The sequence below is a fragment of the Patagioenas fasciata genome, chromosome 2, assembly GCF_037038585.1.
Source record: "Patagioenas fasciata isolate bPatFas1 chromosome 2, bPatFas1.hap1, whole genome shotgun sequence".
NCBI lineage: Eukaryota > Metazoa > Chordata > Aves > Columbiformes > Columbidae > Patagioenas > Patagioenas fasciata.
Genome location: NC_092521.1, coordinates 51,246,752 through 51,390,930, shown reverse-complemented (window position 1 = coordinate 51,390,930; position 144,179 = coordinate 51,246,752). Strand labels below are relative to the sequence as shown.

At 38.3% G+C, this 144,179-nt stretch overlaps 3 protein-coding genes across 6 annotated transcripts; 1 reads left to right on the top strand and 2 right to left on the bottom strand.

Moving 5' to 3' along the window:
* The first annotated feature begins 3,117 nt into the window (after positions 1-3,117).
* On the top strand, positions 3,118-25,522 carry THOC1 (THO complex subunit 1). Of its 2 annotated transcripts, XM_065831861.2 has the most exons (22): positions 3,118-3,258; positions 4,223-4,296; positions 4,403-4,463; positions 5,188-5,254; positions 6,223-6,341; positions 7,589-7,637; positions 8,155-8,250; positions 8,475-8,557; positions 9,067-9,140; positions 9,745-9,853; positions 10,884-11,015; positions 12,376-12,476; positions 14,311-14,377; positions 14,561-14,611; positions 15,189-15,259; positions 16,112-16,135; positions 16,551-16,646; positions 17,549-17,614; positions 20,990-21,073; positions 21,298-21,445; positions 22,900-22,978; positions 25,074-25,522. In XM_065831861.2, exons 1-22 carry the CDS (start codon positions 3,166-3,168, stop codon positions 25,367-25,369), a joined length of 2,040 nt encoding a protein of 679 aa, XP_065687933.1. In that variant the 5' UTR covers positions 3,118-3,165; the 3' UTR covers positions 25,370-25,522. The 2 variants fall into 2 exon arrangements, with proteins under 2 accessions (XP_065687933.1, XP_065687934.1); XM_065831862.2 differs by lacking the exon at positions 16,112-16,135.
* A 2,711-nt stretch (positions 25,523-28,233) lies between these two features.
* Positions 28,234-49,684, bottom strand: USP14 (ubiquitin specific peptidase 14). The gene is made up of 16 exons (XM_065832320.2): positions 49,462-49,684; positions 46,821-46,966; positions 46,161-46,193; positions 44,126-44,230; positions 41,392-41,495; positions 39,172-39,230; positions 37,138-37,268; positions 36,752-36,832; positions 35,836-35,915; positions 34,177-34,291; positions 32,838-32,903; positions 32,424-32,516; positions 31,388-31,516; positions 30,289-30,349; positions 29,071-29,178; positions 28,234-28,949 (listed from the first exon to the last, which is right to left on the bottom strand). Exons 1-16 carry the CDS (start codon positions 49,475-49,477, stop codon positions 28,798-28,800), a joined length of 1,479 nt encoding a protein of 492 aa, XP_065688392.1. The 5' UTR covers positions 49,478-49,684; the 3' UTR covers positions 28,234-28,797.
* A 5,298-nt stretch (positions 49,685-54,982) lies between these two features.
* Positions 54,983-143,577, bottom strand: ROCK1 (Rho associated coiled-coil containing protein kinase 1). 3 transcript variants are annotated; one of them, XM_065830319.2, is made up of 34 exons: positions 142,335-143,575; positions 110,585-110,666; positions 106,725-106,825; positions 105,780-105,917; positions 104,395-104,570; positions 101,506-101,590; positions 99,496-99,640; positions 99,083-99,221; positions 98,186-98,277; positions 97,806-97,965; positions 95,211-95,277; positions 91,019-91,107; positions 89,398-89,446; positions 88,725-88,860; positions 88,265-88,356; positions 87,890-88,136; positions 86,327-86,433; positions 85,068-85,218; positions 83,831-83,991; positions 82,771-82,955; positions 82,046-82,115; positions 80,544-80,638; positions 78,539-78,704; positions 76,431-76,524; positions 74,849-74,937; positions 74,446-74,634; positions 73,748-73,913; positions 67,184-67,254; positions 64,340-64,428; positions 62,555-62,633; positions 62,175-62,436; positions 61,204-61,411; positions 57,272-57,313; positions 54,983-56,500 (listed from the first exon to the last, which is right to left on the bottom strand). In XM_065830319.2, the coding sequence occupies exons 1-33, from the start codon at positions 142,425-142,427 to the stop codon at positions 57,286-57,288; spliced, it is 4,101 nt and encodes a 1,366-aa protein (XP_065686391.1). In that variant the 5' UTR covers positions 142,428-143,575; the 3' UTR covers positions 54,983-56,500; positions 57,272-57,285. The 3 variants fall into 3 exon arrangements, with proteins under 3 accessions (XP_065686391.1, XP_065686392.1, XP_065686393.1); XM_065830320.2 differs by lacking the exon at positions 57,272-57,313 and having other exon boundaries at positions 142,335-143,573; XM_065830321.2 differs by lacking the exons at positions 54,983-56,500; positions 57,272-57,313 and adding an exon at positions 57,345-58,409 and having other exon boundaries at positions 142,335-143,577.
* Positions 143,578-144,179: the final 602 nt, after the last annotated feature.

Below are 144,179 nucleotides of genomic sequence, written 5' to 3'. Positions count from 1 at the left end.
ATACTGTTACTGCCTTCAGTGTGATGATGTACCTGGGTAAGGAAATATATTGGTTATGGTTCTCTGGCCTCTGCAAGTTGTTCATGCACGTGATGAGGGTGGCAAGGTCAACAGAAATAAGAAACATCTCCGGCCTTCCCAGGAGACTATCACAGCTGCATGACAAAGACAGACCACTGTGCTTACCATAAGAGCTAGCTAAGGAAAAACTATGGGATGAGCTTCTTTGTATTTGGATCAGGGCAGGCTCAGCCTCTCCTGACGGCAAAAGTAGGAAGGGACACATGAAAATTAAAATATTTTCCATGCTATTCAGCAGAACAATTTTCTGTGCATATTTCCTACATCTTCTGCACAGTGTCAACCCTGTGTTGTCTTTACACACAGGTATCATCTAAAAACGGGAAAACACGTCACCTGGGGTAGAATTCATCTCACCCAACCGTAATGGTCTAAACGAGACCATTGTGGTGAATGCAGAAACAGCCATTGGCAAGGTGATATTCCTCCTCTGCTTTATCCCAGATGCTTAAACTGGGGCAACTTGTGCCTGAGAGATGAGTCTAACCCTCCCTCTCCCCGTGAAGTACAAAGGACAAGCTCAGCATAAACATCTACAGGGCACAGAGGTGAATCCCACCATTACTTTCTACAGATGCAATTCAGGTCTCTCATGCCGATTCAGTTGTGGAAGGGCATCCCGCCTGGCCTCCAGCTGCTGCTTCAGAAGGATACAGGCCCATGGCTCCCACTTTCATCTGTCTGCTCTCTGCAGACATCTCCAATACCCTGAGATATTTTACGTGGCACTGGGCGCCTTTCTTTCGGTACCTGATTTGCTCCCTGTACTTCTAATTGTAAAGGAGAACAGGCTGGGGCTTAAAATCCTATTTTCATTACGAAAAATTAGATAACTGATGAGAAACTTTTGCTCTATTGTGTATTCAGGGTGGGCCAGAGATAGGAGGTTCCAACTCAGTGAGACAATGCTTTCCTTATTTAAAATTATTGGGCGGTTTGTGGAGAAAAAAAAAGAAGGGAATTGAAGAGCAAGAAGGAGGAAGTGCTTTGTTAAAAAAAAAAAAAAAGCAAAAAAAAAAGCAAAAAATGGAATTATATCAGAATTTTTCAGATTTAAAACCGTCATAAAATTACCCTCGATTAAAAAAAAAAAAAAAAAGAAGAAGCAAAATAGAAATATTTCCAGCAAAATCACACTATTCCTGGTGCTCCAGATTTTCTTACAGCAATTACGTATTTTGGCTTGCACTGTAGGAACTCCTTCAGATGGAAATAATGGGGGATCTCAGTGGAGCCTCATAACAATTCCACAGGGTGAGAGTCTGTGTCCTCAGGAGTTGTCTCCAGTGGAAGAGGACCTAAGGGCACTTCTCCCTTTGACAGTAAGAAACCAGTGGTCCAGGTGCTTGGGGAATTGCAGCCCAGAGCAATTAGGAACAGACAGGAGTGCTGAAAAAGAACACCATGCATGGATAGATGTTCCCCTTGCAGAGATCGCCGCGTTTCTGGCAGAACAGTGCTCCTCACGTGGTGAATTGCAACCAGCAGGTCTCTACATATGTAAGGACGAAGCCTTCCTTCATGTAAGTGAAACGAAGAAATAAACTTAACAGCAGAGTCAATTATACTGTTAAGCGGCATTCTTTACTTTATCAGTGCTGGGGAAACACTGGGGATCATCCTCCATAAGTGCTCCAAAGACTGGATGCTCTAGAGTTGCTTATATTCACATAATTATTACATATGCATCACAATTTTTGAAAAATTTTATGTACATCTATACTAAAAAATAATTGATTATGTTAGGTATAATTGTTTAGTTAAATATTAACTAAGCACTCTGCTTCTAAACCATGTATTACTCCATCTTCTGTCTCCTTCTTGTCATGCAGAAGGATCTAAAACTTTAAAAATACCCCCTCGTTTTGCAGGTCATCAGAAAGCACTTATGTCAATCGGTTAATGATGGGTCTTTCATAACTTAATCACAACATACATTACTTTGGCAGCTTCTCTTCAAATGAACATTGCTTTGTCTTCCAGTGGCCAAATAAATCCACTCAATGCTGCAACGCAGGTACGCTGTGTTGAGGAATTCAGTTTTAACGGCAGCCACACACCCAGGAACATGGTGACAGTCTGGGCAGACTTTGACTGGCTTGTTCAGTGCTGGTCACACATCTTGAGGGCCATTTATCACCAGGATGGGCTGGCGGGCTCAGCCAAGTAGCTGGTTTTTAATAACAGTGATTGCTTAAGTAGTTTCAGCACTGGTAAGAGAAAAGGTGGGGTGGGATTTATTTGGTTTTGGGTGGGGTTTTTTTCAGCAGAAAAGGAAGGCGAGCCAAATGCTTCTGCCTTGACAGCAAAAAATAAAAGCAGGATTGAGGAGCAGCAGGAGCAAACAGTAATTCCACTCAGTTTTGAGGAGACCTTGGAAGAGGCCAACAAGTAACACCTTTGTCAGGGTTTTAGAGCTGGACACCACCCAGCAAGGGTTCCCCACTCAGTTGTAAGCCTGGGCACGGGAATGGAAGACAAGGTATTACAAGCCTGGACATGGACTGTGAACAGGCAAGTCTGGGAATTGCCATTAGTTAGAAATGTGGTCTTTAAAGGACAAAACTATAACATTTAAGTAAACAACAAACATTTATTTTTGCAGGGCTGTTTCAGACATTTATCTATGAAACACTTGTTAAACAATTCCTATTAAAAGTGGCTCTGGAGACGGTGTCTGTAAGATATTGTTCAACCTGCGAATCGTTAGTGCAGAGCTCTTTTTTTTTTTTACTGATGATATAAAAATCCCTCATTATTCCTCCTTTGACGATACTCCGGAGATGGTAGCAGACCGTGGCTCTGAGGCGGCTGTCACAAGAAACAACCGCATCCACCACTCCCTTTTAAACTCACGTTTTTAAGAGCCATTTTTCACTTCGACGACAGCCCACCGACAAACATCTACCCCCTTCACCACCTCGCCCAAACGGCCGCCCCCATTCTAACGGCCGCCGCGCGTGCGCTCAGCCGCGGGCGGGAAGCGCGAGAGAGACGCACCGGCCCCGCCCGCTGCGCGCCGCCCAAGGCAGGGCGGAGGGGGCGGGGCGTATCCAGGACGTGCGCGCCGCTGTTCGGAGGAGTATGGCGTCATCGTCGCGCGCCGCGGAGCGTCGTTCGGTGGGAGCGATGTCGCCGCCGCTCTTCAGCCTGCCCGAGGCGCGGTTGCGCTTCATGGTGAGCCTGGCCAGGCGCGGGGGCTTCCTCCTCCGTCGTTACCGCTTAAGGAGGGTGGACCGGGCGGGCGGGAGACCACGTCGTGGCGCCGGTACCGGGCTGTGCCCCAGCGCGCCGCCCGCCTCCCTCCCCTCCCGGCTGAGCGGCCTGCGGTCCCTGCCGGGGCTCTGCTTTAACGGACGCCCAGCGCAGCTGAGATAAAGCCGTTTAAATTCGGGGCCAAGTGCTTTATGCTGCTTCAGCCTGGACCGCCAAGGGGGGTTGGGGGGGTGTCTGCTGCTTAGTTAACTAAAATTAGCCTAAAATAAAATGAGACTAAATTCCGGCGTACACACACACACATACACACACACACATACACACACACACACACACCCGCATCAAAACCTCCGCAGTTTGTTGCGCTTGTCTCTTTTGTGCCTCTGCCGAATGCTGCTTTTTCTGCTGCCGGAGCAGGTAGGGCTAGATGTGCACACCGGCCTCTAGGTCTCGCCATTTGCGGCCCAGTTTGTTGGGCAAGAGGGTGGGATTTGCACAGAAGTGGTCGAGGCACGGACACCTGCTCCAATAGATAGATTTAGATACGCAATATAGTAACTATTAGACCAGGAGTCATGTCCAAAACCCCCATAACCTGCCTTTGAGGCAGGTGAAGTTGTGCGTGTGGGGCTTGAGACCGCTGTAGATGCGGCATCTTGGTCACAATAGCGTATTCCTCTGTATTTCACTTAGAAATACTGTTTCACTGCTAGCCAAGGTTTGAAATGTGGCACTCTACTAGCTCACGTGCCTGATTTGTGAGGCATTTGTTACTTGTCCTACTTGTTACAAAGTTCTCTCTGTAAAGTGATGTGTGGCAAATAAATTCTTTAGTATCTCAGTCCAGTGTCAGATAGAGGAAAGAAGAGATCTTCCTTGTTTTATACTGGATTTGTAACTTTTCTTTGTTTACATTTTTTTGTAGACGTCTACCAGAGAGGCTTTGAATCACAAAAGTATCAAGCCATTGTTGAACGCATTTAACCAGATTCCTGGGAGGTAAGTAAATGCTGCTTGATTTTAAAAGGTGCCTATTCAGGTATTTTGTTAGTAATCTTCTCCCTAATAGTTGTTATTAACTGATATGGTATGTTTGCATTTGCAGTGAAAATGAAAAAAAATGTACCTTGGATCAAGCTTTTAGAGTTATTGTAGAAGAAGAAATAGTAAGTACTTTAAACTGCTACATCTGTTATCTTGATAAAGCTCAAATTTCTATTTGGAAGTTAATGTATTAATTTAACAGCAACTTACTTTACTATAGGGAAATACAGCTTATTAAAAATATGCATTATGTAAAAGTTATCTAATTAAGTTTGAATACAGATGATTAAAGGAGATTGGTAGGTGGGACAGAATGGCAGTATTTTACAGATAGCATGCTATGGTGAGGGGTGTTGAGTTGGCCTTTTCCAGCAGTTCTTTGTAATCCTTATGAAAATCTGCAGTGTCTTAAAATTCTAGTTCATAAATATGCATAATTCTATAACTATGCTTTAAGAGTGGGATGGAGTGGGATATCTGTTACTAGCATGTAACAAAGCTGCCTGTCAGCTAAAAAGAATGATGAAAGGAATCAAAGAATGGTTTTGTTGGTATTACTTGAATGAAGGGTGAATGTAGGATATTAATTTTCAGGGGTAAATAACTCTCTCTACACAGTAGGCATTGTAGGGTCTTTAGTGGCTAGCAGTGGTCAGGAAATGTTGCTCACTGAATAAAAACTTTATATAGTTAATTGACAGGTCTGATTTAATAGATTGTTTGACATTTTGGGTAGTTGACTGTCGATGTTTGCTTTAAATATGCCTACTTGGGAACAAGAATTTTAGTTTTGTTACATGTATTTAGGTCATAATAGAGAAGTTTAATACTGTTCTCTTTGTTTAGATAAATAAAGCTCCATGTGAGAATCTGCTGGCAATTATTTCTCTTGCTATTAGTGGAGTCACAGAAGGTGAGCATCTTTCTCTCAGATCTGTTGGCAGTTTTAGGGGCCGTTTAGGGGAATTTTAAAGTCTTGACTTTTGAAAGTCATCTGTATCAGTTAGCTTTGATAATATGTGGTCCTTACACTAGTGGTTATTAACTATGTTTCATGAAAGGAATGATGTATAATATTCAGTTACATGCAACATTTATGTTGAATATATATTTTTTTTTAATACGGAAAGATTTGTGGGTTTGGTTGCAACATAATTAGCATTTTCTATCTTTGTCCACCACTGCAAAGTGCTTAGGAGTCTCCCATCATAATTTCAGAGATGAGACCACTGAGGCAGAGAAGGTTAAATGACTTCTAGGTTTCTCTGTCAGTTGCTGGTAGAGCCAGAAATAACTTCTGAATATGTTTGCCCTTCTCCCAGTACTGACCTGTCAGTACACAACTGTTCTTTAGATACTTGAATCTGTTACTATAACTGTATTTTGTGTCAGAAATCATTGTGCTAATCTCTTCTGAAGAGGCTCCCATGCTCTTCCCTTTGTTTATTTGTTCATATGATGCATCAAATACTTGTGTGTTTTAGTAAGTGTAGCTCAACTACACTCATGTTTTATCAACAATAGGCTAATGAGACCTGTGGTCATGAGGATTGCAGACACTACCAAGCTACAGAGCATGGGTACACAGACTTGGAGCACTGCTTTAGTAGGCTTTGAGTTTTTTAGAAGTTATTCTTTGTTATATTTTTATAATGTGTTTTACATTAGTGCAAAGGTCTTACAAAGCTCATCTGCATGTATGTACATATAGAAATAGCTTTCACCGAAGTTCACGCTTTAGGCCAAGCTTTTTGTTAGGATTTGTAGGAACTCAGGAGAACTTGTTTCTTCTTTTCTTGGCATAATGTCCCTCAGCTACCATGTACCTTTACCAGATTTGACTTCAAATTTGCTGAATAAGATACTCACTGTTCCTCACAGGCATCTGCACTGCATCAACCCCTTTTGTGCTTCTGGGAGATGTTCTAGATTGCCTGCCCTTGGATCAATGTGACAAAATTTTCACTTTTGTGGAGAAAAATGTTGCTACATGGAAATCGGTAGGTATTATTCCAAAATGTGATATAGTCATACCAAAGCTTCTGTCTGTCTGAACCATTTTTACAAACAGATTTTAACTGTCTTTCTGTCCATGTTAAAATAGTAGCACTGAGCACGTTTTCTTTTGAGGCTTAATAATGTCTGGGCAGCAGAGGTCAGAAAATTAATAGTAAAATAAATAATTATTTTGATCTATTTCTAACTCCTTTTTTTACAGTATACACTAATTGTTGCATTTAGAAACCAGAAATTTAACTTGGGGTGCGCAATTTGTATGAATAGCATCTCTCTTGACCTGTTGTTCAGCTTCTTCCTCAGAGCTGCAGTTTCCTCCATCACCAGTTTGCAGGGAAAGAAGTCTTCTTGTCACTTCCTTAGTGAGCTTTCCATTACAGGACTATAGTGATGGTGAATATGTTGCCCTAAAATGTTTCTGCTCTTGAGGAGCAACTGGTGTTTTGAGGCCTGCGTGAGCATTTTATGCTCTTGCTATGTCACAGTGCTGTAACAGGAGAAGAGGTGCTGCGACAGGCTCCTGAGCTTCTTGCGCTGCAGGCACTGTTAATTAGAGGGACTTGAGGGTTGCAGGCAGAAGTCCCAACCTGCCTGCATTTTATTCCAAGATCATAAGAAATCCTGTATCTCGGTATCCTTGTTTTGCTCTTTGGTAGTGCTGCTGGGACCACAAGCGTCAGCAGCTCTATAGTTAACACCTGAACAGCATTCCAGTTTCTCTGTATTTCCCTAACCTGGATTTCCTAACCAGGACTGCCTCCTATAGGCATTCATTCAGGCTGCTCTGTTTCAGTTAAGTCCCCCCGATATATTAATAGACTGTTCTTTATCATTAATTCAAGTACCTATAGATTTCTTTCTCCTGCTACCAAATTACTAGTACTGTGAATGCTCTTAATCTTTTGTGTATTGCTCTTTGTGTATAAATAATGCATGGAATAATAAAGGCAATGAGTGTAAAAATTAGTGTATTCCAGACAAAAAAGTGGACGCTGAACTTACAATGTGTAGTCATGTATGGTTTTTCTGTATGGAGGTTGGATTTAAATGTTGTGGCTTGGAATTTGTGGGACTGGTTTTTTTTTAGTTGCCTTTTTGTGAAACCGGTTTCTTATTTAAGGAAAAACTCAAATATAGGCATAGCAGTAGGAATGGCTTGGGATTGAATTAAATTGTACTCAAGAAGGTTTAGAGTTCTCTTAGTGATCTAAATACCTTTACTCCATTTCAGAATACATTTTACTCCGCAGGGAAAAATTACTTGCTACGAATGTGCAATGGTGAGTTGTAGTTTGTTGAGGGGGTGGTGAGGAATTAAGAGCTCCATATCTCTGCAAATGAAAGTGGGTTTAATAATGCGGTTTACATTCAGATGTGTTCAATAAGTAATAAATTTAAAAGGCTCATCACTCAGTAGATTTACATTTATCAGCAAGAGTCATGAATAAGTAATTCTGACCTTAGGGAAATCTCTTCCTCAGTGGAGGCCATCATAACAGAACATCTGAGAAACATTTATTCCTCAGCAATGGCAAGGCGCGTATCAGAAGCTGTATTTGAGTAGGATTCATCTGAACTTATGTTTTTTTATTGCTGTTGAATGTCTTAGCAGAATTGGTAGAACGCATTTGGAAAAAATATGGCTGATCTGAGGAAGTTACTAGCATTTAAATTTACGAATCTTAGCTTCCTGTCATTAACTATGTAGGTCATGTAATTAGCAAGTCTTAAATTCTAGTGTGAGAGGAATTGAAAGTGAGATAAATACTAATATTCTGTACTTTTTACAATATTTAGACCTCCTAAGAAGATTATCTAAGTCACAAAACACAGTCTTCTGTGGAAGAATTCAGCTGTTCTTGGCTAGATTATTTCCACTTTCAGAAAAGTCAGGTGAGATTTTTTGAATTCCACCACACTTAACATCTAATAAAGACTAAGTATGCTGAATCTTTTAAGTTTATAAGGGTTGCAGACCAGGTTCGGTTGGAGAAAATAACCTTGCACTTGTATCTTGGTTCTGGTCCTTACCCTTGATATTGGCATCTCTTAACTAACTGAATGAACAGAGTTACAAACTTCACAGCTTCTAATACTGACCCTTTATTTTTTCACAGGACTTAACTTGCAGAGTCAGTTTAACCTGGAAAATGTCACTGTTTTCAATACTAATGAACATGAGAGCACTCTAGGACAGAAGGTGAAAATCCCTATGATGTTTTTCGCTCATTCTGCGGGACACGTGCAAGACTGTTGGCACAGAAATGCACTACTGTGCATAATGTTTAGAATCGTATGTTTATAATTTGGTTGTCCCCCTTCCAGACCAAGCTGCTGATTCTGGAAATAAGCACGTTAACTGGTATATTAAACTGTGTGGACTTTGAGGGGGTAAAAAAAAAAGATTTTGTGAGGGATGAGTGCTGCCACTTAACTGTACAAAGTTTTCCTCACAGTGTCTACAGTATAGTGCTGTTCCTTCAGCTTTTTTTTCAAGACAAGTCAGGCTACCATTGCAAAGTGTAGTAAGGTGTTAAAACAGGAATTCGTTGCACATATTACTGGAATAGGACTTCAGAGATCTTTTAAATTACCCGCTTAAGCTTTCTGATCTAAAGTGTGATAGAATGTTTAAAATACAGAACGTCGTGAAAACCATGTAAATCGTAGTGGCATTTGTAGAAGTTTTTTATTATTTCTTCCTATTAGCACACTGAGGAGAGAGAAGAAGGAATGGACGTAGAGGAAGGTGAAATGGGAGATGATGAAGCACCAACAAGTTGGTGAGCTTATAGCAATGCTAAAAGTTGAAACAAAATTTTACGGAATCAACGTAGAGAGCTTTTTGGGAAATACCCTTTAGTGATGTACTCAGAATTCTACTTACCTCCTGTCCTCTCAAGATTAGATACAACCTGGCAGTGTTTCAGTGGAGATGCCTGGAAGAGGAAAGAAGTCTCCAGAGTATTTGAAAAAGTTGCTTACCCTGGCTGAGAACCACTGTTACTCTCTTCTTCACAATTTTCACAATTTTCCCAACTATCTTGACAAAATGTGTTCCAATAAGATGTATTCAAGGATTCTGAGTACATGTTATTATACTTCTATGAGATAAAGCTGTGTTCCTCTTCATTCCCCGGGGTGTAAGGAAAAATGATCTTGAGTTTTACGCTATTTTTGCTTTTATAGTGAGAAAGTAACGGTAGATGGGATGGAAAACACTTTTAAGGACAAATCCTGAATTACGGATTTCTCTGGAAGGGCTCGCTATTGATTTATTATTTCACTTACAAAATTAATTTCTGGGATTGCACATTCACGAGTAGACTTGAATTTAATAAATCGCTTTCAATATGGTTTTTCGTAACTATTTTTTTTTTTCCCCAGTTCCATTCCAATAGATTATAACCTGTATAGAAAATTCTGGTCACTTCAGGATTATTTTAGAAATCCTGTGCAGTGCTATGAGAAGGTCTCATGGAAAACTTTTCTGAAGGTAATCTGAGTTCATGCTTTCAACCATTCAGTCTGAATTAAAATAACCATTTGTACAAGTAGAAGAGTGACTGCATATGAATAGAACAGTTCAATTGCTAATGCCATTGAAAAATAATAGGACATGAGAAAATGCATTTTTGCCGTTTTCTGAAGTGAGTTTGACAGTAAACAGTTTATTAAGATGTACAGTAAATCCCATAACAAATCCTGTAAGTCACTAGCAGAAAGACTTCATGTGCTGAAACAATGTCAGCTGCACAAAAGCAGAACTTGTGGGTTTTTTTTGTTTTTTTTCCCCCCAAAAAGAAAAATAGTTTTACCTAGTCTTAGATCTTACTTTTGAATGGTCATATGGATCCTGGTGCGATCCTAAAGATGCTAGGTTTATAAAGAAACAAATGTCTTTATAGAAGCAATTACTTGGACGTCACCTTCAGCCAGCTGTTTCAATTTTGCTTTGTGTGAATGTTGAAGATTACTTTTTGCTAAGCTACTGTTTCTTCACCATTAGTATTTATTTAATAGCAAGAGGAGGGCTGTTTGTGTGATTTAGAGAAGCTGAATAGGGCAAGGCTTAAGTCTTTCAGATTAAATTTTTTAGTTTTTCTTTGCAGCTTGAAGACTCAACTGATTTTTAAGAACAGCACTGCCAATTTGACTCTCACTTATGTACCTTTCTTGGTATATATTCTGAACAACTTATTTTAAGTTTGAATATAGCACTCTAATCACTTTTTTTCATAACATCTAAAAAACAAAGCAGTTGTGCACTGTTTACAACCGTTGTTTTTCTTAGCATATTTTAAATGCTCCAAATGATTAGGTGTTCTTAAATTATAAATAATACTTCCACTGTCATTTGTGTTGTTTAGAGAGCCTTTATGTATTGGTGGCAAATAGGTCTTGTTTTGACTGGCTGATAGCAAGCTTGTAAACTATTTTACTTGAGACTGAGTCTAGTGTAGTTCTGTAATTAACTACAAAGTTTTTGTAGTATTTTCATGTGGTGAACAACTCTTTTTTTATAGTACTCAGAAGAAGTTTTGGCTGTTTTCAAAAGTTACAAATTGGATGATACTCAGGCTTCCCGAAAAAAGCTGGAAGAATTGAAAACAGGAGGAGAACATGTGTATTTTGCAAAGTTCCTAACTAGTGAAAAGGTAAGTGATTTCTTTTCTCAGAATCACAGACTAGTTGAGGTTGGAAGGAGCCCTGCATAGTGCAACCTCTCTGCTCAAAGCTCTCAGCCGGTGCAGGCTGTCAGCACTGTGTCCACTTGGGTTTTGAATGGCTCCACAGATAGAGCCTCCTCAGCTTCTCTGGGTATCCCATTAAATTGTTTGATCCCTTAATTAAGTGATAAAGATATATTTATTCTATTCTTTTTTTATTTTGTTCTTTCTTTGTGGGTTCCCTATGTTAGTTTATGATTCAAACATTTCTGTTTCTGGAATAAAAGTGTGCAGTACAGCTGACGTTTATTTGTTTCATTTGATTTGTATTGTTACATTTAGAAGGGGAAGTTAAGAGAGTAAATATTTAAAGATCTGTTGCTTTTTTTATTGCCTTTAGAATTACATTTTCAAAACTCAGTTGATTATATGCTAGCTATATTTTCTACCTCATAATGGTCTTGTTTAAAATTAGTTTGAAAAATATCTTTAGAGTTTTTAATTCTGTTAAAATGAAATCAAAAATACAACACTCTATTGAATTTAATCCTAAAATTGTTGTTTTCATTTTGGAATAATATGTAACTTTAATTTTTAAACGCAGGCATTAATAGATGACAGAAAGCAAGTCTAAGCGCAGCATGAGTTTTCTTTTTCTGGGATAGAAGAATAGGTAAATTCCTCACAAGCCTTTGACCTGTGTATTGACAGTTCTAAAATAATGTAGTATAGAAGATATAAACCGGTTGCTTAATTAACAAATGGTAGCCAAAGACTGTTTTCTTTAAAGAATCTTCACATCTTCCCTTTTAATCATTTACTATGCTGCGCAGTACATAGGGTAGAAACCAAGCAGTGTATTACTGTGTGTTGATGAGAGTGAACGTTTCTGTGTTAGCTGAATCCTTAAGTTGTGGGCAGTAGTTCATAAGAAAAGGGAGCAAGCTGTCCTTCAGTTACTGAAATATCTCAATATTTGTTTTTCCAAATTTGTGTTCACTTCCAAGTGAATGTTGTTAAATCCAGCAGTATAAAACTAGTTAAACAGAAATCTAGGGATACTTCTACAAGCAGTTCCTTGTGCTTTTAATAAATTGATTTCATTAGAAATTTTGATAGTCTTTTATAAATTGTGCCAGATGACAGTTTACCAGTCTTTGTATCTTACAAAGCCCTGTTTTGCAAGTATAGATGATACTGAATAGAGGTTCTGTAATGACTTACCATCATCTTGTTGTAAAAACAGTCTCCATGGAGTTTATCTGAAAACATTTCTTGGATTTTTTTTTTTACTTACGCATGTGTAGTGTCTTTATATGTGTAATTCTTTTTTGTTGTTTTTGTTTAGCTGATGGATTTACAGCTGAGTGACAGTAACTTTCGCCGTCACATCTTATTGCAGTACCTAATACTATTTCAGTATCTGAAGGGACAGGTGAAATTTAAAAGGTAATGGGGAAATGTTTTGTATTTGTGGATGGGCAGCTAAGAACTTGGGCATAAACCAAAATATTTTAAAAGAGCTTATGTCTACTTTTTCTGAGGTTCTTGTGAAACTTGCAGAGCCTTGGATTGGTAAATACAAGATACGGCTGAAGTAATGTTATGGCAGAAAGGGGGAGGTCTCGTTCTTGCCTTTCTCTGTTTCTGTCTTCATGATTCTCTGCCCTCCCTTACAGTTGCTCCAGTGTTCATTAGACTTACTCAAACTTGTGCAGTGTACTAAACCAGAAAAAAAACAATCTACTCATCTCTGCAGAGCTGGTTTTCTGGCCAGCTGGTCAGTTGAATGCGGTCTCAGAAACAGAGGCCACTAAAGCTGCTTAAGGTGCATGCCAGCCAGGAAAGGGAAGGAGTCTCTGCAGCAGCAAGTGGTCAGACCAATGCAAGCTACTTGTCTGCAGCATCATTTTGAATCTGCATTGACTCCACAATGTGGCATTGGTTGCTGATTTGTTTTTTTCTTGGTGTGCTACAGCATTATGTCTAAAATAGTAAGAAATTATAATAGTGATTATTGCATTTGTAAATCCATGGGACAGAACAAACCCCTATGTTTTCCTACTCTGTATTCTGTAATGTTATGCTGAAAGAAAAACCTGCCTCTCTGTTTGTTTCCTCTGCCCTTCACCACATGTGCACATAATGCTTAACATTTAAGGCAGCTGTCTTTCATCTGCAGTATGCTGCTTTTTATAAACAGATCTTGGAAGAACTTTGCAGACTAAATAAGGATCATTATCCTCATTCTGTAGATTATTTACAAGGCAGGTGGCAGAGGAGGAATAGAATTCATGTCTTCTGAACTGCAGTTCATTGCTGTAGAGGTGATTCAATTGCAATTCATTAAAGTGTTCATTAAAAGCAGCAAGTCGTCAAGGATTGTTTGACATATAAATGGTATAGTCTAACACTTGGTGCAGTTGTTGTAAAATAATACTAATTATTTCCTTCCTTAAAAAATGAGCTTTTTTTATAGCCTATTAACTAAGGGAAGCTAGTTCTGGAAGTCTTTCTCACATTATTGACTTAGCCATAGTCATGTTTGTATTTGCTATTTAAGTTACATAGTACTTCATAAAAAGCTGGTTTGTGTTGTATTGCTTTTGAACACTGAAAATGAAATGTTATGGTTATGCTTCAAATGGATTCTTTTTGAATCAGTGAAAAACAAAAATTAGACTGTCATCTGTTTTGGTTTTTTTTTTTTTTCAATTGTGTTTAAAAAAAGTTCTGTTCTCTGCTGGGAAAGGAAGTGAGCCATGTTGTATTTATTTCTGCGTCCTTTTCACTTTTACTTGCTGATTCCATTCTAATTCTAGGTGTACCAAGCAACTTGTTGAATGATTTGAGGTTATGTTGTATATAATGTTTTGAGGTATTCAAGTTCTGTGTTCTGTATACAGCTGGTAGACTGTTGCTTTTACTGTGGTTTATCTACAGTAATGCTTGAGCTGGGGTTAGGAGAGTTGGGGTTTTTTTTAAGTAAATCTTTTCATTGTGACCACTCGCTGTGCTTTGGGTCCAACATCAAGGTGTGATGTTGAATCACGCAAATGGATTTCCTCTTGGAGGAAAATAAACCTGGAAGTATACTCCACAAACTAATAAGTGGCCAGTCCATGGGACCAGACCAGAGTACTTTCTTCAGGTGCCTTCTAACACCCTTCAGAGAGTATGTAGTGTAAATGATATGTCTTCAGCACTGTTTTGACATGTAGTAAACTCTTCAAATAAAAAAAAAGAGCTGATTTAATGATACTTTTTGTTTTTTCAAATCCAGTTCAAACTACGTTCTAACAGATGAACAGTCCCTTTGGATTGAAGATACTACAAAAGCAGTTTATCAGGTTGGTACAGTAGATGCTTCTATAAAAACTGCGTGGAAGAATACTCATTGTGTAATATTGTATCAACAGCCCTTGAAGCAGTGACCACCATTTTCTTTTGTTTTCTTTTTTTCGCTATGTATTCTGCTAGAAATATAATGCAAAAAATTAACCTGTTTTTTTTCCTCTCTCTCCCAATCATAGCTTCTTTCAGAAAATCCTCCAGATGGGGAAAGATTCTCAAAAATGGTAGAGGTAAGTACTTTGATGCCTGTCTGAACAAAGTCAGTATAGGGCATAGAAAAGCAATATCAGTTTAAACTAGCTTTTGGAACACAGATGTAGCATCTGAAAGAACTTTTATCTCATCTCAGTAAAAAAGGTCTCATAATGACTTTTTACTTGGTAGTCACGTTTTTCCCGTATTTTCATTAATGTGCTTTTCATACTTTGCTTGGGGAGAAATGGAAATGTGCACGTATGTTTATGTATAGATACAGGAGACATTGGTTTTTGAAAACAAAGAAAGGAGTGCTGTGTCCAAAGACATAGGGATAAGACACAAGTGGATGCTTTACTTTTTTCCTTTACTTTCACCACATCTGTCTTCCTGTTTGGAGAGGAGAATTAAAGCCTTTCCCACAGTTATTGGAGATACATTATTTTTGAATAAACTAAACCAGCTGCTGAAGATTATACTGATGACCTTCAAAATGGTGTCTGAAATACAGAGAGTAACAAAGGTTTAATTGTAGTAGCTCAATTAAAAACTTTGGGGTCAACTCTGAAAGGTATTATGACCCTAATAATGTGTAATATTATGTTTCTGCAGCATATATTAAATACTGAAGAAAACTGGAACTCGTGGAAAAATGAGGGGTGCCCAAGCTTTGTGAAGGAAAGGTAACTTAGGAACCAGAAACTTTTTGCTGCTTGTTTGAAATGATGGTTCAACTTCAGAATATGTACCCGCAGTGTATATGAACGATAATGATTCACACAACTTTGAGATCTGTATAGTTGGATGTCCCTTCCATGTATGCAGAAGACTCTTAGATTTCTGCCAGAAGTCTTTAAGGCTTTATGTCAGTGAAGAGGTGGTTATGGATGTGTAGGGTCTCAGGAGAGCGTTCCTCACTCTCATGGCAGTGTTTTGTTCTCTTAATGCCAAGGATCCAGTGACTGAGGCAACTGGAGCAAATTGTCTGCTTTCAGCAGACCCTAGCTTGAAGATATTAGTGCTTGACTTTTCCATGTGCTGCTTTGGATTGCCTCTAATGAAGCTTTGGGTGTTGATGGGGCAGGTTACCTGGAGTGTTGTGTACCAGTTCTCCTCTTACATACCTTATTGGGTATCCCACTTGGTGGTGACTGCTTACCTGAAAGGAAAATATGATTAAATTGCTTTTGCCATTGAAAGGTTTCCTTTGTAATTAGTTACTACCTCATGGCAAAACTTGAGCTTTGACTCCATGTGTCTACTTGACTGTCTTGAGGTCTTGACTAAACATTGTCCTGCCACCCTTATTCATTCTACATACAAACTGGAGCTTATTCATGGGAGGGCACATCTGGGTCATTGTCTCTTTGCAGATCTCCTTTTGTGGAGAGATCAGGTGAAGCCACCTCTTCATGACTTGAGCAGTTTGCAAAAAAGGGAGGGGGCTGTGAGAAGAGAGAAGTTACTGTTAGGGGAGGGGGAAGAAATAAAATTATGAAATTTGACTTTTGTAAATGTTCTGTCTCCTCCTTTAGATCTCAGCCAGAGTTTCAGCTTGGGTAGGTCTTACCCTAAATTTGGTGATCTGGGATCTCCATTCTCTGATCCCATGAAATCAGGCGCACCCGGGTAAAGAGAACTTGCAATCATAAAGCAGATGAACCCCCCAGCAGGGTGGATCATGCTTAGTATGTGCTGCTGGCATAAATGTGATTTGCTTCTTTTTCTGTTTCTGGATTCTGATACACCTTTACACTGCTGAATGAGCTAATTTTGGTGTGGGACAGATCCCTTTCCTTATACTTACTTTATCTTCTCTCTCTTCTTCCCTTCTCCCTCTTTCCACTCCTAGAATTCCAGTCCTTCTGAGTACTTCCACTGTGATTTAACTAGGCACCATCTTGGGTGAAATGGCTTTTTTTTTCTCTTAAGTGTTACTGGTTTGATACTGAAGAGATTTTTTTTTTTCTTTAGACCTCCTGATTCCAAGCCAATGAGGCCTATGAGAAAGAGGCCAGCTCCAGAGGACTTCCTAGGAAAAGGACCAAACAAAAAAATCCTAATGGGGAAGTACGTTGGATTGATTTCAATAAAGAGTTTCTGGTGTTTGGTTGGTTAGTTGGTTTGGGTTTTTTTGTGGGGTTTTGGTTTTTTTTTTGGCAACTATTTTTTCTAGTTAGTTATTTTGAAAATTCCTCACTTTGGAACCACAAGGAAAGAACAGGCAAGAAATGTGTCAGTTCATTTAAAACTTGAAGTAGGCTTCCTTTCCTTATAGTCATCTGTCTTAGATCCCTTTTAAATAGTCTGTAAGTTACAGACTGAAAATCAGTGGTTTATGCTTCTTGGGTCAGTTTTTATACTTCTGTCTTATTTATGTTTTTTGCTTAAAATGTACCTATGCCACAGGTTTTAAAATAACATTCATTGGTATTTTATCCCTGGAACAAAGAAGTCTTCTTGATATGACCTCTCCAACAAAAGTGTCATGTTTTGCTGGATATGAAGTGCTGCATTTTTCCACTGCAGGAGAAATTACAGTCTTTTCATTGTAACAGTTCACCCAACCTAAGTGTGGAAATTTTGACCTTGTACTGAGTGTTTAGTAAAATGTCCCTTCTGAAAAAGAAAGTGATAAATTATTTCATTTATCAAAACAAAATGGCCTGACCTTAGCTGGTGTGGAAAGTGAGAGTTTGTTACTGTTTCTGAGCACAGATCAGCAAGAGATTATAGTAGAAATTCAGTACATAGTTTTCCTAATTTGCAACATCAGATGAGATTTCTGTAATTTCTGGTAATTCCTACTCTTTATTTATCACAGAGTTGGTATGGGATGCTTTATTGTGAAGGCTCTGGGGTGAGAATGTCTGTAATATTGTTTTGTTTGTCTGTCTCTGGTGAGTGACAGAACATGGAAGGATAGAATGATGAATGTGGAGCTTGATATGTGTTCATGCTTTTCTTTTCAGTGAGGAACTGACCCGCCTTTGGAATTTATGTCCCGATAATATGGAAGCTTGTAAATCTGAGAGCAGGTATGTAAAAATGGTACATAATTATGTAAAGTTAACTTTCAGCACTGTAATTACACACAAAATTACATTTATTACAAAACTGGCATAAGGAAGGTATATGTGATGATCTTGCGTGCTGTGCCATCTCACTGTGTGTCTTGAGGCAAGTTGGTGGTATGAATCTTTGTCTTGAAGCCTCTTACTGTTTTCTTCAGTGGTGTTTATGCTGTCAGTAGTTTTCATGGCTTAGTAAAGTAAAATCGAAGCTAAAACCCAGATGGAAACTCCAGTTTTGTAGAGCATGACTGTATAATTAAGTACCTTATATAATAAAGGAAGGTTGCCAGGTCTGGCTCTAATGAAGTTAGCGTTTGGCCATGATTTTCAAGCAGACATGTGCTTTGAACAATACTAGATAAGAGGAAAATGGCTAGCAGGCATTGTTTCAGTGCATACCAGATCCGCTAGTGGTGCAGTTGTAGAAAAATACAGTTATTAGTTATCCCTTCTGCTTGCACAATTGTAGGAAATGCTGAAAACGTACTTTGCTGCATAATTTTCTGTTTGTTAAAAATAGCATGATCGCCTTTTTGTGCAGACATGGAAGCTAGTATGAAAACGTGGGAAAGGAACGGGACAGTTCCCAAAGAGAACTTTGTGGCTCTAAAGGCTGAATGCCTGGCTGTGCAGGTGTCATGAGTGGAGTAATTGCTGTTCTAGAGGTTGAGAGCTCTGCAGAGGAAGAGCCTTCCTTTTTGTGAGGCTCGGATATGCAGGATTGCCTTTGACAGGATACGTGCCTGTGCTAGGCCAAGGGCTAAAAGAGGAGTTGTGTTTGGAACCAAAGCTTTTGATTCCCTGTGCATGATTGTATTGTACTGCAACTTGTTTAAATTTAAAAAAAAAAAAAAATTGAAAGGAACAAAAACCAAAACACTTAAAGGGAGATAAAGCAAGAAAATACATGCCATGGTAAACAGGCAAGAGAAGATCCCAAGAGATCTGGATTCAGTCCCAAGTTTTATTATTGCATGGTCAAATGACTAACTTTTTGCTTTGGTTTCTCACGTCTTCATTCAAATGTGGTAATACTTCCTTACCTGTCTTCTTTTTAGGTAGCTGTTCTTGGGATAAAAATCTGTCTTTTTAGTTTTTGCATAGTGCCACATATAGCAGGATTCAAATCAAAAGGGTTTTCAAGATTTCGGCTTTGGTTCCAGTAGGCAGTGATAATACTACACTTAAACATGCACTGGGCACTGCTTTCCTGGGCAAAGCAGGTTTTTCCAAAACAGAACTAAAGTGAGTTCATAGACCAGTGTGCTTCACCTCAGTCCTGGCTGATCACTGGGTTCCCCTGTAGAAGCAGATGTGTCTCTATCAAGCATTTGGTAGGAGAAATACAGATCATTATGAGCTTGCTTTGCACGACTGATAATCTTGACTCACAGTAACCTGCTGCTCTTAGGTAATCTGTGTTTCTTGCTTCTAGTCTTCAAAGCACCAAACTGTCCTAAACATTGTGAAAATTGTTTGTGTTATTCTTTTTAGGCCAAGTTTCCTTATGTTCTCGTTTGAATATCTCTCAGAAGCAGTCACTAGCTGTTCTAAGCACAGAAACATCAAGTGCATTTTTAACATGTGCCCTATGAGTCATAAATATTGTCTTGAAAATCACAGAACAGCTGAGATTGGAAGGGACCATCTAGAGACCACTTAGTCCACCCCTTGCTCAAAGCAGGATCAGCTAGAGCAAGTTGCCTGTGGCCTTCTCCGGTGGGTTTTGGAAGTCTCTTCAAGAGCAGAGGCTCTGCAGCCTTCCTGGTCAACCTGTTTCAGTGTTTGATCACCCTCACAGAAAAGTTTTGGGGTTGCTTTTTGTTTGGGTTTTGTGTGTGTTTTTGTGGGTTTTTTTCTGTTTATTTTTTTCTGATGCTTAAGCAGAATTTCCCGTATTTCCGTTTGTGCAAGCTCCTGCTTGTGCTTTCACTGAGTAGGACTGAGTCCGACTCTTTCTTCCTTACTGCCCCATCAGGTATTTACTGCCCTCTTCCCCCAGGGTAAACAGTCCCAGCTCCTTCAACCACTCCTTGAGTGGTGGATGTCCCTGTCCATGCACAGCCTTTTGCATGGACCTGTGTCTCTTGTGCTGGGGAGCCCAGAACTGGGACCCAGCACTCCTGATGCTGTGCTGAGCACCAGTGCTGAGCAGAAGAAGGGAAGGATCATCTCCCTTGTCCTGTTAACCTCTTCCAAATGCAGCCCAGGATGCTGCTGGCCGCCTTTGCCAGAAGGGTGTGTTACTGGCCCATGTGCATGGTGTTGCCCACCAAGACGTTTTCTGCAAAGCTGCTCTCCAGCCAGCAAGTCCCCAGCATGTGCTGGTGCCTGGGGCTGTTCCTCCCCAGGGGCAGGACTTGACATTTCCTTTTGTTGAACTTCATGAGGTCCCTTGGGATGGCAGCACAACTCTGCTCTGTCAACTGTTCCTCACAGTTGTGCTGTCTGCAGGCATCGTGAGGGTGTGCTCTGTCCCATCATCAGTAGGCAGGTCATGAAGGTGCTGAGCAGGACTGGCCCCAGTCCTGAGCCCTAGTGACAGACCTCCAGCTGGACTTTGTGCAGCTTATCACATCTCTTTGAGCTGCGGGGCTCAGATGCTTTCTAGTCCACTTCAAATAAATTAATTCCTCCTGATGCTGGTAGACCCCAAGCAGAAGATACAGGGATCACTATGAGGGGGTGAAATGAAACGTGTTTGAGCAAGTCAGGGAGCCACTAAGATGGGATCATTATAAGCTGCCTACTATATCCCCCTCTCTCTAAAATTAGCGATCATAAATCATTGAAATTGGGGAGTAATAGTAGTCTGACTGGTAGCAGATGAAACTGAAATGGGTTAATGGGGGTGTAAAGAGGCCGGGTTTTACTTGTCCTCTCCAATTGTACAAAACAAACAACCAGTTTAGGCTCCTGAGCTCTTGCGAGCTGTGTGAGTGGCAGTGTGTTTCTAAGGCAGCCAGTCGGTTATTACAGGTACTTTTACGGAAATCTCGTTTCCTTGTTGCCAGAATTCTTGCCTGGTGTCCCACAGTCCTTTTTCACCGAAGGGTACTGACAGGTGTTAATGTTACTTTTTGGTATAGCACAGTGTTTAAATACATATAATAGGCAGTGCTAGCAACTACTGTTGTGCTTCAGTGGTTTTGCAGTGAATAATTTTATAGCAACATGTATCAAACGGATTCTTTGCTTATTTGCAGTTAAATTTGAGTAGGTTGTTTGGTTTGTTTTTTTCTTCAGTGAATAAGCTTTGAGATGTGTATGAACAAATGGAAAACCAGTGATGTTAGCACAGACCGTGAGGAGTATTAAGCTCCTTATTTTATTTTTTAGGGAATATATGCCAACGTTGGAGGAATTTTTTGAAGAAGCTATTGAACAAGCAGACCCTGAAAACATGGTTGAAAATAAGTATAAGTATGTCAATCTTTGTGTCTCACTTTATTTTGATCTCTTTTATGTTTGGCTCGTTAAAGAAAACAGACTGTTCTCTGCATTACCAGTATCTGTGCAGGACTCCAGTAATGTACAAAAAGGTATAAGTTGGGACAGGATTATATTAATTAGTAAATGCCGCCGGTCTTTTTCTGTGCTTTTATAGATGCCAGACTGTTGCCAACCAAGCTTGTATTTTATTATAGGGCCGTGAACAATTCTAACTATGGCTGGAGAGCACTGAGACTCCTAGCACGCAGAAGTCCCCACTTCTTCCAGCCAACAAACCAACAATTCAAGAGTTTACCTGAATATCTAGAAAACATGGTAATCAAATTAGCCAAGGAGCTACCTGTAAGTAATGTTATCCTATAATAATAAATGCTGAATTCATTTGACTTCCCATTTGTCTCTCTGCCATCCATTGCGGGGGCGGGGGGGGGGGTGCAAAAAAAAAAAAAACACAGTGAAAAAGCTTGTAAAGTAAAAATTGGAGGTAAAATTGGTCTGATCAATGACTACATTGTGAATAGCATAGAATAACCAAGTAACTGCCTTGTATTCTGTGAACAAACAGCTGTGGCAATCCCAAGTTTTCCTGCTGGGTTGGTAAGTAGAAACGGATTTGCACCCAGCTACTTGAGTTCGGTGGTGTTAGTGCAAACTGCTTTTATTGAAGGTGTGAGCCAGTGTCAGGACTCGTGAATGTCAGTAGCTGTGGCTGCTGGGATGACAATAAAAGGAGCAGAGTGTGCAGCTGAAGATACTGCACTGTCACCAGAGCTTTACAGCAAGATTTACCAGAGCTCTTCTATCAGCCCCCTGGCTTTTAAAATGTGTAAAGAAAAATAGACCTTATGGAGGTGTAAATTTAAGGCATTAACCCTTTGCACGTTCAACAGTAGAAATTTGAGGCCAAGCAGGGGTCTTTTAGATAACTTTATACACAAGGGTAAGAGAGACTAACAGGTGGAGGAGGGAGTTTTTTCTAAACCTCTTGAGTTCGTGCACAACCCAGCAATTTCTTACAGGTATGATCCTGTGTGTCTGTATTTGAGACCTTCCTTGTCTGTAATGGGAAACTACTGAGGGGTAAAGGTTGGATTGTTACATGTAGCTTTTTTGTTTGTTCAGCCATTGGAGTTAACTAGGTGCTAATAGCAATTTTAGGAAAGATACTGGGAGGAGAGAAGCAGTTGAATATATTAAGGTGGTTTATTAATATATTCATGGTGGTACTGCTGTCATGTACCAAATATTATGAGAAGGCAGAAATACATTAGACAAGGCCTGTGACTGAAAGGCAGGAAAATAAGAAGCCTTTTGTTCCTCTTGGCTGATCAGTAACTGAATCAGAAAGTGAAAAGTTTGTATGTTTTTTGCCATCTTTATGAAGTTTGAAAGTACAGAAAACTTTGAGGAATTCCTGAGTGAGGAATAAGTGAAGAAGAAGAACTTTAAAAGTACAGTCAGCAGTAGTGGTCTCATAGAAAGTTGTGTGGTGTTTGTTTTCTTTGAAGTAAGTAATAAAGTTAGCTATGGAATCCTTAGTTGTAGTTACTGTGAAAACGAAGGAATCCTGTGAAGTCAGTGGATACTTTCATTAGGTTTTTTAGTTATAACTGTGTTTTATTAGAACACTTGTTACTGGTGATTTGGATACAGGAGACTGTGGGGGATTTTTAAGTCTCTTATGGGATCATGTCAGGTTTTCCATTTTAGTACACATTCCAGGGACCATCACAGAGATGTAATATTTCTCTTCAAACACAAAATTCATCCAGTGATGTTTAGTTCTCTCATTGTAGCCTCCTTCTGAAGAAATAAAAACAGGTGAAGATGAAGATGAGGAAGATAATGATGCTTTGTTAAAGGAAAACAATGAAAGTAAGATTTGCTTATTCTCAGTCTTTTCAGTTTCTCTTTTGATGTGTATTGTAGAACCTGCGTTTTAATTTAGGTTCTGCTGAGGGTCACCAGTCCTTGGTTACCGTGGTGCTTCTGACTTGAACCCCCATTTGTACCAAAAAGCACAGCCTTTTCAGGACACAGGGCACCAGTGGCAAGCTGTCCATCTCGTGGCCTGCGCTGCTGAAAGTGTGCAGCTTGTTGAACTTGAGTTAGCGCTTGGATTAATCACAGAATCATAGAATGTCCTGAGTTGGAAGGGACCCACAAGGATCATTGAGTCCACCTTGTGTCCCTGCATAGAACAACCGCAAAATTCACATCATGTGTCTGAGGGCGTTGTCCCATTGCTTTTTCCACCTTTTCTGCTACGTGGTGTATGTTTACAGTGTTAGTAGGTGTTTATAGCTAAAATGCCATCATTGCTCTATAAGAACCTATGAGAGTTCCTCACCCACTTTCCTGTGAGAGTTCCTCACCCACTTTTCTGCCCTTTAATTGCCACAGGCAAGTGTCTCTCTCTAGTCCCTGCTGGAGTGGGTAGTTAAGGACTTTCAGAAACAGATATATTCCAACATTGAGATCTTTCATCCTCTTCATTTAAAATGTATTCAGGGCAAAACCTTCTCTGCCAGAAAAGCAACCTTCCTGGCAAATGTCATCTCTGGTTCCTCTCCATTAACCAGTCCTTCCATCTTTGTCTCTTGCCTGTAACCCTGGTATGTTGTGTTCCTGAGTGTTGTTGCCCATCTGCTGTGTCTGTGAATCTGCCTCCTTCCATCCTCCTTCATCTCACACATTGTATCTCTGTGCACTGGCTCTTGGATCCAGCATGGGCAGATGGGATGTGCAGGGTGTGGAGTTCCCACACCAGACACCATGAGCAGTTTTCTTGAAAGATTTTTCTGTTAGTGCAAAGCCTTTTGTGGGCCTCTCTGAATCTCCTCTGTTGCCCTTTTCCATTCCACAACTGACCTTTTCCACAGTCTCCCCATAGTGATGTCTTTCTTCAGCTTAACACTGCCTGGAACAGCCTTTGTGGTTTTGCTGTGTTGAATTTACATCTTTCTTTAAATCTTGTTTATAAGCAAAGATGGGAGAGCTATGGTCCACTATGCACTGTTCTGCTTACAAATAATGGAAGTGATCTGATGCTTCTGTTGTTTTGTCATGTGTGATCTTCCATTCTTTCCCCTCGATGTAGTGGGTTTAGTTCAGACAAATAAGTGACTGATAAGCACTGGAGAGAGTTGAAACTTCCGCTCCCTGCCACCTGGCTCTTCAGATGGCATGAAGGTGAAATACTTATTAAAAGTTAAGAATCTTATTAATTTTTATGCATAAGTAATTCAGTCTTTAGGGGTTTTTCTTTAAAATGGTGTGAAATATACCCAGGTGGTAAGCCGTAAGTTGTAGACCATGGTGAGCTATAAATGTGCAAACCCATCTGTGTAATCACTGCAGCACTTGGTGTCTCAGCAGAGCAGAGTATTCTGTGGTTTTTATCTTTATGCCAGAATGGCAGAAAATTCCTTGAAGTACTGACGATGTGTGGAAGTTGCAGTCCTGCTCATGCTCCTGCTGCTGGTAGGAATGTGAGGCTTTAGTAACTCAGTAAAAGGGAAGCAAACTATTTTTTACCTGGATTAACTCTGTGTACAGTGACTAAAAGAAGTCTAAAAGACAAATGCTAAACATCACTCTGTATTTTAATATAGTAGTTGAGTCATGTATTGAAAATTTCAGGCTGCCTCTCCAAATTTTTGTTTTCATTTGGAGGAGGCAGTTCTGATGTACTTCAGGCTTTAGCAATTATCTCTCAATTGAACAGGAAATGCATAAAACCCATTTATTTTTTAAATCATGGTCAATAAGGAACATTCCTCTTGCAACCCAAGTAATACATCTGTAAAAATTCATCTGTTCTCAGAGCTCTTGAGTAGGTTCTAGCCACTAAAGGAAAGGTGTCAATCTGTCTGTTAGTAAATAAATAGAAGGTTTAAAATGGGGCGGATCAGGGAAGATCTGGAGACATTTCCTGAGTTTCACAGTGACTTTTTTTTTTTTACCCTAGGTCCAGAGGCACAACGGGACAAAGCCATGACGGGTGAACAGATTGAGTCCTTTGCTAGCAGGCTTGGGGAGCAGTGGAAGGCCTTGGCCCCCTACTTGGAAATGAAGGATTCTGACATACGGCAGATCGAGTCTGACAGTGAGGACATGAAGATGAGAGCGAAGCAGCTGCTGGTTGCCTGGCAGGATCAGGAGGGGGCACACGCGACCCCCGACAACCTGATTGCTGCGCTGAGCAAAGCTGGGTTAAGTGACCTTGCGGAAAGTCTGGCTAACGACACTGAAGGCAGCAGCTAACTTGCTTCAGGTGCTAACTTGTCATGTGGTGGTGGTGGTTGTTGTCATTGTTAATTGTGTCCGTTTTGTTTGGGTTTGTTGTTAATTGTTACTAGGTAACAAATTTTTGATAGGTGTTTTATGTTCAATAAATGCTAAAGCTTTTTAATAATATTACTCAGTTGTCCACTTTTCTCAGAAAAGGATTTGTCATCCTAATTCGGAAATAGGAAGCTTTACTTTGGATGGTGGAAACATAAAAGGAAGGATGGAGTCGAGGCAGCTTTCTGTGCAGGCTGTAGTTTGGTACCTGCAGGGCTTGGGTTGCTCCTGTTGGACAGGGCGGTCAGTAGTCTCTGTGTGCTCTTTTCAGAGCACAGGCAGCTGTGAAGGACATTTAAATCATCAGTTGGGGTGGCAGGGAGCTGTGGACCATTAAAATGTACCTGTTTGTGAGAAAATAGGGCTGGGATGGAGGTGCAAGTCACAGCATTTGCTTTCAGTGAGGTGCCCTGGGAGGGATGCTGTGCTCAGGCTGCTATTCTGCTGAAGAAACAGTTCTCTGGACCTTGACAGTCAATAATGGGGGGGGAGTTTCCATGCTCATTTCTGGTTATTAGCCTTAGTCTTTGCACGTTTGTCTATGTAGAAACTCCCCTGAGTCATGATGTGAACGAGGGGTTTTTGTCCCAGTTCACTGCGAAGTGACAATTGGTTTCATTTTAAGGATATGGCAATCTTCCAACAGGTAGATGTTACATGTGGCTGGATCTGTTTGCCCTCAGAAAATGAGATTTTTGTGGTGGTGGTGTAGCTGGCTACAACTTACGTGGTCACTTACTGTAGAATTTGTGTCATGCAGTGACATCTCTCTGATTGCTGTTTGGAAAACTACATATCACAGAACTTTTCTTTGCAGGGTGTTGTTTCAGTTCTTACCTGTGAATTTCCAGGGTGGTTTGCTGCCAGCTGGGAGGTGAGTTCTGCATGCAGAGCTGCTGCTGAGAGCTTTGTGCCTGCTCCCCACTTCAGATTTAGCTGTATTAGGAATCTAATCGTTGGGCACTTCAGCAAAAATCCGTATGGGCTGATACATGGGGCAGCTGTTGGAAATAAACCAGCCCAAGTCTCACCTGCTGTGGGTACGATTTGATAGAAGGTACGAAATGTAACTATTTCAGTTGACTGAGGGACTTTAAACATATCGTGAGCTAAGGTGTGCGGAGATGACCAAGAGCATCTCTGAGGAGAGGAGCCATTGCTGCTTCTGGAAGTGCAGCCTCCTGGGGAGGAGTCTGAGCACTCACAGCACAGGATTAGCGTTTGCAATTTCTGTCTGGAACACAGGGAAAGCACAACCCTGTTCCACAGCTGAAGTAAAATGAACGTGGCCTACCTGGTTGGTTATTGACAGCTGCATGCTGGGAAAGCTGAGATGGCCAAGGGAAGGAGACTGAAGGAAGCCATCTCCAGAGAGGTGCGTTCTTGGTGCTTTAGATATCACCCACCATCTCAGTGGTTGTGTTCAAGGCAAGAGACTTTAGCACCAAGCTGTTCCCCTGGTTTAGCTTTGCTCCTTTTCTGACCTGGTCACAGCAGTGTATGGAGGAGTGCAGATTTCTTCTGCATCATCTGCCAAGTATGACTTCATCAAAATGGGACAGCACTGCTCTGGCCCTCAAACAGGCCTGAAATTAGACTCACCTGGGGCGGGATCCTGATCTCTATCCCTGATCCAAGCCCCCAGCCCTATGGCATAACTAAGGGTTTGACAGACCTAGAAACACCTCCACTGGAAATGGAGGTGGTGAGCTTCCAGGCCCATGGGGGAAACTGCTGCTTCTCTGAGGTTTTCAGTGAACCAGCTCTTATTAAGTGTATTTTGTCTCAGTAAGACACAGATGTGATAAATGCACACATCAAAATGAGTAAAAAGCTAAAGCAACAGAAAAATGGGGCACACTGCTTTCTGGGAAGGAAAAACAAGTTTTTTTGTTTTTTTTTAATAACTCTCAGGCTGTGACCAGTAATAAAAGATCATTTCATAGCTCTAGAGTCATAAAATTGTTCAGAGCAGAAGGCTCTTCTCAGCTACCAGCAGAGAAGAAACACCAATCATAAGGCCATACCTGGGGTGACATAGTTCCAAAAATGAGCAACCACGCACAGGTAAGGTCTCTTCTTTCTTTCCTCCTTAACCTATAAAAAGCCTTTAAAACCAGGAGCCTGTACTCCTTCTATGGGGTACAGGGCAACAGACCCCGTACTGCACTGGGGCTTCCTTCATAAGTGGAACTTGCCTTTAAGCATCATGCAACTTTTTTTAAAATACAGCCTTAGGCCCTTAGCTGCTCCCTGGGGGAGCTGTGCGGCAGAGAAACCACCTGGGAAGGTCATAGCTGACACCAGAGTCCCTAAGGGAGGCTCACAGAGGCCTCCCTTCTGACTGTTAGAGCACAGTTAATCTCACCACATGGTCACCGTTAATGAAGACACAAGTGAAGTTCTTCCATATGAATACAGACAATATCAGTACAACTCTCCCAGGAGGGACAGGGACACTTCACAGAGTGTGAAGTGAAGCCTCTACACCGAGGCTGAGCTCTGTTGATGGCCTAGGGCTTTTCTGGCTGTGACTGACACTGAAATAGTGTTTAGTGCAGCTGTTGCATTCCTGTGGGGAATGAACAGAAGTCACAGGGTGGGGGAAGCCCAGTTTTGCAGCCACCACACTAGACCTACCTACTGCATAAAGAGTAACAAGACAAAAGATAAATCCCTACAGCTAAAAAAAACCAAAAAAGCAGCTTTATTGCATGGCTGCTTCAAGACATTCAGCAGTGGTGGCCCGAGAAGTGGAAACAAACACATACTAACTACACTACTGAGACATGAACTTTTTTTTAATGGAGACACATTGTTGATCACAATTTATTTTGAAGTCATGAGATGCCAGCAACAGAACAGACAGCAGGTCAGGCTGGACAAATACTTGATTGTAGCCAGGGTTGTTGGCCATGGGCAGCAGCACTGAGTTACGCAACAAGGCAACAGTTTCTCTTCTGCCTTCCCAACAAAACTGCCAGGTAAGGCAAAGGATGGACAGCTATCGAACTGTGGTATAAACCATGCAAGAGTAACAAATGTGAGAATAGGTGTGTAATAAATACTTGATGACATTGGGGATGGGGAAGGGCAGGAAGAGGCTCATTTTTAAAAAATTATCTTCTGCAAGACTTTAAAGCTTTTCAAAATATTGTCACCACCACTGTGGGCAGTCCAGTCCTGTAGTGACTAATTGGTACAGGGATCAGTTTTGAAATAATATCCCTCTTCACATGAAAAGGTTTGAACAAATTATTTATCCATTTGCCAAAGCTCTGGGGTTAAAGAAGTGATCAGTAATCAACATTTATTTCACACCTAGGCAGAATGACTAAAACTGAAGACTATTGTTCGGCTTCATCTTCAATTACTTCAATTCGGCGAGGCCCGTAGAGTAGAACATAAGCTATATGCCAGTCTCCACCCCCAGATAACCTCAGAATGTCTTCAGGTGTAACAATGCTGACTTTGTCATCATCAAATTTAATCCATTCGTCTGCAAGAAAAAACAAGAGGATAATTTGTAACTTAAGTACATAAACTCTAAGCATGCACAGCACCCCTTAAATGAAAGAAGCTCTGAAGGGCAGTGCAGGAATTAGTTTAGGTTTTTTTACCTTGTTTCCTTTTAACCCAAGACACGTAATGGCCAGAGGAACTTGATCTGCCTTGATGTGTTAGCACTGCCTGCAGGTCATAATAGCCGCAATTATTAGAACCAATATCTGAAGGAAGAAGGGGGAAGAAAAAGTTAAGCGAGTCTTACACAAACAGTTTTTTTTTTTAACAGCATTAACCAAACATGCACTGCCCATACCGCACTGCTCCAGCTGTGTAAAACTTCAGTTACAGCACAGTTCTAAATCATTGTGAATTAAAAGCCGCAGCTTTCAACCAGGGTAAACCCTCAGGAAATGGAGACTTTTCGTGTCCATTCACATGACATAAATAATGTATCCTGGGTGTAACACAAAGGCAGTACCTCTTAAAGCATTAAAATGATGGTGTGTGGTCAGTAAATCTTTGGGACAGGTTTGGCCAATGCTTCCTTCAAGTACAGACCGCTGTCTGAATTCAGGGTGAGCTGTGAAACTGCAAGGATGGGTGTGCTGAGCAGGGGCTATGCAGTGATGCTGCTGAGAACACTCAAGCACGGCAGCTCAACTCACTCTGCAATTAGTTCAATTACACTGTTAATTTTTCAATGGAAATAACTGGCTGATTCCAAGTGTAGCAAGAAGATTGTTGCAGTCCCCAGCACGTCTTAACTGTGCTTCTCAGCACTCTAGAACATCCTCTTTCCACTGTACTCATGAGCTGCTCAACAGCCCCCCTCATTTCTCGTGTTGTACATCACACAGAAACCTCAGGAAGCACTGAATGGTAACAATTCCGTTAAAAAGACTTCGAAAATAATTACTCCACCATGTCCTCAACATGAAGGTGAAAGCTTAGGACACTCAAGCTTCAGGCCCCCCCAATTTAGGCAACACCAGCACCACAACTGCAGTTTTGAAAGTCCAGTTTAAGTTTTTGTTTCAATTTCAGCTTCCTACCACCCACTGACAAGCGTACAGAACAGCTGCACATTACATGCAAATGTCTTCTGATGCACATGTCTTCTATGTATTAACTCAAGGGATGACAATTATGTCTTTGACAGCATTTTGATTTGTGTAGTCTTTCAGTTTCTTAAATTTCTGTCAGTTTCTGAAGCTTAATCTTTAAAGGCATTAAAAATAACCAGGGTTCTCAAAACATTCCTACCATCAGGTTGACTTCAATATGAGTAAACAGAAAGTTATTTTAAAATAGATTTATTTTGCTGTACTCACCATCAGGAAAAGAAAATGGTTCATATTTAACTTCTTTCTGTGCACCATCACTTTTACTAGACTAAAGAACAGAATACACTGAATTAATGTGGAATGGTTTTGAAAGACAATCATATCAAATACTAATTCTCCGTTCATTTAAAGGCATCTCTAAGCCTAAACATTTTTTGTTCAACTTGAAACAAATTCCGTTACTGTATTTCTAGCTGGAGATCCAAAAGCCTGATCTAAACAAGACCACTGTTTAAAAACAAATATATAACCATTGTAGCACATATTGCTTAGACTGTTTACCCACCAAGATTTACAGGTTCGAAGCAAGAAAGCAATTCTGCAATTGAGACTTTATTCCTTGCCAGGGACTTGCTAGCAGCAAAGTGGCAACAAGAAAACACCAAAGACAGATTCCAAGAGCCACTATGTTCTGTTTTAAAATGGCACTTTTTCCTTGCTCCAAACTTTATAAAAAGAGATACAAGCCTTATTGAAATGTTTACATGAAACTGCCAATAATTAGGCCAGGAAAACTAGCATAAAAAATGGCGAAACCACTACAGGTTTAGCTATTTTTTTTCCTTCATTTGAGAAAGGGAAGTAGGAGATGAAACCATTTACCAAGTTTTTAGAGTACAGACTGTTAGCTCACTAGTACATATATTCTCAATTTTCTCACTCAGACACGTAGAGCTCCCTTGTACAGCTCTTTCCAGTTGGTGAGCAGGAAACAGCTGCCTGCGATCCACCAAACAAGTGACCTGCCACATGTGGTCATGGTTGAAGAGAATTATTTTTTGTCATTCACAGAAAACCTTTCTGCATACTTTTTAATACATTTTGAAATAAAAATGTAAGCAACACGTTTGTCTACAGCATTTAACGTTTCTCATTAGGCAGTCACACCGAAGCAGATACTGTATTTTCATGAAAATACATATACACAAAAAGATCTAGAGCTCAATATCAAGGAGTTTGAATACTAAGTAAGAAACAAGTATATTTAAGGAAGTAAGTCAAGCTTTCGCTAGTCCTTACTGGTACCCAAATTTCAGATGTTTAACTTATTTAATCAAACCAGCAATGAAACTGCCAGAAGACTTACATTCTTTGGCTGCTGATTTACTTTTTTGTCTTCTAGATCTTTGAATTTTGACCGATAAGAAACCATTTTTTCCTGAAGGTCTGGCGTACACAGCTCATACACATCCAACATAAGAGGAAATTTAACATCCTAGGAAGGAAAAAGCATAAAGATTATTAACAGAAATTGGTACTCCCCATTAAACTGCTCTCCCATGGGAAGACAACACTAAGTCGTATTAAATGGAACTCTCATGACATTTGTGACAACTTGATCTACTAAAACATTGCTGACACTACTTACCCAAAGGGCTACAATACTGTCACAGAAGAATGTCTGATTCAGTATAAACAAACCATCATAAATTACTACAGTCAGTATAAATATTTCGACTATTATAAGCTGTCATACTTTTATACTATGGAAATACCTATGCGGGCCTCAAGAAAAAAATCATGTAAAATGATTGTACACTTGCAAAATGTCAATTTGTGTAATCCAAAGAGTCTTCTAAAATAGTTAACATGTGCCTTCAATCTTTATTCCCTTGCTTGTCTCGTGATGCTCCCTGGCCAGCCCAGGAGCTCTATCAGCCACAGAAACCGAAGCTGGAACATTGAGCTGTCTGCAGCTGGTTCTTGTGTTTGTCAGTCAGGAAGCCAGACAATTAGAATAACTAATACAGGAAGCGTTTGGTAGCGTAAACATTTCTCATCAACTTCAGAACACTGACCAGTGACTGTTTAGCTAAGGAGAGGGCCATGCTTCCATTCTCCTCTGAACCACTAGCGAGAAAAGACCGAAAAAAATCCCAACATTACTGGAGCAACTTCGCTTCTGTCCCTTCCCTCCCCCACAGACTATTTTGGTAGCACAGTTTGCCGCACCTCATCGCAACTGGGAACAAAGGTACTTTGTACTCAAAGCAAAGAAACTGTAATTTAAAAGCAAACAATTTAGTAAGTAGCCTTCAAATATTAGTTGTGTGCCTATAATAAAAACCTCAATGAAAAGCCTGAAGAGGAATTAAACTTCAATATGCAGAAAAATTACTCACCTTAAGAACTTTGGCATTCACAGATTCTTTCTCTTTGTAAAAAAATCTGACCATCTGAATAGTCAGGTATGCCGGCAAGCGACTAATTTTAGACTATAAAAAGAATTAGAAAAAGCTGTTACTTCAGATATTCACAGATACCTTAAACACTGCTCATCTTAAATTACTGGCTATTCTGGGAACCTATTTGTACACAAACACATACGAGTATAACAAGGCCTCCAATTTTGAAGCTCTGCATAATAGTGTACTCAAATAAATCATTTTCCACTGGTCTTAAATTTCTTGGTAGTGGATATGCAGATGCTTTATAAACATAAATCACATGCTGTTCCAGCAATAACTTCGTGTTTTGGGACAGAAAATTGACAACAGTTAAAACAATCGTAAAGAGAGCAACAAAGTACTACTCACAGATTTGATATAGAGTGCATTTCTCTGCAGTGTTGGAGAGAGTTTGGTGATTTCCTCTTGAAGACGCTGTTAAAAAAAAGATAATAACACATACATTCACCATAAAACACAGCCTAAAGAAAAGCACAGCATGAATCAACAAACCATAAACTAGACCTGGTTTTGCCAGTCCCTTCTGTTGCTCTCTGCCATTACGACACACGGAATTTTGAAATTCCTTGGCAGAAAGACCGCGCCCATTCATTTGTTCAGCTCCGGCCTTGGTCTTGAGCCCTGACAACCCAGTTCCCCTCTGCAGAAAACTTTACTCCACAGGAGTAGAACTTGCAGCTTAAGCATCTGGATCTGGTTATGAATGTGTCATTTCATGCTTGGAACACAACTAAAGAAAATCTGAAGTTTCTTGTGACAGGCACATCTGTACCTTTCTCAGTTCTCAGCCTAAAGCAGATAGAGCTGCACACAGGTAGACAGGTGGGGACACCCTGCTTCCAGGGACCTTCCCAAACTCAGGGAAAGACTGACCTGGTTGTCAGTGTTGTGGCCCTTGCTACAGGCAATCCAGCCTAAGAATTCCAGAAGGCCTTTTTTTGGCCTGAAAGTGAAGTTTCTTTTTTCATAATCTTTTTAATTTGTGAGCATCAACTATTTTATCTTACTTTTCCTTCTAAATTCTGACCAAAAAAAGAAGGCAGATACAAAGATTATCTGAGAACCATACAACTTGGTCCAGTCCTGTACAAACCAGACCGCTGCTTCCATCCCCGCTCTTATACTCTGCAAGAGCAGTTACTACACAGATTTTGTAGTAGCTCTTCTCCTTCTTCCTTCAGATTCTCAAAAAAACCCTGAAAACTTAGAAATATGTATATATAAAAAGCACAAGCTACTTTAAGAAGTCCTACTTAAATAAACAGTTTAAAGATGAGGTAGTGTCATGGAAAATAACACCCCCTTCAACATTTGCAAAGTTAAGTTTAAGTTTAATTGATCCACCAGGGGTTTTTTGATTAGCAACCAAAATGCCACCCTATTTTTAAATTGACTTTGGGAGGTTTTAGGAATCATTTACAGCATGCTTAAATCATGATAGTGCTCAGTCTGAAGTGAAAGCCACCTGAACAGTTTCTAATTGCAAGGAGCAAATTTGCTTGTACTTGGTTACCTGCCATGGGTCAAGAACATGCAATTCATTTTCACTGCCATCTTCCCATTGAACACATACACAAAAAAAATCTTAGAACTTTGCAAAGACTGGACAGCAGATGTCAACTCCAGGCCATAGATTAACAACACAGGTCATTTAGAAATTCAATTAAATTAAAAGAGACTGGCTTACCAATTTTAGTCCTGTAAACAGATATTTCACTTCTTGATTGATAAAGCAGCTAAGCTGAAGCAGATTCTCCTTTCCTTTAGTTACTTCCTCTTCTTCAGCTTCTGTACATTTCATGCTTCATAAAATTAAGGAAAACCATCATGCACCCACCAAGAGATAAACTACCGCTATAGTGAAAACTACCTGCTGATCAGCATGGTAATTTAAGGTAATCACGTTTGTGCACCAATAGTACTTTTATTTTTTGCAGTATGAAAAGGAAGATTTGAAACAGTCGTCCTTCCAACCAATCTGTTCCTTCATATCTAATGGCAAGTGGTAGCTGAAGCAGACAGTGTACCAAAAAAAGGACAATAACTTTTTCATCACCATTTGAGCTTGTAAGGCCTGCTTTGTTCTTTCTTCTCCCCACCACCCAACCCCCAGGGCAGAGATCATGCTAACTAGCTACCAATATCAAGCTTTGAAGCCTTCCTACAACATTATGCTCCATTGTTACTTATAATTAATAAAGTTCTTCTATTTCTGCTGCTGGCCAGACTTCCTGTTTCTTTCAACACACATGGCCTCCTTTCCCTGCCTTGTATGTGTCCTCTTCACTGAAATGGTATCCGTTTCTTCATTATTTTCTAAACATTCTTCTAATCGTTCTGTCCAGCCTCTTCTTTTTCATACTCTTATCCCAATCCTTTTCTGTCGTTCACCTCCTCCTAACTAGATACATTTCTGACCACCCTGAATGCACTTACTCTACAAATGCTGCCATAAGCACACTTGAAAGGTTTGCAACAAGTCTCTTCTACCAAGTCTCTTCCTTGGGCCATTGGCCTACACATCATTCCTCTGAGCAACTCATTCTGCTCCTCCCAACTATTTCAGTGATAACATGACAATACAGGGAGAGAGATACATGACACTGACCTTAAAAATGGCCTTTACTCTTCCTTACTACCAAGCTATGAGACACAACACCTCAGCTAAGGGGATGTTTCCTTATTTCAGAAGAGCAAAATGCACGGTATAATTCTTTCCAAAAGTGGTGGTGAGTTTAATGATAGCCAGGATTTCGGGGTGGAGAAGTGGGAAAAAACTAACACTTGGCATGAGATGTGTTGCCTGATGTCACCATACGCTTTCTGTTCTTGCTCTAAAAAAGCTACTAGAAAGTTGCAGGTTACATTAGTTGACCTCATCTAACAGTGTTGCATCTATCTCATTAGAAATCAATCGAGCTAGTTTTTGTCCATGTTTAGTATGCCAAGCATACTTGGCAACTCAGCAACACTTCCTTACAAGTCAAAAGAAGGCTATCTAGGATAAAAGGATAAATCCTTTATTTGGAAAAAATGTCTCAGCATCCTTGAAGTAGATAATGGGCAATCTTCCCTGGGGAGGAAGCCTGGTATTCAAATTCTATGTTTTTTTTCTGTAAGTTTCCATGACCATTCTTCTTCCCCACATCACCCCCTCTCTCAAAGAATATCCAATCCTAACTTTAACTTCTGTGTCCTCCTGCAATACATCATTCCCTCTCTTCTCCAACACACACCTTTATTTTCCATACTATTCTGGATGATGCTGTTCATTCTCCCTGCACTCAACTGCTAAAGTCTGAAATCACTGTCATTTTTTATGTTTTGCCTTAAGTCTTTAGGATACGCTGTTTCAAATTCAATGCTGAAGAACTGATCAATTAAACTCTTCTTTTTAGAAGCTCCTGCTGTAGCTCCGGAGTCCGTCTGTAAAACAAATTTTCTTATGATGTAACTTTGAACAGCATGCAAAGACAACCTTCTTTACAGACAAGATTACCCCATTTATTTAAACTCTTTGAAGCCTATCCTTTCAGCTTTCTATAGGTGCATTTTCTCGTAGTCAGTCCATCTCCTTACACCGTATAAAAGTTTCAAGACATACGCATTTATAGCATGTTGTTAAAGCCACCTCAAAGCATATCAGCAAGCAAGATTTCCACCAAAAAGTCACATCTCCTTGCTCCCAAATTAAATGTGTCTTAAATTTTAGAGACGTATATCAGATTTTTGCCACTGCCAAGACTCCCCAGAAAACAGTTTACAGTCTGGTAAAATCTTGGGAAAAACTTTAAGTAACTTATTATCAGGTTGATTAAGTTAGCTGTCTGTTGGAAATAGCATTCATGGAGCCCAGAATGCTGTAGCACAAGGGTGTTGGTTTGTTTTTTGTTCTTTTTATGGGGGGTGGGTGGTTTTTTGTTTGTTTGTTTTTTTTTTTTCAAGAAAAAAATAATTCTTAAATGCTAAATTCACAGGTTATCAGGGCCAACCACTGCATACCCACAGTCACCACCACACTGGTCCAACACAAGCTTTACAAAGCCCAGAGAGAAAGTATTTCTACAGTACACTGCACAGCACAGCTGACATGACAAAGTTACCACTGCACTGATCAGACACCTCAGAAAGCAACTTCACATACTGGACTATGGACACATGTTAAAGAACTCCCAAAACAGATAATGCTTAGCAAAAAAGTAAGTGAATCACAAGTACAATATTATAAATCCTAGCTCTGGTTACAGGAAGATTACAATTACCTCCATAACTGTATCACCTTCTATGCCTTCCAGCTTCTGCTGTAGTACCCTCATCATCTGCACCCAGCACTCATTGGCATCCTAGGAAGGGAACAGAACATTAAATCTAACTAGTGGTGTCACTGTTTAGTAATATTAAACCCATCAATCTTCACACTATAAAACCAAATGTAAGGATTACTTAACTAAGAATTTCTCCCTATTCCACCATATATTTTCAGAACTAGCACTCAATATGACATTCAAATTTTCTACACGATGCAAAAGCAAACACTTTACTGGGATTAACTATTTTTGCTGGAGAAGGAACGTTTTAAAATATTCTTGGTCTCAATTTCCAACATACTACAGAATTTTCAAACAATAAGCCAATAATCAGTCGTTACCTGTTGAAGGTACTGGCCTTGGTCACCCTTTTCTGCAAACTGTGGGAAGGCCATATGTAAAAACTGCAGGAGAATGATAGGTGGGATACTGGAGGAAGTTTTATCCATGGAATCAAACAAGTCTCTAAGAGCTTGAAGAAAAAGTAAGTGAATGCTTTGAGAAGTGGAAAAACAATTCAAACATGGCAGGAACTTTAAAAATAATGGTAAACCAACAGCAACATTTAAAGACTGATCATTTAACAGTGTCCAATCTGATCTTTCCAAAGCACAGCCAGATTTTCCAGGTGGCATAACAGGTGCACCTAAGAGGTCCTTTGTGAACATGACTTTGCAAGTGTAAACATGAGAAGTCTGAGCAGGGTTTGGCACATAGTGCCTTGTCTTTCCTGGCTGCTAACAGAACAAAAGAAAAAAGAAGTTGAGTAGTTAAGACTTCATTTGAAAAACATCTGAGGAAAACGTTTTCACAAGAGGGCTACAACACCTAGAGAAACTAGAAGGCATTCACAATCTATTCTCTAGAGCAGTTTAAGTTTCACCAGCTACTGGGAAAAGTTTTCATTTTTCCCAACTAAAATATCTAGAATATACTCATGCTTAATTTAACATCCAGGAAAACAAGTATGTGTGTGCATACGTGCAGACAAGTCATTAATTATATGCAATTCAATGAATGCTACTGATTGCATGACAATACACATGGCTTTCTTTTTTGCTCCAGACATGTGGCTACACGTCTTATCTACCCAGGTTACAGCATTTTAAATCTACAAATCATTTCAGAGACACCTGTTAATCCTCACAACAACCCTGGGAGGTAGGCAAGAGTCTGCATATTCACTGATTTACAAGTGGAGAGAATAATGAACGACACTCTTGAATAAGCGAATATAGGCAAGATCACAAGGAACCAAGATCAGTTGCTTCCTCCTCTTAAGACCTCGCTAGGAGGGACAACTGATATGACACAGCCATTTAAAAAAATGCCATAAGTGTCATGCAGGAGTTCTTGACCAGCTCAGCATCAAAGAATTTACTAAGAATTACTCAGGTCTTAAACTACTGAGATTCCTAAAAAGCAGAGCTGTCACCTTAAAAAGAAAACAAGGGACATGAAGTAAAGGCAGTGAAAAGGGGAGGGGCAGGCATGGTTGTATAGAGTAACCATTGAACTTACCACCCCAAAATTCGATCAGCAGGCATACCCACAAACTGGACCTTTCCTTCCTTATATTGTTTTGTTTTTCCTTAAATGGACTGGTAGAAATCCCAGTGTCCTGGCCCAGCATCTTAGTGGGGCAATGAAATAGAGTAAAAAAAGAAAAAGCGGACAAGTAGTACCCTTGTTCAAGTGTAAGGGGTCTAACTAGAATTCTAGTTAGAACTTGGAGATACGGGGCCATCGTGAGCTCCCACATTGTGAGCACCCAGATCACCACAACAAAGAGTAACTTCCCTTTTGAAGACACTACTTTCTACTTCAGTTATGAAATCTGCATATTTTGGGTAAAAGCTAAGATCACTGATAAAGCATCAGCTACCACCTTAACAATAATTTTTAATGTGATTTATTGGCTGAGCATTATCAATGAAATACATATTCTAGGAGCATGGTGTTAGCCTACCATTAAGTGAAACAAAGAACTGTTTACTAAACTATTTCTACACAAAATGATTGAATTAACAGATGGATGGAGCCTGCTTTAGGAAGTTCCAATTACTTTGTGCCTATGTGCAGAACAGTCAGAGATACGAATGATTTCTGTCGAAGTCTAGATCACACTTGAATACATTTTTCCTAGTGTGCAGCTAGGTAACATGCAGAAATGCATGCTGTGCAGCCACACTCAGAATAACCTTTAAAGACATTAACAACAGAGCAAAATGAATCCTCCAGTGTCAGCAGATCTGAAAGTCCTAAGGCACGTGCACTAATGAAAAACAGGCAGAGCTCCAACTGCAATTTTCATCTGCAGCTACCAGGAAATCACAGACTAGCCTAAATCACTGTGTTCTACGCTAAACACCAACCTGCAGTAATGTATTGAGCAGAGGCCATTTCTCCTGAAGCTCTTAAGGCACCACCATACCTAAAAGAGTAGAAAAATAATATGTATGCAATTAAAAGCAACCAAGAAGTCAGGTTTTCAAATCATAAAGCAGGCAGATAGATTTATTTAAAAGTATCAAAGAAATCAATCACCAAAACAAAAGTAACTGAAGGTAAGATTTACACTCATCTCAAATTCTCTGTTATTCTGCAAAGCACTGCATGGAAGCGAGGGAAAACTGGCATCCTTGACACAATAAATAAATGCAGACTGAGAAGTCTGGATACATCACTGCTGCTTCCCTAATCCACTTGCCTCAAAGACACTGATGAAAACGTCTGCATAGAAGCTACCCCATTTCTGGAAGATTTACCGCAGCTTCTTCAGATGCATGGAAAAACACCTTCAAGGATAGCTGGCAGACAAAATGCACAGAGATGGAGGGCAGGCCTGCTTCCTCCCTCCACAGCACAAGCAGAACAGTGAGGGGCAAGTCATTTATCTTGGGGAGCTGTGTCCCACACTGAAGAAGCATAGGGGTCCCCCTGTATTACTAGAACTTACCGCCCTAAATGATTTCTTAATTTACCACCTGCACACAGAACAGATGGCCTCTTCAAACTACGTAAGCCTCCAAACAAAAGGAGGGTCTCATGCATTCTTTAATCCCAGACTGAACTCTAAAAATTCTGCCCATTGTTGGACGATGAGCAGGAAACTATCCTCCTGTCAAGCTACAAAACAGGGAGTATCCTTGCAGAGGTCAACAGAAAAGCTGGTGAGAAATTAAGCTGGAATAGTAAGCTTCCCACGTGAAGTCCTTTCACCTCTCTCCCACTGCCATATACCCTTCCATGCTGTCATCAAGCAGGAAAGATCAAATAAAGGCTCCATCTCAAGGGGAAAACAGAGCAGCTGCCTGTGAATCTGACTTGTAGAGTCAGATCATCCAGTCAAAAAATTAACTTAGCACTGCCAAGTCCACCACTAAGCCATGTCCCCAAGAACCTCATCTACATCCCTTTTGTTTCCCACAGACAATAAGGTCACATCTTGTATTGCAGTCTGCAACTTTCATAAGCTACATTTTGACATTTGGCATGTTAAATTTGTTAAATAATCTGATTCAGTGCAGTAACTCAGAGTCATTTACATGGAAATAAACAGACTTTCCTAAAAATGACAACACCAAAAAGCAAGAAAAAGCTTTAACACAGAATTTCTGTACCTCACAGATAGTTCTCAGTGCTAAATAATTAAGGTTCACCTGCTAACAGAATGAAGAAAAAATTATAAGTACTGAAATAACTAGCATTTAGAGCAATCTAGACTATCCAGTTGGGTACCAAGGTATTGAGAAAGCAATGTATTTTAAAGGAATTAAGTTAACTCTAAGATGGCAATCCTCTACCTAATTCTCACAGCTTTAAAATACTGATGGATTTCACACTATAATTCATCTGGAGGGCAAATTCAGGCTCACATTGCCATGTATTCTTTTTTCTTACAATCTTCATAATTTTCAAGTTTCTTGTAGATTCCTCACCCAAAAATTGGCCATTTCACGTTTCAGTCCAGAATAACACACAAACAAACAAACATCAGAAAAGTTCTTCTTCAATCAGAACGAATGAACAAATTGCATAAGGGCATGTGTTCTGTTTCATACAGATCCATGTAGTTCCAGCTTTTTCCAGTTTGCCACCACAGCAATACCCATGGTCCTATCTCTGAGCTTCCTGCTGTACCTCCAAGTACCAAATGTCAGTAACACCAGTATTTCATAGCTGAAAACACACTATCCAATAAAGCCATTGCAAAAAGTAACAAAACGCCTGTACAGTTCTTTAATACAGAACAAGATCATACAAACCAATACCAGCAAACAGGGTTAGGAGTTCAGTAGCTTGTTTAAGCATTTTAAACAAGTCTTGATAGGAACTATTTTTAGTTAGGCAAAACATTCTCTCCACTAAAAGCCAGTTCCAACAAACACATAGTCTTAAGTTCTTTAAAAATACAGACTAACACAGCCATAGGATAAACTTTAATTGATCACTATGTTAATAATGAAGAGATTTAAAGAATAACAGATTATTATGATAATCCATACCAGTATTAAGATGACTATTCCACAAAATATCTATTTCATAAGCTAAAGAAAACATTTTAGTTATGGTATTTTTGTACTGAATCCTACCTTTTAAGGGCCTCTTTCACTTCTGGCACTGAGCGGATACACTGAACCGTAGCATTCATGTAGCAAGTGTTGCCAAGGTTCGTCAATCCACATGGTAATTCCATCTACCAAAAGAATTGCAAGGGTGCTTGATGGTCTGAGAGAGATGTGCAACCATTTTTGTATAAACATTATAATTTGACATCAACTTCTAAGAAAAGGAACGATCAGAGATGTGTAAAACCTGGAATATTTCGTCAATCTTTATGAAGTTTTCCAGATCCGTTTTCTGATTACCTTAATCATTTTGCCATTCTGTGCTTTTAGAGCACATTCAGGAACACTTTGGAGTTTCTTCTGTGCATGTTTAATTTAATGAGCATATTCTTCAAGCACGCAGTCATTCTGAAAGTTCAATTATAATCTCCTTCAAGTTTTGACCTTAAAATTCTATTTCCATGAAATTTCCACATGAATACACGTACAAAACACTGATGCTTTAATTAAAATCAGTTTTCAGTAAAACTCTAAATGTGATTAAGTTCATAGTTAGAAAGAAAAGCATTATTTAAACTCCCCTCCAGAAATTGGCAACAGATCATTAACTGGATCCTTTCTGACAACTTGTGAATTCTAAAGTTTTGAAAAATTCAAATGCCAACTAACAATTAAACTAACCAGTTTCAGAAACAACTATAAATCATAATGTAGACGCATTTTTCTCTTTTAATCCTGCATATTTGAGTAGTTGTCAGGGAAAAGCACGTAATTCAATGAAACTGAGGCAGTACTGCATACAAATACCACTTAATTACTTTAGCAAAAGAATTCATTTAGCTGTGTATTCTATTTTAATGAATACATGCAGTACAGACAATTTAATTTTGATGTCTAACAAAATTTGAATGAGAGAAATGCAATGCGACCAACTTTAACAAAATGTTATCTGACACTGAATCTTCTCCTTGTTTGCTTCTCAGTTATCTCAAAGGCTTTGTATAGGGTTAGTCTCAAAAATACAAAAATATCCTTCACTTGTTGGTGTCACGGAAAGCATTAAATACAGAAGTACAAACTATGGATCTATTTTCATACAGACATGCATAGAAGAATCCTGGTTCTACATGTGGAGTTGACTGTTTTAAGTATGAAGAAGAATTCCTAGTGCAAATGACTGATGAGAAAATTAAGCCTTTTAAATTAGAAAAAAAGGAAACAACTCAAACAGAACTTACTTCATTAAAAAATGAGATTTATTATGCTCTCCCAGACTTTACTCCCATAAAGAAAAACACATAATCTGCTCCACTAATGTCAAATTTATTTTCCTTTTTCAGAAAGGAAAGTTTACCCATAGACAAGAACAAAAAGCCCCCAAACACATCCCTGTGATAGCTCCACTTGACCCCTTTGCAGTGCTTTGGTGCAGGCTCCAAAGGAGGCCAAGGTCTGAGCCGCAGCCAGGCCAAGACCTCCTCCAGCTCACCCACAAAGCACAAAGTGTTACTGTCAGCACCAATGCCCATAACCTTGGAACACCCATCATGCAATTAATGTCTGAACAGTGGTGGCTTCTCCAAGACTCATTTATCAAGGAACTAAGAATGTTGCAGGTACAAAGTGTCTCATCCATACCTTTCCCATTCCATATAATTTGATTACAATCCAACTGCTTTAATCCATAAATATGACAGCCTAGGTGAGCCTTCTCTGAGCTTGCCCTGCTAGGCAGCTTGGCTGCATGGCGGTCATCCCTTTGAGCTCGGACACCTCTCAAGGTTGCTCCTCGAGGCAGAGAGACCTTTTACCAACAGCAGATCTTTGGTAAGCGACCAATACTGCACATAACCTCGCAGTATAGTAACTTGGATTTTGCCTTCGTAACTGTGACTGCATGCTGAATTGATACTTATGAAACATTATCAATCCATGTGGCGATTCAATATTACCTTTATTCCTTGTATGTTTGCCCTTAGAAATAAACCACTGATCAAGGCTGAGACTATGTCTAGATCCAGCTGGACCTCAACTACGCTCTGAGGAGGAGTTCAGAAAGCAAAGGACTCCATTCTGAACCTCATAAATCCATGGGAGGGTTTTCCTTACCCTTTTGCATCTCCGGTTTACATGTAAATCATTCTAACTCGAGGCTAACTCGATTTTGCTCTGCATGTTTCCTCTATGCAGTAATTAATAAGGTGAACCTTGTCAAACTTGTTGAACCTTGTCAAACCACTGCTAACTTTCTTAAATTCCACTGAATTCACTGAACTGTGCCAAAATATTATTTTACCTCAATGAAACATATTGATGCTTCTCTCTTTTGAGTGAGGTACATTCTGCTGATCTGCAACAACGCCACACCAAACCAGCCCTAGTTTCCCTTCACAGATATGAAAGAGGCAGGAAACAGTTTTGTACCTCTAGAAGCCCTCATTCAGGCAAAGGCACTAATACAGCAAGAGCAATACAACTTTGACTTTAAAAACTATCAGCAATGCTGTTTTTAGAAAATTTACTAAGCTGTCTGCTCTAAAGAAAAACCAGGACTAGTCATATGACTTTTCAGTTAAATTCCAGACTTCCCATCACTGCTACCACTTGGGTCATCAAGGTCAATTCACATTTCCTTAAGAAGCTATAAATGCTAAACAGACATTACAGTTTTTAAATCCACTTTTAAGCAACTGCAATTATTTAAAAACTTGCCATTTTTCAAAAGTTTAGAAGAATCCAAAGTTTTAAATATGCTTACAGCTGAAGCTAACTGCTCCTCTGTCATGTCTTCTACAAAGACGGGTCGAGCAATTGGTTCTTCTGGAAGTGCATCTGCAGAACCCATCATTAATAAGGTCATCCCCTTCAAACACAGTAAAAACAGTAATAAATATTTAAGGGAAGTTATTTCCACTTTAAAAAAAATCAAAACAAAAAAAATCACACAAACACACACACACACACACAAAAACCCCACAAATAACAAAAACAAACACCACACACCAAAACATTAAGCTTTTTGATATCTCTCAGCTATTTCTCAAAAAATAAACACACATTTTATCTTAGTTTACAAAACCCATATTGCAATGGTGTTTCTTAAGGGTATACTTTAACTTTCTCATTATCTAGAAAGCATTCTTTGAGAAGAACTCCACAGCATTATCCATGCTGGACATTTCCACTGAGCCTGGTGAGCTTGACAGCAGCTGACAAGGCAAGATCCCAGTCAGGGCTAAATTTAACATTCACGAAATATCCCAATGTGAAGAGTTCAGAAAAACTCCATTTCTCATGGACCACCAGGGATCAAGCACCTTCAACACCTGAGTGTAAGTATTCCTCTTCCCTTTAAGTCTTGGAAAATGCCTTGGAACCAAGGATAACTGAGCAGCTAACTTCTGATTTGAAAGAAGCTGCAATGTTTGAGGTTCTCAGTCAACAGAGTCTCAAGTTCTCAAATTCAGAATTCTCTAAAAAACAACAAAAAACATCCCTCATCTTTAGCCTAGAATCTGGGAAAACAGACATATGTGGGTAATAACAAGGACCACAGCTTTGAGTTTTGAGCTGTTTTTTTTCACCTGAAAAGCACACAGGAAAGAGAAATGCCACCCTTTGGTCTGGCAAGTTCTGAGGACATTAAATTAATCAAAAAGTGAAAAATAACCAAAATCACTCTGTCAGTTTAGGGGTAATCAAGAAAGTTACCAAGTTTGCTGGACTAGCACAAGGAAAAGGAGTTTTTCAGCATTCAACAGGAGCACATCTACACAATAAGATCTATCAAAGGGCGAGAAAATGGCTAGCTGGAGCCTGGAAAAATACAACGCTAAGGAAAAGGATGGACAACAGAATGGAAAGAAACAGCTTTGACAGTATAAACATAATCCCTAGAACTTGTATATAACATTATTAAAATTAATAAAGGCAGTTGTTAATATAAAAGTATGCAGAAAAGGACAAGAATATTATGTACTGGGGTTTTTGCTGAATGATTTTGCTACAATAGTTGCAGCTACAGGCTGCTAACAGACACTTGCAAACAAATTACAAGGGTAAGAGTAATGCTACCTAATTCAATCTGCTCAGTGAAGAACAGGGATAAAACCTGAATGAAACAAGATACCTACAGAAAAGAAAATTATGAAAAAAGAAAAAAAAACAAAAATATTTGGGATTCCATGTTACAATATTATGTACATAAGAAACACAAACACATTCACCTTTCATTTTCTTTTTGAACTAGTCAAAGGTATAAATAACTATTACTAACGGCTTTGTTTTTAAACAGCAGCTGTTTAATACAGCAGAACAAATTTCTGCAGGGTGATAAAAAAGGAAGTAGGTAGATCTGTAACTTCAACATTTCTAATGTAACAATTTTTTTATGCTGGGGACATACAAGCACAACATGGCACAGACAGTGCCCAGGTTCACAAGCTCTCCCACAATAACATCACTTTTTACTATGGTCACAGACAGACAACATAGGAGGACCACTGGTCTGATCCAGAATATTTCTTGTAAGAAATAAAGAAACATATACTCCCAAGTACTTCAGGAAGATGGTGTTGTTTCCCTACTGATGCCAAAAAAGGTTTTTTGCAAATCAATGACAAGAATTTCATAAGAATGCTTAAGTATGACAACTATAAAGTTATTTTTCATCAAGGCCTGATTTTTAAGAAAGAGATACCCATTCAAGCAGAAGCAGCAAGAACCTTAAATCTTTCTTTAAATGCCAAAGTAAAAATCAAACTAGTAAAATGTAGTTATTCCTCAGAACTTACGTTCTTTATTTTTAGGTTCCCCCAGTCATCATCCTGTATTTGAAATGAAATAAAAGACAAGTTAATTATCTTGCAGCAGAAGACAAGCAAATTTTTTCATTAATATTAATAACATATTTCTAAATATACAATTGCTTCATCCAAGATTCCACAATATTAACTGTTCATGTATCATCAAGTCTTGTCTAAGAGAAAAAGCAGTTAAGTTGTTTTTTCAATAAGGTTCTTCATCTGTTGTTCAACACTGTTTAGATGTAAACAATTTTTTGTAGGGAAGTTGCCTGTATTGCTTTATACCGATAAGTCTCCATCAAAAAAGTGCCAGAGAAACTTTTCTTCAACAAGCTAAAAAGCAAAAAGCTGCATTCAGATTCTGAACATGAAAAAGGAACAGAAAAAACACCAAGCAGAGTAGTGTTTGGTATAAAAGAGTAAAAAAATGTTTTAAAACAGCAGTGTACCTCTCAATCATTTAGCAATAAACTCTTGCCAGTATTTTCTAGCAGTAGGCAATGAATCATACAGAATCATTTCTGAAAAGCGCAGTGAGATCAATACATACAATGAAAATCTTCTGAAGGAACACTTGGAAACATGGTCGTTGCTCAGTATGTTATAATGTAATAGTTAGAAATGATACAAAAAAACACAGATTCCTACCTTCAGAGTTCCTCCTTTAACCATCACTTTCTGTCTAGCTGGCTGAACTCCAGTCAGTGCAAACAACTGGGCTTTGAAGACCATTGGAGGTTCATCAGTGTTAAGCTCCACACCATCGAATTTCTCTTTTCCCCATTTCACATTAACTGCAAACAAAATGTTTTGAAACTAGGTTACTTCCTAAGACAAAAGAATGTAATTACCATGATTAACCCAGTATTTCACATTCCAGACTTTATACCATCTCTAAATGTTCAGTTTGTAAGTCTAAAACTTGTCAATAATCAAGCTAAAGGACACGTTTTCCACAAGGTGACTGAGCCATCAGAACATACTGTTTCCAACAAGTTTTAAAACAGCCTACAAAACAATTGTAAGCAGCATATATACTGAGAAACTTTGCAAGCAATAAATGTGTACAACAGCATCAGAAATCCTTTGGGCAAAGCAGCTCAAAAGCAATTCTCCCAACCTGTTGGCACCATTCGTTGCAAACAAATTTCTGAGGAAGTTCAGACATGATTCCAGTTCAGTTTTCCATGGCACTTCCGTCCTCCTTCAACAGCAAACATTACCGTGTTCTTTAACAGCAAAGTGACTGACAGCCGTAGTTGTGGCTACCAGTATCATCCACATGGAGTTACACGAAGAGATAAGTGTGCATCAAGACAAGACCCACAGAACAGCACGCCTCCTGCTTCCTTGCAATGGAAGGTTAAGCTCACAGCACTGATTACAACACCATCACTGCTCTCCTCCTCAGTGCTCACAGCATTCACACAAAAAACCCACCTGCATGTGAATACATACAACAGCCTAGCGCAGAGTGCAGCTCCAGAAGCCCTGACCTCAGTAAAGGTGCAGGACTGGAATTAAGAAGTGAAGTGAAATTTGGTCACACAAAATGTAACTCTTGACACTGCAAATGGGATGACCAGCAGGAACGTTAGGTAGAACAACACAAAAGCACGTTAAATTCACTTTGGTAAAGCTAGTCGCAACCAAGAGCAGACAAAAATGCCTGGAGTAAACAGTGTGGTTTCTAAAGAATGGTTATGTATCTTTGATCACTTCCAATCACTATCACAGGCACACAATGCTACTTTAGCAAGATGTAGTTTTGCTGAAAATCTGCAAAATACAGCACACAGTAACACCCTATGTGCACAGTAAGTGGCTGAAATACCATACTTTAAGAAACCCATATCCTTTCCTTCTACCCGTGCCTCAGTTTTAAGTAAATATACTAGGTTTTTTCAACAGAAGACTCTTAAACGCCGTGATTCTAAAAAATTTTCCAAGAAGGGTAAGGTTTCAGATGTATGCAGTGCTTGTGATGGGTAATAAGGAAAAATAACCAAAAACTAGTCTAAATTAGCCTACAAAGCAACTCAAATGACTGTCTTTTCAGTATTTCTAGCAGAAAGTAACTTCTGATTTGCCCAGACTTCTGATTTTTTTAAAAAACACACTTGTTATTTTTCATATTTAAGACCTACCAAGCACAAGTCTTTTCCCGTTTCCTGGGAAGACAACTCAGCCACTGAACGCGTCAGCTGCAGTCTTTTAAGTTTTGCATTTTTGAACAGTCATACATCCATCACTACATATGCAGAAGAGTTAGCAACTATTAATCTGTAATGTCACTGCTTTTGACAGCTAATCACTTAAGAAGAAACTGAAAAGCACTAGTTTCTCTTCAGAGACCGCAAGAGAAATTTCACCAAAAGTTTCCAAAATAAAAAATTGTTAATTTGAAAACAAGGGAAACTATGAAAAAAGAAGGACATATTTCCCTCACTGAACAGAAAACACAACTTAGACAGATGTGTTAGAGTTCAGGAAAAGTGCTGTTATACTGACATCAGGATCCCAGTTTGCCAACCACAATTAAAACAGTGGAGGAACAAGGACACAACCGTGTACTGAGGTTCTTTCACAGTCTCTTCCTCGCGCACTAAAAAGGCCCAGGAGATCAGACCTGTGAAACATAAACAAGCCAGTGACTGATCCGTCAGTGCCACTGAAGGTTTTGCTACTGCAGTCTTCACTAAAAATTCCCCTTCATGGTAAGGAGGTAGAGCAGGATACAATGCGATTTTTAAAAATTTTGACTCCTCTGGCTTTAATTAGGAAAGATCAGGTTTAGAGGGGCAGAGGTGGATGCAGGATTACGGCTGGCTTGACAGAAAGGAAAGCTCGCCTTGGTACAAAATGAAAATAAAGCAAGGAGCGGCAATACGGAGGCGCGACGGCAGGCGACACACGTCTGACACCGGCTCACAAGACTTGCGGTGCCGACACGGCCGCGGGCAGCGCCCGCCGCTCCCCACAGCCCGACCAGGCCAGTGCTTCCTCCCCCGGCGGCCGGGCCGCCTCCCACACCGGGCCCGACCGGGCCGCGCGTCCCGGGCCGCTCCCGGTGCCGCCCTCGGCCGGGCTCAGCGGACACGTGCCGGGCGCCGGCGATCGGACGGCGGGGCCGCCGGAGGAGCCTCCCGCTGCCCGTCGGGAAGTATCGCCCGCCTCCCCGCGCCCGCCAACGGTTCGGGCCTGGCCGGGAGCGGGGGAGCCGCGGAGGAGGGCTGGTCGCTGAGGCAACGACACCGCGCCCCGCGGGCGAGTGGCGGGGCCGGCTCACCTGAGAAGAGCGGCATGGCGGAGGGGGCGGGCGGCGCGCCGTGTCCCACCAGGGCGCGGTGCTAGTGCGGAAGCGAAAGGGAGCGGCGTTAGGGAGGAGGGTGCAGGCGAGCGATGGCGGCAGCAGCGGCGGCTCCGGCGCGTCCCTCCCTCCCTCAGGGTCTCATTCAAACCAGCCCCTCAGGATGACGCTGCAAGCGGGACCCGCTCTCCGGAAGCGGGGCGGGCTGCGCGCGCACTGCCGGAAGGGCGGGGCGGGGCTGCGGCCGCTGTGCGCAAGGAGCGGCGGGTGGGTGGGGGCGCTCGCGCGGCGCGGCCGGTAACGGCCGCTAGTGGTGGTGGCTCGTGGGACCGGGCCGAGGCGCTGCCCTTCAGACCGGGGAACAGAGGCCGCTCCAGCTGCGGGCTGTCCGCCGCTAACGGTCGTTTCTCGGGAGAGCAGGGCGCGTGGGAAAGCGCGGCTGAATAACCGGGCTTTTCCCTGACCCGGGAGCGCACAACCGGACTAAAGTTAGCAGCTGGTGGGGCGGCAGGTGGGTTTAAACCTGCTGTGCGAACCGGACGCGGAACCAGCGCGTCAGGTGTCCGGGTTGGAGGCTGGAATGGGGCCGGTCCCCAGCACGGTCGGAACCCGGTGTCGGTGCCACAGGCAGGGAGTGCCCAGGTGAGGGGCCGGAGAACTGAGGTGGGTTTATAGAGGTTCTGGTGGTTTGCAGGGGAGCTGTGATTGCGCAAAGACGGAGGACAGAAAAAAGCAAAGGCTGTTTGTGGATGAAACATGTTTGGGTTATAGGAGAACATGGAGTAAGGGATAAAGTTGTCAACAGAAGGACTTTATTAAGGAGAGGAGGGGTGGCTGATCTAAAGCAATTACACTTTTTAAGGCTCAGTTATAAACAACAGATAAGGAGTGCTGAAGGATGAGTGTGATAGCAGTGTCTAGGAGCCTTCAGATCAATAAAGGCAGTTTTAAAGATACTAAAAGCAGTTGGAATGGAGACATGAGTCTCATCTCAAAAGCGCTTGACGTGAGGCTGTGATTAAAGAAATAAAAGCAGTGCCTAAACATATAAAAAGGAACAGAATACCAGAAGAAACATCCTTTCCTCAGACCCTCCTGGCCACCATCTCTAGAATCCTGATGTTGCCTTCACCAGCTCCGCTGGCAGCTGCAGCTGTAAGAGCTTCTGCCACTGGTTGGTTGTCTGCATTTGCACTTCTGGCCCTGCTTGTGCTATAGAAATGATACCCAAACCAAGAAGGATATTTCCTTGGTAAACAGGCTGCTCACCAAATGTGATTTTCAGTTCCAAACAGTCACAGAAGGATATACAAAATGGCCATAAAAATAATGCAGGGCTTGAACGTAAGCCTTAAGATGGAAGGCTTAGAAATTTCAGTCTTTTCACTTTGTCATGGAGAAGAACAAAAGATTATTTTATTGTCCAGCGTAGGCTCCTAGATGTGAAAAGGAAGTTTTGGAGAACAAGGATTACATTTCACAGAGAAGTTCCAATGGATGGTGTGCTGAAATGAAGCTCTATCTGTAACTAAAATGGAGTTTCCAATTACGAAGGAAATTTAAGCATTGTTAAAGTTTACTAGCAAGGGTGATGAATCTTCTATTACTTTGACTTGCTTAAAGGACCTTTCTAGAAAAGCTTTAATCCAGTTCTATTAAAGTGAGAGCAGATTCTAGCTGTCTCCAGTCTAGCCGTTTGTCCTTAGTACTGACAGTGACCTCTAATGAGGCCATTTAGTCATGGCTCCTAGATTAAAACTGAATGCTCTACAGTCCAAAGCTGCACTGGATGTATTTCTCACACTTAGAGGACTGGGTCTTGGTTTGAAATTGACCGTTGGTTTCCAGGATTTGGCAGAGGCACTAGAGGGGGCTGTGCTGAAAGAGAAGAACCGGGGTTTGTATCTGCAGGAAAACTTTCTGACCTCTGCAAGTTGAAGAACCTGACCTCCCTCTTTCCACACAGATTGCTTAGGCCTCCTCCTGCTATAACACCTTTGTGCCTTTTTTTCTTAAGGAGGGGATCAGTAGACAGATGCTGTTTTCCTTGAATGTTGCACAAGCCGTTGTAAGGGGTATCAAGACAGAGTGCAACCTGATGTATGAATATGAAGTACAGGTTGCCTTGACTATGTTAGAATTGATTGGTTGACCATTATTAAATGCATCTTTTTTCTCAGTGAAGATGAGCTCTGAGGGAACCCCAGGCTGGGTCACGGGCGCACAGGGACAGTGGAACGGCCTGCCCTGGCTGTGTCTCTGTGGCCTTTTGCCAGGCCGTTTGAGCACTGCCGCTTCTCATCCCGAGCTGACAGGATGCAAGCTATCTTGGGTCCAAAAGCTGGGGCTGTATCCTTAGCACAATACCATGTGCAGGCCAAGAGGCCTGGCAGGATTTATTAGTGCTGGAAGATGGGTAAGAGTAAGTCCAGATCTGTTTAAAAAGGCTTTTTTTACACTATGAAATCTACCATGGTTCAGTTCTGAGGAGCACAAGTAGTGTACCCTCCCTCGGTGGTACAGGGAGGTGCTGTGATATAGTGAAAGGTGTGGGAAAACAAGGCAAGCTCCTTTGCAAGGCACCTTTGTGATACCTGCAATAGAACAAGGTAGTCTTCATTTTAAATAAACAGAGTCTTAGGAATTAAAATACTGCATTTATGTATCTTGTTTCTTTAAAGGGGAAGGTGTGTTATTCTCACCCAAAATATTGGGAGATGCATTTGTTAACATACGTGTTATTTTCTGTGGAGAAGATAGTATTCTTGGGAACTTTTCTGTGGATCTTTAAACCTTTTAATAAGGCTTTTTTAAGGCTTTAAACCATTTAATGAGCGTGTATTCATAGCACAGGTAGGATCAAATCACATTCTTAACACCTGCCTTGCAGATAATTGCTGTGCATATTAAACTCAAAAGGATGCTAGATTTAAGTGCTTTAGGTCTGATTTTCTAAGTGTACTGATATATTGCAGTGCTTTACATGCTCAAATGAAAGTTCTTTATAAAAGTAAGGATTCCATTTTGCTCCACAGCAGATCTTGACTGTCTCCAAATGAGCACCCAGAAAATGAGAAACAGAAATGAGACACTCTAACAAAACTCCGGGTGCACCACCCCCCCCCGGCACCATGTAGGGCTGAGCAAGGCCACAGTGGAGATCACCAGGGCTGCCCTGAGCACCCGGGGTATGACACAGCCCAGGCACTCCCAGCCTGAAAGCCAGGGCTACATTTGATCCATATCTCACAGCAACTACAAACAGTAAGTGTTGACTTCTAATGATAGATGATACAGAAAATGTAATGGCAGGGTAAAGAAAAACGTAGCAATCCAGGAAACTTCAAAGTAACATACACAATATCTCGCCCATTTCAGTGTAATATGTTGCATTTCAGTCTTTTTCAAACTTTTTGCGTTCTATGGGGAAGGAAAAAGAACAAACTCTGCATGTTCTATGTTTGTAACTAGTAGATAATTTCCCAGTGAAGTTCAGCAGAGCACCTGTTACCCCTACTCTCCCAGGAACTGCATTGATTGCTGACTTCCTTCTGGCCACAGCCTCAGTAGCTGCTGTTAAATCAGGCTTGTGAGAGAGGCCATATCTTTTTCTTATTACCCTACTGTTTTGTGACAGTTGGCTACTCTTTATCATTTTCTTTTCCTGTTTTCTTCAGCAGGAATAGGGAGGCTTCAGAGGGAACGAAAAAGAGCAGACTTTGGCATTCTATCAATGTTAATGAAATTTCAACCTAATACAGTAATAGAAAAAAGGTGGAGCCAATTAAAAAAAAAAATAAGAATCTAGACTTCCCAGTTTCTCAAACTGTGTAAAACTACAGCTTCACTGGTATGAACAAAGGTTGATTTATGCCAACTCTTCATAACTTATGCATTCACATCTCTTGATGACTTCCTGGCACTGTATTAGATGAGTGTAGGCAAAATATTCCTGTGAGAGGAATCCTTAGTGACAAGGGTAAAGCTAAGCAAAACAAAGCAGCAAGAGCTGGAAAAAGTGGAGCTGTAGCAAACACAGCAGCAAACATGGTTGTTTTTTTTTTTTATTTTTTCTGGATGGTAAAGCTGATGCTCGCTAAAGACTTAATAACTATTTTTTTTCCCTTGAAATATCTGTTTGCACAGTTGAGATTGTAGACATTATTTGTGCTAACAGTAGAAACATTTGGCTGAATTTGTTATTCAAAGTATAGCCATGCCTGTAGATAGGCACCTTGCTTACAGTAAACAAGTGCCAACATCAGTGTACCAGAACACGCAAACTGTAATTTTCACGTCTAGACTTTATTATTACAGCATTTTAGTTGCAACTTATCTCAGACATACAAGTCAATGTAATTGTACACTTCAGTATGCCTGCTGCTTCTTTCCCAAGCAAAATCAGCATTTTAAAAGGTTAGCAGAATTTCAGTATTGCTACAAAGCTATGGAAATTATATTATGTGTCAATCTGTAGTTAGCCCATTTTTTCCACAATATTTCCCTCTTTCCCTTAGTCATTATCTGTAACAGTTTTTATGAGATTTTTCAGATTCATAAAATATGCAAGATATGACTTTTTTTTATTAGGAAATTATTCAAGCAAGAATTTTTGAGTATGTAGAGTTAGCCAGTTACACAGAAATGAAAGCAGAAAAGCAACCAAACACCTGATCTGGGTCTGGAGAATGACATGACCATAGGTCTTTTCTACTACTCTAAATTTACTATAATGTATTTCAGTAAGACACATTCAATCGTATTACTATATTATTTCCCCTCGGGGTATGTGATAGACTAAAGCAGGTCATAATTATGCCTTGTATTGCTTTGCAAGCGGACAGTCAATGTGACAGGTGATCTGAAAGGTAGTCTGCAGTGTTCTCCATCCACAGCTTGGAAAATTGCTGACATTTCTGATACAGCAAGTTCAACATAGAGGAACTTTCTGAAATTACCATGTCACCTGCTTCTATTATGTACCAGTTCTGTGACCTTCAAATGACATAACAGTCATTCGCATGTAACTTGTCCTTACTGTGCCATGGTTCTGAGGCCTTGGTGGATTACCCAGGGAGATTTATGGGCAGCTAGCTTCATGGGATGCACAGGCTGTTCAGAAAAAGCCAAACAAACAAAAAACCCCACCAACAAAAACCACCCCACAGGTTTTCGTGTTTTGAACAGAGTTCCTCTGCCCAAGTGAGATTTCTGCAGCTGCAAAAACCTGCAACATAAGGATGAAGCAATCACAAGGCAAGATCAGGGTGGCGGTTGAATAATAAATATAAATTAGGCTACTACAACAAGCCATAAGAGCAAGGGAATGAAAAAAATGTATTTAATATGGTATTTGCTTATTTATGTAGAATAGTAAAAAATGTTTCAGAGTCCCCTATGTGTTATGTTGCAAATGCACCTTGCACTAGAAGCTGTTGCAATGTCTGAATGCTTAGAAAGGTGTATAAGCTGCAGTTAGGAGAAAACACCATGCCAGTCATTTTCAAAAGGGTCTTTCCATAAATTACTTTATTTCTCATTAAATGAGCACAGAGTCATTAACCATATTAATAACAGATATGTTTATTATTACATATCCATCAGTGCGGCTTTCAATACCACTTGAAACATGCAAATCGTCCTAAGGACGAATCAGTTTTCCAGTGCTTCTTATTTAATACACAACTGCAAAGCCATTATAAATTACTGAGGAGGTATTTGGTTAAGAAATAAAATAAAACAAAACCATACTGCCATACCATGAATGTATTCCTGCTACAAAGCAAGAGTCTGACAGCATTTACCGAAATTCCTGAATTACCCAGAGCTTCTGCATTATATGCCTTTTTTTTTCTTTTGCATTGCCTACACATCTCCTGGCTTATGAACCAGAATCAGTCTTTCTTTGTAAGAGGAATTCTCATTCAAAGATTGTACTTAATTTAGAAAATATATCTAGCATCTACAATACTTCAACCAATTAAAATTCAGTAAAAACCACTGATATGCAGTAGTTTTTGAGAGGTTTCCTTTGTTTAGTTTTAGATTTCTACATTTATTGACATGGCAATAATACAATTATCTCAAATTAAGGCACTAAAAGGACAATGTAAAACCCAGTAAAAGTGTTCTAAGAATAATTTACATTTCAAACAGTGCATATATTTCTTAAATGTTTGTTAACTTAATGTATGTTATCACTTAAAATTGTAAGGCAATACATTACATAGTTATAGAAATGATGTACCCCAAAATACGCTTCCAAACTTGGTGGTTCTTTTTACTGTTAGTTTCTAATGCCTCTAATAGTAAAATAATTCAGTATGGCTTGGCAAAAATGCATAGATTAAAGGCAATTACTTGTTTCCCCCCTTTACAAACCTGCTGAATCAGTATTCTGTAAAGCATAATGTAAAATATTTAACACTTTGATCCATTCCATAGTGGGTGGTTAGCATTAAGGCTGTTAAGAACTCTGCAGTGAAGGCACTGAAGTTCAAGTGATAAGGCTTCATTTTTAAGCTAGTTCTGCAGTCTTCAAGAGCACAACTTGGAGTCTTGAAAGCAATTGCAGTCCTTCTCATCGAGAAACCCTCCTCTACTCCATTTCATATGCTCGTCTTGACATAAATATCCCCTTCACAGGGTAAATAGTCCTTGTCTTTCACTGATACGAAGAAAGTTGGCTGCATTTCATCATGATTGACAGGCTTTTTTTTAAATCCAAAAAGGCAGCACCTTTTTTTATACACCTAGCTAAGCTTTATTTGCTTTAACTTGCATTACATAGTAATAATTAATCTAATCTACCTTTAGGCAAACCCGCAATTAAACACCCTCAGCGTGCTTTTGTGCCAAAGCAAGGAGGAGACAGTAATAGCAATCTTAACCCTGAAGCCTGTGATAGTTATGTTGAAAGGAACAACAGCCCGTCTGCACTGCTCTGTGTGGTTAAAAAAAGCCCTGTTTCTCAGACTGCATCCCATGACATTCCATTAAGCACTGTACATGTGGTTAGCTGTAACAAAGAAGAAAACAAACAATTAATAACAAATATAAAAAATCAGCTTCATAACACCAGAGCACGTTTGCCAAGAGCTTCACTGAAGAAAATGCTTTATTTTACATTAAAAAAAAAATCAGTTGACATGGTACAATACTAAGATCATACCTAAACAGTCTTCCACAAACTGTTCTTAATTTCAAACAACATTAAATGAACACAGAGATCAGACAGATGATAATATTACTGCAGCTGTACAAGTAAACAATTGTGGGTGTATTCATGGCAAATGCAAGGTGACCCTCTCGCTTGCAGGACAAGAATAGGCTCTCAGTAGGTCAAAGAGCACGCACATGCAGTTGCCAGAGCTCATCTGATGCAGGTTTTTTTGTTTGTAAACATGCATTAACTTGATCAGGTGCCCAAGTCCAAATATATTAAAACAAAACACCTCAATTGTGCTGATATGATGTGTCTAAATTAGCATACTATAAACTATTAAGTGTGGATTAAGAGCCAGAAGCATTACTGCAAATACTAGCAAGTTCACCGTGAGTTCTGATTCATCTTCATTTGTGATGAGTTACTGAAATGAGGAACAGAACTTAAGATGAACTTATACATGAAGCTCCTTTTAATGTGTCCGATATACCACTCTATGAAGCCAGTGATGTGCTGCCTACCAACTGCAAACGTGGATCAGACCCTAAATGAAGTGTACCAAAATGTCTATAGCGTGTATTAAAGTCCGTTATCCATTTGACAAAACAGTGAATGTCTGCTTACATGGTAGGACTCCATCACTGAGGTGAAGTTCTGCTGTACTGTCTGACAAGAGAACAATTTTCAGACACTTACTAAAAGCTAAACATGTATATCCCATAAAAATCATAACTGCTGCTCTTAGTCCCACGTCTAGGTAAAGAGGTCAAGATGAGAACTGCAGGGTGCAACGTCTTGAGTTCACAGAAGCTGATCTAACAATTTGCTGTCTCCTGAATGGTAAAGGGCCCACTGCTCTTTCCTCCACTTCCTCACCTTCCTGACCCCAGGGGAGCACCCTTCCTACTTACCTGTCCTCAGTTTTGGCCATCACTGCACTTCTCTGCGGGCTGATCCACTCACTAGCTCAGCAAAATTAGTCTACATTTTTTTGACAGCCTGGATACTAAATTGTGGACCTTCATGGAAGAGTCCAAAATGGATCATTTCAAGCACTTACCCAAGATCAAAGGACAGAAGAGCAGGAAAGGAAGACAGAGAGGGAAAATCCTCCCATTTAAGTAGCAACAGGCTGTCAGATTAGCTCAGCCTACTGTGCAATTACCAGCTAAGTGTTCAGTATGTAAGATCCATTGTAAATTTATTTAATAATCTAAAGTTTAACATCTGGTACATCAGAAGTGAATTTTCCTAAAATAAATCCAGTGCCTCTTCTGTCTAAACATACAGGATGGGCATGTGATATCAGGGTACAGGTTGGCCATACTAGGTCACGGCAGTAATTGTTTACTTCATAGCCACAACTAACATCAAATTTGCCTGAGAAAGTCACAAAACGTCCACAGTGGTAGAACAGCCTGAAAGAGAGGTTTCTATCTGACCTTTTTCTGATGCTTATTTGCTCAGTGTTACTCAAAATCTTCTGATTGTTCGCTTGTAATGGTCTGCAGGTGCCACACAAGCCCCCCTGCATTCCAGTCAACCCAGTGGCAGTGGTCTGATGGGGACGGAGTGCACCGCAAAGCTGCCCAAGCAGTTCCTCAAGCATCAGTGAGGTGTGGGGGCTGCGCCTGCCTCCTGCACGTGTCTCCATGCAGCACCACAGGCCAGCAGCACGCACATACCTAGCACTCTGCTGGTCAAGTATTGTGCCTCTCTAAATGGCTTAAGCTCAGTATGCTTCTTCCTCCATACTCGGTGCCTACAATATGCAGCAGTAAAACAGAGTTTGCTGTAATTTAATTATATGTTCTAAGAAGTGATGTCAGTATTAAACATCATTAAGAAGCAAGATTTCTAAGGTCAATTATCAGTTATGTCATCAAACTCACTGTTGGATTTGGGCTCAGTCTAGAAGAGTAATTTAAATGTTAACTGACTGACACCACAGTCTGTTAGAAAAATTCAAGGAGTTAAAAGAGATAAGATACCATGTGGGTATTAACTTCTGAATAGCCAGAGAACTGCATTTCTTCCCAAGAACCTGGAAGATCCCACTGGGTGATGGAGAAAGGTGTGAACAGAGGCTGTACACAAGGGCAGATGGAGAAAATGCAAGGCTGCAGTATCCTGAACAGCTGAGCAGACCTGATACTTCACTAGTGCACAAGACTGTCTTCACCCTTCACGCCTTCCATTCTTGAGACCAATCTGGTGCTTTCTGTACTCTTCCATGAACCATTGCAACTTTCTAAGCCAACAGAAAACCACATGCTTTTCTTCTGTGGGGTTAGGGTTGGAGTTTTCTTGTTGTTATGCTTTAGGTTTTTTTAGCTTTTTCTTTAGTGAAAACATTCCTGGATTATTTCTCTGCTTGAAAATAGATCAGTTTATTGTGGTAATCTGTGAAGCATGAGCTGACACAGGATAAAGTGCAGGAAAGTGCAGTTCTCCTCCTGGTGCTGGTAAGCTCTTAGGCTCATTGTATCTCTATGACCTTAAAAAAAAGAGCTTTAAAGATGGTGTTTCCCATTTTTAAAAAAAGTTCCAGCTCACTACTTGAGTATTTCTATGATTCTCTAACACTCTCACACAACAAATGTCAATAGGATTAATAACAGAAATTGTCTGAATAATCTATCTCCCAAAACAGACCCATTCCTTTAAAAGCTACTGTAATTTTGAAATATGTAAATCTGTGCATTCTATAAAAGGTGAGCTGCAAACTAGTTCTTGCTAAAGGCAACCCCAAACCAGCATCTCTATTAAGACAGCATGAAAAAGAATCAATGAATTGATTTAAGAAAATGGATTTGCTCCCATAAAAGATTGTGCATGAAAGCTTCTGTGCTTTTCCAATTAGCTCTAAAATGGCTAGAAAAAAAGTTAAGATCTTGAAATGAAAAACCTGAGAAATTACATTGTTATGCTGAAAAAAAAAAAAATCTGCTGAAAAGCTAACAGCTATGAGACATCTGAATACCAGAGCTGTTTTGCCTATAGCAGGTTTTTAACCTCACCCCACTTTTTTAAAATTCTGTGTGCACGCACATGCAAATTCCCCTTTCACACTCTAGCATGGGGTATATTACAGTAACTGCAGTAAAGCTCAAAAATTGGAAACAAATATTACAACAGAGCTTAATAAAAAATCTACTTAACTACAGCTACCGGAGGACCCTGCAAGGACAAATGGAAAGGAAAGCATACTCAGAATATACAAACAATCTTTGGAAAAGAAAGTAAAGTCTACAACTCTAAATATCTAAATGGGAAATAAAGCAGCATGCACTGTCTTTACAAAGTGAAGTCTACACAGTTAACGTTTGGCAGGGCAAAGGGAAGCATCTGCACACTCAGTAACAGAGTCTAAAATGTACAATCAGGACTATGATCTCCCAGGTGTTGTTTTAGATTGTTCCAATTAATACAGCTTAAAGATGCATGTAAACAATGTATTATAATAATTCTTTCCAGCCCCATTGGCTCATTGTTTTTGGGGGAGTTGGTTGTTTTGGGGTTTTTTTACTGTCCAAGAATACTACCTCATCAAAAGATTCTCAGTTAATTTGACATCTCTTTTGCTAAAACAATGTTGACCAGCACTATTTCACATTTTTAAAACTCTTTTAAAACTGTATTAATTAATTTTACATTACCAGTTCTGTTTTTTTTTTTTTTTTTACACAATTGATGGTGGGTTGACCATTTGGTATCAAAATCATTCTACCTAGTCCTTTTAAGTATCAACATGATATGCTTTTTTTTTTCTACTCTTCATGCAAGGTATGTTTGCAGAACATTTATTTTGGTAGCACTGCCAATCTAGGAAGACTCTTGCCCTACTGACACATCAGTTTCCACTTTATACTGTCAACCCACTTCGTTATTTTGGGGGAAAGGAACATGCCTACTGTATGAGAAAACTTAACACTGGTCAAAAATCAGCTTACAGTAGCCTAGCATTGAAAAGTGTATTTTAAATCTTGCCCTGGTTAATACACAGGGTCACAAGCAGCTTACAAAAATAACCGCTGTGATAGGAGAAAACAGGGAGTAAGTAAGCAGGGGGAAAGAATGGAATTGATACTTAAACTGCTTCACACCAAAATAAATGACATAAAACCAAACTGAGAATCTGTAAGTTTCTCATTTCACCCCCATTTGCTGAAGACTTTTAGCTTACACAAGCTCTATGAGTCAATGCATGAATGACTATGTGGATCAGCCTTGCAGTTCAAAGTCATCGCTGATGTATCTAGTGAGCCTTCCCTTTAAACAGGAAAAAACGCAACCTGCTCCCTCACATGCACTGGCAGGCCAGGCACTGCCATTCCTGCAGTACCTTCCTAGATCCAAAGAACCTCTAAATTTGCCACAATAGCAGGAGGATTCTGCCTGTTCCTTCCTTTAGGATTTGACCAAAGATTTAGATCAGCAGTTCAGCATCATAACTATGGAATTATTTTACAATTTCACATTATATAAGATTTATAAAGAGATTTTTTTTTTTTTTTTTAGTTAAAAAAAGAGATGCAGCTTTTGTAGTTTCTCACCTAGTTTTTCCAGAAGTATTTTTAACAACTTTTCTGAATGACTGATTTGCTGAGGATCTCGTAGACATAGTTCTAGGAGAAGCACGAACAAAAGTAGACGGTGGTGTTTTCGGGATCTTCTTTACTAAATGAGTTACCCATTTCTTCTGTTCATCTTGACAGGATGCCAATAACAACATATCTCTTGCTGAAGTTACATCATAACTCACTAAAAGGAGGAAGATGATTCAGTGAAAACTAGGACTTCTTATCAAAATAAGAATTATGATATACCAGGTGTGCCACTGGAAAGAACAATGGCACCTATATATGTACTTGTATGGGAATTATTTATGTATTTTTGCAAGACAAACAGCAGGAGAAATTATGAATAGTTTCTTTCATTATTTGTCACTGCATTAAGATTCTTGAGTCTAACATTAATATTCAAGAAATGAGAAAACTTACACTAATTGCAGTCTTAATAAGCTGGAAAGTTGTATGGCTGCCTTATGCCTGAATTCTATAGTACGTACCCCAAATATTCTGCTTCACAGGAGCACAGAGAGGAAACCTTTACTCCAATCCATGAAGTGCCTGAAGAACCACTCTGCAAGGTCTTAGCACAGCTTGGTGACGTGGCCACTGCACTGTCCTTAACGTGGGCCACGTGTAAGAGAGAATGGTCTGGGAACCAAAGAGCTGTTCAGTGCTTGGGCACAAACCTCTAGGGACCCTTGTGCTCTCGGGGCCCTCGGCAGAGCCACATCAGTCACACCACCAAAGGCCTCCCTACAGAGGCTTGCCACAACTGCCTGTTCATAAGCAGTGTTAATAATCTGTTATTTTAACAGCACCTTTAACATCTAAAATTAAAACAAACTAAAGAGTATAAAACTTTTAAACTAAAGTGCTTTTATTTGCCTCTGATAGCTCAGCAGGTCTGGCTAAACATGCAAAGAACATAGAATGCAAAAAAAGCGTGAGCATACCTTTGCATGGTGCAATTAATTCCTCCTTTTTATCCAAGTGGTCTCTGTGGCACTTCACGTGGCATCGTCGACATTCTAGGGCAGCAGGGGGTTTAAAGACATGCCAAAGAGGTTTGGCACAGGCCTCACAGTTGGCTGGAAAGTGGTATAATGTTGGAATAAATTCATGGCCCTTGTGATTTAGAAAATTTGTCTTCTCTGTGGGTTGTACTGGTTCTACCTCCAAATCCTTCCTGCATTCCCCCTCATTAGCATAGAGAATCTGAAAAAGAATACTGCTGTGTTATTGCTGAAGCACTATGTACTTTTATACACTTTTCAAAGAAGCCACCAAACTTTTTCACAGAATTAAGTAGAAATGAGAACACACTTCTTTTTACCTGGAATATTTTAGGAATTTCTTCAGTTTCAGCTCTATATACATCTCCTTGAGTTACAGGCCGGACGTGGAAGAGCTTACTAGATTAGAAGAAATATGAATCAAAAAATGCTGAAACACTATATATGTTTTTTAAATAGTTATCAAAGTGCTTTGAAATTCTTATAAATCTTATTTATGCAAGCAATACAATATACTTCAAGGCTGCAATGATTTTAGGAATTCATTCATAAACAGTATAGATCTTGTCCATCCAAGTAAGACCAAAATATTTCATAGCATGGAAAGAAGGTTATCTTACAATGGGCTAAAGATTCATGGTGGCAAATTTACCTGTGAAAAAGGTTTTAAAATTCTTCTTCAAAACACCAGGAGGTCTAACTGATTACTGCTAGAAAAGCTGATTGATAACCCTGGATGGAAATAATCATATGAAGTATAGTACTACTCACTATGTTTTTTACTAAATCATGTGATCAGTTGATAAGCAATCAATGCCAGATCATCACAAAAGGTAATCTGGGGCACCAGCTGTTGAAAATGCTATTAAAATTGGAACAAGTGTCATCTTACACTGGGTCAAGCCTCAAGCCTGTAAGTCCATCTATCCCAACATCCTGTTTTCAACAGTTGCCATAACAGATGTTTATGAAAAGAGAAAAAGGAACAGCTCAAATAGAAAGTAGTTCTTTTCCTTGTTACAAGCAATTGGCAGGTTAAGCACCTCCTGAGTCTGAGATTATTTCCAGACTACTGTATTTGTTAGTTACTGATAGACGTATTCATGAGTTTTAAAACCTTTTTTCAATTACTACTCTATAATGTTCCATAAAGTCAATCAGCTGTTCAAACATCACACTCAGTCAATGTATCAGCGATGGGCTTCAGTGGTATTTGACACAATTTTCCTCATGTATAACCAATGTAAAGGGATCACAATTCATTTATTTTGTCACTCTAAACAGAAACCATCTGGAAATGTTAGAAATGCTTTGGGTTTGACCAACACTGATCCTTTCTCAGAGAACAAGAAAGAAGTATGAAGCAAGGGGATGAGACCTAAAATCAGACAGCCAGTTCCCCAACTATCATGCCCTGCCTTAGAAAGCATAGAATCATAGGATGTCCTGAGTTGGAAGGAACCCACAAAGATCGAGTCCAACTCCTGTCCCTGCACGTGACAATGCCACAGTTCACACCATGTATCTGAGGGCATTGTCCAGTCTCTTCTTGAACACTGTCAGGCTTGGGGCTGTGAGACCTCCGTGGGGAGCCTGTTCCAGTGCTCCTCCACCCTCTGGATGAAGAACCTTTTCCTAATGTCCAACCTGAACCTCCCCTGGCACATCTTCCTGCCATTCCCTCAGGTTCTGTCACTGGTTGCTAAAGAGAAGAGTTTGCAGCTGTTGAAGCAACTGGAAAAAACAGTCGTTACACCAAATCATAAAAAGAGATAGCATAATATGCAGGTTCCATGGTCTCTAACCTTTCACTGTCATAACAAGACAAGGCTCTTCATTTCTCTAAATTCAGAGCAGGGACTACAGACAGTGCCACACTACTGTGTATTTAACTTTTTCTCTAACTTTTAGCAGCAGTAGGACAAATAGTATCTCCTGTTAGCAGTACCCTGGAATACAGATAAACAGACATTTTCCAACCAGTATGTGAAATTAAAAATTATTTATGGATTTTTTTTTCCAAACTTCTGGATTTGTTATCAGTTATCTCACACACAATGCTCTTTTGCCAATTTGTATCCAAAACTAACAGTAACTTTACTTACTCTATATCTAGTACCATGGATGGATTAGACTGGTCCTTGTCCTTTTCATCGTTGTAGAACAGTATCTTTTTACTGCTTACCACAACGTACTGAGGAAAGAAAGGGTAAAACCAAGTTAAAATTGCATTTTAAAAAGCAACATTTATCCCACTGTACTCCCATAGGCACATAAAAAGTTTGAGTAAACTAAGGTTTTTAAACTAGTATCAGGAGATATTTACACAGGCAGCTATACCGCTGACAGCTGTGCAATGCTACAAGCTGCAGTGACAATGAATTGTCATTGTAGCACCCCAAAATGCTTATGATGACTCTGGAAGTCTGTACATAAACTCACAAATTTCAGTTGCTAATGGCATGTTACTATGGAAATTACTGTATCTTTGAGAAACTCCTAGAGTGCAGAATCTGTCACTTATTGGTAAAGTTGTAAACAACCTCTCTAGTTTTAGAGACCTGCAGGACTCACTGGTACATTGCACCAAACTACTAGTAGACTAAAAGAGATTGGCACAGCTCCAGCTATTTCCTACACTTTCAATTTAATGAACTAGTAAAATAAAGAGCCAAAATTAATCAGCAGAAACAGAGACCTGGTACATATTTCAAATCATCTAGGAATACACCCAGACAGTAAGAGAAAGGTTTGCAGAAGAAAAGAAATGGACATTCTTTTGCTATGTTCATTTTAAAGGTCAAACCACACAGTGTTTTTCCAGAGTGGCAAAGATGTTAAAGAACAAAAACGTTTGGTAATGTGCTGATTATTTTTGCTTTCCCTCAAGTGTATTAAAATTTCCTGCTCAAAATCTGCATATTAAAATATGATACCTAGCCCATGCCACTGAAAAGGTGGAGTACTCCAGAATGCATGGGGTACTGTGGAATAAGAAAAAGCTACTGATAAGGCACTGTGAGTTTTAGAGCGGGAGTGGACTTGCAGGCCCCATTTCCAAGAGGATTCCCAAATGCTGTCCACATAAGTCAACATGGCGTCTCACTACTGTATCTCACTGGTTTGAACTTCAGCTAGCTTAAGGAATCATATCAGCATGACTTACTTTATGACAGAGGCATCCATCTGTAGCTCAAATTCCTTCAAAGTGCAAGAATTATTATTCAAACTAGGAAATCATGAATGAAGTAACTGCCATGTGTCTTGAGGGAACTAAGCAGGCCTATACTGGGTATGCCTAAAGAACCTCAGATGCAGTCTTTTGCTGGAGAAGCTACATTTATCAGAAGTTTCAAGTTTTAATCATAAGAGGATGCAAGAATAATCTCTATTTCTAGAAGACAACCAGAAAAGGCTGCTGGAGCTATTCTGACAGGAAAATGACGCAGTATTTTAGATAATCCAGAGCAGAATAAAGCCATGTGACTTGTGCCTGGGCAGAGTCATGCCTATTAATGGACACTGCCAAAAGTCTGACAGAAACCTGGAGAATCAGTTCTGGAACAACAGGAATCAAGCAGCCTTAGCTATCAAACAGAACAAGCTGTGGAACAGATTTACAAATAGGTGTGTTTTGTGAGACACATCCAAACGCTTATCAGTGTTTTATTCAAATATGGCACCAAGAGCATTCTCGACCTGGCCCTGTACATTTCCTGCAGTTCTGCTAACAGGGAGACAAAGTGAAATGTAAAGAAACCAGAAATCAACTGAAAAGTGTTTGAGGTCTCTGTTAAACCCCAGGTTCCAAACTGTGATAAGCATTATTTTCAGTGTGGCCCTTGCTCGCATTGCCTCTCATCTGAGTGTCTGGCATAACGCTCTAAGCAGCCATTAGTTGAAGTGGGGCAGAGCTTCACACTCATTTTCTGCAAGCTAGAATAGGTGGCGGTTTTATAGCCAATGGAAAAACGGAGTACTTCAAAGAAGGAATCGAGCAGCTAAAGCACTTCAGTGCTTCTCTGGCAGAAATTAAACCCTTCCCCTTCAAACTTCATAGGAACCACTTCGAACACTGTAGAATGTGAACATAAACGGGAGTATCTGAAAAGGATCTTTCTGGAGGAATCAGAAAGTTATGTTGAAAGTGTCATGAATAAACTGAATAATTTCCAATACTGGTTCTTAATGAAGTAAGAAGGATGCAGGGAAATAAGCTATTTCATACAAATTGTTTGCAAAATTTACAAAACTCTAGTGACCATGTTCTCTTTTGCAATTTGTGATACTAATGGATATCCAAAGAGGGCAACTGGAAAGCCAGAAAACATAATCAGAAACTGGTTCTAAGCTTCTAGACATCTCAATTTGAACATCTGAAGTTTCAAGGAACTGGATCATAACCTCTGTAGAGGCGAAACAATACTGCTTTGGTTAGAGTGGGAATTCCAGCACAGAGGCCCAGTTTCTGAGAATAAATTGGTTCTTTTCCAGAGACTGACCATTTTAAAAGTAAGGGAGATGGAAATGTCCTTGGAAGTCGTGTGGCAAGTTACAGTGTGATACACTCTTCCATGGCCTTCAGAACGTGTGTGGTATTCCCTATTCTCTGCTGTCAAATTGTACAAAAAGCTTATTTTTTTAAGTAACACGACTATGAAGAAGCTTATTCAAAGGAGAAATGGGATTTTTAAATGATTCCAAGATGCTCATTGTAAAGCATTTCCTCACCCACCTGCCATGAATTTGCACAATGTTTTTACTACAGGTCTCATACTGAACTTGAATATCTTATTGGTTTTTTTTCTGTTCAATAAATAATGTATACACATTAAATTAGTCAAATTATTTTGTTTGTTTCTTAAATGTGGAGCTGTAAAACCAATTCACTGTATGCCTAAAAAACTTTCCAAAGGAGTTGAGGAAGAAAAAAAAAAATCCATTTGTACCTGTTTCTTCCAGCCGTGCCGCTTTATATTTCCTTTGTTTGGTATTGAAAGCCAACCTTCAAGTCTTGATTCTGGTTTTAAAAAAAGCACATGTTGAATAATTTTAAGTATTTATACTAATAAAGCAAAATAGCACAAAAGCAAACTATTACTAGAAAGGAAGATGTACTACATGCAGTAATAGGCAATTACCTATTCAGCAAAGCAGAAGAAAAAGCACAGCTAAATAAAATGAAGATATAAGCATTCACTTCATGCTTCATCACAAGCTAACACTTGCTGATACAGTTACTGCAAAATGAAGTGAAGCTGTTTTCCTTGATGTCAACATCTAAAACTGTATGTAAATAGCTTGCAGAGAGCCAGGCAGGAAAGACTTTGCTTTGTTACAGCTTAAACCAAGGATGATTAAGAGATTTTCAATATACACATAATTTAACGTTCAGAGAGGCTATATGAAAATACTCAGCAGGAAGATGCAGCAAGTAAAGCAAACCAAATCCACATTTTCCAAGGGAAACAAAAGAAGGAGAGCGCACAAGAGCAAGCAAAGCTACATGGGTGTCCCGTTACTCACAGAAGATAAGCATAGGAGATAAATAAATAAGGAATGCAGGAAGAATCAACTAGATATAAAGAATGAGAGACAAGTGTTTTACTCAAATTTTCAGTGGACAATTTTCCAAAAAGTAGTGTAATAACATATTTTCCTACCACAAAACTACCAAAATAATTTAACAATGATACAAAGAAGCCTCACAAGAAAATTAGCATTCTGCCTAATGTGACTCATAGATTTAAAAATAACTTCCAGCTAAATGATCAATATTTTTTAAATTATGAAGCCAGGTAATAGCACTGAAAAGTTATTGTTATTCCATTAATCTGAAGTAACATGGTAAAAAGTCTCACAGTTTTGTAAATGTAAGAATGAAATAATAAAAATTTCACTCCATTGTTATAAATTTATTTCATAATTAAGAAAATTGTATGTGTGGTTTTTCGTGTTTTGTTTTTCCTTTAAATGATCATAAAAATGTGAATTGCAATAAAAGTGTCAGAATACAGAAATATGGCCAATAGCTAATGTATGCATTCTTTACGATAAATCTAACTGGCAGCACTGAAAACTTAGAAAACCTTAAGTTAAAATTTGCTGAAACAGTCTCCACAAATATTTGTGTAAGAAGGAGCTACTGGTCCCTTTTGTCCTTCAGGGATAACTCTTTGTGAGAGGTAGCCCAGCAAGCTCTGAAAACACATTCAAATATATAAAACATACTGTCCATACACTTTGTTATGTTAAATTATGAGACCGTCAGCCTAACCTTCTACAAGGCATTAAAATTAGGCATTAAAAAACCCTTCCTGCACTAGCTTTATAGCTTACAATATTTAGAAGTGGACTACACTTAAAAATATAGAATAATTTCCTAACATTTCTGCACACAGAATAACTTCAAAGTACTGGGGGACCAGTGAACTATGAGATTCTAATGGGAAGAAAGGCATATCAGCAAAAAACTCATTCCAATAAAAAGCCTTCCTGGAAAAAATGAAGGAAATGTTTATTTCCCTGCCTCTCATATCTGCATTAAAATGGGGCGGGGGGGGGCACAGAGTTTGACCCCCCCAGACTCCACCTCAGTTCTTCATATTCAGAAACTTTGGATAAGGAAACCTATTTCCTTCATGTCTCCAGGCACCACAGATAATGCTTACCCTATTTTGAATACTTTGATTAATTTTTGCATCAAGAGAAGATTCTTCCATTTTCAGAAATGTTAGAAATATTGCAAAATAAAGTTATCAACTGCTAATAAAGAACATAGTACAGACAACTGCAAATCACAAGGAATATAGTACAGACAACTATGATTCTAAAGGAAAAAGTATGCATCTGAGGAAATTATGGCATATGAAAATCTGGAAAGATTCAATAATGATAAATTTTAAAAGATGCACCAGGTACTATGCTGCTTCTAGGGACAGTGTAAGAGTTTTTCTAAGTTTACTTCTATTTCAGCACATTCTGGAAGAAATTCCAAAGGAAGTAGAAAACAGATGAGCTATTACAAATGAATGGGTTGACATTCTTTTCTGTCTACTACAAATCTATTTTAGTAAGCAAATTCTATTTGCATGAGAGGTGATTTCTGAGCTGTGAATAACATCTTGCAGTTGAAAATAACAGTTTCTGAATGTACTCGTTTTCAACAAATCTAGCATTCGTCTGGAACAAAATGTACTCTTGAAATGGCAGATGAGCCCTTTCATTCCAACCTTGCCACAAAGGTCTGTCTCAAGTAATATTTATAGTGCATTTTAATATCCCTTGACAGAGTTACCTAGCACAACTGCAAATGTTCATCTGGCCACTTCACAAATATTTGATCCACAAGAATAATATTTATGAATATTCTGATTAAGTAATTAAGAAAATATCGGCTATCTAGACTATGAAAAAGAATCTTCCATTCCTGGCTTTAAAAATAGGCTCAAAAGTATTGCCTGACAACTTCCCTGTATTTTGGAAAGAATCCCAGAATTGATACTTCATATTTCCAATCCAGAAAATCCAAGATAGGCCTAAAAATTAACTGATGGCTAGCTGGACCTGAATAGAATATGAAGAAAGAAGGCTACAGATCTTATCATTATCTCTGAATATATATGAAAATGTGGATTTGCATTCTAAACATTTTCATGGTTAGTATTCATATTGCCAGGATTTGTTGTGATTCAGTATGATAAATGTGAGTTCTAACAGTAAGTCTTCCATAAAATCACACAAGACAACCACGACTATACTGATTAATGAGACTTTTTGTTGTCTTGGAGCTAGGTAATACAGGTGCCTTCAGGAGCAGTAGAGCATCTCTTTCCAATGGTCAAGAATGTAAGCATCGAGACTTCCTAATTCCAGCCACGAGACAGAGGTATTCCAAAATCATCATTAGGAAAGCAAATATTTAAGCTGTTCCAGCAAGGACTCTATTAACATTGGAGACATCAACTGAGACATGAGCTGCTATCTGAATCAATAACCAGGAGTGAGAGTTACAAAAAATCCTAGAACTGAATACAAGGAAAACCCTCCTCCAAGTCATGATCTTTCTTTCCCATCTGGTGAAGCAAAAGTCTGAGAACAGCCTGGATTGACTAAAGGAGCCAATCCCTACCTTGGGAGCAGAATCAGTTGCCCTGGGAGCTACCAGAACTTGTAGGGGTTATTTAGCTCAACAACAGAAAGAAACCACCTCCAGGTGAGATGCAGTTATAAGGTGTGTTACCGTGTGATTTCTCTGTATCTACCTCCAAACAGAGATATCTTTTTCCTTAATTTTTTTCTGAGTATTAGGAATTTTAGTTTTACCTTGAGTTTATTCAAAGAGTGCAAAGCGTTCTGAACCCAAAATTTTACAAGGTGCTCTTCCTGTAAATTATGAATTCTACTCTTACAGCCTCTCTGGTGGCTGGTAACCTCAGCTCCCTGATTAGACAAGACATTACCCCATAGCCTGAACCTCCCTCCCATTCAGGAGGACAGCAGAAAATGCTTGAGTTCCAAATGTCTCTCTGGAATTCTGGCAATATTAATATCACACTGTTTCATAACAGGTTTTTTCTCAACTAAACCAGAGACTGTCCGTAGCCAGAACTGGAACCATGGAATCATTCTTTGCACATGTTTACATTATATTGTGCTTTCATTTTTTTCCCTGATGATGTTTTTCCTGTGACAGGAAATTAAATAAATCATAGTATAATTACTTAATTATACCATTTATTTGCCCTAAATATTTTTAAGGAATGTCTTTGCTTTAAGAACAGACACATCAGCTAGAGAATACTATTGACTACTCATCAGATCCATCTCTTCAACAAGATGCTATTCAAGGTGCTCTGAAGGAATGTCTGTGTTTGGGCTACAGTAGTGATGGAAGCTTAGCACACGGTTGAAGACAAAAAACTTCACGCAACTAAATTGTATCAAAAGAACTGCTGTGGTGTGCCACCTCCTGTGTTTTGAAACTAATTACTTGGTTTGCAGAAAAATAACTATGCAATAGACAATTTCCTCTTTCTGTGGCATGGGGTATTTCTATTTTGAAGACTGGTTTTTTTACCCCTCCCTTCATGCTAATGCTCTCCTCTGCCCTTTACTTGGCTCTTTGACAAATTCATGAATCTGAGTACACTACTGTCACTTAATCTCTTTTAATTACCTAAATTGCTTCTTATTCAAATCCTGATCAACTCAGAGCCTCATTCAAAAAACCAACCAACCAAACACACAAACAAAACAAATCAAAACAAAAAAAAACAAGCAAACAGCAAATAGAGACATGGACATGATCTAAATGTAGAGAAGTCCTAATAATATGTATTGCAGGTCCTACCTCTATGACACAGTAAAACCAGCAGCACAAATGCAGTAAAAATCAGAGGCATGTGTAGAGAAAAGGGCAAAAAAAGAAGACAAACGAAAGGCTAGTAAAAAAGAAATAGTTAGAGGGGTCATGAGTATGGAAGATGAAGAGGAAGACCACAAGAACTTCCTGTAATTGTGATGTTCTAGCTAACAATGGAAAAGTTACAGCCAACTTGAAAAGATCTTGCACCTACTGAAATTTCTGCTCCAAAATTGAAGTCATGGAGCCAGAAGCCTGACTACACTTGTCTCCAGGGGTAAAACTGAAAATGATGTACCCCAACGAGGCAGAAAGATATTATTCCTACTGAATTTCCAAGGTCTAAGAAACGATGGGGTCATACTGACATCCTATTGCCCTTAAGAAGAAAGGAGGGAAGGTGCCTATGCCCACGTGGAGGCATTCTGTGTTTTCAGTGTAATACGCAACACCCATTATGCTGAAAGTGGCTGAGAAGGAAGTAAGGAAATTCAAAACCAGCCTTTTAGGTAGAATAAATCTAGTCTGTTTTCTTGTAGAAAAAATTAAGCTCTCAATTCACAGGATTTCAGAGATTTTAATGAACTACAGTGTTCCTTATTTAGGAGACACTATCAAACATAAGGTTTATTCCAAATAGGAATTTGACGGGAGAAAAAGCACTTTAAAAATTAAAACCCATCTGACTTAGTTTCTACCCCAGTTAAATGGAATACACTGAAAAACAGTATCTAAGTTAAAAACTCCTGAGAAGTACTGACAGTTCAGAAATACCAGAAGAGTTCCTAACAGGTCACAGCTAAGAAAAAAAATGTTCCTTCATCAATCCAACAGCTCTAAGAATTCCCAATACTGAGTTTCAATGGAAGATTTTTTCAAAAGAAGTAAAACACACATTTACTTTACAAGATAGCAATTGCCTGAGGGTTTTACAGGTCAAACTTGAGAGTGCAAAAGGCTTCTTGGAAAGAATGGAAGTTGTGAAGAAAAGACTATATCATTATCTGAACGAAAATCTATTGTAGAATGGAGCTCATTTAAATACTAACTAAAAATGAAAATCTAAATATATGAGGGGAAGCCAGGACACAAAAATAGACACAGAATGAAATAACTACATAAAAACACATACTAAGTCTCATAACCTACCTGAAATTTCAATCGGTCTAAGACCCCTGGAAAAACTCTAGAATGTGGCAATCTGAGCAGCATGAAGTACATTAACAGGAAAAGAAACACCTAAAATGATTCTATTTACTTTTATCTGATTACTCATCCACTAAGGTCTTAAAATACCCAAAATAATTTTCTGTTTTCATATGTTTGAATATATTTTTCTACAATGAAAAGCAGGCTGCAAATCTGGAAGATAAGCATGTAGAACAAATATTTACTAAGAATTTCACAAGTAATTATAAAAATTACTTAACTGTACAAAAAATCCCCAACCCAGTTCAACATATGGAAATTGTTAAGCACAGCTTATTATCACTAAACATGTTTTTGTGTATCTAGAGATACAGAAGTGGATCACATGAAAGTACTGATTACACTTTTCAAACATAGGGGAGGGAAAGGGAGGAATCACTAACCAGTCTTAACAATGGGTCTCAAAATATAGTGCCTGGAACTGACACTATATGTATTATTTGTTCTTATTTTCATCTGCTATGTTTGAGTACCATACAAACATAAATGCATAATGGAAATTCCTACAATTATTTTTTCACATTAGCTATTATTGCCACCTGTCAAAAAGGTGCTATGTGACTGTAAGAACAGACAAGATGAAGGCAATTTTGCATTCAAGATATAAAATACAGTCATGATGTTGTGGAAGTGCTGGCCCTGTATTCTGTTCACTGGACACCGGACATTGTATTCACTATATTCAACCAGAGGCAGATGTAAAGATACTCTTTCCACAAAAGTGGAAAAAGATGATACTAATGCCAAACCATACAGTGAGAGGAGTGATGTAAGAAGAAATTAAGACTTATATATAAGAAGCTAAGCTATGAAATAAAAAACAGAAAAAGGAAGTGGAGATGTCAGAAGATTTTAAAAGGCAGTAACTTGTTTGAAGCAATATCTTCTAAAACTACGTGTATGCACAAAATCAGGTAGTTCAAATATGCTTTTCTCTCACCTGAAAGATTTCCATCTGTTTCATCTGACGGGAGACTAGCAACACTGGTAGAATCCATTCCTTGCTGGAGGTCCAAAATTTTCCTTCGTAGTTGTTCTATGTCACTCTCTTTACTATCTAGCTGCATCTGGAGCTCATTCCTGTACGTAGATTCTTCTGCTAGTTGCTGCATTTATACACACATGACAGTTACTGTGATACCAAAAATAGGGCAGCAAAGTATTCTGAATACAAAACTCATTACTATTTTTTTAATATCTCTAGATACTTTTAATAGCACCAGCATAAATTATTATAGTAGAAGTGTTTGTTCAGCCTTGGAAAAAAGTTAAGTATCAAAGATCCAGCAATGCATTCAAGTACAAAACAGTCTGATTAATCTATTAAATTACCATTTGTTTTGAAAAGGAGACCACCTACCAGTGAAATAAACTACATGAACAGTATACTACACAGTATTCAGTATTTTAGACTTCATAATTTTAGTCTTCATAACTTCCACAGTTAAGAATTTAGAAAGGGGAAATGAATGAAAACATAAGCATAGCAGCATGCTTATCAAGTTCTCTGCCTCACTAAAATTATGCACCCTTGAGTATCTGACAAAGAACTTGTTATATTTTCGAGTAGACTAGGAGCTATTCATTTTTCCTGCAGAGAGAATTCACAATGTGACAGAAAAAGTAAGATTATTTTACCGCTTGCATTTCATTGAGCTCCTTTTGGTACTTCACTACCATCTGATTGAATTTCTCTTTTTCCTGATTAAGCTCTAGTTGGAGCTTTCGGTTCTCCTTCTCTTTCTTCCTCAAATCTTGCATGTTAGCTTTCTTTCTGTCTATTTTAAAATCTTTCCGATTCATTATCTCAGCCAGTTTGTTGACAGCCTGTTAAGAAAAACAAAAAAACAGTAAGAAAAATTATATATGCAATCACGTTTCATACAAAACTGTAAATATCAACAATGCATATTATACATCATGGTTAATACAAACTTAATCTCACAGGAACTAAGAGTTAGTTGCACAAAAAAAAAATACACTGAAAACGTATCTGATATGCAAAGTAATTACTGTTATTAAACTGCATTAAAAGTTATACCTGTGTCTTCAGAGTTCTTTCAGTGTTAAGGCTCTTCTCATAATGCGTTCTAATATTATTGATTTCCTCCTCTTTTTTCATTTTGTATTCTGTTAAAACAATATTCAACTTTGAGATATTTCAGGACAACGTAAATATTTCTAAGCTTAATCATTTCTACAACTGCATCCATTTTTTTCTCCATTTTCCTGCTGTGTCACTTAATGTGCAAAATACAGTTTGTGACAATAAAGGTTACTGGTTTAATGCTACCGTAATTATAGAAAATTAGAAGAAAGATATATCAGAAAGGCACCAAGATGAAATACTAAAGCAAACATACATATTTTTGCTTCACATTGATGACTGATTTTGTTGCGCCACTTCCTTCATGTTTGCACTACCAAGTCTTTCTGCAGAACCAAAACTTATTAAGTCAGTACCCCCACAGAAAAAGACTGATATGACTGGACTCGCATTCAGTAGGGATTCTCCAATCAAGCATAGAGAGAACATGGGGAAAAAGGCTTTCTTTAAACAAGGAATGACTCTGTTACATTTCCCTCATCCCTCTCACACATCGGTTACTCAATTCTACCAATCTTTCTATCACACTTCCAGTCTTCTGATTTGTTCCCAAAGTTTCTAGAAGTTTGCACTTCACTGGTAAGGATTTCTCCACCAAAACTAAAAACAGTTAAAGAAAAATTTTCAATTTAACAATTTAAAAATAACAAACTCCATAAACTAAAAAAATACTGTAAAATGCTTGGTCACCCAATCCCTACTATTATGGAAATGCAGAATTAAGTGAAAATATTTTTTCTGCCTTCCTGCCTACATAGTGTTTGCAACAACACTGGCAACATGACTGATAAAGCCTTTACTCTCATAGTCAACAAATATTAAAGCATGCCTTCTGATTTTACGACACTTGCTCAAATCAAAACCATGGGAGAAATCCGAATAGTAAAGTAACTTCCCATACAGTCAGAATGCAGGTAAACAGAATGACAATCCACTGATAGGCAGGAAATCACAATTTAGGTTCTGAATGTACGTGGGACCTTAGGGGAGTTGAAATACTGATACTGCTCTGCTGAAAATACTGGAGACAGAAACAAAAACTATAATAAATACATTGTGTGCAATATGAAATGGGTAAAATACTTTTCCTTAATAGCTTTCATGCACACAAGGGCATGGCTGGTAGAATTGGGTTACACAGACAATAAATGCATGAGCTGCACTGGACAGACATTCCTGAGTGTGCCTGCCGGAACTTAGTGCAAACCTGTTTTGAAACAAGTGAGGAGGGACAGTGAGCATAAACTCACTTTTTCCTTCCTGCTACAGCTGAGGTTTTAATTGTTTTCAACGACAAAGGCAGTGCATGGAAATGGAAACAATACAGTAGAAAGAGTGGCAATTTACATGGCAGATATATTTTCAAGATGAAATTCATGACTTTTTTTTTTCCATCAAGCCCAAGATAATAGCGAAGATAAACAGCAATCTCTTTTCCCATTTCCATTTTGCCACATATACTTCAAATTCAATTGTGCTTCATAACAAATGAATTAAAACTCCTAACATGACATACCTTCCTCTTGTTTCTTCATTTTTTCACTGATCTCTGAATTTTCCTTTGTTATTAAATCAACATCTTTGGTTAATGTGCTATTAGTTTCTTCCAGCTAAAGGAAAACAAACATATTTTAAAATAAAGGACTTACATAAATTCTAAAAATATTTATAATACTGTTATTTTAAATAGCCTTAAATCTGTAACAGTCATTTACTTCAAACACTTTCCTCAGATTACATACAAAACAAAACCAACCCACCTTGCTTATCTCTCAAACCTGAATTTTTTTTAAATGGTACTTTTATTCTAAGGTGTCTTGATTTACCACAAGGCTCAAAATACACCTGGCTCAGGTGTATCTTTGCAGAACCGACAACACTGTACTATATAATTAAAAATTCAACTTACGCAACATTAAATTGTCAGTTAGTGAATGTGGCAATTACTATGTGTTACTTTGGAAGAAGTAGTACCTAGAGGCCTGAGTCTCTGAATCCAGAGAGAAAAGCAGCTGACAGATTATACAACTCCAGCATTCAAGGCTAGAGTAGATTCATAGCATCTGCTGCTAAATAACTGTCATATAGCATAAAGGACAGGTATAAATCAGGATAAAAATAAAACTAAATCTGGTCTAAGTCAAAGGTAAATATGTACATCAGTTTGCAAAAGAAAAACAGAAAGGAAAACATTTTGAATATCACAGAATCACAGAATGTCAGGGATTGGAAGAGACCTCAAAAGACCATCTAGTCCAATCCCCCTGCTGGAGCAGGAACACCTGGATGAGGTTACACAGGAAGGCGTTCAGGTGGGTTTTGAATGTCTCCAGAGAAGGAGACTCCACAACGTCCCTGGGCAGCCTGTTCCAGTGCTTCATCACCCTCACTGAGAAGTTTCTTCTCATATTTAAGTGGAACCTCCTATGTTCCAATTTGCACCCATTGCCCCTTGTCCTGTCATTGGTGGTCACCCAGAAGAGCCTGGCTCCATCCTCGTGACACTCGCCCTTTACATATTTGTAAACATTAATGAGGTCACCCCTCAGTCTCCTCCAAGCTAAAGAGACCCAGCTCCCTCAGCCTCTCCTCATAAGGGAGATGCTCCACTCCCTTCATCATCTTCGTGGCTCTGCGCTGGACTCTCTCAAGCAGTTAAGACACAGTCAGGAGACATATTAAAACCCAGACGTAATTGTATTACTGAAAAAGGTTTTGTTTGAAGCCTATGGAAATGATTGTGTACTGAGCTGCCTGACAAAATTGTCAGAATATGTGAAACCAACAAACATATTGACCAGAAGTTATTTCTTCCATGCCACAGAGAGACAGTCTGCTAAATACTTCTCAAAACATGGTGACATCCTGGCAATTTCAAGCTTATAAAACAAAACGTGTAACAAAAACTACTTCCACTATCTTTACGCAGAGGTGTAATATCCATGGTGGTGCTGACAGAAAACTTTGAGCAACTGATCCAAGTTCAGTTACACCTCAAGTTTTACTGAAGTTTTACACCCCCGGGATTCTTAAGAAAATCTGCAAAGCCAATGCCAAAAGGGAAAAAAACAATAATGATAAAATAACTAGGCTATATATGCCTTGCTATTTGAAGCTCCTCATTTATCAACCTCATACTAATACCCAAGAGCTACGCTAAAAGTATCCTCAAAAGTTACAGTATAGGGTTTGGATGGGTTTTTAAAATAATTTATCAGTGGGAAGAAACTCAAGACTTCCAAGTTGTTGGTTTTTTAAGACTAAGCGTTTTTGCAGTAGGAGTCGGTAACACACACCTTCACAAATGTACAATATTTTAAAAATACATCGGGAAATGACATGAAGTAATTACAAAAGGCTTAATAACTTAATTATAGACATTTGCTGGATTTTCAGTCTGGCTTCACCCCAGACTCATCAAGTCTATGTTTCAAATGTTTGAGAGTTGTCATGAAGGCACTGAAGTGTTTAAGATTCCAAATGAGTCCAAAACTCAGATACTTAAATAATTATCACTTATGACAATATCAAGACTTTAAAAATAAAAAGATAAATTCCTGTTTCCAGCTGGAGGATATATATATAGAGAGAGATATAGATATTAATTACGGTGGAATAATTTACCCTTCTTATGATGCTGTCCTTATCAGTCATTTCTTGCCTGTGTCTTGATGCTGCTTTTTTGCTTTCCTGACTCAGTTCAAAATACTGTTCTTCAAGGAGTGCTCGTGCCAACCGTTCCGACTCAGCTTTGGTTTCAGCTAAATCCAGCTGGGTAGTGAATGTCTCTCTGTAAAAAGGACATCAAGATTTTTTTCTCCTATACAAAACATTCCAAATTTTCAGGAAAATTAACAAAACCAAGTTATACTGTTCAGTTAGCTGTCATCTTAATTTCTTAAGAAAAATGAAATTTACAAAGCCACACTCTGTACTCTTGTATCTTTTGATGGTCCACAGAAGCTACAGCAGCAAGCTTACTGTAATTCAATTAAAATCTCAATCATCCATGAAACAGCACCCCTTAGGAAACCAGGACTCATTCTCCTGCCTTTGAGAAATAAAAAAAAACCACTAAACTGCATTTACAGTGTGGTTTATCAAAAGACACTTAACCCTATCATTATTAGCTACTTTTTCCACACAAGACTACTGCTCATGAAGACGTGTGCTCCAGACAATACGGAAAACTGTGTAATGTTTCTGAAAACATAGTGATTCTATACCTATGCAACCTTCTGCAGAAAGGCTTTCAAATTCTATCTATAGCTTGAGAGGCAGGGGGCAGAAACTTAGGTGCAGTATCTCATTAATGTATACACAACTTCACATCAGTTCAGCACACAAGCCAAACTTCCTTGCTCTTGCTTGGATTACAGGCAGAGCTCCTATATATTTGCCACCTAAAGCATGGTGACCAGTCTGGTACCCACGAGTCAGATGCACCCCGCGTATGTGATACAGCCCACAGCATGCTGAGATAGAAGGGGTAAAACACTGCTGCAGGATGGGCTCGTGACAGATGCCTTTCCCACACTGCAAAATAAGAGATTTATGCAATGAAACCCATATTGCTCTGAGAGTTCATTGATTTGATACATCTGAAGTAGACACAGGCCGCTACTGTCGAAAGGTAACTCTTGAAATACACTCAGTTTGAACACAAGAATGTGGAGAACAGTGAGGGAAGAGAATAAAAGTGATCTACAAAAATAAGTAAGAAAAGAGAAAAAGAAAAAAACCCACAAGAGAACTAAAGGAAGTCTCTCCTTTCTTCCTTTCCCCCTCATCCCATTTTTCTTTTTAAGTTGGATACTACTCCTGAACAACTTTGCATAGACAGGTATTTTCCTCTTACATCATATTTATCAGCCAAACACATTTTCTTTCTCCCTTTCTTAGTCCACCGAAATGCATCATGAACACTGTACACAACCTCCTCCCTTCAGATTGTTTTGCAATGCTGATGCTCAAATAGAACAAGAGACCCAGACTTCAGGAGAGAGAAACTCTGCTTCATGCAAAAGGCTACAGTCTCCTTCTTCAGAATAAATATATATATAATAAATTAATAAACTGGAAAAAACCCAAGATTAAAAACCCCCCTCTTTCCTTATTTGCTAACTTAGAAAATAATACATCACAATTAATGGTTGTTGGGTGAACTAGTTTTGCTGTAATCAGAAGTATACGAAACTTAGAATTCAAAGTATTTCAATTATATTTTTCTCAAATTATTTTATTTGCTATAGAAATATACTAAGTAATTATCAGGATAATATAATCAAATAGAAAAAGTTGTTATACAAGCAAGATCATCATCACAAATTGTAATTTTTTTCAACATTTTGCATTTTCCTAAATTCTCTGAAGTCATCATTCTTCTTCCAGACATTACAAATAGTCCAAAGCAAATACAAATAACCATAGTTGGCTTTGTGAGTCAGCATAGGTAACATTCTATGTATTTGCCATGTTACAAGGTGTTACAAGGTGTTATATAACACTTTTGAGACCTATTTTTTTCTGAAGGTATTTAACATCTTAAATCTGATTCAAAATCTTCATGAGTGAGACCACACTATATGAAAAAAAACTTATGTCTATTTGAGGAACACAATGGGCATACTTTTCATTTTGCAATTCCTGCATTTTCCTTTGAGTTTCTTTATTCTTTTCCTCAATTTCCTCTTTCAGCTCCTTAACCTGAGTTTTGTAAAGTGTCTGTAAAAGAAAGCATAAAAAAAGAAGCATTACAAAAATTCCATAGTGAAATTCTTTATTGTTTTGGTACTGGTTGGTTTGAACCTCTCAAACTCCAACACATGCCAGTAATGTCTTTAATGGAATTTCCTCCTTCCTGCCTGTCCAAGATGCCCCTTTCCCGTTTCCCTTCTGTGGGGAACTGATGTGACCAGGTTAGTTTCCAATTTTCTAGTCTGGTTTCCAACATAGTTATACAAACACACTTGCTGACAGAACAGAAAGAAGGCACTAGGACACAGCTGAGCAGGTGTTTTGGAGACAACAGGACAAAACTGCATCTTCTTGTAGCATTACTGTCTGAAAACATTAGTCACACAAGCTAATACTTGTCCTGTGCTTCTGCTTGCTGCATTCTGTTTGTATCCATGCATCTGTTCTCTTAGACTTTAAGCTTATTGCTTAATAACTGATTCAACAGAAGTCTGATTTATGTGAATGACTTCTGTTCTTAATTACTATATTGTTATTAACACCAGTAGTAATTCTGAAAGTAAACATTTCATCTTTTACAGTGAAGTACTTTCGCTAAATATTCAGACTGAATTACGAATGTCTCATTTAAAATGCTAATACATGCTAGTGAAAAAAGAAAAGTGAGACTGAAACACAATATTCTAGATCTTCCCACTAACAATATGTTAAGCAAAAATGCACAAAACTCTATAACACATAATGAAATTACAATCATACGCAGTTTAATAAACACAAAAATTTTTACTGCCCCTTCAAGGTAGAACCAAATTTCAAAAGTACTTCCCAAAGTGAAATGAAACTGTCCATATTCACAAATGTATCTAAACTTCAGGCATTATGAAGCATCTCATGCTACTGTTTCTTTACACAGAAATTAAACAGATCAGACTAAATCTATAAAATACACATTTTGGCTACCTGGAGTACTGAAGAAAGCTCTTCAGGGTCTCAGGTCAGAGAAGGTATCTTTTTAGAAGGATGTAGAATATGTGCAGAATGCTATTGGATCTATAGTTCTTAAATACTTAGGATAGATCAATTGCATGGAATGTATTGCAGTAAGTATGCAGATTTTCAACTCTAGAAAGTTTGCAAATACGTCAGAAAAATACCTCTTTTCCAACCTCAAGATAACAACTACCTTGATGAATAATTCAGATAAGTTACTTAACATAATACATAAGATTTGGCAAACAACTACAGAGCAACATATTAGATCAGCTATCTAACGTCCTCTAATTTTTTATTCATTGTTTGTATTTCAAACAGGATTTTGTGAATCGCTGATTAAAATCAGGTTGTTATTTACATGTAAAATTTTTTAATTTGTCAAACTATTCACTGTTCAATGATTTCATGTCAAAATATAGCACAATTCTTCGCATGTCTTACCGAAAAATACTGCTCAGCTTCAAGCTGATCCTGAAGCTCACGCATTTGACCTTCATTTCCTCTGTACTGTCTTTGAAGGAATAAAAAACCAAAACATGTTAAAACTCAGCTACTAAAAAATGACAGACTAAAAAAGACAGACTATGTCTAACAAGAACAGCATCCTAGAAAAATCTTACAGTTGCACACATATTATTTCACAAGGATCAACAGTTTTCTGTATCCTAGAATTCTGATTTAATTACACTATTTATTCTACCCTGATGATCGTTTCAGTATGTAATTTAGAAGACAAGAAGTACTCTAAATAGAGAAAGGTTATGTCAGCTGAAGGAAGATAAGATAGAAGCCTATTTAATGAAAAATGTCTTCAGTTAGCTTAAGAAATGTTAAGGAAAAGAATCCCACAAAGTAAAACTAAAAGTCCCACATGATTTAATAAGTAGTATCATAGTCAATCCATAAAGAAGTCACTCAAATAGAAATGGCATATATGCCTTGACATAGAACGATGAGCCAAGAATTGTTTCACATCATAGCTCATAACAAAAATATTCTAACGCTGAAGGATACATACAGAAATCATAACACGCAGCTAAAAATATTCTTCTAGTTTAGGAAAAAATGCCTATGTACCAGAGAACATTTTTCACTAATAGGAACAAGCAAAACAGTGCATGTATAATTAAGCAACTTTTTCCATTTTACTTCAGATTTTTACTTACTTAGCAAGTTGAGCCAACTCAAATTCCAGTAATCTCTTTGCTTCCAACAATGTATTGATTTCCTGTTTCAGCTGCTTCTCGGAACCCTTCAAGTTATCTGCTTCAAAAGCTTGTGTCTTTAATTCATTCTGTGCCATTATTCGCTTATTCGTCTCTTGTTCTAGCTGAAGTGTTAGATTCTTTACCTAAAAGAGAAATATTCCACTTAAGAGCATTTGTTGAATAACTAATTGCATGTGGTTGAAAGTGTTTCATATATGGGTTATTTTATGTCAAACACCACTGCCTAGATGCTACACATTGTACAACGTGTAAAAATATTCCTAGATCTCCAAACACTTCAGTACAACAATCTTACAGAAAGCTGCTGCCCTTACACAATGTACTGATATGACACTGCAGGATGATAAAGCTGCCCCATACTTGGCTTATTTCAAAGGCCCAAATGTGTTTTATCTTATCTTAAAGGCAACACTAGAAGAAACCTAACTTGAAAGAAACTTGAAAGAAACCTAACTTCAGCAGAAAAGTCCTGCAAACCTCTCTGTGGATTTCAGGTCTTAAAAACTTCTCACCCTAGAAAGAATTGCAGCCTTTCAGCTATATAAAGACTAATTTACACAAGTTGTGACCCCAAAGTAAGGTGCTATAACCTTCATTTTCAGTGCCCTGTGAAGAAAAAGCACAGATGAAACTACTATTCTTAGTACCTAGTTTTCTAACTGAATTTCCTTGAAAAAATGCTTTTCTGGAGAATGTAAACTCAGAACTGCAAAACCAATCAGAGTACAGAGTCAAATTCACAAGCAAATATTTCCTTTAAAAAAAGAAAACACAAAAAATTGCATTATATAAAATTAAGGGCTTGAATGCCTAAGGCATCTAAGACCTAAGAAGCAAGTGGAAACTACCGAGCACCATTTAGGCCAACAACTGTCTACAGCTCTACTGAGAGATGTACTATACAAGGAGCTCAATGTAAGTGAATTTTATTTTTTATTTATGCAGCTATAAATTCTTATTTATATAAAAAATTATCAGTGATGAAAATTTCACTTACTTCATCTTCCAGTCTTTCCTTTTGCTCAAGAAGGTGTTCTAGTTTCTGCTGAGATTGCTTCAGGTCGAAGTCCAGCATGGAACACTGTTTTTCAGCTTGAACTATTCTATTTTCTGCCTTTTCTCTTGCTGCCCTTTCTTCCTTTACTTTTTTTTCCATTTCTAAACAAGATTAAGGAAAGAAAAACAATAAAAATGAATATGTAGCATCTGCAATAACGCTTTCGTAAACACAGCCTTAAATATCGTAATATTTTTCGGACCCTTTTGTGAATCTATTTAAGCTCTTCTGCTGTTAGATGGACTGATTACTGAGTAAAAACTTCCTGGCATTATTACAAGAAACACTAAAATAGAAATAGAATTCCAATTTGCATTCCAAGCACTGGAATATTATGATGGCAACTGAAAGATAAATAGTGAAATTGAAAAATGCAAATTCTTGAAGTAACCATTATAAAGGCAAAGTTTCATTTCTGCAAATGGATAGTACATGGAAAGAAAAGAAATGGTATCATCCATTTCTGAAGAGTTATAAACGACACATGCTGGTACTGATGACCTTCACAAAGAAAACCTGATGTATTCAATCATAGAATCATTTTGGTTGGAAGAGACCCTCGAGATCATCAAATCCATCCATAACCTAACTCTGGCACTAAACCATGTCCCTAAGAACCTCATCTATACACCTTTTAAACACCTCCAGGGTGGTGACTCCACCACTTCCCTGGATACATACATATATACATATATATAAATAAAATTAAGATATCAAGACATGTCTTTAATTCATGGGTATGTATCTATAAAAGAAGCGTCAACATTTCAGACAAGCCTAACACAACACTGATATTTTTAATGCAGTTACGCAGGAACGAATACTCCAAGACATCCGTCTTGATAATGCATACTTTCAGTTCCATTTAATGTTAGACAAAATTTCAAGATTCAATAGCATTTTAGAAGCCAAGGAAGGCGTTGAACTGCAAACACAGTAAGATATTCAAAACATTAAGAAACAATGCAATTTTTATGGTACAAGCACCATGTTAGAGAAAATTTTTAAAGTATATTTTTCATTATGCATGTTTTAAAATTTTGATATGCATTTTCTTTATACAAGGGATTAAATGCTTGTATAAGAGTACTTAAATTATAAGACAATGTGTTTTAAGATATCATAATCTAAGTACCTTCTACTATGTATTTACCCAACACGTGCGAGAAACACTTACCACACATTGCAACTGATCTTGCCTCCTCTATTGACTGATACTTGTCAGTTAACCGAGCTTTAGTCACTTTGTGTTCGTTTACTTCCTGTTCTAACCGGTCTTGTAATGATTTGAGTTTGTAGTTCAAATCTATCTCTAAATTATTCTTTTCCTAAAGAAAAGAAAAAAAAAAAAGTTACCAGATTTATAAAATATTTCTATAATACCTGAGGGAAACACATTTCATTTCTTCCTTTTTTTAGTGTTAGATTTTTGTTATGAAGAAATTATCCATGTTATTTTCCATGCTTAATAAAGAATGGCAGCAGCCACAACTGCACTCAGTGCTCTAGAGAAAACTTCATTAACTTTTTTCAGTAGTCTATAAATTCATAAGATAATGGAAACTTCTCAGTTTGAATAATTAGTAGTCATCAAAATTGGAAAAATACAACTAATCCAATGACAACACTAGAGCACAGAGGAATGTGAATTATTGTTACCTGGATGCAACTATGTTATTTCATTGTTCAGACTGCTTCCTATTCAAAGTAACTCATGGAACAAGCACTGGAGATGAGCTTTGAGAGACAGGAACTTGTGTTTAGATTGCAGCTTCATGTAATGCCAAAGAAAAAAAAGCAGTGACTGCTTGCACCTTCCCCCACAGGTAGTCATATCTCTCTGGTTTATTTGGATAGACCACACAGCACTGCAAGTGTCTACCTGACCTCAAAACATACAGCTAACAACGTAGCCTATCTGGAAAAAGGGTGCAGGATTTTCTTTTACTCTTCTTGTTTCTCTGTCTTGAGGAGGAGATCAGAAATGTAAGGGGAACATGCTGCTACCATTCTTTAGGAGGGAAGAAAAAAAATCGAAATAGTTCGGCTCCAAAGTTGATCAAAAGGTCTGGCAATGATCCAGCCAGATTAAAATCCAGTAAAAGCAGAAATTTAAATTTCAGGTTTTTAACAAGTTCAATTCATGGATTTTCAGGAGGTAAGTTAGGCAGGCAGAATAAAAATTGCTACTGGCAGATGTGTTGGATCCTTGAATCAGTGATAGTGAATGACAAACATGAATTTTATACCCAAAACTACAAGTAAGAGGACTTCTGAGACCTAACATACTGATGAGCTAGTAAAATAGCACTATTTAGTTAATAATTTTAACAAAAGACTGATTTAGAGCAAGAACAGAGGACATCAATAAATACTATTTGAAAATAATAGTCAAAAGTTGACAAAGAACATCAGCTCAACATCATTTTACCATACCTTTTCTGAATTATTAAGCATATCTTGTGCTTGTTTTCTTTCTGCTTCCACTCTTTCAAGATTGTTTTTGATGTTTTTTACTTCTTCTTGTAAAGTTGTAATCCGAACTGCCATAAGAAATGAAATATGATTCCATATTAGTTACTTAACTTAGATTGATAGGTTTTTCCACCTTTAATGATTTCTGGGCCCCTAAAATATTTACACCTTCAGATTTTTCAGGCTGTACATTTGTCCTGGTTTTGTTAAAAACAAGACGAGTTTCTCTATCCGTGAATTTTCCTTTCAGCGAAGGTCTTGTTAGTAACGGCATTTTTCTAAAGTAGGATACACGTTTTGGTAGACATAGCAATGGAATGCAAGGTCACTGATAAGGATGCACATCCCAGAAGTGAGAGAGGCAAGGAGGAGTGAACTGAACAGGTGACTAAAACTGACCAACTAAGTATTCCATCCCATTCACGTGATACTTCATATAAAAGTGGGAGATCACAAGGGCTTCGGCCATTTTTCGTCTTCTTCAACTATGGCTGACATCTGGGAAGGACTCTGCTGCCGTCCCTGCCAACTGAGGCCTAGTGACAGACTTTGCATCCTTGAATCCAGGTCCAGTTGGCTGCAGAGTCCAACCCAGGACTTCGGGTGCTGGCCCTACAGCTCCCAGAGCAATTCCCATTTGCCAGAACTTTCAAGATTGGTTTTGTATATTTTGTATTATTTTCTCTATTTTATTAGTAGCATTAGTAAAACATTTTTAACTTTTTCCAACTCTCTCTCTTTGCTTTTTCTATCGCCTTTCCTTAGTGGGAAGCGGGGGTGGTGCAGCAAGGGAGTTGAGGGGGCCAATAAAGCATCTGCCACAGTTTATTGTCACCCTGAAATTAAACCCTGACAACATTGTAAAGGAAAGTGATCTCTTCAGCCACTCCTTATGCATGCCATTAGTAACAATTCACAAAAAACAATCACATGGAAAATTTGCTGCCTGCCTTGCATCACTCCCAGTATCTAATATGCAAAATTTCTTCTGTTAATCCAAGTTCTGCTGTGTTATTCAACAAGCACCTTTTCTGACGTTAACTCCACTAATATGTAGATAAGGCACATTATGCAGAACATCAGTCTCAAATAGATCTACAGGTACCAATACAATATGCATTCACCTAACTGTGATTCAAGCGCTCTGCCATGGACTGAGGAACTATTCTTCATCTCCCACAGCAACCACCACAAGGGTACATCAGCTTGGCTATTACACCAAGGCAGTCAGACAGACTTTCATGTCTTCTCTAGCACTATATCAACTTTTCATATTTTTGTATTCAAACTTTTAGTCAGGACAGCCCAATAGACTTTCAATCAGTGGTTTCCCACTCTTTGATTTTCATAGTCTCCCACCCAAGAGCCGCTCAGACACAATCAAGAAGCAAGACCTAATCTTCAGAAATTGTTCTAGTAAGTGACATTTGGTTTGCAGATGGCTTTCCTCCCTTTATGTAGCTGTATGTAATAAAGTAGGATTATCACAACTTTTTCAGTACATTATAATTACAGAAGAATTACCTTGTAGTTCTCCAATCATTTCAGATCCATGACTTCTGTCCCTTCGTTCTGACTCCAAAGCTGCTTGTAGTTGGTAATAATCTTTCTCCACCTGCAGTTTCGTGCTTTCTAGAACTCTGCACCTTTCCTGCAGTTCTCTATTCAGTGATTCTACCTGACTTAGTGACTTGCTCATTTCTGTGTTACCCTTTCTCAGTCTTGCTGCTGTATCCGATTCTGTCCTCAGCAAATCATTTGCTTCTTCTAGCTGTTAAAATAAAACAAACAAGATTCTCAAATATAAAAATTATTGGGACCAGTTTTTTTGTATCTGAATGCTCAATACTGCTTCTCAAATCTAAGAAATAATGAAGACAATGAACAAAAGCAACATACTTGTTTCTGTAATTGTGTTATCTTCTCATTTGTAATTTGTGAATGTTGGCTGATTTTTTTCAAGTCTTCCACCTGGTCTTTTAGTGTAGACACTGAAGAGAAATTACATCATTAATACATTAAATTTTTTAAATCCCTATGGTTTTTTATTATTTTACACCGACATGCTCAAATAAATTCTTGCCATAAGTCTTTCATTGACTTTTTGCTTCCTATATGCACTTTCAGGTCAAATTTTGTGTTTGCAGAACAATTCACACTGTAGACAACATAATTTGAAAATAAGACAAAAATATTGTGCTCTAGTTAAAATTTTTAAAAAAGAAATTCAACATTTGTGTTCATTATTTGAAAAGATCATTTTAAAGTTGCGTAGCACTTCAGATGCTAACGTCATAAATTTTTCTCCAAAAAACATCATACACCTCATCAGTGTCCATGTTTGGACATCATGGCATACCTTCATTTTCCGCATTCCGTCTTTTTTCATTCTCTTGTTCCATTTTTCTTTGGTAGTCATTCAACTTATGTTGCAATACCATCTTTTCCTTCTCAATCTGAGACACTGTCGATTCTAAGTTCTTTCTTTGATTTCCCTAAAATTATAAGCATTGTTATTTTCTATTTACATTTTAAGGAATGATCCCTAAAGGAGTATCTCTGCAACTAACTAATCAAGGAAACTGATACATTGTTTCCAATGAATGGGTTTCTGGCTTCCTTGAAAGGCAAAACTTACGAAATTAGAAAAATCATCATTAATGTGATTATAAGTAAGTAACTATTAAAATTATTAAGAGACAATGCAAGGACTCAGTAGAAAATCATCTATATATAAACTCTTTTTTAGAGTAACTGATTTTTATAAACTCCAGAGAAATTGCTATGAGCAAGATTAAGCAAAACATTTAGCAGATGAAAGAGAACTCAGTGTGATTTGCCAAAAGAAAGTTTCTGAAAATGTGTACAAATAAAAATTCATCTCCCAGTGCTACGTATTGAAATGTGATGGTTTGGTCTCAAATTTAAACTCAGAACAATATTTTTAGTAACAGAAGAAATATCTTAAATCATGAAAATACTACCCACATTTTTTACCCAGCTAAGAAGGCTTCAGTAAGGAAAAAAATTACCTCTTCATCCAGTTCTTTCATTATCTTGTCTAGCTTTATGTTTGAAGATCTAAAAATAAAAGAAAACCATTGAAGTAATATTTGAGAAGGATACATTATACATAGTGGTTTTTCTAGTGAAATAGTTTGGGACAATTACTAAAACATTACATTCTGGCTAATATTCCTTTGTAGTAAACATTTGAAATTGAAGGAAAAAAACCAATCACTGGTAATAATTTGTAAAATACATTATTAAGTATATTATCAACTTTGCTGCAAATTATATGTGGAAAACTTTTAGGTACCACATTTTATCCCTAATCTGCAAATGTAAAAACAGTGTAAGTACACAACAAGCTATCATTAGAATACTCCAGTGAACTGTTAAAACTTCCTCTAGTTGAAGAACTTGCCAAATATCTAAAATGGTTCATTAATTCAACAGTAGACCGCTCCCTACTATGGAGAAAGATATTTAAATAATATTGTTTAGAATTTTCTCTGTGGAAGGAATGTATTAGAACATAGTACTATACAGAGAGTGAGGTTAAGTGCACAGCAAAACCTCAGTTAAATGACAATAACAGTGACACATCTATTGTGGTTTTTTAGCTATTTACCCCTTTTCAGAGAAAACAAAAAGGACTCAGACAATGTTGCCTGGCAGGTACAACAAGGAGTAGTTACAGCAATATATCCTATCTCCTAACTCTGCAGTAAATGCCATCACATATTGGAAGACACACTTGTGCAGGAAGACAGTTATCTAATATCTTCCAAGCCAAGTACATCCTGCTTGTGGAACACAATCCAAACACGGGAACATGGCAGTTGTGATTAAGTGACGTCACACAGTCTAAATTCCCACTAGACCATTTTGGCTACTGGTTCCCACATAAGTAGGTTGTATAGTCCTACACACTGTAGTCCTAATTCATTAATCTAAATTCTTCCTATATCATATATCTAGTGTTGCATCCTGGCTTTATTTAGGCCTTCAGGAAAAGTCTCCAAGAAAAGGAGCTAACTGAAGGGGAATTTAGTTTGCATGGATCAGAGTAAAGATTTCTGCTTATCAGAAAAGAAGAATCCCAACTGTTTGTTCATAAATGTAGCTCCAAGAAATAGGCAAATTCTCAGAGAGGTACTTCTTAACATGATAGAAACAAGACTGTAGAAAGCAAATAGTTGTTTTTTATCTATCAGTCACTGAAAAAAAAAAAAAGGTATGTGGTTTTCCAAAAAGTACCATGTATTTAGAAACCAGACAGTTAATTTTATTAATCAAATATATGCCATATATACAGTATTTTACATTTTAAAAAATCAGCATGATCATTGTATACTTCAGTCCAATAAAACACCTGAATTCAGGGTATCAAGTAAACTCGAATACTCAAGTGTTCAGAAAGAATACATGTTACAGGGGTGCCAATGAAAACAAAACATTTTCTTCATACTGTAGTCAAGAAAACAATTCAAATATTGTTTTAGAATTACTTAAACCTGGGCCTGGAATTCCCTTGGAGATCTACAGTATCATTCTTAGTGTTATTCTGGTAATCCCTAAAGCAGTAATACAGAAGTGAAGTGTTAGATATATTTAAATTATGTAAACAATTAAAGTTCAAAGTCTCACCTGCACTTTTGCTCCATTTCATCTTTCAACTGCATTTCATTATGTAGTTGTTCTTCCAATTCATAGATCATCCTCTGCATATTTTCCAGCTTTAAATATATATTGGTACATGAAAGAACATGCATTAAATTTAAAAACTTTAAAAAAGGTCTTCAGAATAGTCAGTGCTGCTTAGGTTGTACTACAGTTTACTCACTTCTATCTCAACACTAGATTTTTACCTTATTAAAATGTGATATCCCCCACCCCCAAATTTCTAAAAAAGTTAACTACAGTAAACAAGTTAAATATTATGCAGTTTTATCATTTGAACACACAGAAAATTCTAGGGTTCTGAATAGTTGCATCAAAATTCACAGGGCTCAGCTAAGTCAAATCCTGCTTGTTTCAAGGATCTTCAGAATCAGACTAAAGATATTACTGCAAAGATATAAGAAAGCATTTTAATTAGTCTCAAAATGAACCTAGCATGAACCACCACATGAATTTTGCAATGCATCTTCAAGCTCTCAACGAGTTCAGGAAGCAGAACCAGGCCTGTCAGTTATTAACAATAGGAAGAAAATGCTTTTAACATCTCTTTAATAGAGATCATTTTTACAGCTAGCACTGTACTAAAGTTTGAAAACAGTAACAAACTTCAGATGTTAAAACAGAACATTGTTTGTTTGCTAGCAAAAGAAATTCAGAAATTCATCCTGTTCATGTATCCTTAAAATATCTACCTTATACCGGATCTCGGGGCAAATTAATCTCCCTCCAACATCAGGAAAATCTTCCATTAACAAGATGGTGTCAACTTTGAGGAAGCTCATTAAGTCAGCCCTGCACTGATTCACTCTTGTAAACCTTTTTGCTGATCTTGTCAGGATTATTTAGCTTTCCCACATCTCCCTCAACTCCCTTGGAACTGCATAGAAAAGAATTACAGATCTAACCTAGACCCTCTTCAAAGCAACATATTCAAGTGGTTCTGACTCCTTGCCTTCTTGTTCCTTGTTCTAACTTCAAAAACTCTGACAACTGCCTGTCTCCTTTTGCACAATCATCCCAGAGAAAGGAGCAATAGTACAGTTCCTCCTACATCTGCCTCTTCCTTTTTTCCTTTTCTCAGAAAATATTTGTAGAGGAACTAGAAGTGCTCACTAATATCATAAAGAGGAGACAAATAACACTTGTTTCTATTATTTCTTGACAGCAACAGAAAGTGTTCTCAACAAGGACTGCCCTCTCTACAGTCCTAGACTAAGATTTCAGTTTGGAGACATATGGTAGCATGCTTTAACCATATTAAATGAGAAAGTTACAGGTGAGATTGTATTTGCCTACTTCTAGGCAGGTGTTTTTCTCACTTCCTTACTTTCTATCTGTTTTCCTTCCCGTTGTAGTGTGAAATAAAAAACAGAGCACTCAGGTGCTCTCAAGAACTGGATATACTTTCTCATTTCTTCCTTGTTCTTTCTTCCACATTCTTAAGCTGCTCTGAAGTTTTCAAAGGAAGAACGCAGACATGGTGACTGGGAACTAACCAGAAACTACACATTTTGTATATTCAGTACTCTACTTATATATTTGCCACTACCTATCACAATGCTCTGAGAGAGTAAGGAAATACTGGAAGAAATAGACTTCTCAGCACATACAGAACAGCTCTGGAAAACCAATTGCTGCTGTGACATACAACATAACACCGCGTAGATGAGACAATGGTTGTAGTCAAAAACCAAAGTGATGGCCTCTAAATCTAAACTTTGAGGAAAAAGGACCAGTACACACATGTAGCTCTTTGGTATATGAACCACTGAGAAATAAGGCAAGAAGCAAGACTATTTAAAGGCTAGCTCTCACTTCAGTAAAAAGGGACCACAGTTAATGCACAAAAACACAGGAAAAAGAAGTTTCAACATAACCGTTCTTCCATTTCTTGGTTATTCATTTTATAGCCCTTCCAGACAGGTTGCATAGAGGGACTAAATGGGATAGATGAGGAACACGTCCAGAAAGACATTTGGCAACTGGAGGCATTTCTGTCCTGACTCCTACTGGTTTGGACCTCCATTGCCTCCTCTTGCTTCTTTCTGTCTCTGGATGCTTTTATAGTGTTGTGCTCCAAGGGGTCTAAGCTTGCTGAGCAGTCTAATTCCATCAGTATGAGACAAATGGCTTCCAGAGAACTTTTGCACAAACTGATATCAATAGACTAAATAACACCTTAAGAAAATCCTGAGTTACAATTAACTCAGTATAAAAGCATTCCTTTATGTTTTAGTTTGTTCTCCATTTCCATTTTGAGTAGGAGGCAAGAGAGGAAAGGAGTATGGAAAAGCCTGTCTACAGCATAGAAGTCAAGAGAAACCCCTCTGGAACTGCCATAATTTTTTTACTTTTTTAACCACCATGGCATCCTGTGTCTGGTTCTGCACCCTGAACAATGAAGAAAACTGAAGACCCAGTACAAAAGAATCTGTTAATCTCCTCTTTCTTAATATCTGGACTGTTTACAGGTGGTTATGGTAGCACTAAGACAAATTAAATAATCAGATCTTCAAAGAGATTTGAAATTCAATCAAAGGACACTGAATTCACTTTTCATCCAACTTCACAGCCTAATTCTGTGAAGTTTACACACTTCCAAAACGCAATTAATTTATTGGAAACTTCTGGCACTTGGTTCCTCCCAGAAGACACTCAGTACTATGCCAAAATACAGACAGACCAGGTACGCATCTCGTGTTATATTTCCAGAACTAATTAATTTGCTAACCATGTGTCAACATTACCGTTTTCATTGCAGCATGTAATGAAAGAAAAACAGCTGAGAAAGAACTGTAGGGTAAAAATATCTTGTAGTAAATTCTTAACATTTATTTAAACCTCTCTGTACCACTCATATCCTTCCAGAGCTTCACCTCCAAAACTGGTAAATCACAAGACATTCAAATACACCTGACAATACAGACAGGACTCTTGAGAGATCTTTAACTACAATACAAGTGCCTGTATTATGCTAATTATTACAAGTCCATTCAGTAACTCTTTTCAGAGTCAACCAAAGGCCAGCACACAGCTTTAAGTACCTGCAAATATCTGAAAGTCTGGCTGTTTTTTAAATTTTACCATATCAACAGCCAAATGCTTATGAGGAGAATAAAATTTATGTAACATGACAACATACATAAAGTAATCAAGACACTTCAATGCTTAATAAATTCAGTTAGCCCAATAAAGTACATAATCAGTTGCCCTGACCTTTACAAGTTTTCTCTGAGTAATACCATACGTCATTAAAACCTTTACATTGCATGTTTAAGAGAAAAGGGAACATGCATCAATATCTGCTTCTCTTCTGCTTTAAATAGAAAATGTAACAGAACACAATACCAACAAAGTAAATCATAGTCAAAGCCAAGAAGATTTCTTTTAGCATTAATTACCAATTTTTTTACAGTGTTTTCTTCTGGAAAAGCAATTTGTAAAATATCGGACCATTCTAAGGGAACAGTTTGATTTACACCAGAACTTAGACAGAATCCAAGCAAGCCTTGTTTCCAGCACCTCAGCTTACCTTCCTGGAAGCCTGACTGCCAAGAAGCTTGAGAAGCAGTAACTGAAAGAATTCCTGACCATTTTGCGCTAGGTGAACTACTTTATAAATGCAGACCGTCAACGCCCAAATCCCCAGTAGCTTGTGGGGTAGCCTTGGGAAGGAAGAGAATCCCCAAGATGGGTACATTATCTGGCCACCTCCACTTGGTTCACAGAAGTCCAGCTCCAGAGTTAAACTGGCAGGTTGCTGGAAAGCCCAAGCTTCCCATCCCACTCACATCCAGACTCTGTGATTGCCACAAAGCCAAAGTACACCTGGGATCAATAAGGCCCTCTAAAAATACCACACAAACACTTTGATACTTCTAAAGATAAAAACCATGAATCCAGTTCCACATGAAGAGTATGCAGTTTTAGCTATTTTATCCCAATTCAGGAAACCCAATGCTATATGAAGAACTGGAATTCTGCTTTTCCCATAACTTTAACAGGCAGTCCGTAATAAATTGTTAAAACTTATTAGTTGATTTCCCATATTCCAAGCACTAAAATAATTTGAGACATTTGGAACTCTAACAGTTTATTCCCATATATGCAATAGATTCTTTGCTAGGATCCAATAAAGCTGAAAATTAGTGAAACATACCATACTTTTATCCACACTGGAGCCCGTTCTGTTATCATTGGAATTTTCTGCAGAAACAGCTAAATACCTGTAAAGACAGTTTTATTTTAGGAGTTGTTTAAAAGCAAAGTTATAAAAACACAAAGCACAATCATCCTAAAACATAACCCCCAGATTTTTTGTCCCAAAACGTGGATAAACAAAAAGTAACATAATCAGATTTTTCCATTTCTGTATTATACTTTAAGATTTCATCACATTTAATTGAAAACCTCATATAATTTATTGTAAAGGGCAAAGCAGAACACTGCAGTAGAAGACCTCAAAAAAAAAGGATTTCTGCCAAATACTAATACAACCACTTTTCTTTTTTTTTTAATAACCATTAATAAAATCTTTGCTCTCCCTGGTTACAACACTCTCACTGGCTTCCACCCCATAAATATTTACGCAGGCACTTATGCAGCAAGTAGCAGCAATGAAGTGAACTCTGCAGAGATTGTGTAACTTCCAACAAAGTTACTAAGAGCTCCACACAAAAAGCTTGCCCTGAAGCCAGCGTTCTTATTTTACATAAGTGCTTTCTAAAAATACCACAAATTTCTATTTGTCATGATTCTGAGAAGTCAGGTAAATAAATACAAATTACTATGTTCAAATTGCTTTGGTATTTGATGTGATATTCTTGGCCTGATAACTGATCTAGAGATGTACAGCATCTCTAACTGCACCAGAGTACGTGAGGAAGAACCCTCCAACACATGCCCTGAGGAAGATGGACACATCTTCTTTTCCATTTCACATGCATATTTTCACATCTACAAAAACCTCTCGAAAAGATCAAGGAGGGTAAAATCAAAGACATCTCCAAAGGCATGGCCAAATTCAGCATCAAGCCTGCTTTCAGACAATTGAATGACACAGAGGAAATGGAACAGCTCCCTACAGAAAGGGACTCGCTGTCTTGAGTGTAAGAAGCCACCATATTTTGCACACCAGCGCTGTTGAGCAGTGAGAATGAGATATTAAACAGGCACAGCACCAGCTCCATCAGAATCCAGAACAGAACACCCAAGCCAGATAGGGTTGCAAAGTATACTCAGCTAATATTCCAAAATCTGTGTTATAGGTGAAGTTCAATAATAAAACAGCCTATTTGCGAGATTACAGCTGTAGAAAGTATTCTATTCTAAACACTGCAGCACATATCAATAAGATTAAACTGAAGGAGGTGGGGAGATAAACGTGCCATTTTTTTCTTAATATTCACTTTAAAATATTTGAACTATCTTCAGTACAAAAAGGGAACAAAAATGAGGATTTAGCAAGTATGACCAGTCACTTCAGACTTTTCAAGACTATCACACCAGCAGAGTGTTATGGAACAAAATTAAATTCTAGGACAGCATTTTAGTTCTAGCAAGCCTATGAAGTCATGCTAATACTTAGCAGCAGAGTTCTTCAATGAGGGCAAAACACAGCCACTCAGTTCTCTAAATTCCCTATACTGTCCCCCAAGAAGCAAGAGAAGAAATTCTGTTATGAACAAGCTTCTGTATGCTATTTGACCTTCTTGATAATATATTCCAAAATCTTCCTGCAAGGCAAAAATTAAGACTTTAAGTTACAGACTAAAGTCAGAACAGCAGGTGAAATTCCTGAACTGCTGAACTCACACAAACCGTATGCAAAGCTTGCAAATCCTTCTACACTTTAGCATGCTGACAGCAACAACAAATCCAACTCTTTGCAGAGATGGGAAGAATTTCACCACAGGCTTGGAAAAGTGGTTCTTCTTCTATCCAAGGACAAAAAGGAGATTTATTTCCTTGAAGGCTTTCCTGTCCAGAAACGCTATTAAAACTAATAGTCTCTATCTGATATGGTCTACTAGAAGTTTTAGCCCATTTGAAGCCTGACACTCACCACAATTAAAAGCAGCTTTCAAAGTAAGAAAAAGTTACCAAGATTTTTTAATGTAGCTATGGCTATCTATAGTGCCTACAATAATAATGACTGTTAAAAGTATTAATTAATATCATTTTAACTGAGGTAATTTAAAGTCTTCTAAGCAGCAGCAAAAGCTGTAAAGCATCACAGTCTCACTCTGCAGTGGATTAGTACTTTGGAGAAAAAGAAGTTACAAAGCAGGTAACAGACAAGTAGAAAATATTTCTAGTAAGCCAAGGTTTATTCTACCACATGCAGAAACACTGATGTAAAGTACAGAATCTTTATAAACATTTCGGGGACAGTAATTTGCAGTAAAACAAAATGACACTTATATCCCAGATTCGTGACTCTATAATTCAGCGCTCTGCAGGCAGCTCTGCTTAGTAGCAGCAACAGTGGATTTTTCTTGCTTAGCTTCTGCAGCACCATTAGATAATATGCTTAATGCAGAATAAGACATTCACAAATTCAATGGGATATTTTAAGGTTCTGATGACTAGCAGTACTGGTCATCATTATCAAAGTGTCAAAAGAGCACAATTTATTAGGATTCTGAATCATTAATAAGAATCTGAAAAGGCTTGTATCTAAATACCAGTTTGTTAAAGTCAGAAACATTTTTGACAAAAGAACACACCATTAGTTTGCTTTCTGCGTACATACCGACGGTTGCTGTAGTACGTAAATCCTACAAAAGGAAGCTGGTTGCCCACAAATGCTTTTGGTATAGGAAATGTTTCTTCTTCTCCTTTGTCTTCTTCCAGATCATCAAAATTACTAGTGTCAATGTCACTACTTAAGTCAGGTACCACCGGTGCAACAGCTAGAAAAAAAGCAGAACAGCATAATACTGACTATTATATTACTCAAGTGACACAATCCAGAATTTGGGGTGGAAAGTTTCTCTTCTGTGTCTAAGACATCTCCTTCCTTGGTAGAGAGTAAATAAAACTCCAAATTCCATTAAAAAGAAATATGGCAGTCCTTTTGCTAACATAATACATAAGACAGATCACTGTCTCTGAGAAAAGTATTATACTTACTATCTCTGAGAGTTTCCCAAGCCCACTGATCATTTTTGAAGAAAAGGTGCCGTTTAATTTCTTCTACGCCATTTCGTCCTAGCCTCACTTCCCTGTTAAAGAGTATTTTGGTTAATCATGGAAAATTATGTATATTATTTTGAAGGAAAAAATCATTCTAAGGCATAATCTAACCACAAAGAATTACCTCTCAAACTAAGGTAAGAAACAGACATATATCATATGAAGATATCTATAGCATAGTAGCTACATTTCAGAACACAGTCTGGTTTTAAGTCCGGTCCATAAGAAGTCCTACTGCTACTGTTTCCATCAATCAGCAGCTACATTCCACTTTTTCTGGGAGCTCACGATGTTTGAATACCATGCAGCCCAGCAAATGCAGCAGGTCCCCTCCTTTGTTCGGAAGCAAACATTATGCTCATATTAATTAGTGTTGTTAGGAGTGTACTCACAAAGTGAAACAGACCTAACACGCACACTTCAGGTGGGCTTCCTCTGGGCTAACTCTACCCTGATCCTGAATGCTCACTAAGAGCTGGGGGCACTCCTGAAATGCACCTTTTGATTTAGCTTCATCCAGAAAGAATCTGTTTTGCATGCTCCTCAACACTGTGCAACACTGACCAAGGCAACAGGAGCTGTTACTAAGAAGAAACACTTCATATTTAAACTAAATTTATAAGGTAAACATACCCATAATAGTAGGATTTCCCTTCCCCTAGTATACATACTACCACCACAAAGAGAAGCAGCAACCATCGGTGACTCCTCTCCCAAATACTCAATTCTGTTGAGCAGTTTAGAAACCCCCACAAAATAAATATATATGTTCTTTCAACATGAGAAGAAATTCTCTTAGTGAAGGCTTATTTTGATTTTAAGTTTAAATCTTACCTATCAGTTAAAAAGGCACAAATAAGGTTTTTTGCCTCTTTAGAAATGTCATTGTCATCAGGGAAAGTAAGGGAGTTCTTATGGTTCATAATCTTACTGTATGTTCCAACCAAAGAATCTGCATAAAAAGGTGTATCACCTGAAAAAGCAGTAATACAAAAATTAAAAAGAAGATCAAAAGTATTGTAGATTTGATTTCTAATATTTGAACTACATAAGCAACAATATAAGTAACTAAGTGAACAAGTTTGAGAATTGTGCAGGAAGATTTCAAAAACATATCTGTAAATACGACAATCAGCAAACCACAGCTTACATCAGAAGAGTAGTAAATTAAACCACTAAAACAAAAGTGATTTTAACATAGAGACTAGTTAAGTGGTGCAGTCAATTCTGATTATCCTATTACTCACCTACAAGCATCTCATACAAAAAGACTCCAACTGACCACCAGTCACATTCTCGCCCATAATAACCATCACCACCCTGGGACTTCAATACTTCAGGAGAGATATAGTCTGGTGTTCCCACAGCAGTATCACATCGTACCATACCTTCCTACAAAGAGAAGGAAAACAGCCAGGCCCAAATGTAAGATCCAAAACTGCAAGCCATTTCCAAGACTTTATGCAGCCTAAGCAACATCAACAGATCAACACCAACTTTTGTCAACAAATGTTCTTTTTTGAATGGGTATTTTAAGTTTTTTAAATTCTAAGCTACTAAATCCAGAACAAAGCACCAGATTTGTCAAACACAGTGAAAGGAGCTTTAAAAACCTCAGTTAATATCCAAGAAGTAATCAGAATTGCATCTAGGCCTTGTAAACACTGCTCCTGGTGGTGCCAGTATAAATGTGTCATATACTGACAGGTTATATGTAAACAGGGAAATCTCCTCTGTTGGCATAAATGGGTCAACATCAGGGATTTTGCTGCCAGGATCAACTGAAGTGCAAACTTTTCACCTCCGGCACGATATACTTCACATCAGGAAGACTAAACACAGACAAGACCTTGAAACTCTAAGTAGACAGACTTCATAACAGGTAACAGGTGAGAAGAACATTTGACGTTCCTCATGCTCCCCGAGAAAGGGCTGGCAGAACAGAGATCAGTCACACTGGAGCTGGCATCTAGAATGCTGAAGCTGCAACCATGTGCCCCCTTCCAGTGCCGTTCAGGCACCTCTGAAATAACCCTATGCCATTTCTAGAAATGGGTCAGTAGAAAAACTTGTATAAAAATATATAACTACGTAAATGTAACAAATATAAATGCAGTGCTGCATTTGCAGCAAATACAGAATGCACCTAAACGAAGCTCCTGTGCTGAGCAGTTTCTCTCCCACAGACTAACCTTTCTCTTTCAAAAGACTAGAGAAACCCAAGACTGAGCTCAAGACTACTCAGCTAGTTTTGTTTAAAACAGCACAAAACGTCAAGTGTTGTTGACACAAGTTTACTTCTGTAATGTTAATATACAGTAAAAGATTCGTAATATTTTTTCTTTTTTGGCACTTACAGCTTAAATGCTAGAATAGTTTTCCTACATTTCAAAACTCCTTATTGTTAAGAACACAATCAGTCAAGGATAAATCAGTATTAAGTCAAAATAAAGCCAAATTTTGTGTCAGCTATTCCACTGAAGTGGATTGTTTGTGACTTGCAGCAACTCCTTGAATTTGTACACATAACCTGCACTTGGTTTTCACTGGTGCCTTTTATTTATGATAAAGCAGCTAAACACAGTGATTTATTCAAAGCTTCTGAAATATTTTGAGAACACAATAGACATGTTACACAGACTCTATTAAGTAGCACGTATTTCAGTTTGTTTCCTCATATATATGTCTGGGCAGACGTAAACAGATCAGAGTTTCGTGTGGAGAACAACAGTGCTTCGCGGTACACAAAATACTGTTGTAAAATATATATAATTTTTAAAGACCTCAGGATATATTTTTAAAAATAAATAATTTATTATATTCTTTTACTGTTTCCTTCAGATTTACCGTTTTGCTATGCCAATATATGGCTAATAAGCACAACTGGGATTCAGGAACTTGTACAACAGCTTTTAACTCTTTCATTACTGACACACTACATCAAAATACTCTCACTTCTTCACATTAGCTTTCGATAACCAAAGACGTGAAGGAAAAATCCAGAGGTTCCAGAGACAATCAAAGGCTTGACTTCAGTAAGTTTCTCCAGGAAACGGTATAGAAGTTCATACAGACCTTACTTCAAGAACCAGTTCTGCTTTCTACACTGCCATTGAATAGGATGCATAAAGAACAGTAATGGCGACAGACTGAAACTTTCGACTCATCTAGCTAAAAAGTTTTCAGTACATTTTCTTTTCACTTTTAAATACATTTTTCTTTCACAAACAGAAAAGCAAAATTAAAAACATGTTTACCTTGTTCATCTTCATACAAGTACCAAAATCTGCTAGTTTCAAATGACCAGCTTTATCTAGCAGCATATTATCAGGCTTCACATCTCTGAAAGGAGAAAAATATATTTGTTTAAAAGTGAATAAATCAACTTACAAAAACAATACAAGTCTACTATTTTTCAGATGCAACATTGCAAGGAAAAACACCAACATGAAAGCACCACTATTTCCTCCCTTTTTTTCTGCATTCTCCAGGTATCATGTTCAACACATAGCCTGTTGAACTATAACATTTAAAAAAAATTACAATGGATGTGGGAATACAGTCTTAAGTCACCAGATTTAATAAATCAATCTTGAATGTCAAGTTCCAAAAAAAACACTCACTCGTTGAAGTACCTCTCTGCTAGGATCCAGCTACAGAAAAAAACACAACGTCCTGGTTCTGAGTTAGCTATCTCAGACAGACTCTGAAAACACAGTTTATTCTCTGTACCACTCGTATTTTAAGGGAACAAATGGATGTCATTTTCAGAATTACATTTATGTGAACAAATAATTTTCTGTGGCTCAAAAGGAGTATTGCCTTATGCCCTTTTCCACAAAGTACTTCTGTTATAGACAAGAAGTCTTCATAAAGTAACTGGTCAAGTTCAACACATTTAATGTTATTAGTATACTGAAGCAGAATAATAGTAGGAAACTATTATTAAGAAAGCATAAAATGAATTTTAGGAGAAAGTACATTTCTGGGATCTCAAAGGAAAACTCTGGCTATAACTGTGAAATGAAGTGGGAATGTATCAGTATCCTCACGGAATGATTTTGATTGGTAGGTATTTTTGTAGGACTCCTGGTTCAACTGCCTGATCAAAGTACAGCTAACAAAGTTAGATTCAACATCAAAGTTATATTAGGTTCCTCTAGGTCAAATGCAGTCATGTTCTGAATTTTTTTAAGGATGGAGATTCCATAACCTCCCTAGGATTCTTTTCCGTTCTTCAACCACCTTCATAGTGAAAAAATATTTCCTAATGAATAGCTAGATATTCCCTTGCTGCAACTTGTGTCATTCATTGCCCTTCATCATTTCAGTGTCCAACTTCAAGTCTGGCTCCACTACAAAGACCCACTGAGCAGCTGATGACTGAAGCTTTCTGTCTCACCTGAACACTGTTCAGGTTGTTAATGAAAACATAGTGCTGACACCTCTGAGGAATCACTGGTAGCTGACTGTTGGCTGGACATGGTATTATTGAGCACAACCCTTTGTTCTGCCTATTCAAACCGTATCTTTCCAATCTGGCTACATGAAAAAACTTGCTCAAGTCAAGACAAACAACACATGTTGCTCTGCCCTCATCAGAGGCGCCCATCATCTCAACAAAGATGCCGATTGGGTTGGTAAGGCATGCTTTACCCTTGGTAAAACCATGCAGGCTGCTCCCAATTGCCTTCCCATCTACTTGCTTGGAATCAAGTTTCCTGAGTATTTATAAGATTCCTAAAGACCACCCTTAGACTGGGCTGCCGTTCCTCCCCTCTTTGCTCTTCTTGGGGCAAGACAGATGTGCCATTTGCTTCTTTTCCATCATCAGGAACCTCCCAATTGTCACAACCTTTCAAAGGTGAGAAAGAGCAGTATCATAAGGATACTGGCCAGCTCCCTCATGACTCTTGGTACATCCCACCTAGTATCCTGGACATGTGTATGTCCAGTTTGCATAATGGGAACTCAGTTTGATCTTCTTCTGCCACAGTAATGCTTTACTGTCCCAAGATGTACCACTAGGCACAGAGCCCTGAAAGGTCTGAAACTGACCTCATCAACAAAGCCTGGGGCAAAGGCAGCAGCATCAGCCATTTTCATGTCCTTTGTCACTAGGTTGCCCACATTTTCATCAGTTTCCTTTCATTCCTCAGATTTGAGCAGACTAACTCCAGTGGAAAACAAATTCTAAAAAAATCTGCTGGTGTCAAAATAATCTAAATTTTCAGGAAAAAAAATCCTCACTGCTGTTGACTTCTAATACCCACTTTCCAAACCTGCAATATACACCTACAAATGGTTTGTTGAGCCAGACAATTTATCCATTAGATGTAGCACAGCTACGTAATTAATGACGCTCTAGGTCCTACTCAAGCGATGATTATCAGTTTGTTTTGTTTTGCTTTTCCTTTTTTACAAAATCTGATGTGTTAACACTGATCTTCCAGCCAAAATACAAATTGAGAATTTGTATACTGTGTCTTCCTCAAATTCTTCTCATGTTTTCTGTTGAAAAAAATATATTCTTCTGTTCCTAGTTAATACAAATGAAAGCTAACAGCAGATACAAGTTCTAATATCAAACAGAAAACTCAACCTATTGGAGAAGTGACTACGTTTCATTTTAGAGTCAAGTCCCTTTGCTTTGCATCTCAATTTTCCATCTTGCATCTTACAAGAAAACATGTGGCTATGAGATTTTCCTCACATTGCTCACGGAGTCCTCTTTAGCGTGTCACTGATGCCAGCTGAGGCTCCAAATGCAGAGCAGAGTTACTAATTCCTAACAGAACTTCCTTCTATCAAATTCCCAAACCAGACTTTTCTCATGAAAAGAACTGTTTCGAGACCAACATATTCATTCCAATTTAGTTCTTGTATGTCTTGGTACAGTGAGACAATGTTATTACCCCCCAAACTGAGAAACATCAGCCTGCTGAAAACCTTGACTTTGACTGTATCACCTCAGACTTGTAGTTTCTGATGATAAGACTCTTTGAAGTTGTAAGAGGGAATAATTATGAAATTATAATGAAGACCTAACATCATAAATTCTAAAACTGCTTAAACAATTGCTGAAGTCATTCTGGCAGCACCAGGAATAAAACCGCACGATGTAATAACATTTTTTTCTTTTTCACCTGTGTATAAAACCCATTGAGTGAATTGCATCTAATGCAAGTACAACTTCAGCAGTATAAAATCTTGCCCATTTCTCCGGAACATCGTAGTTGCTCATTAAATTCACAAGGTCCCCACCAGGCATGTATTCCATCACCATGTAAAGGTAACGGTCATCTTGGAATGCATAAAATAACTGTAAAAATAAACAAAAATCAAGTAACTGAATGTTCTGATTATCTTTTATCTTTTGCTTGTTGGAAATCAAGAATTTCTGTGCAAACTGACTTATAGAATAACAGAATTGCAACAACTACTGCAGCAATTTTGCATCATCCAGTAGACTTCCTAAAAAGGAATCAATCTCTAGAGTAAATATCAGCCAGATCTTCTGTCCCTTTGTATCAGAACAGAAGAAGTAGAGTCCTGGTTATAAATTTAGTGAATTTGGTGCAATAAATTTTGAGATAATTTCAAAGAATGCTCATTGCCTAAGAGGACAAATTGCTTCCTTATTTACTGGGATGCTAGTTGACAAATAAGTAAACAGGAAACTACTTTATTGCAAACATCTTCCCAATTCTCTTTGTATTGTAACTGGATATTTATTATTCTATTGTCAATTAATTTATTGTTTAGAAAGTGAGCCTAAATTTTAAACAATTAAGTATAAACATTTGCCTTACAGTTGTCCATGCTCTGTTCAACATGAGTAGTGCAAGTAGGTTTAAGTTTCCTAACTTAACACTTCCTGAAAATCATAAAAGTACTCCCAGGCAGATAGTAATGTATTTACCTATTCAATCTAGGTAAATCTTTGATGATTTTGTTTCATTCTAAGCTAACAAAAGAACCTACAGGCTTAAAGGTAAGAACAGTTTAAATGAACACGTTAACATGTGCACACATAATGCATGACGATTACTTCAGACATGCTCCTTATGAACTTCAAAGGCAGCAATGTCTCCCCAAAAACTGTCAGAGATAACACTGAAATTAGGAAAAAAAACCCAGAGTGGGCATAATTCACAGTCAAATATACACAGAAATTAGAATATACAGAAGCTGTGTCTTAAGCATGTCTTTTGTTGTTTGCTGGATGCCTCAAAGAATTGCTGCAGAGCAGGCTCACCAATATATATCAGGCAGAGTGTTTTAATAACAAACAGAATAGCTTATCTTGTAAATGTTATGATAAAATACAGCTTTGAAGCAAGTGCAGCATCTGCTATTTGTTGTGTACAGAATTTCTAATTCTAATAATATATTTCCCTAACAGACCAATACAGCCAAGAAGGGATTTTAAAAGGCTACAAATTAAAACATGTAATTGCAAGTCATGCAGTGTTGTAACGCAACTATTTGATAATTATAATATTTTTAAAATAATAATATATCATTATACCTGAACAACCCAGGGACTGTTAGCAAAAGCCATAATATCCCTTTCTTCCCAGAAGAATGCAGAATCTGATCTTTTTATCATCTCAAATTTGCTCAGAAGCTTCATAGCATACACTCTCCTTGAGGATTTATGCCTTACCTATGAAGACAAATGTGACATACAGAACATACTGGTTCATCATATTAACATATGAAGACCATTGAATATACTACTTTTCCTGCTTCACCATTTAACAAGTTTTATAATACCCTTCACATTTTTATAAATAATTATATACTGTAGGTCTACGGAATAATTACGCTCTGTTACCTGACAAAATATGCATTGCTCTTAAAATACTTGCTAGAACTATTCAACACAGAAGTGCATAGGCTTTGCAATTTGTAGGTATGTGTTTTTAAAAGGACAAATATCAGCACCTGTTAAAACTATGAGCATTTTCCAGAGTTCATTAGCAGACACGTATACTTGCTGCCATATTTCCAGTTTCTCCCACCAGTTCTCAAATCAATAAAGCAGAACAAACAAGCCTGGTTGCCAGTTTGTTACAAGTAACACACAACATCTTTCGTCTGTGAGAACTGTGTCCACAAAAATCCGGTGTAATCCCTAAACTGGTAGAAATTCTTCCAGTCCTGAAGATTTGTTCAAGTCTCCATGTATACAGTGGCAAAGGCTCATTTTCTTGATTATGAGGAATACACATTCAATTTTATTTTCATAGAGAAGCACAACTGTAATGCAAAACAAGTACTTGTATGCTCTGAGAGTACTGAAACATGAGATCCTCAAAAACATTTCCATGGGATAAAAAGAAATAAAATTCCATTGAGTTAAAGGCTATAATATTATAAGACTACATCTTCTGAACACTGTATTCAGAAACAGACACATGAGCAAATACTACAGAATACATTCAAACATACAAACAGAAACACAACTTACCAGCTGAACCTCCCCAAATGCCCCTCTACCAATCACCTTCACCACTTCATAATCTTCAGCTTTCATGCGCAGATCCCTCATTTTATTTACTGTGTCTTTATCTACACAAAAGAAAATTCATGTTTCATATATAATCAATTTAACTAAACCCATTCATCTCATTTCGATTTTTCATAGTTATTAGAAGATGTGCTGCTAAAGAGAGGACTTCCTTGTGTACCCACCTTCCTATTGGAAGCCTCTCTGCAGAACACATAGCCTCATTCTCATTACCACGGCAACCAAAACCTGACATAAACATAATGAAATGACTCTGCTGTACAACCAAATCACCAGATTTAATTTGGGAATTTCTTTTAAAATAATTACCTGCAAAAAAAAGCTATGCAAAAATTTCATATCCAGCGTGATCTTGCTCATAAGCTGGTCAGTATAAAAAAAAGATTGTTTCCGGATAAATATGCAACACATCTGAGAAAATATCATGAAATGCAAATACAAGACACTTAAAGAAACTATTTAAAAAAAAAAAAACTTTCACTTTTCTGCACTTTTATTATTCCTAATACTCAAAAAAGTACATTTTAATTTAAAACATGCAGTGGGAATCATTGCAATTGTTTATATAAACCTGTCATTCTATAAATTACAATAATTTACAAACTCCCAGTGGGCAGATATTCTAATTCCAAATTTGGTCAAAGATTAAAACAGTCTATTTTAATCCATGTGGGTCAACACTGGCATGAGATGACATGGAAAAGCTTCATGCTTCAGTATTTCTAAAAGCAAGGAACATCTACTTAAACGGATATGCTTCTAATAAAATAAATTACGCAATGAGATTTTATTTTCAAAAATAATATTCTAGGCCTAAAAGCCAAGTTTAGGAAAAAGTAAGGACAGGGGAAAAGAGGAGAAATGTCATTTTTTAAGTTCATATTTTTAAAAAATGATTACACGGACAACAGAAAATTGCCATTAGTTTTCTATGTACACTGGCCAGTACGTAAAACAAAAGCATCCTATGTACACTTAAAATTCAGTAAGAATTTATTACTGCAACAGGAACAAACATAGCTTTGTTTGAATAAACAGTTTGTGGCATTCCTGTCTAATGTAAAGCCATCACTTTACAATGCAGCTTACCACTAGCTGATTTCAATAAATTATATTCGACTTGCAAATTCTGAACAAATTATTTCACACAAGGATCAAAATATTTAGTAATTAAAATAATAATGTATGGCCTTATTTGCCCTGGTGAAAACTGACCTATAGTGGACAATGACTAAGCCTGCATGGAACCAAAATGCAGCAATTCACATGACAACAATTTTCTAGTTATCGTTAACTTACTGCCCAGTAATCTCACAACAGGACGTCCACCACTTGTGAACGAAAAATCTTGATATTGGTGCAAAAGCAGGCTAGGCACAATATTAAAGCTTTAAACGGTTTTCAATCACAAGCCTCGCTTACAGCCAAAACAGAATTATGGAAAACACATTTGAAGACCAATCTAAGCTAATGATTTTTAAATAACATAAACAGGGCTTGTGAGCAGTTACAAATTCCAATTTACTGCTTGAGAGACATGCTAACACTGCATTATCTGCAGACAATATGTTACAGTAACAACAGTGTTGGAAATTTGACCTCCATATGCTAAGATCTGTTAAACAACGTTTATCAGGCTGCAGCATATTTAAATAGGCAGTTCCTCACCTCCCACTCACAGCTTACTCTGTATGAGCAGGTGGGGTAGCTCCCATGGCAAAAGATCACATTCTCCAACTTGCCCTCAAGTTTGATTATAAGCTTAGATGCCGTCTTGAAATAAACTGAGTCCCTGCTGCAAAGTAGGGCTCTCGATCACCTTGAATATTGATTTATTATTTTAATTCTATATGGTAGAAAATGAATAGGGTTCTACATTTGCAAAAATAACCCTCATAGCCTTAGGTAGTCAAAGCAGATTCTGGAGGCTGCACAAATATGCAGTGTAAACAAAGACAAAAAGGGGGGGGGGGGGGCGGAGATAAGGACTGTCTCATAGGGCCATAGGGCAATCAGTCTACAACATAAAAGAAGCAAACTCCCATTTTATTTGCAATCTAGAAATCCATTTCAAAGTTTGATAATAATGGTGCAAACTGGATCATTAATACTGCAAGAAGATATTTTAAACAGTTTTCTATTAGAACTAAAATAAACATGAAAATGTTCCTACAGGTCTATTTTTTTTTAATCAGAAATTCACGACAAACTAGACTTCACAGTTCCCTCTAAGGGCACTACTCGCACATCCACAGCTTGCTTTCATATTTCAACAAACACAGCAAAATTTGTGTTCTGAAGGCCATATTAAGTGAAATAATATGGTCTGTTCTCCAACTTCCTATTACTTCAGGTCAGATCTTACACAGTACATAATTTATACCTAAAAGATATTCATCATCAGCCTGCAAACATAGGTTTTCTTTTCCTCCACTCACAGCCCCAAATGCAAAAGTGAAGCTCTTTGAGACTCACTAATGATTTCACTATTCCTAAAAATTACATTCAAATTGTCTGTTGCAATGAGTATTTTCTTTGCCTAATCCAGCTTCTCTTTTCTTTAAGAGTTTCACCACACCTTCTCTGTAAATAACTGAACATGCAAAGTAAGCATGTAACACTGTGCACAATATCAAATATAGTTTGAACTGTGAAAAGTTAAACAGAACATTTGAACTTGGGCCTTTCAGCAACCAGTTTACATGCAAGGGAGCCATCAACTTGATCTAGTGGACTCATGTATTCCCAGAAATGGGGAATAACATAAAATAAAACCCAGAAAATCACTATCATTGCTTACAGTTACACCAAGTAAACTATTTGAAAACACCTTGGAAACAGAAACAAAAATATAAATTTCAATGAAGCAAACATAAAAATTACTTCAGTCAAATTACTTTATATTTGCTATGAAAGCCATTTATTACAACATTTAATTGAGATGCTTAAGCCTGTAAAAATCTAGTAACGTAAGTTTAATTTCAAGGCTTGCCCTTTCAGTTCACAGGCAGAAACAAGTCTCAAATCAGCAAACATCTCTGCCATGATTTCCAGAATTTTTCAGTTTGGCAGACTGTAGAAAAGACTTAACTCTTAAATGTCTTTTTGGTTTTGCAGGTTTTTTTAATTACGAAAATCATGGAAATACAACCCCTATCAAAAATAAATCAGCTTTATTAATTTAAAATGTTATGATGAAGTAGAACGTGCAGGAAATCTGAAAATGGAAAAATACAAAGTAGAGAGGAATTCTGCACACACATCAGCTGCATGCACAAGTAAATACAGCAGCTATGCAGCACAAGAATTTCACGAGATAATGAAAAGAGACCTTTTATCACTAAAAAAAAGTCTACACAACACATGCTCCAGTCTGTCAGTGAACAAATTTTTAATATGATTTCTTGGCACTGTATACATGTTATGTCATTTTACCATTAATTGCTTATGATATATTAGTACATGAAATCACAAAGCAAGTTATGGGAATCCAAAGGGTTGCCAAGGACAAAGATAACAGGCCTTTCTTTTAAAAGGTTTTGTGCCACTGAAAACAATGCCATTTACAGAGGCAACAAACTTGGACATTCAGTTGCCGGGGGTTAGATTTGCACAAGTAGTTGTCAGTTCTCACTGGGAAATAAATAAATTATCAGGCTCTTAAAACAACTTGCACCCAAAAACTTAATGTATCCCAAATCCTTAGTTGCCTTTCAAATAGCTAGAACTGCTTTTATTTTTTATTTTGGCTGGTATTTATAGTCTTTTGTTATTTAGTAACTGAAACATTAAATACTTACACCTGTTTAAGAAGTTATCAATGTTTTTGTTTTTTCTTAAGGCAGGAAAATCCAAGTCATATACCAAAGCATCTAATCCATCCTGGGGAAAAAAAAAAAAGGCAAAATTAAGTGTTTGGAAAAATAATCACACATTATGCTAATTAAAGAGACGATAAAAACAGTTAGCCTATTTTCCATACAAACAAAGTAATTCCCATTTACTTAATGATTCAGTTAGCAGTTAAACGAAACAGCCGTTACTGTTCCACCTCCACTGAACTCTTCAAAACCTAACATCTATCCATCTCCAAATATTCTTCTATGAATTATTAATTACCTTAATTAAGTGCACATTTACATGAAAAAAACAATTTTTTTCCAAAACAACAAACAGAAATTCTAATGAAGCTCATCAATGCTAAAAAGTGACAAAATCTCACACAGTAGGCACCTGAACATTATGTGGCAACTTGCAAATAGGACAATGATGGTAATTTAATTCCAATAGCAGTCAACACCCACTTTTTACTCATTGGATTCAAAAGGAATTTTCATGAACAATATATTGGCTTCATGCATTCTAACTAAAATCTAGAAACAAACAGCCACAAGCTCATCTGGTATTACTACAATGGAATACACCTCTACAAACAAAACCAAACCAAAACACACAAAAAAAACCCAACAGAAAAATAAAACAATAACTAAGAATATATATGTTTTAAAGTTTTGTTAAGTGCCATAAACTTCCTGGTTTAAAGTTTGTCTAAATTTTACAACAGGTATACATGATCCTTCAATGGATTGCATCTTCTCAAAGAAAAACTAAGCAAGATATTTTGGTTGAAAACCAGAGACATGGTACCTAACAAAAAACAATCAAGTATTCTAGGAAATTATATCACGAAGACTCAAACAAAGTTAGCTGGTCTTCTTTCTCAACTAGGTAATGTTTAAGTGGCAACTGCATAAAGAGGAAGATCATAAAACAGAAACGGATGGGTGTTAACAAAGCATGCTCCTATTCACTTGTCCAATTCCTACCTGCATATCTATGCTATCTGTGATTGGCAGAGAAATATTAGGCTACGCATATCTTTGATCTGATCAGTTCAGACCTAATTAGACTGTTTTCAGCTTTTATAAAATTATGCAATACAGGATTGAAACCTGATCCATCAAGTGTGTGACTGCTACGCCCATCAAGTAACTATGCCCGAAGAAAAGCTAGAGTATAAGTTTTTTTAAAGCTTATTTTTCAGGAATATGTATTAGAGAACACACTTGATCTAAATCAAAAAATTAGGTCTTTGATCCCTCACTTCAAATTCAAACCTATTTTTCCCCTCACTATAGGAGATTTTAAGCTATTAAAAAAATCAAATGCTATCAAAATCAGAATTATTTATATGCTTGTAGTCCTCACTTTTGAAATGTGTGAGACAGAAATTATTTACTTCAGATATGAGAATAAGCAGTAGAATCATGTTAGAATTTGAAAACAGATGTAAAGAAATAAAGCTACAAGGATAATGAGAATTACTTTAAAGGCTGGATGATAATACATTTGTTAATTTCATAAAAACATTCCTGTTTGAAGTTACCTCTCCATACAGAGGCTCAGTTTGAACTAAGGAACGTTACGAAGAGAATTATAAGAATCAAGAAAAACATCACAATATTTTCACAGTACTTTAAATAAAAGTCATGCTTTGCATCTTGAATGCATTATAGGATCATCTTTTTTGACTTACACTGATGATGAAAAAAGAAAGCAAATGGCAATGAAAAAACATTTAATGGTCAGTAAGATAAATAAGAGAGTAAGAGGCCAACAACAACTTGGACTAGAGACAGTTGTACAAATAAATCTATGCAGGGTAAGTGCAACTTAGTGAGAAATATTCTGTAACCTAGCAGAAGACATCTTTACCAAAGATACATAGTAAATATCCAGGAAATCCACTAACAATTTCAATTATTTGGTAAATTAAACAGAGAAAGCATGATAACTGCTTGTATAGCAGTACAAAGTACACTGGTAGCTCTATGCATCAAGCCACATGCCATGAGAAGCAGTAGGCAAAGAATATCTATGAGGCCGCTAGGTCACATCCAGGTATTTTCAAAAGCAGATGAGTGATGGTGATGAATTGCCAAAGTTTGGGGTCCTCTCTGCCCATAAGCCTTCAAAACTTTTCCACACATCAAGCAGAAGCATAACAAAATTCTCAAAATCCTGGTTTGCTCTGGGGCAATACAAACACCTGCATCATTTCACGGTTTGTTTCAAAAGTTAAAATTCAGTCTCTCTCTTTAGAAGAGGGGAGGCTTTAAACACTGACTACAACATCAGACAAATGGAAATGCTATTTTTTAACATCAATATATAAGCCTACACAGAAAAAAGTACAGAAAACATCACAGTGTCATTGGTTTTTCAGGTATGCTGGGTATTTTGGTATGTTTCTTTTTAAAAGCTCTAAAATAAAGATGAAAAATAGTACACTTTTCACAGACAAAAGTGAATTTTGAGACTATTTAATTCAGAATTCATCATGAAAACACTGCCTTTCAGATTTTAGATATGGACTCTTTCAAGGAAAACACTTTAAAAAAACTTTGAAATACAGATTCAAGCTACTGGTCATGCATTCAATTCAAATTACACTTCAAAATCATGCAAACAACATCTAAGGAAGCTGCACGCCAAGAGTTACTTATTTAAAGGGCTTTTCAAAAATCAGCTCCCCTTTGCTACAGTATCCAGAGAAGAAACTATCCTGGTTCAATACTTTCATTTAAAAAAAGGTAGGGGTAGTGCAGTGTCCCTATAATAATTACGAAAATTGTAAACCCTTAACTCTCAAAATCATTAATTTCTTCAACTGAAGTTATGTTTCTCAAAGGAAAAAAAAAAAAAAAAACCCAACAACAAAACAAACCACCACCAACCACGCAGCACCAAAACATCACATTATTTAAATGGTGGATTGCAAATACAAGACTAAGCTTAAGGTAATTTTAGAGAACTGTGAAAAATGGAAGTAAAATAATTGGAATGCCTAGTGTATAAAATAAAACATGGACTAGACTTTTATTTCGCTCACATTAGCTAAACCAAAAGAACTCATGAATGCTACAAGCTGTCCCAGTACACAGAGAAACACAGAAGCGTGGCTATTTGAAGTGGTATAACTCGTGAACAAATGGGGGAGGATCACACAAGCTCAACAATGAGGATGCAGTGCCAGCTGAAAACGGTGCAGGTCACAGAGATGGGAATATACTATAGAGTTTTAGCAATAATGGTTAAGAGAAGAAGGGTAAAGGCCAAATCAAAGGAGACATTGCTGATGGTTGCAGAGATAACTCATCTGTCAGCTTTCTTGTTTCAGTTTTACTCAGTCTATCAATATGCCATCTGACATTTTTCAGAAAGGAAGAAACATCTCTACTTCAAGACATATAATAGCCATAACCTCCTCCTCTTAAAGAAAAAGGATACTAAGATGTCATTATAATAGGTAACCATACATGAAATAGTTTAATAATGCTTTATTAAAATAAGGTCTCATTTTTATGATGGATTTTTCCCCACTTGGATGGGTTCAATATATTTTTAGCATGTATCTTCTTTAAATACAGCACATCCTCTACGTCTTAGAAATACATATAGTAACTTAGAGGTATTTTCAGCTAATGTGAAGTTCTACCTTATTCTGTCATTGCAGAGCAATTATCCAGTTTAGCTTTGAGGTCTACACAGACATTTTCCTTTTATGCTAATAGTTAAATTAGATTACTAAAATAAATCGGTTTGTAAAAGCAAACATCTGACTTGCACTTCATCTAACACAGAAACAGTATTTCAGAGGTGATTAAAAAAGAACAGGAGAAAAATCTTCCTTTCTAATGTCCTTGACTAAAACAGTTTTATGGCCTGATATAGTCTTTTCTATATGACATTTGTTTAATGAAACTCCAGAGTTTCATAATCTATTTAATATACCTCATTTTATTCTGAAATTAAATCAAGGCAATACTAGTGAGCCATTACAATGTGCAGAGAGCTCTTCCATACAAAATCAACATTTCCATATATTCCGTTGGTTTGGTTTTGTTCATTACTACGCCACACTGAGAACTTTCAAAAGGATGGAGATACGGAGTGAAACCAAAGGTCAGCCTGGACTCATATACTGCCTCTGGAGACTATGATAAGGGTGTCTAGAAAAGAGGATAAGAACAAGCCCAGCATATGGTAGCACTTCTCTGGTGTATTTGTGAGCCAGAAATGGCACTGACATACTTAACTGCTCTAGCCAGAATTTTCTACAGTGATTTTGTCTAAACACTTTCAGTACCTGTTTTAATCTCTTGCATTTACAGCATAATATAGATATGAATTCCACCGCCTACAGGCCACGTTGAAGTATACCTCATGTTGAGCTTGCCATTCTTCAAAGCAACGACTCTACCCACCTGCCCCAAGACACAGCTTTACACACTTCTATAATTTCTCCCTTGGTCATCTCTCTTCCAATTATCTTTGTACGAAAGCTATTGCAATTCCCACCACGACCCACCCCCCCCCCCCCCCCACTGCTTTTTTATTTCTACAACATAGTTTTTGAATCAAGGTGAAAACTGCGTATAGTATTTAAGATGTGAGTGCACCACAAGTACACAATGCAGTACAATGTTTCCTGTTCTGTTCTTCATTAAATTTTAAGTTATTGACTGAAATATCTGCTTAATTTTTATGGTCACTGTGTACGAAATTGATTATTTCACAAAACTAGGTACTATAAATCAAAGCTAGTTCAACATTCAACAACAGAAGTATGTAAGGATGAGAAGTTTTTCTCCCATGCACTCACCCAACATTAACCAATGCTGAATTTCACCTACCACTTTTGATCAATCAGGCATCACTGAATATTGATGTCTTCTGTGATTTGCTATAGCTTTCATTTTTACTACTCCATCATAATTAATTGTTATTCACCATTTTTACATCACTTATGACTGTGAAATAGTACAGACCACTTAGATTGTATACTGCTCTCCCTGTTTTCAATAAACTGATCACCAGCTCTTCATTCATTCATCCATTCATCCGCTAAACAAGCCTAGCCCAAAGCAGCTTAGTTCTGATAAAAAGCTTAAATAAGAGCCTCGTCAAAACGTTTTGTTATCGTCATACTCAGAAATTACTTGAAGGAATTTCACTAGGTTTGCAAAACATGACTTTCCTCCAAAATACATGAGTTAGCCCTTTGCCATCGTAACACCTACAGGCTCACTTGTTCTGCCACGGGAGCTCCTGTATTATCCACAATATTTTCTTCTTCAATAGAAAAAATAATACAAAAAGCTGTATGTTTACCAGCTTCCTTACTACTGTTGTCAAAACAGTTTTAATCACTGATGTAGATAAACACTAAGGTTATACATACACTTACATGCCTTAACGAAACACAAACAGGTACAAAAAAGATTGATAAATATTAAATCAAGTAGTCTCAGCAGTTCAGCAATCTTACTGCTTGTGCTATTTTGTCCAAAAAAAAGTTTTCTAGTACCACTTTAGCTTGAGAGAGAACCTCCAACATGAACACTGTAAAGACAGATTCCAGTATGGAAACTCCTTTAAGCTTTTTCTTGAAGAAACGTGCAGAAAGGTTTTTCCAACAGCCTTTTCCTTTTCCTTCAGTTTTTTTCTAAAAATGTAGAATGCAATAACATAAAAGTTATCACTGTGGGTGTCAAAAGGTTGGGAATGATCTCTTTTCAGTGGTGCCCAGCAATAGGATGAGGAGTAACGGGCACAGACTGAAACACAGGAAGTTTCATCGGGATATGAAGAGAAACTTCTCTACTTCGAGGGTGCCAGAGCAGTGGAACACGCTGCCCAGAGAGGCTGTGGAATCTCCTTCTCTGAAGACATTCAAAACCTGCCTGGACACATGCCTAGGTGAACCTGCTCTAGCAGCTGGATCGGAATAGATGATCTCCAGAGGTCCCTTCCAACCCCAACCATTCCGCAATGTTGTGATTAACATACATACTATCCACACATTCTATTAGCATTTAATTTCTTAGGCTGTTATGCGATTTCTTCATTAGATTCCTCTAAAATGTATTGGTTTTCTTCTGTGTGACTTATGCAGTCTCATATTAATTGGATTTTTACCCACATTTTGGTAAAGTTTTAATGACTATACTGGACTGCCTTACTCTATAACTACATTCTTTATTCTCAAAACTCACTACAGTTATGTTATGCTGGTTTTATTCGGATGTATGAATTAATATTCATGCAATTTTATAGCAAAATTTACTGTTAGGGTATTTAAAAATATACTGCATTAAGTACTTCAATTCAGAAGAACATATCTCAGGATCCACAAGTGATATAAAGTCAAAAAAAAAGAGTATACAATCTACATTATTATGGTACAGTTATAGCATCTTTGTATTTTGAATTTTTACTTCATATACATTTCATTATGACATAACGAGATGCTGGAAAGCAGCTCTGGGGAGAGGGATCTGGGGGTTCTGGTTGACAGCAAGTTGAACATGAGCCAACAGTGTGCCCTGGCAGCCAAGAGGGCCAACCATGTCCTGAGGTGCATTAAGCACAGCATTGCCAGCCGGGCAAGGGAGGTGATTGTCCTTCTCTTCCCTGCACTGGTGCAGCCTCACCTGGAGCACTATGTGCAGTTTTGGGCAACACAGGATAAAAAAGATATTAAGCTACTAGAGAGTGTCCAGAAGACAGCTACAAAGCTGGTGAAGGGTTTGGAGGGGAAGCCATGTGAGGAGCGGCTAAAGTCTCTTAGTTTGTTCAGCTTGGAGGAGACTGAGGGGAGACCTCATCGTGGTCTATAGCTTCCTCGCAAGGGGAAGAGAAGGGGCAGGTGCTGATCTCTTCTCTCTGGTGAGTAATGACACAACCCGAGGGAATGTCAGGAAGATGTGCCAGGGGAGGTTTAGGTTGGACATTAAGAAAAGGTTCTTCACCCAGAGGGTGGTTGGAGCACTGGAACAGGCTCCCCAGGGAGGTGTCACAGCCCCAAGCCTGACAGTGTTCAAGAAGAGACTGGACAACACCCTCAGACACATGGTGTGAACTGTGGGGTTGTCCTGTGCAGGGACAGGAGTTGGACTCAATGATCCTTGTGGGTCCCTTCCAACTCAGGACATTCTATGATTCTACAATAATATCATCTACTGGAAACACATGATAAAGAAAAATATATTAAATCCAGTTGAAACTTTGTTATTGAGACACTTGTTTACTATTTATCTAGCATTCAAAGGAAAAAATAAAACCACCTTAGTGGGTATTACCAGCATACAAAATTTACATTCCTTGGACTGACTGGCCATTACCCAAGTATAAAGTCTTTGCTACTCTTCCTTTTTTGGAGACATCAAAGTAAGCCTTAAGATCTACAACTCTAACTATCCATATTTTAGTTCCTTGTACTGTAGCCATTTTCCTAATTATTTCTATAGTACTAAAGCTTCCCCCTGTACTTTAAATCAACAAACCTGACTGAACTTGATTTTCATGTGTTCATCAAAATTTGCCACATAAGAGATCTCTGTGGTCAACTATCGATACTGAATGAGCCTATTTAAGTGCTGTAAGTGAGAAGCAGGGTTTTATATTGTATTTTCAAACACACATGAAAAGTAACACCTCAACTCCATCAAAAAACAAAAAAACCAAAAAACAAAAAACAAAAAACAAACAAAAAAAACCCCACAACACACACACAAAAAAACCCCTAGGAGTTTCTTTGAATTGTTGGAATTATCAGATCTCTGAATTGTCAGAAGTACCTGCAGAGGCTGGAGAAACTGGCAGAGAAGAACCTCATGAAGTTCAACAAAAGGAAATGCCAAGTTCTGCACCTGGGGAAGAACAGCCCCAGGCACCAGTACATGGTGGTGGTGGCTGATCAGCTGGAAAACAGCTCTACCAGGACCCAAGGTCCTTCTTGGTGGACAACAAAGTGAACATAAGCCAGCAATGTGCCCTTATACCAAAGGCAGCCAACAGCATCTTGGGTTGCATTAGGCAAAGTGTTGCCAGCAGGTCAAGGGGGGTGATCCCCTCCACTCAGCACTGGTGAGACTACATCTGAAGTGCTGGGTCCAGTTCTGGGCTCCCTAGTATAAGAGAGACATGGACATATATGAGTGAGTCCTGCAAAGGGCCATAAAGATGATGAAAGGACTAGAACATCTCCCATACTATGAGGCTAAGGGAGTTGGGACTCTTCAACCCAGGGAAGAGAATGCTCAAAGGCGGAATATCCTACTCATGTGTATAAAATGTGAGGGAATGAAGAAGATGGAGTCAAACTCTTCTCAGTGGTGTGTACTGACAAGACAAGAGGCAATGGGCACAAATTAGAAAACAGGAGATTGCATCTTCTTTGACTGTAAAGGTGGTCAAATACAGGTTGCCCAGAGAGGCTGCAGACTCCATCTGTGGAGATATTCAACACCAGACTTGACGCAGTCCTGGGCAACCTGCTCTAGCTGACCTTGCTTGCACAAAGGCGTTAGACTAGGTGATCTTAAGAGGTCACTTCCAATCTCGACAGTTCCATTTTATCCACAAAGCCAAGCTGTGCTTTTGGTTTGCATAAAGGTAGTTCCCGCAAAGAATTAGTCTACCAAAAATGTCCTTTAATTCCTTACCAGTGTGGCAAGAGATGAACAAGAAGGTTTCATTACAAGGTTTAGCTTTGCATGAGTCACATTTTTCAGCCCTTCAAGTAAGTCCAGAGCAGCCATTACTCCTTTGTGACAAGGACAGACTTTTTCTGATGCTACTAACTGAACAAGAGAAAATCTTGAACCCCTTTTTGATACTTAACTCTTTTAGGGAATACTGTACTGCAACTTCAATGGTAAGGAAAAACACACACACACAGTAATTTCCTCTAGTGCACAACATTAATACTTTTGTGGGTTTTGGTTTTTTAATTAAATGAGCAACTGTAAGTTTACCTGAGCAACAAGTACTGAATAGGTCTATACAACCCGTTTCAGGCAATAACACAGATTGAAAGCCAACTTCCAGGCCAATGCCAACAGTGCTACATTTATCTATCTCTAACCAAGTACACAAAAGGTCCCTCTACTTAGTTTTAAGTTAATCACATCCATTTATCTTGCTGTCCAGAGAACAGAAAACTGCAATTTCATACTTTGTCTTTAAAGCATAAAAGTCAATGTAGAGAGAGTTAAGGCACTTCACTTAAGAATTTTCATTACATTGTTAGACTAGGCAAAGTATACAAACTGACACATGAGCCTGAGTACAAGGCACTTGATTCATCACCCATTCTTGTTGCCAGCATGATACAATTCTACAGAGCTCGTTACTTCTTAATATCTTGCAATATTCATAAAGAGCTTTTGCAAATTTAGGTTAAATACATAGCCTTTCACAAAGATGTTTTTTAAACTCCATAAAGAGATAAGAGTTTGACTCAGTAAAGATTTAAAATCTCAATAAGAAGATCTTGAAACCTCAAGGCAGGATTATTGAAAGCAGTATGGATTGTTTTTTTCTTTTCAGTCTCTTCAAGGAGTGATTCCATCTATAGTTGCAAGCTTCACCCATATCACATTCTGTGCAGTTACAAACATAAGTACAAGTACTTGCATACTGGTCAAACATCAACTGTTCAACATTTTTACTGACAGATTCCTAGAGGATGCACTTACTACCTGACTCAGTAAACAATTAATATAGGTATCTCAATATATATTCACACACACACATATATCTCAAAATACACACCACCACTAACATCAGAGCCCACAGACTCTCAATATTGTTAACATACATATTAGCATGGAAGGCAGCCTCAGGTGCAAGTCTATGGACAGGTATATAGACAAGTATGCTCTTTCACAGGGATGTAGTTTTTCCAAGTGTTGCGGTTTTTTCCACTGCAGCAATGAATCTTACCACCTGAAACTTCTCCTAAAATGAAATGAAGTGCAGTGCAAATCTGTGAAACTAACTCATATACAGTAAGCATGCAAGAGTACTGTCAGTAACCAGTACACACACAATTCAGAGAACCTACAAGCCTCACTCAGGCTTCTGCTAAAACTGAGGACAAGTCATAGTTCCTTCACACCAGAGCCCACTGACTAGATGCACGAACCTTGGATCTGTAGATCTGTTCTGAATGACGCCTATTCAAGGTACTATTTTATGCCTAAAATTATGGAAAGCTCACATTGTCTGAAGATGCATTTCAGAAAATGTATTTCAGTGCGGTTTTTCCCCTGCTCCAAACGCAAACTTTTAATACTACATTACAACACTAATTTCACTACACTACAATATTTTGTTGTGGCTTCAATTTATTACATTAGTGGTTTATTATTTCAATTTAGCATCACAATTAATTCCATTTAATATTACGTCTTTAAGAATAACTATCAGATGAGAGAGCAGTATCTTCAAGGAAGACGAAGAATATGGAGTAAAATATCACTAGCAATATATTTCAGTAAAATTAATGCAGAAACAGGCATAATAGATACTGTTTGAAAATAGCTCAGGGAGATGTGTAATAGCAGCAAAAACTGATTGCTATTAAGTCAAATTGTATTATTTCATTTCACAGCAAGTGAGATCTCCGGATATTTGCAACTTTTTTTCCTTAAAAAAAGATTCTCCTGTCTGGGTTGATTTTCTCTGTGTTTTATGAAGTACAAAACTTCCATATCAAATGTGGCACATTATGCCATCAATAGAATATCTTACATAAAAAGACTAAACCAGTTGTATAACTATCTGGAGGGCTACACAGATTCTTGGTATTCGAATACGTAAAAAACAACAGATTGCATACTCTAGGTTTAAATGATTTACCAAGTCATATTTGTCTCACTCTAGGATTAAATAAAGCATAAGTACAGCTTCATAAACTGCCCTTTTCAATAAAACTGTATGAAATATGCATATAAAGCATATATATTTAAATAGTGTTAAAAAAACAGGGAGCACTGGTAGTTGAAGAACTGACTGATGTTTATCGCCATGGAAGCATCATTTCACAGTGACTTCAGCACTTGGCCTTAGGAAGTACCTCATAGGCCTAGAGTTCCCAGCTACTCTAACAACTGCAACTAGAGATGAGCAGCCAACCTGACATACAGGAGGGTAACACTACCCACAGAAATACCTCGTGGGGGGAAAAAGTGACCTCACATCCTCTCAAGTTCTCAAAGTTAGCACATTCACCAGAATTATAAGGCAAGCCCTGCTCCCCCACCTAAAATGTAAAATAACTACTTAAGAAAATTAAAAGAAGGAAGAAAAAAAGAAAAAAATCACCCAAATTTCACTTGTAAATTACATAAACAAAAGTCCTTTGAGGTCTCCACAGCTTTCTTGGTTATCTTGGAAGGACAGATTCTTACAGATCTACCACTTCTGGTTTAGAAGTCTTAATGTTTTCATTTAAAACACACACACTTAAAACTACCAGTTTAGACCAATGTGAGTCAACACTTTAAGGAACACTCACTAGAAAGGAAAAGATAGATAAAAATTATGAATGCAAATACTGGTACATAATTTCCCTTCAATAAACGGCATAGTAGACAGATCAGAGATATGAAAGAATAAAAAACTGTTCCAGCTCAAAAGCCTTAGGCTTCTTCGGGTAGCAGCCTGCAAGGAATCAGGTGAAGACTTCAATGAAAAGAAAGCAACTGCACAACTCCTTTGAGAAATAGTGTTGTTTAGCAAAGGAAACAGAATCCCCTCCTCATCTGTTGCCTGGGAAACTGCTGTCTGCCTCTCAAGCTTTTTTCCAGGCAGGTGTCTATGAAGACAGACTTCAGGAAGTAAACTTTAGTCAGTTGGACAAGGTGGGAATTAGCAAGATAGTAACATGTTCTTAAGAAGAAACATAATACGTTATTGCAAACACAAATAAAATAAATAAATAAAAGTGCATCAGCCCTTGTAAAGGTTGTTTAATATGCAAAGCAACTTTAGATCTCTTAGCTTAACACATTATGGTAAAAGTAAATTCTCCCATCAATAGCTTAAATTGCTGCCACTAGCTGCCCCACTAACACCTTTGAAAAATGTTATTTCTGCTATTAAAAAAATACACATACACACAACATTAGCAGCAAAGTTTGCAATATAGTAAGTCAGTGAAGAAGGTAACTAGCTTTTCTATAAAGCAACAATACCTCATCAGCTATGTAATACAACTTGTTGTCACCTGACCTGGATTATGTTTGCTGTAAACAAAACTGTGTGTTAATGATAGATATAAACAATAAACTTTTCCAATTAGAGGTGAATAGTCATGACAGAAGTTCAGAAATGAAGCATATGAAAGAATTATACTAAAAATACTTTGTAGAAACTGAAACAGTAATTTATAAAGCTATATGCTTTTCTTTAGTGTCACACACAACCCGTCTGAAAAAAAAATAAAAAAAGGAAGTTGAGCACAGCTCTAGCAGAGAATCAACTCTGAGAAGCTTCTCTGTGCAATCTCCTCTTGGAGCTCTAGCTACATTTCTGCAATAAACATTCCATCACAAGCAATCACATGTCAAACAGATATTTGAAATATGCAACTAAACAAGAACCTAACACTAGTTAAAAATTTGTGCATAATTATGCAGTTTCATAATACAAACCCTACCAAAGCCCATGGACTTTTTTTCATGCATTGATTAAGAGAAAAACTTCACTTTCAATAAAGCAAAAGAAATATGTATACATAAAGTCAACGTTTTTCTATATTTATTCTTTTTTTTTCCATGATGAATATAGACACAAAAATGATTTCAAAGTAGTGGGTTTTTATAAAAGTAATAAAAATTTCATAAGTATTACTTCAGATATAGACAAGTTACTTCTACCACCAAGTACTAAGATTCTTCACAACTAACCAGATTTTGCCACTAACAAAAATAAAACAGCAAGTTTTCCACATTTTTCAAGTATTTTCACTGCCAATATAGTACAAAGCACTTTTGCTAACAATTTTTTTTCTGGATTCCAGAATCCAATGCATTAATTTTATAAACTGACCTACAACAACACACTTTTACCCACTACCCTTTAAGCAACTAAAAAAAAGGTGTGATAAAAAGACATGCTCTCTTTTTCAAAATCCAGCTGAAAATAAAATAACATGTACAGACAACACCAGTAGTAACACAATTTTTAATTAATATTGGATGTTTAAGTGTATTTTCAAGCCGACTACTTTCAGGTCAATAAATACTTCAATGGTATTTAAAACTAATCTCTTCTAAGGAGTCTTTTTACCCTTTCTGACACCATAGTATAGTTGTGAGTAAAATCTCCAATGCTTTGGATTGCACGTAAAAAGGAGAGGTGTAACTACAAAATCAAAAACCTACATGAAAATATGGTTCCATATTCAAGTACTGAAATGCCAGAGCAGAACCAAAGCTGTCCATGGAAACTTAGGGTCGCTTTTTCCAATTGGAAGTTCCTTACGTGATAATCACTAAGGATTTTATCACACGTAACACTGAAAGAATACAGGTCAGTTTACCTGGGATTTTCAAGTACTGTATTGCAAGACCAGAGGAAGAGAGGAACTATGATAAATTACTCAGTAGGATCTAACACTTAATTTCAAAAGGGCCCAGAGATTATGTGATTTATCAGGTCTGCAAGTTCATTTAGGAAAATGCAAATTAGTTTTTCTATGTTCCTTTCAAGCCTTGACACTAAAGCTTGAGGAAAACTAAAGCCATTGACTTCATATACCATTAAAGTATGTCCCAACATTTTCAATACAGTTGCTCAAGCATGAAACACAGTTCTAATACAGTTGCTCAAGTATGAGACATAAACAGCAGAACTTCATAAAACAGTGGTATTGAACTTTTAGAACACTCAACATTTTCACCAAGTTTAGATACTGCTATTATAGGGATGAAAAATACTAAAATTCAAAGAAATAGCTGAAAACCAACGCTTCCACCAAGTTTTCCAGCTTGATTGATACAAATGAGTAAGTCAGCTCTTCCCTAATACCATTCTCCCAACATTCCACTTCAGAACTTGAGAAAAACACACCCCCTCCCAAAGAGGATGCAGCAGATTGATATATGGCCTCCAAAGGCATGATTTTCTTTTAAATTTAGAAGAAGGGAGAAAACAAATCTTAACCCAAGAGGAAAGAGAGCCAGGGCTGTCTGGACCACTGCCACTACCATAGAATCTTGTCAAAATCTCTCCTGCCTGTCCTTACAAGGGAGCAAGGCTGAGTTTGGGCTGATTAACTTAATCTCTACAGGAGATGAGGGTAAGCAATGTTTTTGTCACACCATAAAAGCCTGCCATGAAACAAATCAGAGCACACTGCACACTAACATTACATTTTCTGTTCTTCCATCCCACAAACTATTTTGAGTAGCTGTCACTTTGTTTCTCATTAAGCAGAGATCAAACCTGATAAAAACGTGTTTTCTAAAAAGTAAAACAAAAGCTAATGAAAGGTTGTGTTTGGCTTGCATCCAATTTCTATGTGTTTTTTTTTTTCCCCAGCATTTGTTTTACAAAAGCATTTTTCCAACATCCAATTAAAAAAGAAAAAAAAAAAAGCCAAAAAAAAGGACCTACTTTCTTGGAAATCTGTATGAACTACGGGACATTGTGATACTGTATGTGTAGACATATATCTATAACCAGTGGTTCAAAAGCCATGTCTAGTCAAGTCAGGTAGTATCTGCTACTTCCCACCCATACAAATTCTGTGTATAACACCTAGTAAAGCAGGTTCCCAATCTCTAAATGTGGTAAAATATCAACAAGTGATATTCCAGAACATAATTAAAGAGCAGTAGCATTGTTTCAAGAATTCTGAGTTACACCTCCTGCGCTTCATTTCCTGAAGTCCCTGCTGGATCACAGAGCCAATTTCTGAAGAACTACATAAATAGCTAAATAAATTCCAACCCAAACTATTCTATTATTCTAAATTAATGCATGTTAACAGCCATTTTGGAAAGAGATACTTGTTACCAACCACGATAATTTTGTAACTGAAAATATTTACCTAGCCTCAGAGACTTAAGAGGAAATTAAGAAAAAAATTACATCTTTTGTGGTATTCAAACAAAATTCACTGGCATTGAAGTAAGCTCTGTTATTAAAGTTAACTAGACTCTGAATTACAGATAAGCAATTTAATTTAGAAAAGGAAAAAAACAACCATTTGGCATTAGGAAATGTCTAACAGCAGGAAGTGTGTTTGTGTGTATACATTCTGTATACATACATCTACACATCATAAAGAATCAGCTCTTAAAAATATTTTTTTTTTTTAATGACCTATCACTTTCATTTTGATTCACATTTTTAAAACTGCTGGACAGGAGAAGTAAGACAGACCAAAAACTGCAGGAAATACATTCTTTAGCACTTGAAAATTTATAAGTAGTTCAATGATGCAAAGCTGTACATTTAAGACAAAGTCTTCAGAGAAGACAAGCAATGCAGCATTTCATCTAACAGTGTCATGTAAAACACACTCAAAAAACCCTTAGTTGCTTCAGTCAAGATACCACACTGTATGATTTGGAGCAAACAAAAAAAGAAATTAACTTTGTCTCTTTTTTGAATCACTGTAGATCAACTTTCAGACCAGATCATATTCAACTGTTTAGAGCTTGCTTTCTTGCTCCTTCCAATTTGGATTTCAGGGACATGCATGTGAACTGGTCCTTTAATAATTTTGTCCCTTTATCTACCTATCAAACTATGGCATGACAAATCTCAGATCTTACATAATCTTACCTAATTGAAAAACCTCTTAATCCATTTATTCTCTGGACAACAGATTTACTTAAAAGTAAATGTTTACAAATGAGAATGCAGGTTAAGAGATAACTACATCACTTACGATATCCTTGACTATAGCTCTTTTTTGTACAAATTGCTGTTAGGAAATAAGAACACGGCAGAAGTAAAAGAGTCAAACCGAACCCATTTAGGAATAGACAAGTTCTGAAAACCAGTATGAAAGTTCATGACTGTCCAGAAGACAAGAGCCAGAAAATTCAGAAAAAAGAGCTGAGTAGTTCTATATTGTCACATGCTGTTTCTACACAGAAGTTAATCTTAACAACTTAAAACCTTCTGAAGATCTTACAATCTGACTTGGTCTGCTTCTAAAAACGGTTCAGTATCATGAGCATGTCAAAAACATATTTTGATTTTTAACTACCAAAATGCCAAGGCCTTCAATAAGTATGGTAGAGCCAGCAGTAAGACCTTAAGAATGACAAAGCCAATATTAAGACATTATAACTTACATTTCTTATCCCATCTTCAGAATAAATTTGCTGCTTTCTGTAAAAAGCTAAATGCATACCTTCAAGTGTCTTCAAAGATAAATTCATCTGTCAAGAGTCAACTACCAATACATTGTATCCTGAACTAGTTGAAACACAAAAAGAAAGCTGATGGTAAACAGATGACTAAAAGATATCCCTATTTAACCTCTTTTCCTTGCCATACCACAGAAATAGTGCTTGACTTTGCCCATTTGGCACAGCAGATGTTGGAGCAGCTACTTTCTTCAAAAGTGAATGGAGGATGCCTCACATAACTGCGACCTAGAAAAGACCATAACCACTAGCTAGTATTTGATTTGCCCATGCCACAGAGTTTTCCTAACACATTTTTATCCCATACATCTCCTGCTATTAATTAATGTAGCTGCCCCCTCACCCTGAAAAACCCAAAACATAAAAGGAAGGTAAATTTTAAAAGGCATATATCTAAGTACTACAGCTTCTGCATGTAGCACAAAGGCGGTAGCTGTATTAGGCACTGACTTAAAAAATAGAGACAAGATGCTGTTGCAGCAAGACTGTGGGCCTCATTCTTGATGGACACTGACCTGGACCTGGCCAGATCACCCTAACACCCATCTGATTACAAAAATGAAATTCTGAAATGAATCTCTGCCACTTTTAAGTTTTATTACAGAATAATAATTTGAGAAAAAAATACACGTGAAATCAGAGCACAGTCTGGGCATTTTTTTTTAATTCCATCAGTTCCATCAGAAAGACACTTGATTCAACCAACTACTTCAGCTATCTTTTGAAAGTGTATCGATATACATCCTTGAAGTCATAATTCTATGCCCAAATAAACTACATATCTGCATGCAGTAAAACTTAACTGTTGCTTAATGAGAGCTGACTGTATATAGTAACAATCTTTAATAATCCAAATAATTACTGCCATGCTCATGAAAAATAATTATATCCCATTTAGTGAAAAGTTCATTCTATGCTAATTCTGAATTTGGAGAGTTATATAGTAATTGAGCAACTTCTCACCTGAAGCAATCATGAGACAAAACCTACAGAGCGTGTAAGAACTCCTACTAGCTCCTGATCGTTTTGCAAATTTCTCTCAGCAGAGATTTTTTTCCCAATCTAAATGGATAATGTGAACTTGGTGGTTTAAGTATTGGGAATATTTTTTTTCCTCCTTCCAGACAGAAGGAGGAATTCATCTTCACTTGAATGGCAATCACAGAAAAAAAATTAATTCCATAGGAGTCACTTTATTTCCTTGGAAAATTCAGATAAATTGCAATTTATAGTTGCCATTTAGGCTGAACATTTTTTAAGAATATATCTAGCAGCAGTTTATCTTTTCCTCCATTTAGAAACTAGATTTGTTGCAGATGCATTCTGTGGTTGAGTTTCTTCCATCTCTTCATACCACTAGATTTAAAGATTTTTCTCCATAAGCCCTTTTTTTTAAAAATTCTGACTAGATCTGATATTACAAGACAAATGACATGAACACTGTGCTGCTCAGCATAGATATCATATCCTGCATAGTGTCACGTCAGAAAATGGGACCTTGATAGCTATGGCTGAGAAAGCAATTTGTACATATAGTATCTGTAATTACTGTGTGCTTAACAAGCACTGCTGCAAACACATAGTTGTGCTGATTCAAGAACCTGACTGATGCTTTGAAACCAAAACTAAAAAAAAAGACAAAAAGGGGAAAACAATGAGTGAAACACTGTACAGGTATTTTCTCAAAAGCTTGAGAATCACAGAACCATAGAACAGCCCAGATTGAAAGGGACTTCAAAAGGTCATCTGGTCCAACCCTTCGTGGGAAAGGGAGCCTCCATTAGGCTATCTTGAAAACCTCCAGTAATGGGGACTCAAGATTAAGTATTTCATCTGGAATGCACTTTCCAAAGAAGAAGAGGCCAGAAGCTTCTCCTGAAATCTAGAGATTTCAACTAGCAAATTTTTCCCTGTTTCATGGATGGGGAAGTTACATTTTTCAGAAGATGGTCAGTACGACTTGTATTTTAGCTGTAATGGTCATTTAAAATGGGAACACGTGAAAGAAGGATGGTTCGTGCTGCCCACTGATGTTACGCTTAATAGTCCAAGAAAGTCAAGATCTTGAGATAAAATTAGTTTCTTTATGTCCATATTTTGATTAGAAGCTTCTAAAGAAAACTCAACAATTAGTTTCTTCTGTCTAAATTGGTTAGTTTGGAAGATGATTTCGATGCCTGACTTTTTAATATTTAATACTGTGTGCACAGTTAAAGCAGTATTTTGTTGAGTACAAATGATTGTTATTTCACATGATGATTGATTCTGGAGAGGCCTCTAGAGGTCATGTTGTCTAACCCTCCTGCTCTGGCAGGGCCACCTGGAGCAGGTTGCCCAGGATGGCTTTTTGAGTATCTCAGAGGCAGTAAACTCCACAACTACTCTGGGGAATCTGTGATTTTCTACTACACAGCAGTAAGTTTATTTGATTGACACTTCATAGCAGAGAAAAAAGTTCAGCAAAACTAAACAGAAAAGTCATCAGTATTCATTTTGCATTTATCTGCAGAGTTCTTTAAATGTTTTAGTCTTCTTAACCTGGTCAGTAAACCTCTTTGTAGCCCAAATAATTTTCTGAAAGGCATCTGCCACAAGACCAGGGGAACTCCTTGCATGGAGGCAATTGCAGATTTGGAGATTTTAAGCATAAGGGTTTGTATCTGAGAGGACAGTTGCTATGAATTGGTAAACTCATTAAGTTTAATCTGTGACTGGACTTGAAACAGATTAGATGTAGAATTCTTCTGTTGGAGGAAAAAGGAAAGAATTTGCCTTGCTCTGATGTCGAATTTACACTCTAGAAATGACACTTCAGTCTTTCGTGATTCTGAACCTTGGTAGCATTGTGATTTCCATATCTGTGGGGGCAAGGTGAAGAGGGATGAGAGACTGCCCGTGGTAGAAGTTGAAGTGTCAGGTGTCAGTACAACAGGCACAGTCTTCCTGGGGTGTGGATGACAGAGTCCAGTGTGTTAATTCCACCACCGAAATCTAGGAGCAACTTTGACTACAAGTGTGAAGTGACTCTGTGTTAAGGTCCTTAGGAGGGGAGGAAGCCTCTCCAGCCAGGAGATGATAGAGTAGGAGTTGATGGGGAAGATCCTTCAAGGAGGAGCAAAGCTGAAGGTAGGACACTGAGTTTTTGCTGGTTATTGTTTCCTGATGCCTTTTCACAGATGCCAGGTTGGATGGAACAATACTAGGCAGGACATGAAGCTGTAGTTGAAAATAGAGGCAATACTGGTGCCTCACAACTTCATCTTGATATTATGCACAGCTGTCAGTGTTAGAGGTGGAATCATACGATTTCCTCATGAGCCCTTCTTTGTTATGAAATCTTATTACAGTAATGTATTATTATACTAATCTCTTCTTAGAAAGTAGCTTCAATTGTAAGCATGCAAAGAATCCTGTCAGTACTAAGCTGAAAGAATTTACTCTCTCCTTGCGAAGAGGAAAGGTTCTTCTGCCACTTCAGTCTACCCAGCAGTTTGTTTCTTGCTCTAGTACATCTTCTGTGACCTGCTGCCTCTTCTTTAAACTCCAATTACTATTAAGTTCGCTGCCAATTAAACAATTTCCAGCACACCTATTATATTGTTTCTGGTGGTGTTGGGATCATTCAAACATGCTGTTACATGCTATGTATCTTCTTGTTGGTAATACAAGACCAAAAATGGTGCCAACCAAATAGTAGACTTATTAGGACTTCAGGTTTTTTTTCCCCTGCTAGTATTAGCAATAATTGTCATAGCTTTTGAAACAGGGACTAACAAAGACAGCAATGGAAATAACAAAATGCCTGTTAAGGCTTATGGACTGAGAGCTGAGCTACTGAAGTGATCATGTGTTTTGTTGGGTTGGTTTTTTGGTTGCATGTTTTGTTGTTTGGGTTGTGGGTGGGGTTTTTTTATTATTTATTTAGTACACTGAATTTGGAATTGAAGATGTCATTAAGAAGCTAGACTCTCTGTAGATAACAGATTACCATGCTTCCTGGAAAAGCTTTTGTCTTCTGTCTTTTACTAAAATGCTTGTGGCTGTTCTCAGCCTTTCTAATACTCCACAAATTGTTTTGTACATATAGTTTCTGGGTATAGCATAACCTTAAAGTCTTCGGAGACACTTTCGGCTTGTAAAAATCAAACAGTTGGAGAAATCTCCAGAACTAGTCACACTGTTGTTTTGAAGCAAGCTGTGAAGACTCTCATTAGGTCCACCATATTCAGGAGAACTCTGTCAAGATCTCATGCTCTTCCCTGTTCAGATCAGTTAATTTCTGTTTCACTTCTACTGCAGAAGAAGTAGTCAAGTTCTGATAGGAAAAGTGACTAATTGGACAGGCAAAGAAGTAATTTTGTCAGCAATGCCATATCTGTCTATACACAGGCCGTCAAGCTAATTCTTAAGTTCATGCAATGGATGCGTGCCTACTATAAATTACTTCATTCTTAATAGTTTTAAAAAGAAACTGTGTGGAAAGTCAATCATTCCATTTTAATACTTTCTCTTGTTTGAGTAAAAATCTCACCTGAAAATACATGGAAGTTGAAATCAAAGGTTGCTGTGCCATATTATCCTCTTTTTTTTCCTCCTACTTAGTAAATGAAATATCAACAAATACAGACCATCAGTGTAGTATAAAATTGTGATATTGTCCTTTGGTACTTTTGACTAACTGCAGAACACAAAACAGATCTCACTTACGGGATGGTGGTAGGGAACAAGAACCAAAAGAAAATGTTCTTTGTGTAGAACTAAGTCTTGTCTCTCTGTAAGATATAAATACAAATATGAGGTTTGGAAAATGGGCAGGGAAATTAGGAAGTTTATAATTAAAGATGATTCTGGGGTTGGAATTGTTTGTTTGGCTTATGATGACTTATGTCAAGGCTTCCTGATTTCTTCAGGCTTTCTGTGAGACTGTTTTGAATTTCTGTTTCCTTCATCTAAAATAAAGAAGTACTTTTTTCTTTCCTCCTCCCTGATTTGTGAGTTTGATGGCATGGAGGCAAGCTATTGTTTGTACTCTTTTTAAGAGATAGGGAAATTTCGATGGTGGTACCATGGTGTATCTGAAAAGCCAACATCAAGCTTCAAGCACATGTGGCAAATATCAATGACAAAACTCCACAAAAAGAATTTTTAAACTACATCAAAAGCAAGGTGTGAGTCTATGTATAACATACCAATGAAGATGCAATGTTAAACTGTGTTATTTTAAGATAAGGCATCGCTCTCAGATTCTCAAGTATTTTGAGTTAGAGTTTTATTTCCTTTAGTTAAGGATAAACAGACAGGGGAAACTAACTTATCTGAACCTAAACTTGTGGCTGCAAGATATTGTTTTTAAGTGAAAAAAACTTAGTTTGTATATTAGTATATACTAGTACACAAGTCTAAAAATTACTTTTCTTCAGGATAATAAACTTTTACAATGCCTTAAAGTTTTTAGTAGCATGGAAACTTTAATGTTCATTAAGTTTGTTGGTCTCTAACTACATAGACTGTGTGGTAGGCATTCTATTTTCTAGTGGGGAAAATTGGAGACAAATTAAGAACAGCTCATGAAACATGATGCTTTTGAAGGAAAAAGTTCAGTACTGCCTGGCTGTTTGTGCATTTATATGAAGCTGTTGAAATGAAGATGTATGCATTTTAAACTATGTTTAAGCTTATAAATTACAGTGACCAGTGCTCAGCTGAAAATGCTCAGTAGTATAACAGGAGGCTGCTCCTGTTTGACATAGTTTCCCATAGTGCAATCACTGGAAGAAAGGGGGAAAAAAATCACTAAAATGTTTTATTGACCTAATTAGTTTGAGGGTTGTAAGAAGTAAAGTTCATTAGTTCTCTGAAATAATTCTCCTTCTTGTTATCCTTACATACAGAGTAGGTAGTGTTTTTCTGTCTTAACAAATTCAAATGCAACTATTGCTTGCCTTTTACTTGACTTCTGAAGGTGTGCTTTCCAGGTTTCCAGGAAAGCCTTTCTGTGAAAAGCTTCATTAATCACTTGAGATCATAATGAAATAAATGAGTTGGCTAGAAAGAAAGACTTATGTTCAGTCCATTCACGGTAATTTTATATATATCACATGAAGTCCTGACATGCATTTTCCTTTAAAATAAAAAACCATGCAAATTCAGTTGAAGTACTCACGCTTCACAATAACTAATAGGAGTTTTTGTTTCCAATACAGTGAAGTTACAATTTCCTGCTCCAGATTTTGTTAGAAGCAACTATGTTGAGAATATTTCTATATCCTGTGTGATGACATCAAAATGGCACAAATAATTATCTGTATAAAGTTTGCTAGTATGTAGTTGAATTAGAGTTCATTTTGGTGAGACATCAAATATTTTAAAAATATCTCAAGATCTCTCAGTAGCCAGGGCTTTTTATTCAGGCTGTCAGCCTGTCACAAGTGGGGTCTTCCATGTGTGGATAGTGGACACTGTTCAACATGTTCATAAATGTGCTAGATGACGGGATTGAAAGTACCCTCACCAAGTTTGCTGATGACACTAAACTGGGTGGTGAGGTAGACACATCAGAAGGGAGAGTCATCTTACAGAGAGATCTGGGCAGGTTCAAACAGTAAGTAAGAACACTATGAAGTTTACCAAAGCCAAGTGCACAGTCTTGCATCTGGGACAACATAACCAAAGAACGTAGTACATACAGACTTGGATCTGTGTGGCTGGGGAGCAGCCTTGCTAAAAGAACTTGAGGTTCCTGGTGGTCAACAAGCTGGACATGAGACAGCAAAGCACTGCAGCAGCACCAAAGGCAAACTGGATCCTGGACTGCATTCCCAGGAGCATTACTAGCAGATATGAAGATGTCATCATTCAACTCAGTGCTGGTCAGGCTGCATCTGGAGTGGAGTTCTGGTCCCCACAATTCAACAAAGACACAGAGAGTGGAGAGAGTCTGACGGAGGGTCACAAAGATCAAAGGGCTGGAGAACCTGCCCTGTGAGGGAATACTGAAGTAGTCTTCCTGGTGAAGAGAAAGGCTCAAGGGGGACCTCATCGCAATATTCCAGGACTTAAAAGGCAGCTACAAAGGGGATAGAGGTTGTCTTTACACAAGGAGCCACATGGAGAAGACAATGGTAATTGAGTACAGGTTGCACAGGGAGAGCTTTGTATCTATATAAGAAATAAGTTATTTACAATGAGAACCATCAGTCCCTGTAACAATCTTTCGAGAGACACAGTGGAGTCCCCATTACTGGAGGTTTTCAAGATAGCCTCATGGAGGCTCCCTTTCCCATGGAGGGTTGGACCAGATGACCTTCTGAAGTCCCTTTCAATCTGGGTTGTTCTACAGTTCTGTGATTCTCCAGCTTTTGAGAAAATACCTGTACAGTGTTTCACTCATTGTTTTCCCCTTTTTGTCTTTTTTTAGCTTTGGTTTCAAGGCATCAGTCAGGTTCTTGAATCAGCACAACTATGTGTTTGCAGCAGTGCTTGTTAAGCACACAGTAATTACAGATACTATATGTACAAATTGCTTTCTCAGCCATAGCTGAGAAAAAAAAAAAAAGTCAGACATCCAAATCATCTTCCAAACTAACTGATTTAGACAGAAGAAACTAATTTGAGTTTTCTTTAGAAGCTTCTAATCAAAATATGGACATAAAGAAACTAATTTTATCTCAATATCTTGATTTTCTTGGAATAGCAAGCATAGCATCAGTGGGCAGCACGAACCATCCTTCTTTCACGTGTTCCCATTTTAAATGACCATTACAGCTAAAATACAAGTTGTACTAACCATCTTCTGAGAAATGCAACTTCCCCAGTCATGAAACAGGGAAAAAATTTGCTAGTTGAAATCTCCAGATTTCAGGAGAAGCTTCTGGCCTCTTCTTCTTTGGAAGGTGCATTTCAGATGACATACTTAATTTTGGGTAGTCTGGGCTTTTCTTTTTTAGCAAATAATGGCTAAGAAAGCCAAGACTCCACACAAACAACATTTTCAGAGCAGTCAGTGACTACACAGAAAAATTGCTATCTTTCATTACTACATTTTAGAGGTAGATATCTAACATCAATAGACTTTACCAGGAAGTATCAGTTTTCCTCTGAACATATTCATACCTTGGAATTTAATACATATGAATGCAATGCAGCGCTATCTGGATACTATGGAGCTTTTAAGAGAAAAAAGATAAAGACACAGTTACTCAATATTTGTATAACTACTGGAATTCAAGGATTTCTTAGTTATATTTTTAAATTAATATTATAACTCATGAAAATCTTCAGAGAAAAAAGTACATACTCCATTTGTGTTTCTAGATCAATCATAAGTTCTATAGCCCAGACACACAAACTAGAAGCACATTTAGGTAGTTACAACCTACAGCCCAAAATAAAGGCTTAGTTTGTATACTGTTTTCTACAGAGGTTTCAAAGCATCAGGTCTTTGCATCATCTCTGACCACGAAAAAAAAAAAACCACACACAAGAAAACTTCCACGTATTTCTCAACTTCATAAAAGAAACAGGAAAATGAACACACATGAGAAATTTAAGAGGGAAAGCTAAAATAAAGAAATCAGCAGCTGGATTTAAATTAGGACCTATTAATAAAAAGATCTTAGGTACTGTCCCCATGACAGTCTGTATGGTATAAATATTGACAGGGAGTGGCAATCTTTCAGTTAGTTAAAGCCAATCCTTTACAAGTATCAGAACAGACTTTGACCTGTACTCTAGTTAGAACCTGGTACTGAGCCTGTGCTAGTTCTCCCTTAGCAGGGTAGGTAACTAACCGGACCAAGCAAGTGCTGCTTGCCTAGACAGCCTCTAGACTGCTGTAACTGAAGATACACGACATCATGTTATACTCTGCTGATGTTGTTTGGATGTCCACCAATACTGAAAAGCCCAAGAAGAAACTTGACTGAAGATTACACTACAGGAGATCAAATTGACTGAGTAGAGCAGAACACTATAGACAAGGAGAGCTCCAAACCACATTTCTACACAAAGATCAAGTTTTAGCTCTTGTTCAACCACTGTTAATTCGGATGTCTATTTCAGCAGGCTACTCAGAAAGCTAAAAGATGGTATTATCTGCATTTGTTTTAAAGGAACTATAACTGGATGTCTGCATAGTGCTTACAGTTTTACCAATATTGACTCATCAGCCTTCTGCCTTTACTGCTGCTTGAATGACTAGACAAATTAAGGTAAAGACGGAATAATTTTCAGCCATTCTCTAATTTTGTTGTCAAAGAAGGAAGTTCAGTTTTTTCAGCATCTCCACTTGGAACTGCAATTTCTTGTTGACAAAGGAATTTCAATAAAAAGCATCGAGAAACATACAAAAAAAAGGTTTTAATTACATGTTTTAGAACCTCTCAAATTCAAGATAAACATCCTGTATCGAGACAAACATCTCAGTATTACTTGCTAAGAGACCTGAAAAAGCTTTTTATTTTTATGTAGTACTACAGTATGTCCTAGGGAATTCTGCTAACACCAACTGTGAGGCTACCAATATCATCTGCTCACACTGTTTCTAAATATTTTTTAAGTTCTCAATGAGTGGCTCCTGAAGCTGTAATTGTCCTCCAAGATTTACAGACCAGCAGGTTGATTTTCAATTTGTCCTGCAAACAAATTCCAGGTGTTTCCCTCTTCCTTCCCACTACCACAAAACTAGAACACTCCACAGTTGCCAGGAAAGACAACGTTGTTTACAAATATTTTTACTTGATAAGAGCATTTATAATCTAGTACAGGGTTTCAGTTGTGTTTTTTATTCCTCTCGTTGAAACGTGTCTTAACATCAACTCTCTATTATCATCAGTGATTAAAAATTTTTATAGGAAAAATAAATTACATTCCTATAGCCTCTAGTTTTATGAGCAGAAGAATCGGCTAAGTTAACTGTTATTTCTGTATAAAACCTACTATACACTGTGAATCAGATGCTAACATTTTGACAGTCCCACCATCTCTACTGTTAACTTTCTAGAAGCTTACGTAATATTACAAAATTCTTCTAAAGAAGTGCAACCTGAAATGAGAATGCACCAACTTCTTGCATTTACAAAGGCGTCTTACAGTTGCATTTTACCTTTAATACACCAAGTTACCTATTTTATCATTAATTTCACAACAACCTGTACATTTCATAGTTCTCAGTGATGATCAGGTAATATTAATCTGCAAACATAATCAGTTTTGCATATAAAGCTTGGACGTGGTAACTTGAAGACACAGAATTATATTTCTAGGTCAGCCAGATGTTTTATTTTATATATAACTACAGAATCACAGAATCATTTGAGCTGGAAGGGACCCTTAAATATCACCTAGTTCCAACCTTCCTGCCATGGGCAGGGACACCTTCTCCTAGACCAAGCTGCTCAAAGTCCCAGCCAGTCTGGCCTTGAACACTTCCAGTGATGAGCCATCCATAACCTCTGTGGACAACCTCTTTCAGCATCTTACCAACCCTGCGGTAAAAAACTTCATCCTTATGTCCAACCTAAGTCTATTATCTTTCAGTTTAAAACCATTGCCCCTTGTCCTGTAACTACAGGCTCTGGTAAAAAGCCTCTCTGTCAAAAGAGAGCTATTCAGATATTCCCTCCAAATATCCCTAAGATCTTATCCACAGGGCTGCTCTCAATCCATTCCATGCCCAATCTGTACTGATACTGGTGACTGCCCCAACCCAAACAACGGACCTTGCACTTGGATCTTAAGCATGGTAGAAACACATCCAAGGAGATTTAGTCAACCATGACATTTCCCCTTACTTTGAACCACTCCCAGACAACTTATAGCTTTTCAAAGCTGACAATCTGCAAACGTTCCAACTCCGCTTTTTTCTATACATGAGCTTCATAGGTAAATGCATAAGTTTCTCAGATACCAAGTTTCTCTAACATTTTATCACTCAAATTCTAAGAGTTAATGTGGTTTCAGCGAAGTTGATTTTTTGACAGTTATTTTGATAGATAAGAACTTTGGAAGTTAGGTACTTCTAGTTATATTCTTTATTTCTTTATTTACCAAATCCCTAACGACAAGGTCTTCAGAAGTCTAGTGACAATAAAGATTCAGAACTCCTATCACAAAGATAATATCATTTCACCTTTTCCTGTGCAAAGCTGAAATGAAACAGACAGCAGAAAAACAGGTGAAATCACACTCTGTAGCTATGTATTTTTGGTGCAACCAAAACAAAAGCCTCTTGAGACTACATAAAACAAGTTTGTCATACACAATGTTTACTGTTGTCAGCTAATTTGAAGCCAAATTGCTGAACAAGTGAAACATTTCATATCTTTGAAGATTTAAAACCATCAAGAGTCTTTAGTTAAAAAAAATAATTAACCACTCAGGTAATTGACTAAGTACTTGAATAACTGAGTTACTCAAGTATCTACATAAAACATGAAAAAATTCTTTTTGAGTTAGAATCAGAGCAGAGAGAGCATCAAAAAGCCATTTCATTAAAATTTACTAGCTATTTTTGAATCAAAAGCATAGGCAGGTTCAGGTCAAAATGTCTCGCATCCATTTACCTGTTACAGCCCTCCCTCCCCACTCTCCAAAAACTAGAAGCCCATAAACACCAAGGATTTAGTGAGAAACAGAGGAAAAAGAAATCTGGTTTATTCCAAAATTGTTGTAGAAGTATGTTCATTGAATACGACTTTACCCAACATCATTAATGATACACTAAGCTCAAGTTAATAGCTAGTTACTTACATCGCCTTTGGCTCTACTTAGCACGCCTATGGTATTCACCAGTATCTGGATCATTGCACACCCTAGAGTGTGACTACCTAACAGAGTCTTACTAGATCTTTTTAGGATTATAGGACTCCTAGTACCTGATTTTTTGAGAAAAAGCACTACATTACCCTGTGGCACCTACTTTACACAGAACTTAGGCTTCGGTCTTTTCATGGCTCTTCAAAAAAGGCAACCTATCTATGATTTCCCAGCCTAGTACTGAAACAAGTGCATGGAAGCCCCAAAGGAAAAAAAAAAAAAAATAATTAGTTACAGTCAGTTGGAACTTAGTCAGTTTTCTTACTCTTTTTATTACAGTTGCATAAGAGAAAACAGGAAAAATAAACACATCTCTCTCCTGCACCTCAGGTTTATGAATTTCCTTCCTGCAGCATTTGGAGTTGCATAGTCCTCAGTGTGTCTCTTCCGCCTGCTCTGTTGTCAGCACTCTTCTCCCACACCTTCCTGAAACAGTAACATGCCTTCCTTTGTATTAGCCCTCTCCCTTTTCTTAGGGTTTTCATTCTACTTCACATACAAATTTAGAATCTTTCTAGCACACAGAACCTAGCTTATGGCACTTACAAAACGGTTACAAGACTGATTTAAAGGTTACTCCACGCTTGCCTTTTAGTCTACAGGGGCTACAAACTGATGGGGAAAAAGAGTAAGAATAGAAGCAAAACGAATTAAAGCTAAAGAGGATAAAAACATAGTAAGAGAAGCTAAGGGCATTGCTGAGACTTTTCTTCACACAGCCAAAAGGCTTTTCTTGAAACTAAAGGAACTCCAGCATTTTAAGCCTACACATATACAATATCAGATGCTGAATTTAATGTGGCTGTGTATCAGTTATTAATATATTACCACTCAGATACACACAGTTAGCTAACACCTTTGCACAGGAAAAGTGAAAATTATTAAAAATAATATCAATTCACAACTTTAATCAAAGGGAAAAAAAAGATTTTAGATTTTAAATGTTTTATTTAAAAAAAAAAGGATGTTTTCATTTGTATTGAGTCTGATCACAAAATATAGATCTTTTTAAGTGTACCAGACCTAGAGACTGACAAATTTCCCTCTTCAAACAGGGGCTGGGGAGAGGGCAACAGGGTGTACATCTTAGAAGTGATTTTAAGTGTATAACAATTACACCCACACCTCAGCATTTCTTCCTTAAAAAAATAACTACATATATTATGAAGCTTTTGATATATCAATAATATAATACCTTGGGCCAAGAATGATGCTTGTAGTGTGAATTGTCACACTAAGAATGGGTGTAAAATATTTAAAGTCTTTAGAAAGGGTTATGATACTTAAATTCTATAGAAGAGTTCAAGAATCAACTCCAGATGAGAGAGATGAAACACAAGCCCAGCCAACAGAGAGACCGATATAGTGACCAAACACGGAAGAAGTTAAACAGCCAGCTGATGTCTTCATAAGTACTTCCTTTTTGAATTGGTACTAGTTTAAAAGAACAGTATCTGTAACTGGGCCTAGCAAAAAAAAAAAAAAAAAAAAAAAAAAAAAAACACCAAAACACAACACCCATGATAACATAATTCTGATTAATATACCATAAGAAGCTGATTTTAAAGAAAACGCAAAGGTATGCCCCAAAATCTCAGAAGATTCCTAAAAAATTCACACTTTAAAGGATATTCTTAAGATCTGAGATGCAAACATATGTTCCAAAACTTTACAACAAGCATGACAGGAAGCATCCCAACAAGTTGATTCCCAAACTAACTACAGCTTAGCTCCAAATCACGATTAAGATAACCGAAAAGGGACAAATCCATAAACTGATTAAAATGTGAAGGAATAGAGTTAAAGATACTATCAACTACATGTTTGATACCTGCAGCCTCCTTACTATCACTGCAGGAAGGTCCCCATAGTATGGTCAGCATTAAAGCACATACTAGCAAATTGAATTATGGTTAATGTAAAAAAAAAAAAAAACACACAACCACACACACACAAACACACCACCAACAACAACCAAACAAACACCACCACCACCACAAACCAACCAACCTCTGGACTCTTAACTGGATCTACATACTTGAAATCTATCAATAGAAGCTGGGTGTAAAAAGTAGGATTTGACAGTAGTCTTGAATTGTCGAAACTGACACAATATATCCTACACATCAGAGCTCTTCACCTTCACCATGGTTCTAAGACGACAAATAGGTAAACTAGATCAAAAGAAGTACGTTAACTGGAAGATGCAGTGCTATTTTCCCCTGTAGCAACAATATGCACAAGGCTCTGCTTTTATTCAGGGATGTAAGTTTGATCTGTCAACACTTCAGAAGCTCACAAATCAGTAATAAGCTAAACAGAGCACACAATATCATGAACTTTTACAAATTCTTTCATTAGATTATTTTCATTTCTCCACTGCCTTGCGCTCAAGCAAGCTTCCTGGCAAGAGCCGTGCAGCAGAAGATGAAGGCAGACTATTTAAGAGCTACCTCCACCCCCACACCTCCCTTCCCCCAGCCTCAAATGTCAGAGTTCATGCTAGCAACAAATTCAATTCATTTATCCTCCTGACAAAGCCAGAAAAAAAAACAACAACCACCCAAAAAACTTTTATCACTTGTTACAAAGAAAATAAATTCTCTACTTCAGCATAAAAGTACAAATTACAATTTGCTACTATTTAAGGGTATCTCTAGGCTTACCTAAGTACCCAGCTACATCCCAAATAGATTGGTTGGATTTGGCATACACTTTGTTGACATACTTTCGATAATCAGAACCCAAACATCATCTACTTTCGTCAAGCAACTACCAAATGATGTTGGGTTTATGTCAGGAAGTGTTATGGTTTGCTTTCTTATGATGCAATTATAACACTGACAGCACCGGAGAGATCTGCTGAACCATTAGGTACGGTAAAGCAGAGAAGCAATAAGCAAGCAGCCCTGTATCGCAGGCCTAGCACACCAACTAGTTTGAAATGCATTTGAACCCCTGCCATGACTACTTCCCCACCTGTAAGGGCATATTAATCTCAGAGCTCTGTTTTACACATCATTAGTTCGCATTTGCAAACGTCCACGTTAAACAGGCTGAAATAAGTGCTGCATTGCCCAACCACGCCATAAGAGAACCTCACTCTCAAAAAAAAAAAAAAAACCACGTTGTTGAAGAGGGAATTAGTATATCAAAGCTATTTACAGTCTCCTGCTCACACACAGGCCTGACACTGACGAATTATGCCTTTGTACAAAGTGCCCACCGCCCTCAGGACAGTCGGTGAAGAAAAGAAAGGTGCACGAAGCAAGAGAGATGACAAGTCTGGGGCAGGACCGGGCGGGCGCCTCCTTGGCATGAAAGCCGTTCTCCCTGCACAGAGACATTCACGCACCCTCAGCTCAACACTGAGTAAACAAAACACTGGTGCGGAGTTAGGGAGGGTGGTGACTCAGCCGTGAGTGCGAGATTCGGTCCCACAGGGTAAGAAATTCGGGGAGACGAGACCGGGGGCCCATCGGCGCTCCCTACTCACCAGCAAACAGTCCACGTTCACTTCGGATTTGGGGTCCTTCAAAGTCACGTCGATTTTTTCAAACCGAGACTCAAAACTTTCTCCCGTCGACATGTTTTCGGAGATAAAAAAAGTTTCCCTTATTCCAGAGCAAAGTTAGGTTAAAAATAATGAAAATGTAAAAAAAAAAAAAAAAACCAAACCACACACACACACCAAAAAAACAGGAACAAGCGAGCACAAAAGAGAAACCACACAGCCTATACCAGGCTGAGGACCGCTTCCTGCAAAATCCCTTCAATCACAGAAGTCTCTGAGGCAAATCCCCCACGCTGCCCCGCCAAGGGGACAGAAAACCGAAGAGTTCGCGGCCGTGGCGGGGGGGACGAGGCTGCTTCTCCCCCCTCCTCCACGCACGCACGCACTTTCCTGGGCTGCTCACAGCCCTGCAGCAGCAGGTTTCCTCTCTCTCCCTCCTCTGCTCGGGCCCCTGCGTCTCAGCAACCTCATTTTCCCAGCCGGGGAAGCCGCCCTAGGAGCCAGCGTAGCGGTTCCTCCTCCTCGCCCTGCAGGAGCGACGGCGGCGGGCCGGTGCCACGTTCCGAAGCGTAGCTTTCTTCCCGGAAAATCACAAGAAAAAGCAAAAACGAGAGGAAAAAAACCTGCAGTCACACCAACAAGGCAAAAGTGAGAGTAAATAAAAATCAAGCCGTAGGAAAATCCTCTCGGCGGCGTGTCTCAGCGTCGTGGGGTTGGTCCTTCCATAGGCACAGGGCGAGGGAGCCCAGGCGGGCCGGGGGGAGCGGCTGCCCCTCTGCCTGCTGCGGGCGGGCGGGCAGCGCAGGGCTGCCAGCTGCGAGCACAGGCCGGCCCGGCCCCCACTGCGAGTGATCCCCGCGGGCAGGGGGCAAGTCACTTCAACGGCGGAGAGACTGCAACAGCATCTTTCTTCCTCTCTCCTCCTCGCTGCGCGGCCGCCGGTAGCTCCTCGCTGCCTCCCACCGCTGCCAACGCCGGCTCCGCTCCCGCCCCTCGCCCGCTCCTCTGCCTCACGGACGGGACAGCAGCCCGAACCACTTCAGGACCGACCTGAGGTTGAGGCGTGAGAAGGAGGAGGGAAGGAGGTGGCTTAAGGGGAGGGGAGAGTTTAAGGTCCGGCCGCGGCGGCTATGGGGAAACCTGCGAAAGACACCAACATGTCCGCCTTCCTGTTTGAACAGTCTGGGGGGGAAGAGGCGGCTGGGACAGGGGCGCAGGACGCATGCGCGGAAGGAACGGCTCAGGGAGGGGAGGGAGGCACAAGGTATGCGCGCGGGGCGGGGGCGCGTGCGGCCGCCGCTCCCCTTTCACCCGCCGCGCCGCCGCTCAACGGTCGGAGGGGGCGTGCTCGCGCCGCGCCCTCGAGACTTGGGAGGGCGGGAGGGGCGGCGGCGGCGGGAGCGAGTGGGCGGCGCGCGCCAAACAGCCGTGGCGGCGCGGGGGGAGGGGGCGCGTTCAGAGCGGCCCCGGCCCCGGCCCCGGCCCCGGCCCCGGCCCCGGTAGAAGCGGGGCGGGTTCCGCAGTTAGGCGGCGGCGCTGGGGCCTGCTGGAAGTGGGGCGAAGCGCGCCTCTGTGTGCCTCCCCCCTGCCAGCCTTTGGGCGGTTCCGGCGGGCGTTGCGTGCGCGCGAAGGCGTGCGCGGAGCGACGGGCCCGCGTCCCATCGGGGAGCGCGGCCGTTCCAGTCGGGAGTCGGAAGGCGGCGGTTGGCAGGGTGCTGGGAGAGGACGTTGCCCGCCGTACGGCTAACCCGGATCCCTGAGGGCGCCTCAAAGCTGCCCGCGCCTTTGCGAGGAACAGCGCGGCCGGCCCCCCCCCGCCCCGCGGCG

Excerpts from the sequence above, each read along its gene's own strand:
- ROCK1 (XM_065830321.2), bottom strand. The coding sequence starts at position 142,427 with ATGTCGACGGGAGAAAGTTTTGAGTCTCGGTTTGAAAAAATCGACGTG. Across the intron at positions 73,914-74,445 it reads AGCTCAATGAAATGCAAGCG|CAACTAGCAGAAGAATCTAC; the intron begins GTAAAATAATCT and ends GTATAAATGCAG. Across the intron at positions 67,255-73,747 it reads AACAGATGGAAATCTTTCAG|AATCAAGACTTGAAGGTTGG; the intron begins GTGAGAGAAAAG and ends TTTTAAAACCAG.
- USP14 (XM_065832320.2), bottom strand. Across the intron at positions 39,231-41,391 it reads GTGAAAGAGGCCCTTAAAAG|GTATGGTGGTGCCTTAAGAG; the intron begins GTAGGATTCAGT and ends CTACTCTTTTAG. Across the intron at positions 32,517-32,837 it reads ATGCACTCTATATCAAATCT|TCTAAAATTAGTCGCTTGCC; the intron begins GTGAGTAGTACT and ends TTCTTTTTATAG.
- THOC1 (XM_065831861.2), top strand. The coding sequence starts at position 3,166 with ATGGCGTCATCGTCGCGCGCCGCGGAGCGTCGTTCGGTGGGAGCGATG. Across the intron at positions 14,612-15,188 it reads GATTCTCAAAAATGGTAGAG|CATATATTAAATACTGAAGA; the intron begins GTAAGTACTTTG and ends ATGTTTCTGCAG. Across the intron at positions 16,136-16,550 it reads CAGCCAGAGTTTCAGCTTGG|ACCTCCTGATTCCAAGCCAA; the intron begins GTAGGTCTTACC and ends TTTTTTCTTTAG.